We start from the raw sequence: 106,958 nt of genomic DNA on the forward strand, positions 1-106,958 counted from the left end.
ATGAGGATACATTGATATACAGGTGTTTAAAAGCAAAAGGAGAATCCATCACACTATTCTTTTAGGTAGTTTCATACCTGTATTTTCTTTGCATTTCCAGGAAATGAAGCTCAAATTCATATCCAAGCACTTTCCTACATCAAGGCACACGATGTGGTTGCAATTGGTACACTACAGGAGTTTAAAAATAAGGACAGAATACTGAGTAAGCAAGGCTGACATACACACATTCTAATACACTGCAGTTTTAGGTAGAGACCTCAGTTCCCCAACTGCTATTCCAGGATGATGTAATGGCATTGAAAGGCCATTCTGCTTTTTTTGTTTGGTGTGATTTTTAAGCCTACAACTCAGAAAGGTTCTTGTAACAGGTAAAGAAGAGGAAGGACAATCTATTGTAACTTCAGCTTCTCTGATGTAAAGTGTGGAAGAAAACCACTTGGGAGCAAGCATACTTCTGAACTCTCTTTTCTGCTATAAATTGCAGAGGAACTTGTACGAAAAGTATTAACTGGGCCTTGATGTTTACAATATAGGTCTCCATTTTTGTGTTATATTTTAACTCATTTCTAAGACAAATTTTCATGTGGCTGCACTGAAGAAAATGCCTAAAAATCCCATGAATTTCCAGTTATTTTTAATGAGATTTAGAACAGGTACTAAAAACATGAAAGTGCAGACAGTACATTGTATAAAATAAATGCAGCATGTTCGACAAATTCTGCACGTGGTATTCTGACTTAGCATTGTGATTCCTGTTAGCACAGTGCAAATAATTGGTTGTGTCACATGCAGGAAAATAAAATGGTATTTAGATTGTGCGCTGTTTAACACCAACACAGACTTCTGAGCGTCTCATTGTTCTTGTAATATCAATCAAGATTCTAGGAAAAAATAATTTTTCAATAATATTAAAGACTGAAAAAATTACTCAGTTTCTCTGGATTAGGATAATAGTTGAGTCTGTCTCTGAAAGAAATTTACATAGACTAAGAACTCAGAACCAAAATATCTTCTGGAATTCTAGGCAAAACATTAATTCAAATAACTTGAACAGCCTAGTGATTCTTTTCCTCTTCCTTGAATGGGAATGCCCAAAATGATCATGGTACTTTGTTAGCTCATATCTCACTTCTATTCCTCTCCATGCTGAACTTCAGTCATAACATTACAAGTGAGTAATATAATCCTAAATTTCCATAGTACATATTGTCTCCCTCTTAGCATTACTTCTCTCTCTCCTTCCTTTCCTTCCAATTTTTAAATGTAAGCACATAGTCTTTGGATACATCATGATTGTGAAAAATTTACCCTTTGCATTCATCTGTTGATCTCTTCAAAGCCCAGGAAATACTGAACAATTGTGTCCTTACACACTTTAACAATGTTTTACACAAAGTATTTCAAAAGGTAGTATAGGACATGAAATATCTTTGTGTGCTTATTCTGACTGGTGTGCAGAACTTGTTATGTGTGAAAAAGCTGATAATACTTATTTTGTAGTGGTTAGCAGACCATGAACAAATGTTAGCAGAAATCCTATGCTTCCCACGTCAAAATAAAATTCTCAATGAATTATTTAAAATAACACCACTAGCTCAGAAATGAGATTTTGCATTTTAACATTCATGTCAAAGTGCTTTTGATATTTACATCACTATTTCAGGTTCGTCATAGTAGACGTGCCAATGTAGGAAAATCATGATATGAGGTTTGGCAACTTACACAGACTAGCATTTGGTGTCAGTGTTATCTGAAGAGTATTCTTGCCTCTAAGCATTTTGTTATTGAGGAAAAATATTTGGGTTTCATCTCCAGATATCTGAACATGAGACCTAAATTTTTTGGTTTCATGTTATAAGAGATGGATGACTTTACCACACAAATGGTCATAAGCAAGGCAAATGAGAAGTCAAATTGATAGCCTAAAGTCTCAGTGACACCAACTATCTCTTCTGTATCTCTCAATTAGTGATTACTGGTGAAGGAATATATGAAGGACTAATTTCACTCAGCAGGTAAAGATCACAATCTCTTCACTTTTAGCCACTTCTTAGGAAGACAGAGGAACATTGTACCATGTTGCCTCTCCTTTGCTGTGTTTTTTTAATCCATGTATCTTATATAAGTGAAAAGGTGTGCCTTATATACTTTCAGTATATTGTCTTCTCTATGACTGATATCTGAGCAAGAGCTTTTCTTGTTTTGGTAACCATTTGCTTGACTTTTTAGGTTAGGGAGACATTTAGCAAAAATAAGGAGGTGCTGCTGAAGTATTTTCATATATCTTAAAATATTTTACTCAAAACTGTAGGTCCTTTTAATTTTTACCATGTAAAACAGCTTTGTAGTCTTAAAAGACCTCTTCTACCTATGTTTATCTCACTTTCTGTTCTTTTATCCTGTTTCCATGACAGTTTAAATTAAGTTCTTTTTTATTCATCTCCTTATCTATCAATCTATTCTAATAGTATGATATTTGAATTATTTTATCCACTATAAATCAAAAATGGCTGATTTTATTACCGGTATATGTCTCGAAGACAGAATTTTTTATCTCCAACAAATATGTCTCTACTAAGGACAATATTTAGTGGACATGTGTTTAAAAAACTTTACTGTCCAACCAATAAATACTTTCTAATCATCCTTATATTCTTTCTCTCCAGGGTGCAAATGGTTGTCTTTGCAGAAAGTACATTAGTACTACAGTAAGGCAACTGATTGTAAGGTCTTGTAGCCCAGTCTTTTGTTCAGTTGGAAACAGTATGCAGCAGAGCAACAAACAACATGGAGAAAGAGCCTCAAGGGCTTTCTTACAATCACTCTTCTTCCACATCAGAAACGTATCTCAACTTCAACATTAAAGAAATTCAGAAGTTGCTCCATAGTCATGTCAGGAACTGGAGATCTGACCCAAAAGGCACGCTTCTTAAGTAAGATAGTCTGAAGAATAGCTGGGTATTGACTTCCCACATCTTGTTTTCCAGTTAATGAAAGCCAGGAAGCACTTGTAAAAAGTTTAGCATTTCCTGCAGTCTGTGAACTGTTAGTGAATCCAAGCTTATATATTCCAGTATACTGCTGTTTAAACTTTGGTAATGGTCTACCTGATCAGAGCTAGTCTCCTGCTCAGCAGCACAGTATTTTTGTACAAGTAGCTGGGAGGTGTCCAGGAAGTTCTGGAGGTAGATAGGAGTCTAGGAAATGTCACTGAGAATTTTAGCAGACTGGAATACTTCAGTGGAGGTCAGGGTAAAGAAAAGGGCGGGGAAAGCCTGAGGGAGCCTCTGGGTGCTCAAGATACTGACGAGGGACAGCACAATTTCAGAATGTCTCCCTATGAGGATGGGGAAGAGCAGAAATGATCAAATTAAGAGTTTCAGAGAACAAAGTGGGTTTTTTTAGGAGTTTCAGAAAATGTTGCATACATCATTCAGTGTTCAGCATTACTCCCCTTTGCCTTAGTCTGTCTGTAGGTAATATTATAGGTATTGTAATTGTGTAATACATTAGTATGAGCAACAATGCAGAAAATTAATGTTAGTGTTTAAGACATTTCCAAATTTGTTTCCCTAACATATGCCTTGTTCATACTGGAATTGGACATCATCTAACAAATAAGCATAGAAACTCCCAGATTTTATAACTGAGGCTAAAAGAAAATGAAGCTGTATGTGAAAATGCAGACAACAAAGTAATTAAAAATATCTTTGCTAGCAAGCAAAACAAGAGTTAGTACCACTCAGCAGGTACTCACAGTTACATTACAGTCCTCTCTTAAGTTACAAGCTTGATCCAAAAGACCCATTGGGCCGGTGGGGGAAGGAATGGAACAGATTCCCTAGATGTCAGCAATATTGGTTTTAGGCTTACTATATTTTTTTATTTTTCTGGGAATCAACTGTTAACAGTGAATGAATAAGAAATACTGAAAGAAAAAGAAGTTTTCATGGTCTGTTGGTTTGCCCAGAGAGGTATTCAGATTTTCATAGAAAAACTGGAAAGAGAAAAACCCACAGAGCCTGTCAATCAACATAGTCACCACTAGTCACCAATTATTAAAGTTCTCTAAGAAACTGGCCTTAGAAGTGTCAAAAATGTATGACTTGCTATAGACACTGTTGTGCTGTTCTAAAAGTCCTTTTCCTCAGTTTATTTAAAAGATTTTTGTTCTTTAACTCTCTGCTTCATTGGCACCTATATTTTAAATGGCATTATGCATTATTGTATTTCAATACAATATACTTTGTTTTAAAATAGCTAAAACCAAATAGATACTTCTACTAAAAATAAATGAGCAAGCAAACAAAAACCACAACAAACAAACAAAACAAAACCTCCCAGCATTCGGTACTGAATACTGCCCAGGTAAGCTCCCATTATTTTTATTAGCAGCAATGTTCCTGCTCAGGTCAAAAGACCTCATCTTTCTGACAGGTTAAAGCACTTGTTATATTTCTCCTGCTGCACAGTCCATATACCAAGTTTTTTTGTTTTGTCGGGTTGGTTTGTTGGTTTGGGGCTTTTTTTCTGGCTTACAGGGCCTCTGGGCTCTGAAGCTTCCCTGGGCCCAGAAAAAAAATATTATAATTTCTCCCAACAGACTTGCACATGTGCCTTCACAGAACAGGCACTCCACAGGCCTCAGTCAGTGTGGGCCTTCTCATCCAACTGAAACATGTCCTTTTTCATTCAGTTCACCATGACTCCAGTTTGCATTTAGAATTTAATAAACAGGGGCACAAGGTAGTTATATAACATACTTTGTGCTAAAAAGTGATTGGGGGGGGAACCAAACATAAAAAATCCCAGCTGAGTGATATGTGGTGGGCAGGATGGCACCATGCATGTGGCATCCCCCCAAAATTCTGTCCCTCCTCTTTCTCTCTACCTCTCTTTCTCTCTGTCTCCCTCCTGAACACCGCCACACATACACCCCACCACTCACACACATCCCAATGTGTTACCTTAACTCTCCATCTGCCAGTGGAGGAACTTCTGCACAGTTAGATCATGTAACATCTCCACCTCTTCCTATCTCAAGCATGTACTATGGGTCACAGTGTCATTGCTGACCCAATCAGTCAGTGGCTCAGAAACCCTGACTTCAGCCTTTTTTGCCTGACTTGGGGATTTTCCATTCTGCAAAACAGAAAAACATGGTTGGCCTTGTTCATGAAATCTTTAGCCATCTATTGTCCCAAGGCATTTCCTCCAGATTAGGTGATTGTAAGTCTTAATAATTAATTTTTGTAGGCACAAATAACAGCCTTGGCAGTTCATAACAGGTTAGATATTGAAGCACTTCTTAATATCTCTATGTCATAATATCTGTTGGAAACTCCTGACAGAGTTCTTGGACTGTAACAGCTTACTTTAGGCTGAAGGACAAAGGATGGAACCACCACATCTCTGAGCTGAAGGAAAGACAAAGAGAAGGTACAGCCTTCTAACACCACTACCCAGAAGTACAGCAAAAATTCTGCAACACAGATTCCACTCAAAGGAATGGACCTGGACTTCCTCCACACAACAGTTGTCCTCAGGCTTGGTACCTGCACAGTTTCTCATGGGAGACAAAACATTGTCTCCTTTATTCAGAACGGTATTTTCTTGACAGATATCTGACAAAGGAAAGCAGTAGAATTGGTTTATATTTTTATCTTCTGTTAAATCTAGCTAAACTAGAAATAGCCTAGCTGTGCTTTAGCTCCTGATCTGTTTCCTCAGGAGTTAAATCCTAGGTTTATGATTTCTTCTCATTAAAATTGCCCTCTGTTTTTTATCAGCATATCTAGAGCTATGTATGAAGGACTGAAAAGTTTTATAATGTTATGAGAAGGGTGTTGGTAAAAGAGGGATTACTACTCTGTTTCAAGCTACTCCACAAACTTGGGAAGCAAACATAATGCTTCATCACATATTTCTTCATTTAATACTTGTATTCTTCACTAAGATGACATGGTATGCCCTTGCAGTTAATTTCAAAAACACATTTAATTACAGCTTCCATCATTCCCACTGAGGCTGTGTTATTTCTGTCAGTGTCCTGCCATAAGTTAAATTGAATACTAAAACAGCAATGCAAAAAAAAACCCTAGCAAGTTTATTACCCTCAGAATAAACAGAAAGGAATCAGAATCCTACATTACAAGGTTATTGCATACAGAGAACTCTGGCAAGTTTACTTTCTCTCTTCTTCTTCCAGCAACCAATTTTTAAATGTAAATGAGAGTTTCATGCAGTTTTGTAGTACATATCTTTCAGCTAGCTCACTGTGAGCTTGGCTCAGAAAACACTCAGGGAATTGTTGTATCAGTTGTGTCCTTACTATATCACATGTCAATACAAATTTGGTCAGAATTGCACAGCTACCAAAATCAACTAGTTCTGTCTCTTGGAGGAGTCACCATCTCTCCTGGTACTCAGACTACTTCTTGATGACAGTGCCTACTGCAAGAAGTGGAGCTGGAGGTTCAGAATTGAAGACATCTCAAATGATAAAAAAATCCACTTCCATTATCTTCTTCCTCAATCTCTAGCTTCTCAGTGCATCTGCATCAGGAGTAGCATATCCTTGCCTATGCATTGTATCTGCAGAAGGAAAGGTCTTGGCAGAATTGGAGCAGTCTTTTATAGCAGAATGACTTCTCTATGTCTGCAAGGTACTCCAGCTTATTCTGTATCTGATTCTCCACAAAGCACGCTGGTAGTCCTTGGTACTTTCAGGTTCTAGGCTGTTGGAATGAGAAACCACATTTTAGACGTGTCAGTACGTAAGGTCTCTGGAAAGAAGGTGACAATTATCAAGGTCCTGTATACCTACACTGTATTGCTGCCTGTAGCTATCAACTCTAATCCTAAAACCAAAGCTGAAGAGCAATTAGAAGTGCAGAGGCTACAAAAGTGGGGAAACCACCAGCGTGGGAAAAAACTGAGGGAGAGAAGATGTGACATTTGAAGATTGCCCTTAAGCACTCTACTTGGAGGGACATGAAACCAAGATGTCAATGAGCTTTAAAAAGGCAATTTGATCACTCAGAATCTAGCAATCCATATTCATACCACTTCATTACAAACCCATTTGGGGTGAAATAGTTGACAATGAGATTATTAAAAAATAACCTCTGCTATTTGGATAGTTCTTAATTCAGGATAACTATGGTGCTCCCCTTGTAGAGGAATTCTGCTTTGGGTCAGCCAAGAAAGTCTGTGGTTCCACTTGTTTCCTTCAAATTGCTATTATATGACCTGGATATTATAGCAGAGGTGACAAAGGAGCTCTGGGAAGTATAATGCAAGCAATGATTGACAAAGTTGAGCTTCTGAGACTTTCCAAGCCTAGAAGCACACCCCTAATACAGAAACAAACAAAATACAGACAAGCAAAAAAAAAAAAGTTTCATACAAAGCATCTACCATAAAGTTGAAAAAAAAAAAAAAAGAGCAGCTAGAACAAGAAACGGAGAGAGAAGAATGTGTCCATAGAAATATCTGTTGTGGTAGTCAGGTTACAACATACCTTCTAGACCTATGTTTTAAGATTCCTGGATCCCAGAAGTTCTCATCATGCCTCTTCCCTAGACTTCATTTCTTTTGACTCTTCTACTACAGATATGTCTTACTCTAATTTTCTTCAGCACTCCCAGTACATGAAAACTGGTATCTGAGGTTATCCCTCAATCTCCACTGTACTCCACTCTCCAAGATGCAGCTGCCCATCAGGGTAGAAGGGCTCTCTTTTGACTTCCATCTGCTCATTATTCCCTTCAATTTTCTTCTCAAAATAGGCCTGAACTGAATCAGACAACTCATAACTCCAAAAGACACCTATTCAGTTAGACCACAATATGACATGTGTTCCTAAAAATATCTTTCAATTCAGCTATTTATACCTACATTGAATTATATCTGTAGTTCCCAGGTGAGATTAGAAAAGCCCTTGGGAAATGCAGCTTACTTTTTTGCAACATCAGACTTCGGGTCTAAATGAGTAGCAATGGTTTTTTGCCAGCATCATTGAATCCAACAGTTCCAGGTGTTTGTTAGTGGGACTGAAGTGGAGAATAGCCAGAACCAAACAAATGGAAGGCCCTTCCACATACATGCCCTAGCAAAGATGTAGGATAAAAGTACTCAGAATAGAAGTGGTGCTTTGCGGTAACATATCAAAAAAATTGTCATGGGGCAAGGAAACATTCAGGTTTCATATATATTCAAACCATGAACCAGGACATAAATCTAAGCCAATCTATACAAATGTGACACCCTAAAAAGAGATCTATTGGACTACCTGGCTACAGCTTTGCTCTTTCATCCTTCGTAAGATCCAAGATGCAATGTATAGACAATAAATTAATTTTGTGCTAATACTAAGCACCACATAAATTTAATTTTCACTTAGCACAAGCAAATTTCATAATAATCTTTATAGTCACTTGAATAGAAGAGTTAAGATATATCCTATCACCTATAATTTTGTCTTCTACCTTAAATATGGATATCATTTTGTTGGGTTGAAGTTAATAGGAACCAAGTCACATTGTAAATTGTTTTGTTTCTTTTGAAACAAAAAATATATGAAATTCCTTGTAGCAGACACAAAAAATAATATGGAAATATGAGAAAGTCTGGTTTAAAATCCACAATTTTTAAAATCATTTGTTTCTTCAATGATCATAAATTACTCATTGATTTAAAACCTTTATAGATAAAAAACTCTAATAAATATGAAAAAGATCTTCTATTTGGAGTTCAGTCGTGCAGTCTTTGATTACTAAAAAAATATTTAACTGAATAAAGTCAATTGGTCTGAAAGGACTATTTGCATAAGCAAGAAGTAATTATTACAAGTATAAATGCTTGAGAACATACATTTTTTAATTACACAACAGAAAAGACAAGAAAGTATATTGTTGTTGCAAACTTGAAGGCCAAATGGTCTTTTCCACACTAACACTGCAAAAAATACCTTGTTCTATTATGAACTTTATTGTAAAAGGAAACTAGAGGTCATTACTTGACTCAGCAGAGGATTCCCATGCTGCAGTGAGTAGTCAGCAGTCAGCTAAAATGTTCTTGGTGCTTTTAAAGTTTATATGCTATTTCAAAGTATTACTTTTTAATAATTCCATTATTTTCAACTATGTAAAAAGAGATTATTGAATTATTATTACAATTCTCTAGAATAAAAGTCCATTTAGGACTGAAATAAAATCTCTTCTTATTAGCACACTCATGCTTCTAAGGATATGATTAACAGGAAGACTCAAGGCTGGTGCTTTCATCGTTTAACTTTCAAACCCGTAGTGATATTGACAAAAATAACAGGACAAATTCTTTATGGTTTTTTGAGGGTTGTTTTAGGGTCCTTTTTTTTTCAGTCAAAACCAAACACACACCAAAAACAGGAGTCAAAAAAACTCAATAATAAGTCCCTGTAATTTTGTATTGCAGTAGTCCTTAAAACCACTCAATTTTCCTATCAAACCCCAGAAGAAATCATCAGCTAACCTGTAAAAGATTCAGATGATTTCTGTAGATGTCCACCTAAAACTGTAACAGCCAAAGCAAGTTATCAAAGTAAAACCTAAAGCATGTCTTTGAAGTAATATTACAACAGAAAAGGACACAGCTTCTGAATATAAGACACAGACCACACTTGATTTTCAGAGGGGTAGCAAATAATAATTTCCTGAAAGAAATACTTCTATGATGCCAGTCCTGAATCCCTACTCATATCAAGATGGAGACAGAGTTTTCTCTGAAATTGGTCTTCAGGGACAATAACTTTCTGCTCTTTTGGGTGAAAATGTTCAAGGATGGGTATTTCATCTCTGAAATGTGTATTTTTTCTGAATATACACAAAAATTTGTCAGAGGTTTGTCAGAGACACTGAAGATATATGAGCTAGCGATGAATCCCTGTACTCCAGTCAGAGTGATGTGATGAACACATTAACAGGACTTTCTTACTATGGAATTATTCACAGACTGAGTAAGAAAGAATTTACCAATCAAAAAATAATATTGTAGCAGAGGAATTCACAGTTTTCAAGGAAGAGAAAGACATGGCTGTCTCCGATAAGATTCCAGTACCAATGAGTGCAATTCCTCTAAGAGACTGGGTTAGTCTGCGGACAATATTTACATGTGAAACAGACTTGTTTCCTGAAGGAAAGAAGAAGATTCTCACTGTTAAGTTATAATAGGGACTAGACCTTTGGGGTGCAACTAATCTTACTACGTGTAGCCATCTATATGTCAGATGACTTCTAAAATTCATTATTTTAACACCTTCTGCATTCACTTTCACAAGAGAACTACTGAAGAACCTGTGTTCTCATAACCATTACTGTAAGACAGTAAGAATCAGTTGCAAAGAAACTCCCCCTTTTCTTGTATGATAGAGGAAGCCTAAAAAAGTAGCTTTCGCCACATTTTCAGATTTCAAAAATTGGATATAATCAAGCCCATTTTTGACAAAATATACATAGAATCATAGAATCACAGAATTATTTAGGTTGGAAAATACTTCTAAGGTTATTGAGTCTAACCATTAACCTAGCAATGCCAAGTCCAGCACTAAACCATGTCCCTAATATGACATAGAAACATTGAGCCAGTTTGAGGTTGAACAAATTTGAGGACTTAGAAATGTGGAGTTTTACCATATCAATGTCAGAAAAAACTTTTCAGACCTATGCAAGCACTGAAACCAAAAAGACAATATTGCAAATTCTTATTTTTAAATGAGGAAATTCCCTTAATTCCAGTTCAGCTTTCCTGCTTAGCTGCTTGAAAATCTCTCAAGCTCTCCTACAGCACATCATTCTAGGGCAGTCTAACTTCTAACCATCCACATATTAAATTATAGTAGCAGGCAAAACCTCAGCAGATACACTTTTTATGTCATTTCATCTTCCATATATTTGCCCAGCTAGAAACCTTACAGCAAACAAGACTTCTGTTTTCATTTTAAAAATCGCTGCAGCTCTCCTACTGAAAGACAAGCAAAGAAATGTCTTTTCACATCCCTGACAGTTGAAGCACCTGGAAAAAAGGTGCAAAATGTTTTTATCATGAATGTTCAAATGTGTAGTTATTCATAAAGAGTTTTTTTAATAGTTAATGTATTGTATCATTTTATTAATTTACCACATTGTTTATTTTGGATGGTAGTTTCACTCAGATTGTGTTAAACTCATGCTAGTTTTATTCAAGGTCTGGTATTGTTTAGCTACTTTCACTTCCAATTTAATTAACTTGAACGAAAACAGACACACCCAACCTCCTGAAAAATTTCCAATCAAACATGGAACCAGAGGTGGAGGAAACAAACAATAGACAAAAATGCCCATACATATCAAATCACAATCTAGCTGGTAGTAATTGACATATTCTTATTAATAACAATGGTAATACTTCCACATAACATATAGACATGGAAAGTTAACAAAAGACAGGTTTCACTTCCCCTAACTTTAGCTGTTTGAATTTTATACTCTTAGCTTAAGTTGGCAGGTAGACTTCCTCTAGAGCTAATGGAAAAAGGAAGATACAAGAGAGCTACAGTAGCTCTTCTAAGAAAAGTAGACAGGATATGACTATGGGGGAATTTCATTTCATTGACTGTAAAATGAGCCTTGACAAATGGCTTAGACAGACACATTTAAATGAGGAAGATGTATCTTACCACAAAATACAGTGGCATGACTTATTAAGGAATCCTCTCCAATACTGAATTTCAGGCTTAGGGCTGTAAGAAATGTAAGATAAACGAAAATCAAAAATTCTCTATCTGAGGTGCACTGCCCAGGCACTAGATCTCATGCAAGGATGAATCTAATTTATTCGTACCTGCCTTTGAGATTTTATGTCCCTTTTCAGCCTTCAAAGGACATTTTCATTTCACTTGGTTGTATATGAGAAATCTGGCTTTAGTTAAATAATTTTATGGTGTCAGATAAAAACTAACATTGATGAAATTTTATCTCCATCAAATAATGCACATTTTAGACAGAATTGTTCTTGAAAGGTAAAGAATTACTTACACTGTTCAGTAGAATGAGGGCTTTCAAAAGCTACACTTTTTCTGTCGTTTTGGGGAAATAAGAGAAAAATTTTATCTGATTCAGTAAAAATCAAAGCACATTGAATTGATTTTTTCTCTTATGGGAGATATTGTACAAACTTAATTCAGGAAAACAGTTTTGATATTCCAAGCAAAACGAAAAATTTGCATAATCCAATATATAAGGAGCATGAGATGCAAGTGTGATTTTCAGCACTGTGCTTGAGAAAACAAATTTCACCACACTCCAAGGTACACTCTGAGCTGACTCGTACACTTTGAACTGCCTTCTACACATAGCTTTAAATCCAGCTATCTTAAATGTAAAACTCCGCAGCAATTTTTATTTGAACAAAAGAGACTAAACCTTGACCCTCCATTTGTCTAAGATAACTAAAATCCTTGTAAGTGTTAGACCTGGGATAAAGAACTGTGGTTTCAGAGATATCATACAATGCATTGTCAGGAAAAGGCGTGGATAGCTTGCATACGAAATTTCCTGAAAACTATGTTTGCAAGGAATTTACTTTGTTATAAAGCTTTTAAATCCTTTCCACATATTAAACACTGTTCTTTGGGGAATATACATCTGATATTTTTATGTCCTACAGTAACATATAGTATATGGTTTTCCCTCAGGTATTCTAGAGTGAACTTTAAGCTGGTATGAAAATCTGCATTGCTTTTCATAGGTGGGAAAATATAATCCATTAATTGTTATAGCATCTGCTTTTATACTGACCTCTGCAACAGGAAATAGAGCACAAATGACCCAATAATGTTGGTGATAAAAATTATAAATAGCATCTTGCCTTCTTGCTATTGTGTTGGCTCTTCTGCATTTCTGGATGTCCTGCAACACAATATAACTCATAAAGTCCTGCTGCAGAAAGACACTGGAAGAAATCTGTGAGTTTATGTGCAAGTTGCTGGAAAAAGAAACTGCTAACCTGGACCTGAAAATTAGTTGCAGAAAACTACTTCATCAGTTTATTTTGAGAAAAAATAGAACACAAACATTGTTTAGAGATACAAAGTAACTCTTCTCAGTATATATAACTATGTACTTGACTCATAACAAAAAAATACACATTACAGTTATACCTCTAATTATAGATGTTGTATTTCTATAGTAAAAGTACTTCAAATTGTGTGTCTATTTAAAAAAAATCATACTATAATCATACTGTTAATGTTATTATAGATACTCTCTTCCATTATTTGACTTCAGTGTTTCACTCCTGTGGCAGTTTGAACCAGAAATCCCAAATCCAATTTCCAGGCCTCCCCCACCCCTCTCCACGATTTATCCCAACACCAAAGAGAAAACTTCAGGCCAGAGGCTTCTGTAGGGAGAAGGGGAAGTATATACATTTATTTACACAAATAAATATACTGTACAAACTAAAAGCAGATATAGATAGATAGATAGATAGATAGATAGATAGATAGATAGATAGATAGATAGATATCAGTCTTTTAAGCCCATCCCTTTAACTTTAGTCCAGGAAAAGCCTTCCAAGGCCGATAGGTAACGCAGTCCCTCTCTCGTGGGAGTGGGACAACCTTCAGCTGTTTGCCAAAGTCCCTTCTTCTTACGAAGCCCAAGAAGGTAGTTCTGAGTCCTTTCTCCTCGGTCCTGTGTCATTTCTGTTGTGGGATCTCTCTTTCTCAGTCTCATACCTCGCTTCGTAGGCTGCTGCAGTGTAGTTCAGCTTATCAAGCATCCTCCGAGTCAGTTTTCGGCTGCCCCCGGTCAAAATCTCGGCAGGGCCACTCCCGAGCTCTTTGGCCCGTCTCCAATTCTTGCCTGAAGTTCTTCCGACATGTTGCAACGAATCACAACTGTTTCTTCCCAGCCTGTCTCTAGGCTCAGCTTCAATACTAAGCCTTGCATCCACTCCCACAAACAGTGAGAGGGAAAAAACAGCCCCCTTCTGCAGCCTGGCTGCAAAGGGGGAGGAAGAAGAGGGCCCGGCCACAAGGCCTGCCTCTCTCTCCTCGCTTACCAGTTGTTTTGTGAGTCACGTCCCTCACAAACACTCACTCACTTCAATGCTGTCTCTAACTCTGGCCTAGGCAGAGTTGGTGGGGCTGCAGGGCTCCCCTCTTTCCCCCCCCGGAGGGGGGAAGAAGGAGCCAGCCACCCCCTGGTCTTCTACACCTACACGCAGCAGACACCAACAGAGAAACTGCCAACAGCTTCCGGTGGTTGTGTAAATCTGATTTTGAGCAGAAGTGAATGAGTGGTGATTGGCTCTCCAGGGAACACTGCCCTGGCACCCAATCACCTCTGAGCCCTTGACTCCCAGGGGGGGCCATCTCAAACCATGACAACTCCCTATTTCTAGGTTAAAAAAAAAAAAAAGAGACAAAACCAGACAAAATCATGCATCATTTACCAATTGATGACTGTCATTTCAAAATAGCATATTTTAAATCTTTTAAATGGAATTAAGCATTCAACGCATCTGATTTTTCTCTAATATGTTCGTCTTAACAGGAAGACAACATCTCTCAAGAATTTTATAATTTATCTTTGTTTTCCAAAACAGTGGCTGGAAAGTCACAATTCCTTTTTTCATTAGCCTACAAAACTGTTTGGTAACTTTGAACTGATGTGTCCAGTCAGTTTCCAGATGTTGGTACAGAATTCCATTACATTTACCACAAGTTTCCGACTTTTAATTGGGTTTCTAGTAAAGGAAACAAAATTTTTTCCCTTTAAATATTGAAGTCAAAGTTGATTTAAGACTCAAAATGTATTTTTTAATTAAATCTTTAAATATAAATGAGGTGAATTATTTGTAATATGAAAAAAAATACTCAAGTTTGCCTTGTCAACCTCTTCAACTGTTGTGACTTCTTTCTCCCCTTCCCCCGCATCTTTCCCCATGCATGTAACAACAATTCTGTTGCTATGCTGAACTTCTAAGCATGTTAATTAACTGTCTGGTATAATATATGCTGCTTGATTGAGGCTCTAGCATCATCCCCCACAGGAACTGCTGGAAAAGATGAAGCTGTAATTTAACACTACTTGACCAACGTCCACACTTCCCCAGACTTTTGAGATAATACTCAGTCCTCTGCTTCTTCCTCAAATAGAATCAGTTGAAACTGATTTGGTTCTGAACTTCTTGGTTCAAATGTTACTTGGGAAAATGGCACATATTGCACAATCTTCAATCCTAGAAGGGTGATTAAAATCAGTAAATTAAAAGCTGAATAGGGAATATGTTTGTCATCTTTTGAAAACACTGCTTTCTTGACATAATGGGGTCACCAAATTTATTTAAAATTATTCTATTGCATTTTAGTAGGGCCCTTGTAAGGACAAAGGAAGAAAATGGAAGAATATCTCTTTTAAGGGATATAACAAAAAATTAGGTACTATGACTGTGATTTCTATATGTGTCGTGTATTCCAGTCTACCAATATAGACCAATAAGCCTGCAAGAGAACTTGAAAGGAAAATCTATCTAGTGGATTTCCAATGTCTTTTTCACATCATGACACCATTTATTCCTCTTCATTATTCATTCTTTTTCTCTTTCTGTGACTGGAGAGCTCACTTCAAAACAACATTTGACCAATACCCACGTATTGCAAACAGTGAACATGATACTATCAGCCATCACAAAGATATGTGAGAACAGTGGGGTTTTTTGCAGTCTATCTTGAAGAAAGGGGATGTTTTTCCCCCTTCCTAATTATTCTGACAAATATTCCTTTGTCATCAGCAGATACAGAAAAGATTGGTGACTATTACAGCTACACATTGAGCACATTTATCTCTCTGAAAACGCCTACTGACATTCTTTGAATAAATCATGTCAGAAGTGGTTTTCTCTCTTTTCATGATGCTTTGAACAAGAAAATCTCCACATATTTTTTTCTATGGGCCACAACGTATTATAAAGGTTTCTTACCTACCAACGAATATGTTTTGCAGTTACAATAATCGTGTAAGTGGACAATTAGAAAAATGGTCTTTACAATGTTACCTTCCATATAGTGTGTACGTTCCTTTCAGAACATATGTTGACATTCTGTCCCTAATGAGGCCATCAAATTTTTAGCCATGGATTTTTCTAAATTAAGGATTTAGTTTCCAGGATGGATTCAACTCTTCAGTTTATGTATCTACAGTGTAGTCTTGTACTTCTCTGCTATCCACTCCAGAGCTCTACAGACATTAGAAGGCAAAAGGGTGTCTCAGATCATAAAATGCGTAATCTTTTTTAGACCTCTTACAGTATGATTTCTTGCACACACTGAGAAATCCAGATTCTCTTCAATGGCTATTAAAAAAAGCCTAAAATTACTAGCTCAGGTAAAGATACCTCCAATTATTTTGATAAATTATACTCACAGGACTTAGTTCAGATGGAGGTAAAGAGCCAGTCCTTTGTGAATTACAAGTAGCATCTGTCAATGTAAAGTGTACACTTAGCACCTGCTTTTCCCTTCTTCAGGCAAAATGGTCACAGTTTTCTTCTTGCAACACCATTTTAACTGCCATTCCCATGTAAAATTTGTCATTCAAACAAACCAATAAAAGAAAAAAACAAATGGAATTCTAGTTCACAGGTACTAGGAAGAATCCTTTTGGTTGGTTGCTATGACTAAGTAAATGCTCAGACTCCATATTTTAGGAACTTATTTTGTGAGGTCATGATGGCAGAGAGAGTCAAAATTAAACATTGTCTGCTCAAAGCATGTCTGCTAATCTATTTCCTCATCTGCTTTAATAGGATTCTTTTACATGTGGAATTCTGATAAACATTAACAGAGCTAAAGCTAATGTTTACACTTATAGTAGGTTTTGAGGGGGATTTTATACTGGAGACTAGATAGAAAACAGTTTGTTAACAGGAAATTAGGTTGAGTTCATAATAGAAACAGGACTACTGATGTCACTATTTATGGCTTAATTCTTCACCTGCTGCTATGTAAGAATATACTACTTACTCCTTTTCTTCACAATATTCCATATCTTTTGAAGATATGACAAAACTTATCCTTTAAGTCCCTCTCACTTTCCCTCTTGAGATCCCCAAGACCTACTCCAATACAATCAACTTGCACTTGTAGACCAAAATTTAGTGTCCATCTATAACTGTAAATTCTGATTTTGCATCATACCCCCTAAAACTAGTAAAAATACATTCATGGCTGAACTCAGTTTTTAATAGCATGAAACAAGATGAGTTAGCTTCTTGTTGAAATATTTTCATGTAAGAAGCTGCAAATTAATAATAACATACTAAGCTTTGTTATACTTTAAGCATATATTCGCTCTGGTAAACTGGATGATGCTTGTCTAATTAAGTCCATGAAAAAGTTGAAAAAAAGAGCTGAGCTAAGCTTACTCACTGCCTGCTTAGACAAAAGTTATTAGCAATGTTCAGAACAAGGAGGATATAAATGGGTATCAGTTCTAATGCTGTTACTCTTTGTGTTTCTCTTACTTCTCCCTCAACTCTGCTGGCTTGAGTTGAAGGCCCATCTGAAGATTCTCAACTCTGTTGGAAAATGCAACAATTAATAGGTTGGATAGATCTAAGACAAAAGAATTAAAATTTGTCTATTAAACTCATGAAACATATTTTGTCTAATATTAGATAAATGTATACTTTTATCTGATCCAAAGGGAATGTTTAAACAAGAACTCTGTGCTCTACAGTAAGTTGGATTAAACAACCATAATAATTCCCTTAGCCTTGAAGTCCATTCACTCTGAAATAAATTTCTGGCCATCCTGCTGAAAATTCCTTCACTGTGACAGTTTATCCTACATATTTTTCAGGCCTAATAATTTGGATAAAGTCAATAAAATACGTCTGGATACACATGCAGTAAATTACCTTCTTTGCAATGTAAAATCTCAGAACTGAGAACATGATATGCAAAATATAAAATCAAATTGATTAAACAGCTTGGGTTATTCTAAAATTATATTATTTTTTGGATTTTGAATGATTAAAAAAGTACAAAACTGAGCATTTATCTGAATTTAAAAGTTCATTTCCCCCTCCAAAATAGTCCAAACATTACTAAAATAATGTAAACAACTAACGTAATATAATAATTTTTCAAAAAGGGTTAAATCAAATTATAAGAAGCCAGTTTTATTATTTAAGGTTATCATTACAGTGCTTGTATCATTATATATCTTACATCATTATACCAGTTACTCTAATTTTAGTTCTACTAAATGTATGAATCCACTATTAATTCGATTCACAAAACAATCCCTTGCAAATTTGTCAATCAAGCTGTCTGTGCAGGCAAATTTTGGAAAAGACAGTAACTAAAAAAAGATCACCACGTTCAGAGTATTCACATTCATTCACAGCTTTATCGGTTCACACAAAACCCCCATATACTAGTACCACATGCTCTCTTCTGCCCAGCTTTGCTGTTTCCCACGTGAAATATTCAATTCTGACTCAGTATTGTAATCACTGTTATAATCACTAGTGGAAGTCTTGTTGCCATAGCTGCAGCCAAGATGGCTGTCTTAGATTAGATATTGTGACTATAAGACACAGCAGCGTGGTGATCACTGTGGTCTAAATACCCCTCTTTCTGTATCCCTTCCTTTACCTTGCTACTTCAGAAGGTACTCACGCTGCTGTAAGTACTAGCTGGCTACACGGCCCAAACATGAAAACAGAGCTAGTTTAAACATAACTATAAAACTAGCTATAAAGAAATTCCAAATGTTTCCAAATGAGTTATAGGAATGGTTACATTACAGGCAGTGGTGTCTGCTCAGTGGGATGTGAAAAGGTGATTTTTATCTCATATAATTTCTTCCTGTTACAGCTCACCACCCAGTTCTTATCCTCTCCAAAGCAAGAGAAACTGTGTTTTTGGGGAGAGCAGCCCATGTCTCCATACCACTACAGGCCTTACTTTCCTAATTGGTACAGTGCAACTAGCACCCTACATGCAACTACGTACACCAGTATTCCTGTCATCCAAGAAATTATAAACCTGGAAGCTGGGATTAATGTCTTTAGCTCCTTGCCTGACCAGTAGTCCAGGGACCTAGGAAAAACATCTGATAAGGTGCTTTGAACCTACAAAACACTGTTCGAGGAGCATTGCAATTACTGTCTCGAGATCAGCTTATAAAGTGGGCAGCAAATATCAAGTGGGCAAGCTGGTGAGATACCAACTTTCGACCATTTCTGAAAAAAAATAACATTTGAAGAATACTTCAATTCCTCCACAAAGACCTTTCAAAAATATTTTTGGAGAAAAAAAATATTTTTGGAGGAAAAAAATATTCTAGCTTCTTCAATCAGCTTTAGTGCAGTGATAATGATTTAGCTGAGTACTGAAGCAATAGATTACTAGAAGAAATAAAGTTTTGACATCTGTGAGGTATGTATTCCTCCTTGTCTGAGTAAAACACTTCTAGAAAAGGCCATCAGAAAAGAGTTTTCAAGGAAGAGTCTAAAGAGGAGATGAAATGGGACTGAGAACCAACATGGTCAATAATATGACCATTCATGTTACTTTAATAAAAGCACTCAATGAGCACTCTTGAAAGCAAACAAATGCTGTTTTTTCTAGCAGTCAAAATTCCAAGGTTTTGGTGACACAAGACCTCCCATTAGAGCCTGGAAAGCTTCTAAAAAGGTTCAAGATCTCAGGCGGACAAATGCATGTTAGGTGCACAGGTATTTGCTAATGGTGCCAGACTGAGTTAATCAAGAAGCTGCAACCTTTGAGTTCTGGACAAGGTCTAAAAGGCTAGTTTGGCTGCCGACTTTGGGGAAAATATTGTCCTGAATTGCTCCACAGGGAGTTATTTGGATTGCTGAGCTAGCTTTAAAGCCTCTGCAGAAGGTGTTGACCTGAACCAAGGTCTTGGCTCTGAGCCCAGCCCTATCAGAGAAACAAGATTTCCATAGACAGTAAACACAAATTTAATCCAGGCACAACACTGCCTCGTCAATAAGAACACTATTCTTAATAAAATTAACTCTGCAACTGGTAGATATGTTGGTTATTTTAATAATCCCACCGTGGTCACTGGCTACTTGGACTCTGCTACACTATAATAAACAAACTTTGATGAAGGTAACACAATTTATTTAAAGAGAAAACATTAGTTACATAGACTGAGAAACACATTGAATTGTTCATGCTTGTTATACTGGAGAATATCTTGAAGACGATGAAAAATTGTTTCCTTAGACATTATGAAATAAGACCTGTATGAAATATATTTTTTTTTTTACTTCTATCTGTGTAAAAACCCAGGTCACTCTGAAACTGCCTCTATTAACATTGTATCATCTGAATAAATGCTACCCCATAACAGAACCCACAGCAGAATACTGCACATCTGTCCACGGGCTTCCTGGTTTATGACAGTGTTAACCATGAATTCTGAAAATTTCTAGCTAATAGATATTCTTCTTGCCTCTTGAGTTCATTCTGGTCTTTGAAACCAAAATTTCCCATGAGTTGGAGAAAACATCTGCATCTTTATTTTTTTCAGATTATACTTTTCAACATATAGAAAATATCACATAAATGGCAGAGCAATGACATGTATAGTATCACTTCTATTGATTTCTAGCTCAGTCACTGAGAAGCTAGAAATCAACAGCACAGGTAATGTTGTGTTTAACAGAAAATGAATTTTCAGATTAAGAAAAAGCTACTAATAACAAACTCCTATTGTCAAAGCAGAACTTCCTCTTTCATTATGACTATATACTTTAAACAATTTCTAGGAAGTGCCCAAGTTATATTTGTTACACCCAAGGATCATTTTGCAGAAATGGAGCATAGCTACTTGGCTTTTTTATCAGTAAATATTACCACCATTTGATTAAAATGCTACAAGAAATCTCGCTCTTTTTAAATTACAAAATAAATCTAAAGCTATACTTGTCCCATGATCTAGATCCATTGATACTGTAAAGCAATTCCTAAATTAAACTGCATATTTAAATTCAAAATTGTGATCTAAAAATTCTGCTCTGAATTTAGAGATAACCACCCTGTTTGAATGTTGACCTGTGTAAGTCCATAAAGTTCTCCAGACATTTAGCATTTTGATTTTTGCATAGTTAGAACTGCGCTTTCAAAGCAGTTTGCTGTCTGGATCAAACCTCCATATCAACAACCTCCTTTCAACTTCGCTAAAGAGCCCTGTCCTGAAGACACACTCAGATTATGCTCAGCAAAAGTTGATAGGATTGGTCTTCTCACAAACAGCAGTTGCCACCACTTCTTTTAAGGTATGGGCAAAAGATGAGACTGTGTTCACCTCTTCTATAACAACTTAATGCTTACAGCATTTGATTGGATTCACTTCGCTTCCAGATCTGGACAGATCCACAGTGTTTTGCACTCCAAGGAAAATGTCCCAACTTTTTAGTCCTTTGAGAAGAAGGCTAAGCTGTGGTGATGAGTCCTGATCTCTGTTTCCTTCTCCTAGGACAACATGCATTCAATAGGATGCTCAGGGCATTCTTAAGTAAATGAACTAATATAAAATGACTGTTGACCCAGGTCACCAGAACAACTCAGTCACATTCAAGGCCCTCCTCCTGCCTACCTGAAGGCCTGTTGGATATGGTGATGGACTAGACAGTATTGTCCTGGTATGGATTGTCCTGGTAGCCTTGCTTTTTGTCACCCTTTTTCATGAGTTCCTGGCAGCAACTTCTTCATACACAGTCACACACATACCTATCATATCTAAAAGGGCTGATATGCAAAAGCACAATACCATGGAATACTTGCATAGTACTCATCTGACAGGACATATACATGTGTATTCAGTCATGTGACAAACATGTTAACACACTGGTAACTTAAGGAGAGCGCATCTCAAAACATACAGAACTCAGTCTGCACAGGGGAAAAAAGGCTCATTGCTGTAATTTCCAGAGTTACAGTTCTGCAGATCATTTCTGGCCTGAAGAAATCTTAGTTTTTCAGTACAAACAATTAGTTTCAACAGAATGCTACAGTCAGTTAGACAAAAGTCTGCTGGTATTGACATGACTCTGGAAAATTGGAGATGCTTTTTAAAAAGTCTTCTAATGCAAAGAAGAACATCAATTTATAATTCTGACTTTGAAGCTGAGTGCTTTATTAATCTGCTAACAAAATTATGTATAATTACCTTCACAATCAGCTGTCCACTGTTTCTATATGACTCACATTCAGAAAGATGCAGACTTCCAGACCATAAGATCAAATTATTTGTATAGACAGGTAGGTGGAGTAGTAGGATCTGAATTACAGGTCGCTGTAGGTAAAATTATTGCAGCACCCCTGAAACGATGAGTTACAGCAATCTAAGAAGCTGGAATACCAGCAGGAGCTTGGTTTGCTACTTCACTAAAAATATAGCAATGTGTTGTTCGTTGCAGAAAGATTGTTGCAAACCTCTACCTTTTTTAAAATCACATACTTAAAAAAATTAAAAGGTAATCACTGCAAAAGCTGCAGTAATATTTTTCTTCCATGTGGGAAAGAAAGAACCCTCCTTCTTGCTGGGAAGGAGGGTTGCTTGTTTGGTTTTAGTGTGGGGTTGGTTGGTTTGTTCATGCTGTGTTTTCTTGTGGGTTTTTTTGTGGTTTTGGTTTGCTTTGTTTTGGGTTTTTTTTTTAATGTAGGTCATAAAACATATACTGTCCTCATGATCAGGCTTGTGTTCCTGCAAAAAAGCAAGATTATTTTGCCTGCTCATGAAAATTAAAGGAAAGCTTGGGCAGTGATCTATATGTAAATGTTGCTTTTGCACTAGCAAAATAACAGAACTGGAAAAAGAATGTATGTGTACATCAAGGAAAAAGAAGATGTTTTTATCTACTAGTAATAGAAAGAAAAAAATAGAATGAGTTTTCACCATGCTTATGGCAATCACAGTTTCCATTCTTCTGTAACCAAAGAGTAACAAATAATTATATTATGCAGATCAGCTGTGAAGGTAATGAATGCCGCGCAGTGCAATACAGTGTAAGATTCTGCAGACTATGTAATTATTTTGAGAAGTTAGTATCATCAATTAGCCTTCCTTCACAGCACATTCTTAGTTTCATAACTGAAATCTATCTCAGCAATAAATAATATTGATTATACAACATACCATGGCAGGTATGTTAATTAAAAAGGAAAAAAAAAAAAAAAGAAAAAAAAAAGAAAAGAAAAAGACCCTTAATGTTAAGAAAAGGTGGATGGACTGCAGAAATCCCAAAACATTTATAAGAATCAATTAACCCTCTGCACCTAAATTCTGGCCTCATTTCAAATAACCCTTTGTATAATGTAGTGGAGCTAATACACTTATGGACCAACACTATACTGTATGTACCTCTAGTTAAAAACACATTTCAATTTCTACTTCACGTCCTTGATTTTGTACAAAAAAAAATATTAATTTTTGTCATCTCTCCACACTTGAAGTTACCAGTTCCATTCCCTTCCAACTCAATGCCACAGCTCCAGTGACTTCAGTGCTGCAGAAACAGTGCTTCAGCACAAAAAAAAATCTGAAATATTCAGGCCAGAGAAATCAGTACCTCATTCAAATTGAATGCACTGTGTTTTTCTAGCCTTATTTGTAGCGCAAACTGTGAAGAACTATACATTCAGGTTAAAGTTTGGTAATATACTACAGAGCTCAAAGATAATTTGTAAATAGGTACATATGTGAGTAAATAAGCAAGAAGAAAATCTCCATGTTGCAGAAAACTTAATCAGGACTTTATCTGTAAGAATCTGACTCAAAGGAAATAGAAATAACATAAAAAATATGAAAAGTGTAGAGATCTAATCTCCAAGAATCTTAAATTCTGTTCTGATATAAAAATCCTTCTCCATGAGTATAAAGCAACAATCAATGACTAAAGAGATTGGTGGAAGGTGTATAACAGTAAACAATGCCATACAAACTCATCTCTTTCTGGTCTTCCTGTATTTTTGTGATACAGCTACAAATTTGAGATGAATATTAAAAAAAATTGCAACTAGAGAAAAAGCATAAAGAAAAGCAGCATGGCTGAGGATGTGAGATACTAAATCTGTTAAGGAGAAAAACTAGAAATTTTATTTCAGTAAGAATTCAGACTGTATATTACTTTGGTTCACAACTATACTATGGCATTTGGTACATAATCCAAAAAAGGACAACAAAGAAGAAATAAAGATACCATAGAGAATAAATTTAACACAGAATGTAAAGGGCATTTTTCATAACATTTCCTACAAACATTAATTAAACTATCACAAACTGGAAAACAAAATTTTTATAAAGATCCTATTGTGCAGCAAAAAGGATTTTTGGCACATTTGTACCACTGGTTAATGCAGATGGAGCAGAAACATGGACATTCTCCAAGAATATCAAGTATCAGTTAAAAGCTGGGCTGTAAAACATGAAAAGATTTATGCATAGAGTATTGCTGGATCTATACCAAGTTCTGCAAGGTCTTAGTTGTGGTACTTAAAGAAGGAGCCCTTGAGTATTTCAGACATAATAATAAAAACTATATCCCCACAGCTTCTGCCAAGTGAACTCTAGTATGGTCCTAGAATCAGATAAGAAAAAAATGGAGACTATGAAAATGAACAACAGAATCATCAAGGTGAAAGACATCTTGGAAACTGTGAATAAGCAAGTGTAAGGAAAAAACTGTAAATTACCACTAATTTACAGTGCAATGTAAACCATCAAAAACTATAATAAGAGCTGTCAATGATAAATCTTCACTTAGAAGCTATAGGAACACACTCTGTAGTATTTTCCATATAGTGCATAATACAAAGTAATAACAACAGTGAACATTGTAGAAACATGTTACGTCTCTCTTACAATTATCGATGTTGTACTATTCCTTTAATGGAATTAAGTTAGACATGCTTTCGGCTATTTAAAGTCAGTCTTGCATTACACATTGTTCTATTGTGCTAGAGGTTAGAGATCCTTTCTACCTAACAAAAATAAATTAAAATTGTTCATATCCTCTTTAAGAATGAAAGAAAAAATTCCACAGAAAATGAGTTCTATGTAAATTGTGCTCACACTATTTATAAGACTGCCTGCCTTTGAAACTATTTGAAAAACTTTGGTTCCTGTTCCTTCACCTCTCACCTTTGGGACAGAATGCATTTCCGCTGGTGCTTTTTTTCAGGAATAACACCTTCTTGGAGGGAGAACAATTGGGTCTTTCTAATACTTTTAATTTTTGTTATCTTTTCAAAGTCTAGTCTTTCAAAGACTTTAAATCCATCTTTAATCACAAGTACTTCTACCGGATTCCATGGAACTACTAGTGTACTTATTCTATAATGCATATTCTACATTACTTTGAGGAAACTGAGTTGGGAGGTGGAGTTCAAAATGATAAATCATGTTTCATTTATTTATTTCATTATTTATTTAATTCATTTCACTAGAAAAAAATCCTTCCTCAGCATTTTGTGACATATTAGAAAGATATAAAATATGCAAACCAACCATATTCTTTAAACTAATTTGACCTTTTTGTTTTATCCATCACTGTAGGTAATGATTTGGCATACTATTACAATCTACTGAAACCAATAATATTTGTTTTTCTCATATTAAAATTACCTAATATCTTAACAACTTCTGGCCTGAGTGCACTTTATCTAGGGAGTCCTGCTTAAAGTGGATGTGCTCCTTACTACTGATGCATGAAACTTTAAACCCCAAGAAGAGCATTTAGCAACATGTTATGAGCAATTGCTTGAGTTAATCCACACAAAGCAAGAAAGACTGTGAAAAGGAGTTGGGTTTTTTCTGAATTAGTTTGACATTTCAAGATAAGTAGTGGTCTGTAAGTCTGTAATACATTTTACTTTTTTGCATGTGTGCAAATTAATAAGAAATGTTAGTTCAGCCTGGTAATTCATCTTTTCTAATGTTTTCTGTTTGACGTTGCCTGATGTAAGATGCATAGAACACCACCACAAAAAGAAATTAATAAATCATAATATTAAGAATAATTTAATAAAAATTATTACTAACTCTTCATTGGAGATGTTTCATTTTATTCTAAAGAAGTCTTATTCTCCAGCATGAGATACATTCCTACACAGGTACCAAATACCACATAAACCTCAAAGAGGTTTGACTTATTTTAGTCCATGAGAAAGTCCCTAGTTCCCCATCTCTTTCTCTGATAAAGTTAATTTTATTACAAAAAGAAATCCTTCACTATGATTTGAAAGCAAGCTCAACTCTCCCATGTACATTTAGTTGAAGTATAGTAACAGAAAAGGAATACAGAGATTTGGGTTTTTTTAAAGAGAAAATGCAGCAATCCATCTGTATTAGATAGGCAGAATATATTAATTAAAAGTGTATAAAACCCACCCAGTTTTCTAACCCAGAGTGTGCTAGTTTTTGTGGATTACCACCCAACAGACAGATTTATAACTCCGTAATAAACTACAATATCAACTCTGTGTGTAATTGGCTATAGCAGACTGGGCTACAAACCCTGTTTTGTGATAACAGTAGCAGTAATATAACTTGCTAGCAAAAATGAAATTACAGCTTTTTTCCATATTCTCAGTCTTCTTTTAGTTTGGATGCCATTTTCATTTTCTTTAACCTTAGGCATAAAACCTTTGACTGGATAAATGTTCCTACTCTTTTTAACTGGTATCAACAGAGTTCAGATTCTCATTCAGCAAGTTACACATGTGCTTAATTTTTTCAATTTTGAGCAGTTCCACTGAGAATCTTTGCTCTTAAAACCAGCTTTGAATTGTGCACTGTTTTCTAAAAGTTCCACAGATCTACAAGTGCACCCAAAGTGTTCTCATGAAATTAAGAGAGAAGCTGGAAGATGCATTCAGCTATTATAGTGATGATTAAAAGCTGTAGTTTATTAGCCTCAGAGGAGCTTGCCAAAATTCCACCAACTTCCACTTAGTCACCAAATGCTTTGCTCCAAGTCAAGGAAAAGAGAGGATTTTTCTAGACATACCAAGATCTCCAAATCCTTACATTTTGGGGTTTTTTTTCTTCTTCTTTCATGAGGGACCATGGGTTCTCTTGTTTTATCAACAACAACATGATTTTTTCACCAGCTCCAGTGTGAGAACTCACATTGCTGAAGGGATGTCACTCCTCCTGAGCATCATTCTGGTAAACTCAAAAAGTCCTGCAAAATTGCTCTTTTCCTGAGTGTTCAACAAATTCTGAAAATCCCTACTCACTGCCCTAAATCTGGCTGATTAATACCTTTGCGATTTATTCACTTATTTATTGATGAAGTCATTCTGGGGGCAGGGATGCCATGCAAACGTTCGACAGACGAGGGCAAAGGCAGCTGTCTGGTATTTCGTCTAGGCAGCTGTCTGGTATTTCGTCTAGGCAGCAAAGCACAGGAGGATGAAAAGTCTCGACAAAACCGTCCACTGTCTGAAGAGTTACTGTATCCCCAGCGCCGCCGAGAATGGGGAGGGGAGGGCTCGCTTCCTCTTGCAGGCAAATGACCGGCCGTAGAGTGCGTTTTTAAGGGGTGATGTCAGAGAAATTAAACTTGAGCAGCCAAACACACTCCCTACCTCAACGACGTGTTTCTCCTGTTGACGACGGCTGTGTAGCACACCCAGCTCACTCCTGTCCTACTGGGAGGGGGGCTGGCCGGCGGGAGACACTTATTAATTATGAACGTGAAGATGTCCCTTTAAGGTCTGCTGTGCTCTCCAAGAGCTGCATCCGGAGGCTTAGTGGGGTAGATTTGGCTTTATTTGTACATCCTAGAGCCGGGCTAGTTTTTCGGGGAGGTTTCCAAAGCTCAGAGGTCTTTGGGGGGTGGGTGGGAGGAAAGTTGTGTGCAGGCAGGAAGCTAAATTCTTCTTGATGCGAAGAAACAAACGTAAAGACCGAATAACAAACAGGAAATGCCTAACTCGGCGGCGAGGCGGACGGGCGGTGCAGAGCACTGAGCTCCTTCGGCAGCGCAGCTCCGCCGGCGGCAGGACCGCTCCCGCCACCGCGACTCTCCGCCCGGGCTCCCAGCCCCGGGCTCGCAGGAGCCCTGGCATGGCCGCCTCCTACTGGATGCTGACAGGTAAACAAAGCCCCTTTTCTGCCTTTCTTTGAAGACCCAGGTCCCGTAAGCAGCCTTCCTGCCAGGGAAGTACTCTGTGGGTGCTGGCACGGGCGAAACGGCGTCCCCTGTCCCCGATCTCTGCCCCAGGAATGCCCTTCCCGGAGCTGCCCGCCAGCCACAGGTCGTGAGGGACTTCCTCGGTTTGCTTCTCTCTGGGAACTTTAATCCCTAAACCAGTTTTAGAATCCGGGGGGTAAAGGAAGGCTGCTAAATGAGGATGAATGGCTGAGAACATATAGTGTAATTGAATCTGGCTTGAAAAAAAAAAACAAAAAAACCACACACAAAAAACCCAAACAAGTTTGTTTGGGTTTGGTATTGAGTTTTTTGTTGTTGAGTTGTTTTGGTTTGGGTTTTTTTTGTTTGTTTGTTGTTGTTTTGTTTGGTTTTGGTTTGTTTTTAATTAGGGTAGACTTTCTGTTTTTCTGTGTTTGGCTCTCAGACTTCTGAGTAGTAAAAGGGGAAGAAGCAGTTAATTACACCCAACTCACTTCAGAAAGATGAGTCCATCCAGACATGAACTATGTAATATTTCCTTTTAGGGGTTTATTGTTAAGGAATTAACTGCTTTTAGAAAAATGAATACAGCAAGTAGCAATCTCCCTAACTAGTCAGTCTGTAGTAACATTTTGGATATGAAAACAGGGGAATCCAAGAAGTGGGAAAGAGGCTAAGGCAATGCTGGGATTTATGTGCTTGCAAACTTGGACACTGAACTCCTCAGCAGCTCTCGCGCTGGCAAGTAGCACACAGTGAACCTGAAGCAGTACAGAGGAAGAAATCAATTTCATAAGAATTGTCCACATGCAGGCAGCAGTAAGTGGGGAAAAGGCAAAACAAGAGTTTTCACCTCTTCCCTTTGTGCTTATTGTGCAAGAACGAACAGACACAGGAAAATGTGAAAATCTGAATGTAGCATTTTGGTGTGCTATGTTTAGCCACTGTTCATAGCTGTCTTTATTATTATTACACAGTGATATACTCCAAAACGTGCTTTTGTTTGTGTTCCTTCACAGAAGGAGGCTTTGTAAAGTGGCAACAATTTTGTGTGCCACAATTTCCCTTCAGAGCTGCTAAGTTGCCACTGGTACTGCTGACATATAATTCACCAGTAATGACAAAAAGGTTTACTAGTCATATAGCAAGACATTTCAGAAGTAGGTCTCATCCAAATCTGTTAGGTGATTACTTTTTGGTGGTGGCAGGGTATTTTTCTTTAAAAAGTTGGTGTGAAATAGAATACACTTAGAAATAAAAGGAGGCATTACAGATACCAGGAATGGGATTCAAATTGGCTCAAATAAATAAGAGACATAGTCCTACACAAACAAGTCAAAATGTAATAAAAATGTGGACAAGGAGTTTTAGAATTACAATGGAATTAAAAAATTAATTACAATTAATTAAAAAATTAATTAATTACTCTTCCTTAAAAAGCAAAAAAAATAGGCCAATAATCTGGCAGGCCCTAGCAAACAAAAACAATCTAGAATAAAGGAGGTTTGTAGAGATGTATGATACATATTTGTGTATTGATACAGATTTTTATTCTTTTTTAATTCAGCTTGGTTTTGATTAGGGCTCTGAGAATCTTGAGTACAGGAAGTCTAACAGATGCAGGCAGAAGTGCACAGAGAAGTGACAAGCCTGATAAGGGCTGAGAAAAATGATCTGTGAAGAAAGACTAAATGAGTTAGGCTTGTTTATCTAATAGCAAGAAAACTAAGGGTAAAGTGTTGACCATTTGCATTTCAAATATATCTTTTTATCAAAGTATTATACTAAGAATATTCTTCTAAATGTCAATGTTTTCTTTGTTTTGTGAGAGTGCTCAATCATGACTTTCTATAGCGCATATGTTAGTTTACAAAGATATTGATGAATAGTTGGTTCTCCGTGCCCAACAAAGGACAAAACAAAATCAACATAACTCACTGTGCAAAAACCTTAGGGAAAATTCAGAAGAACTGTCTTACCCTTCAGGTTATGAATTGCTAGGACAGGCTACCAAAAATCCCCCCCTGCATAATCTCCTTCACTGATGAAGTTGGTGGAACAGCTGCAAAGGATGGCTGATATTTACTTTACCTGGCCTGAGAGAAGTGACTAGGGATCTGCTGAAGTTTTCTCCAGCCCTACATTTCAACAGATAAGGAAGGAAGTAGTTAGTCTGAAGGGTTCCACTACTTCTTAATGCTTCTTCACTTACAGTTTTATGGAAAGCCAGTTCCCTCCTGGACTTCTTATTGGTGATGGTAATGTTGTATTCATCTTTATAATAGAAAAGATAGATACAGACAGAAATGTGTGCAGAAATTGAAGCGGTCTCTGTTCAGAGTCTGCACAGTCAGGACAGACACAGGATAAAGGGAAAGCATCAAAATAGATGTTTTCCCCAGTTTCCTTCTCTATCTTTTATTTTCCTTTGGTCTTGGAACAATAACATCCAATGTTTCCCAGCAGATTTCCCCCTATATCTGAGATCCTTTCCCACTAGCTTTTCTTATCCAGAACTTGCACGTGTTTGCTTGAAGTCTAGCTAAAGTGGCTGTAATATTGGGGAGAGAGGGTTCCTATGGACATGACCTATCCTTGTCTAAAATCTGTATATAACCCATCTTCATAAAATAGTTGATCGAGATTTGAAGACACAGGACAGTGTGTCTCAGATGCTTTCAAAATAATCTTAGAAAACCAGCATGGCTCCAAAATCCTTGTGAAGATATGCTATCACCAGTTTAATCTTATCTTGCACTATGCCTAAGAACGTCTGAAAATGGATGCCAAATTGCTGCAATTATTAGTACCTATAAAATTGTTTTTAAAAAGTAATACATTGCAAACTGTTAGGTTGTATTCATAGTTTCAATCTTCTATCAAGATGGGAACAGGCTACGCAATTTTGAACTTCTATGTTAAAATCATTCATAGAGTTAAAAGTACCCACTTGTTTTGGCTCTACCAACATCAAATACATCTCTCTCCCTGACACTAGCAAAATTAGTATGAACCTAAAAAATTACAGTTATATCGTCTCTAACTTTTTGGAAATATTTTTATTCTACTGTTCATTCTTTGACATAAACAAATAGCAGTACCCAGTACTTTTTACAAGAGTAGGCAAAGCATCATCACTACTAAATATTTTCCTCTGTAAGTTTACAATGGTCTTGCTGATTGTGGACATATCACTGAAGTTTACAATTGCCACCAAGTATTTGTGGATCACTGTTCATAACTGTACAAATATTAAAATCTGTTATTTGAGAAAGGGCCCATCTCAAAATGTCTCTACAACAGTCAATTTAATATTTTGAGTGACAACTTTATTTCAAAGTTGCTCTTTTCTTTGGGTTGGTTTTTGTTTGTTTGTTTGTGTTGCTGTGGGTTTTTTTAATGCAGAAAGTAATCTGATTTCATGAAATAAACATTTATTTTCTGCTAGATGGTACTGGATGCCAACTTGCAACTTTTATCTAAACTATATCGCATCTCCAAAGATGTGAGGCTGTTTGTAAAAATCTGACTGGAACCATAAGCAGAGAAAAGTTTGTACATATAAAGCAGTAAAAGAATAAAAAGTCAAATAAATATTAATGTGGAAGGTAAATATGCACTACAGTTGTTTTTCCTTGAAAGAACAGCATGAGGTCAACACTTGTGATTTTATAATTGCAAAGAATGTAAAGAAGAAATTTTGCCATAAATTTACCATGTGGCATTTACATAGATATGTGAAAGGAACTCCTTAGGAAAAGCTGAATGCAGAGAGTCTCTGTCTCTGTTTTTGCTTTAAAACAGTAACGCAAAATTATCAGTATGAACAAGCTCAAGTTAAACAAACAGTTATTTATACATGTGCTTATGTTATATTCCTTTGGGTGGTCCAGCTTCCATCTGTGAAACTATTCATGCTAATAGAGTTAAGCACGTGTACTCACAGGAAGAGACTGTGAGGTCTGATAAATAAATTCTATTATGTAATATCTGATAAAGTTGTTTTTACACCAGTATCAAACTTAGAGACAAGGAACACACATTACTGGGCCAGATCTGAGTTCACTGTCCTGTTACAACTGACTAGTGCTAGATGCTTCAGGGAAATTTATATGCACACCATAATGGGAGATATGGGATCATTTTTGCTCACAGTAGCCTTTTATCTCATTAAATCCTTGACTCCAAAGCATTTCCAAGTCAGCAAATTCCATAATCCACAGTGGGTTGCTTTTGTTGGTTTTTTTTTCCCAAAAAAACCAGATAATGGAAACCAGAAACTTCCTTTTAGCCATTCTAAATTTGCCACCTTCTCCTCTGTAGGAGGACATCCTCATAATTTTCTGTTATCAAATTGTGTAGTCATTCTAAACTTAACGTACCTGTTCCAGATGCCCAGACACACTTATCAGGGCACATTAGTTTGCCTACTTTCTCAATTTTTCTTTTTTTTTAATCATTCTTCATGCAAGCACTGAATTTTAAGGGGTTGGAATAGACCTTAAAGATCATCTAGTCCCAACCCCCCCCCCCCATGTCCAGGACACCTTCCACTAGACCAAGTTGCTCAAGGTTTTATCCAGCCTGGCCTTGAATACTGCCAGGGTTGGGGCAACTTGTTCCAGTATTTCTTCATAATTATCTAAGTCAAATTTCCCCTCTTTCATGTGTACCCATTCCCCCTTGTCCAACCACTACAGGTCCTGATGGAAAGTCCCTGCCTGGCTTCCCTGTAGGCCCTCTTCAGATACTAGAAGGCTGCTTTGACATCTTCACATCACCTCTTTTTCTCCAATATTAATGTATAATGAAACAATTTTTTTAATTATTTCTGGCTTGTTAAATTTGTCTGGGCTGCAAATGAATTGCTTAGTGATTGTTCAGGTCCAGTTTCTTTGCAAGTAGCATTGAACTAATGGAACTGTGTTTTTTCAAGGCATATTATTTATATTTGTTGACATCAAGCTTCATTTGAAAAGTGCCCATCTGCCTCTGAAGCGCCTCAAAGCTGTCTTGCTCTAAGATGCAGGAAGCCGTCAAGACTCGTGCAAATGTAACAAAAACTTTTAAAGTTGGAGTTCAGTTTAAGAGCAGCGTCCAAGTAACAGTTCAGGTTTAGATGTTTCCTGTGCCCGGTTCTCGTTTCGCTGTGTGACGGCCGCCCTAGCCCGGCACCAGCAGCTGCTGGAGGTGGCCCTGAGGTCTCCGGGCACCTCGGCACCCGCTGACCCGGCCCAGGGGATCGGCCATCGCCATGCCACTTGTCCCTTTCTTCATCTGTACCCGCAACTTTCCACATCTGCTTGGTTTTGCCGGTTTTAAGTTTTTTTTCTCCCCTTCTGAAACGTGAAGGGCCGCGTTAGGAGCCTTCGGGAGGTCTGAGCTGCCGCTGTGAAGCGCTGGAAGGGACGGACCAGCGCCGTCGCGACTCCCTCCCGCCGTGCTCCCCGCGAGGCAGCAGCGGGAACGCACCCCAGCTTCCAGCCCTCGCAGCACCTCGGCTGCCTCCCAGTCCCTTTTCCCGCTCCCCTCAGGGACTTTTCCTCCCTCAGGACGGAGCCCCGCCATCCACTCGCAGGTTACGCGCCTTCCCGCCGCTCCTGCGCATGCTCCAGGCCCGGCGGGGCCGAGCAGGAGGTGGGGAAGCGCCTTTGCAAGGGAGAGCGCGGTGCGCGCGCATGCGCCATGGGGGGGGGGGGGGGGGGGGGGCAGGCGGCTGCGCGTGCGCGCTGTGCAGAGTAGGGCGAGGGTCTGGCGGCGGGAGCGCGGAGCGGCCGTAAGAGCCCCGGCGGGGCCGCGCCTGAGTCCGGGACAGCGAGGAGATCCCCCTCCGGGGCACGGGGACCGCCAGGATGAGGCTGGTGAGGAAGGACCTGGAGAAGGACAACGCAGGGCAGGTGACGCTGATCCCCGAGGAGCCCGAGGACATGTGGCACACGTACAACCTGCTGCAGGTCGGGGACAGCCTGCGCGCCTCCACCATCCGCAAGGTGCAGACTGAGTCGGCTACGGGCAGCGTGGGCAGCAACCGCGTCCGCACCACGCTCACCCTCTGCGTGGAGGCCATTGATTTCGACTCGCAGGCCTGCCAGCTGCGCGTCAAGGGCACCAACATCCAGGAGAATGAGTACGTCAAGATGGGCGCCTACCACACCATCGAACTGGAGCCCAACCGGCAGTTCACGCTGGCCAAGAAGCAGTGGGACAGCGTGGTGCTGGAGCGCATCGAGCAGGCCTGCGACCCGGCCTGGAGCGCCGACGTGGCCGCCGTGGTCATGCAGGAGGGGCTGGCCCACGTCTGCCTGGTCACCCCCAGCATGACGCTTACCCGCGCCAAGGTGGAGGTGAACATCCCCCGGAAGAGGAAAGGGAACTGCAGCCAGCACGACCGCGCTCTGGAGAGGTTCTACGAGCAGGTGGTGCAGGCCATCCAGCGGCACATCAACTTCGAGGTGGTGAAGTGCGTCCTGGTCGCAAGCCCGGGCTTCGTGCGGGAACAGTTCTGTGACTACATGTTCCAGCAGGCAGTCAAGACTGACAATAAACTTCTACTGGAGAACAGGTCCAAGTTCCTACAGGTAAGGTGCTAACAGGAGTGGGTGAAAACGGGCTTGAGAGTTGTCTGTCTGTGATAGTAAAAGGTAGTCACACAGGAAATAAGGCTCTTACTAGACAAAATAAATTTCTGACTGAGCATCATAAGGAAATTATTCTCATGCCTCTCAAATTGTAAGGTAGTTATGCGTGATACAGGGATGGTTCCCCCCCTAGGATACCTTAATGTGGAGTAGAGAAAGTATTAAATATATCGAACTCCCTATAAAGGCATATTTATATGAATATAGATAATGTAAAGTGTGAAGTACAAATTGGAAAATACTTTAACTGTGCTGTTACTCTGTCATGCTGTATAGTGTGCACGTTTAATAACAGCTTTGTAGAGATGTTTTTTAAAAAGTACCTGGATGTGGTATAGGTTAGTTAACTTTGTTGTTAGTCTTGTATTGAAGGTTATGCAGATCATGGCATTTTTTCCCATTTCTTCATCATCTCATTGATTGAGTGGGCGGGGGTTTTAGCCTTTAATGAAGTGGGCAAATTCAGAGCTTAAAATGAGTTTTCATAAGGATACTTGTATAATTTTTAAGTTGGAGTAGGTGTGTCCCAATACTTAATGGTCCCAGCGTTAGAAGACCAGTGCCCCAAGAAACCTCCTTTTGCATTTGTAGTATGGAAGTAATAGTATGTGTGAGAAGTTTCAATGTACTTCACAATTTTGCAAGCATAATAGCTGTGCAGCTGTGCAAGACTCAATGCCTTTGCACTATATCCCTGCAGTCTTAAGAGGCCTTTTCTGGCATGCTTTAAAACGGAGAGGCTTAGATCTTAGTTTCTTAGTTTCAAGTAGCCCTCCCTTGGGGTGAGCATATTTAATGCAGTCTTTGAATAAGTGAAACAGTTTTCTTTTGCTCTTCTTGAAGTGCAGTTTAAGGGATTTGGTGTAGGTTCTGGGTTGCAGGAGAGATCCCTTAAGAAAAGAATCTTGTATGTTTCAAGAAGGAGGTAACTTCCTCAAGTAACTGTCAAAGTTATTGTTATGTATAGTGGAAGATATTTGTGATTGGCTAATCAAAAAAATGGTCCTTTTTCTTTGAAAACACCAAACCTCTGACTTTGTTTTCGCTCTAGGTCCACTCTTCCTCAGGACATAAATACGCTTTGAAGGAAGCACTCTGCGACCCAGCCGTAACCAGCCGCCTTTCTGACACTAAGGCAGCTGGTGAGGTCAAAGCCCTAGATGACTTCTATAAAATGCTGCAGCATGAGCCTGACCGAGCTTTTTATGGCCTGAAACATGTGGAAAAGGCCAATGAAGCCATGGCCATTGATACCCTGCTGATCAGTGATGAGCTTTTTCGGCACCAGGATGTGGCTACCCGTGCCCGATATGTTAAGTTAGTAGACAGTGTGCGGGAGAACATGGGCACAGTGCGCATTTTCTCCAGCCTTCATGTGTCTGGAGAGCAGCTTGGCCAGCTGACAGGGGTGGCAGCCATCCTGCGCTTTCCTGTGGCTGAGCTCTCTGACCAGGAGGATGAGTCTAGCTCTGAAGAGGATTGATGACAGTGACTTCATTCCACGGTTTCTTTTCCATGTCATGCTGAAATGACATTGAAGGCGCTCCCTTCCTAAATACTGTGTGCAGATGTTCCATGACATGTAATTATAAGTTTTCAGTAGTATACACATAAAGTATGTAGCTCTGCTGAGCACACTACTTGATATCTGTTCTATAATGCGTGTTGAAGCAGACTGGTTTTTGCAAGTTACATCGCAAACCTCCAGCAGTGTAAGAAACCAATCTGGCTCCCCAAAGCTGCTTAGTCTGTATATTAAGGCAGACTGGTAGCTTAGTGGAGTGTTTATGAAAAAATAATAAACTAAGAGGGAGAAATTCGTGTCAGACTATTTCTGTTCAAGTGCTTGAAAAGACTATTGAAAAACAAGTGTAAACTTCTTCAGGCAAGACTTATCAAAACTGTGCTTGATCTTAGGAAGTTGCCATTCTTCCTAGAATGTGTCAAGGGAATGGGGTCAGCATCATTTCTAAGGGCTTTTTGTGGTGTTATGAGTCTAACCACTTAAATATTTCTGTGAAACACTTGAAGCAGTCTTTCAGAAATCAGATCCTTTAAGTTTTTCCCTTTTCCTGTAAGAGAAATGGTGACTTTCAGTCACACACTTAAGTTACCTTTTTGAATCCTGTTACCTTGTGAGATTGTCCTAAAGGCTAACAAGGTATCATTGACTGTATTTTGCTAAATTGGCATTTTTTAGCAACCAGTTCTGAGAAAGTGTATGAAAAGGCTTACAAAAGCTGGACCCTAGTTTCCATGAGGAATCTTTTGACAACAAACACTTTAGTTAATGTCATAATCTGGTGATGATGATGATGATGATGATGATGATGAATCTGGTATTTTTCTGTTTAAGTACCTCTTTAAAAACACACATAAGCTGTGATACAGAAATTAAGGTTATGAAATTATAAATCAGATTTCATCCTAAAATAATGGCAACTGTAAAAGTCAGAATTACTTCTTCAGTTATTAGATCTGCTCAAAGTATTGAGAGCCACAAAGAGTTTTGTTTCTTCACTAGGCAATAAATCTTAGGCTGAGGAAGCAGAAATTGTTTTCAGATTCAGATATAACCTGTGAGGGAATTGTTTCAAACCAATGTTTGATGATGTGGTTTCTGTGTGTAAATAAGGATTCCTTTTTTAAATGTGGTGGAAGGTGGAGAACAGGAGCTGTGGAAGACTTCTGAAATATGGAAAGTGACATAACAGTGGAACTTTAAAAAAATAAAACCACTGAAACTCTTAGTCTGGGTATAATAGTTTTAAGAAATCATTTTTAAGGGTAGTCCCATATGTTGATGGGTACCAGTCCTCTGCAGTTAATACTATTTATTGTTAGCTGAAAACTCAGCCTAAACTTCTTAATACAGAAGTGCTTTTGAGTTAAAAGCCATCTTCCCTCTTCCCACCATCCACACAATCTTAAGGAATTCATGAACAGAAATTATATTAGAGCTGTAGCCTTCTTTCTCTGAAGACAAGCAAGCCCATTGAAACAATTGTTTACATTGTTTACATTTACATTCACTTCCATTCAAATTTGTAGTACACCACAAATTCATAGTTTATTTCTCAGCAAACTGAGAGACAGATCAAACTGTCCTTTGGTTGTGGAATGGATTGCTGTTTTACCAGACCAAACTGGTTCCACTTATTCCATTTTAAGCCAGAAATTATGAAGAGTTTTTGCTGCACTGCAAAATTACAATGGCAGTTTTGTGTTTAGTACCTGTAGTGTATCATCCAGGAAAAGAAGCAGCCATTTTGTTGCATATTTGTTCTAAGGTAGAACTGCAAACATCTGGTAAGAAAACGTGAAAATAGTGATTCTTTGAATTGTTTACACTTAGAGTTAAAATTCTGTCCTGACTTTACATTTTGTGTATTTTTATTTTTTTAGCTATTCCTATCATGTCACTAAGTCTCTGAAAGAAATACATGTGGACTTGCCCAAAGTATGGAAGGGTGGGACTTTTTTTTTTTTCTGGTAGCCATTTTTGTAGTAAAATAAATATACAATTACTATGTATACAAATGCATCCTGTTTCAGGAAACAGCTTAAGGGCTTGGTATTGAAAGTAGGCTGTGTTTAGTAGTTGCAGATGCTTGACCTGGCCAAGTTCCAGAGTCGCTAGTATATTTCACATTTCAAGGAATTTTGATTAGTTGAAAAGTCTATATTGACAGACTTTCTTAATGCGGACCTTAGCACATGTGCTCAGATGACACTTTCACAGAAGAGGGATGCTATCTGTAGATTAAAGGAGGAAGTGCTAGAGCCATGGGAAAATATTTTTGTGTCCATTGTTTGAAACTAAAGGTGCATGAACTGAAAACAGTATTTAATGATTTTGAAGTGTCTCAGTTTAGTTTCTGATTACTTTCTGACATAATTCTGTGAATTAGTAATACAGTTTAGCTTCCAGTTTTTCACTTTTCAAAGTAAATGAATACACATTGTAGGATTTCTTAAAGCTTGTTACATTTGGTAGGAAGAAAGCTTTAAAAAGTGAAATCAGATTGATACTGAACCCTGCTGTGCTCTACAGTGATGCCAATAAATTTATTTTAGACCATAATGCCTCTCTTGCAAACTTGTACTTTGGAGCAGGCCCCAGTTTATTTTGTCATTTCTGGTATTTGAATCTGTTTATCATTATATAATTTTTTGTGGTTGTTTACCAACTAAAGTTTGGTGCAAAATGTGAGGTCACCACCAGCTACAGACCAAAATAATCCTATTAGTTAAAAGCAAAATAAAAGATTAATCTTCCAGTAAAACTTCAAGGCATTCAGCAGTATTTGATCTAGGGAATTCCTCATCTCTCTCGTTTTGTCTTCACCCTGTGTAAGTAAAATGCTAGTAGTAAATTATCTTTGGACCACTCCCTGACCACCACTGTAACAAGAGCCCATAGCTCTTCAGCTTAATTTGTGATGGGACTAGGCTTGATGGTTTTAAAGCCATGTGAATAAATGTCTGAGGTAATTTTCATTAGCTACTGTTCTCTCATAGGTTAAGTAGCCCTGAATTTTAAAATTCCATTTGAAAATCTCGGTTTAACTTCTGGGCTGCTGACCTTGGTTTGCCTATTTCTGTGGAGGTATATTATACCTCACTTCTCATTTGACTGATTTATGTCTTGATCCTCTCGAGTTTTCTTTCTGTAAGCTGCATTATCCATCTGGGAAAGTGTGCCTCTATGCATGTGATCTCTTGTAGATCACCTATTCCATTCAATTTTTTTTGAGATTTTCATAGCTTTATTTTTAAAGAAAACAAGCCTGTTTCATACAGGAGTACTTACCTAGTTTTGCAGGAAAGAAGAAAAAACAACCACATATTCTCAGAATGTTTATGCTGGTTTTTTATGTGAAGGCACATTTCTACAGTGTGTGGTCATTTTCTTCTACAAAAGATCTGAGAAAGCAATTTTTAAAATGTGGAACAGCAATTAGAAAATCTGCAATTAGGAATCCTTGTTTATAACATAAAATTAGAATTCCTGCAAGACACATAATAACAAAAAAATGAAGGAATGACTTCAAAAAACTACTTATCTATGTACTTTTTAGATACAGCACAACTTCAGACTTGTTTTTTTTCCTCGCTCTCTGATATACCAGTTGCTTTTATCAGTTCCCCAACCCCCCCTTTTTTTAAAAAAAAAATATTTCTTTTAGAATTAAGTTCTTAAAGGAGCTAGGTGCATCTGAGGTGGTCTAGGTGGTTAAAAAAAAGTTTCTTCAAGCTCTGCTAATGCGGGAAATGATACAGATCTGGCAATCATTCCCTTCTCAGTTCTTGTTCACTATATATCTGTAACTTGTTACAAGGTGAATGATGAAAGTTTTGATTCTTTAAGAACTTAGGATTTCTTAGTTCTGGTTTGATTTAGCAGATAGTATGCAGAGAACGGTTGACAGAGCTTTATTAGATTATTTTTCAGTATCTCTGTTTCTTTTGTAAGAGTCACAACGTGCTTTTAGAGACTGTTTTAATGAGATTTTGTATGGAGAAATAGTATTTTGAAAACTCATTGTTCTGCTAATTTAGGGTTAAGAAAATGCTTAACTAGTTTGGTCTTGTGATTATTACTGCGATTCTTAAATCAGGCTCTGACGTGGGTTGAGCCTGAGCTTTTTCAGCAGTAGAAAGAGTAAACATAGGCTGTGGAGCTTCTTGTGTGACAGTTGCCCAAAGACTTGCTGAATAAGTGTAATGTTTAGTCCTGCTACATTTTTTATGCTTGACTCAAGTAGGGCATTGACTTGGATTTGAGGATAACTGCTTGCATGATAGAGAATATAAAGGAAAAAAACATCTTCAGTCTAACAACGAAACTGCACATGCTCTGTGAATTTCTGAACTTGACTGTTTTAGAAATCCAGTATAGCTTTTCTGTGAAAAAACTGTCTCCTAAGGTGCCTTAGCCTAAAATAAAGCATGAGGAAAAGGTCTCTGAAATTATACTCTGTTGTCTGAAAATAATTCTTCCTTTTGTCCCACTTAAGGGCTGTACAAGAAACAGAGTGGGGACTGGTGTAAGAGCAGCCCTTTCTTCCAAGTCAGTGTCTTCTGGGAAATGCAACATGAAGCAGCAACTTTCAAACCCTGCCAGCTCTTGTCAGCTTTTGCTGTATCAGTCTCTAATTTATTGCCATCTTCTCACAGCTAATGTAATTGCTGTCATGCTGCTCTAATAATTACTTAAAAGTCAAATTAGAACTGATAATGAATCCTCTGGTGAAATAACTGTTCCATTAGAGAATGTTAATTAGTTGAAACCAGCCCTCCTTTTTAGGAATGTACATACCAGACTTGATGGGAAGTGTTTTCTCTGGTCCAAAATGGAATTTCTAGTCAAAGCCAAGCCTGGAATAGTAAAAAAAGAGCCTAAGGGCTCTAAGGAGTCATATGGAACAGAAGATAACACAGTTTAAGACCGTTTTCTGTTCCATAGTTAACACTAGGCTAAAGGTGCTCCCTTTTCTGTCATTGTGTCATTGGTAAGTAGAACTCCTTGTTGTCTAAGCAAAAAATTATATTTTGTCTGAGATAGCTAAGTTACAACTGCCTCAGATATGACACCTCTTGGGATGAGGGAGGCAATTTTCAGACTTTTGATCTGAACTTGACAGGAAAATAATTGAAAGCTGAGTCTCTTCCTATCTAATACACTTCTGATGTAGCCTTCAAGTTTCAGTAAAAAACGCCCTGAGTTCTGTGTTTAAAAAAGATTTTGTACTAGGTGGCTAACAGCAAATCTGCTTTTGAAGACAGGCGTATTATTTCCCATGCAGCCTTTTTCTTTGCTCAGAAAAAATAACTTCAGCAGACTTTTTACTGAAAGGGCTTGTATCAAAGATGGCAGGGGGGTTAAGAAAAAAGCTAACTTGACTCTTAGCTTGTAGTTGCTTTGCTAACTGAAGGAATGTCTTGGGATACAGAGTTGACAACTATCTTCAGGACTCAAAGATTTGTTTACAGTAGTGGTAACAAGTGATAAATTCAGAATGTCTGACAGTTGTTCAATGCTCATGGACATGTTTTCTGATGCTCTGAAAGCTACAGCAGGTTTTGTTGAAGAAAATTGCCTTTTCTTTGACCTGCAGTGTTCAGCCTTCAAGTGGCTTCAAGTGTTTTAGATAATTTAGTTTAGGTGTGAGAGAAGTTAATTAATTTGTTTATCTTGCCCGAGTAGTTGTCATAATACCATTTCCATTCCCATTTGCTAAAGAAAACTGGTATATCCTGTATAATTTTTTCCTCTCCTGAGTGGAAATTGTTGTTCTGAGTTAGGGTGTCTAAGAGAAACTGAAGTGGACTCTGGAGAAACAGTGCTGGGTGAACATCAGTTTTCTGCCAGGACAGTAAAGTCTCCTGAGGCAGTGGCTGCCCTTGCTGCAAGGCTGTGTGTAGGAGCTACTGGGACAGCAGTGATGAGAGCCAGAAAAAGAGCAGCTGTCTCATGAGGGAACTTTTCCAAGTTCCAGAGCTGTGAGGGAAGATGAAAAGCTATGGTTTAATGGAAAACATGAGGTGCTGATTTGGGTATGTGACTCCTTCCCTAAGGAGAGATGCAGCGAATGTCTGAAATATCTGTACTCAGTTCTAACAACTCATGCTCAGTTGAGGGTAAGATGCCAGCTGATGTGATTAACCTCTTTGTGTGTGTCTGAGGGAGAGGAGCCTTGAGGCCGAGTCTTAAAATTGAGATACTGAGACCTTGGTAATCCTGTCACTATGGACTAACTAATTTCTGACAAGCCTACTACACAAGTGACACACGTGGAGTCATTGCTGTATCTGAGGCTTGTGAAGGACTGGCTTTGTTTTTCTTTCATATCTGTCTGAAAGCCACCTTCTTTTTCAAATTAATTGCTTTGTAAAACAAATACCTCACTGTGTCATGTTGGCAATATGCATGATAACCCAAGTAAAAATTCCTAGTCAGACATTAAAAACAAACAAACAAACAAACAAACAAACAACAAAAAAAAAACCCAGAAGCTGATTGAAATAAACTTTTCAGAGGTTTTGGGAGGTACCTAGTGAGAATAAAAAGAGACAGACAGATAAAACAATATGTAACCACCAACAGTTGGTAGTTTCTAATAGTTTTTCAAGTCATTTCAGCTAAAGGATTGTTTTTAAAGATAAGCAGACTGGTGAGTCAAATCACTCAAATGACAAGTTTTTAAACCTTTTCTTTAGAACGCCTCAGAAATCAGTTATTAAAACTCTTATTAATACAAAATCAAACATTGAGATTTGGTAAACAACTGAGTTATGATTGCATAAGTTGTTTCAAGCTGTCTGCATATGTTTTATCCAAGTGTAGATGTGCATGATTCTGTGTATTTTTCTTATTAGACAAAGTGTTTTCTAATGAGAACAAAGTTAAGTATTCAGAAAGAACAAAATTAATCTTGGCAATTAATGCTGACAACTATGAGTCTAACTTTTCCTAATTCTGAAGACAATTTCTAATTGTCTTTTTTTTGGAGGGGAGGCAGAGTGTGGAAATTGTCACTGAAAAATGCTTAAGGCTTTAGACCTTAGTATTTTGAAAATGAGGTTTTAACTTCTAGAACATTTTTTAAACTACTTTGTTCTTCCCTAGTTTAAGCACTTTTATTTTGACATAAGAACTGGCAAGAAATAATGTATGTTAGAGAGCAGAAAGTTCCTACTACTGGAAAAATGAGAAATTGGAACAGCCTTGCAGTCAGAAAAAAATCTGAGCAAAAGGTCACTTTTATATGGAATTTTTTACCCTGAAAAATATTATGTAGTTGCCAGCAACAGATAGGAATCAATTCAGCAGTCTTGTACCCCATGCTTGGAACAGAAGCAGAGCACTTGCTGTTTTTATTCTAGTAGAGCATTGTGTTGCCCTGTTTCTATCTGTCCAATTCATTGCACGTTTGTTCACACCACATCTCAACAAACACACCAGATTACACCACAAAACTGAGCTGCTGTCAGACAGGGACTAGCTAATGATGCATCTGAGCTAATGATACAAAAATGCATTGATTAGGTGCCTGATAAAGGCAAGAGGGGTGTTGTCGGACATAAGGTGATGGCATGAGGTTCATTTGTGCCTTTTTAGAAGGTCCTTTTCTTCACACTCGCAGGTCCTGTTGACTTCAGAAGACTGAGTAACTTTTAATGCCAAAACTTCAAAGTGGTATCTACACAAGAAAGTAAAATTTCATCACTAATAAACTTCCATGGTAATTCTGTGTAGGTGATGCAGATGTTTGAAAGAAAGAGTAATGGATTCTTTATGGAAGTCCAGATACCATGAGGATACTTTCAGAACAGGCCTGGTCCAAACAGATATCTTTAAAATCATAGGTGTACTTCAGTGCTGTGGGTGGGAAATGTAAGTTATTAGTGCCAGTAATTCATGTAGAAAACTCTATCTTAAACTTCATCTAAAAAACAGGATGTTTTCCTACCTCTAGGATACAGCTTTAATTTTTTGGGGTGGAAACAAACCTTCCTTTTATAATCTCTTCATGGCTAGTTCCAAATTTCCCTGAATTGTTTATTGACTGATAAAACATTTGCAGTAAAAAGATCTAGGGTTAATTTTGCAGTGCTTTCAACTGGTTTGCCAGTTGCAGCAATGGTGCAACAAAAGAAATGTTCATACTCTTACTGGTATTTGAGTGCCACAGTCTTTAAGTAGATATAGTTGATGATGCATATTATGCTGAAGTTTTCAGTATGTTATTAATCAGTATTGGTAATTCATGGTGGTAAACTAGCTTTTGGAGAATTTATTAACTTTTTAATTAAAAAAGGTGTCTTGACTATAAAAATATACCACCTAAAAGAAAAATATTAAATATCCATAAACTTTTACTGCAGTTTTTAAAATTACTTTATTTCCTACCTTCAGTGTGAAATGACAATGATCTTGATCATGTTCTCCTCCAAACATGTCACACATGATTCTTTCAGGGAATAAGTTTCTAGTGTACAGTGGAGGTGCGTCTTTTATGCTTATTTCAGCTGAGTGATACCAGTGGGAAGCTGGCATTTTGGTTTAGTCTTTTTTTCTGATGAACTCAAGTGAACACTGTACGCCATTTCCTGACTTACTGCTCCATGAACTTGTTTACAGGAAGTGTGGTTTTATCTGTCGCCTGTACATTATGCTCACCTCACAGGTGGACCAGAGATCAGGTACTATCAAATAAAATGTCAAGCTTGTGAAAGTCCTTGTGATTGTCTGAGACCATAAGAGGGGTAAAACTGCTTAAGTAAAAAAAAATACATGAATCGCCTAGTGCAATGCCAGTGGTTCTTTTGTCCAAATGAACAAACTTTTTTATTGCTGATCTTCAGTTTTTCTTAGGGTGCAGTGTCTTTCATGATGTGTGTGTGGTGGTGGTTTTTGGAGCTGTTACTTAACTTTTATGGTGAAGTTCATGGAAGATTGGATTTAATGACCACTGTGGCAATTTGCAGTCTCACATTCTTGTCTGCTTTCTCAGGATTTCTCAGTTACGAGTGTAAACTTTATGTTATCACAGAACCATGTTTTTTTAATTGTCCAGTACAATAAAAGAATTCTTATGACAGTTAACAATTCATAGGTAGAGACAAGTAAGGAGACAGACTGGTTAACGATTATCTTCTCTTTCAGCAGTGAGCAGTCATAAATTTCTAATCAGGAGAGCTTTGTATGTCTTAATAGAGACTCACTACCATTATTACCCATGACACATGCTTGAGACGGGCTCAGGATTTTGCTGTGAGCAGGTCAGACCTGGTCTGTGCAAACAGGCAGTGCCTGCTGCACCATGCTCTTGCAGGACAGCACTGGCTTTCCCTTCAGGCATGTCAATACTGTGCAGCTGGGGATGAAGAGGCACTTCCATCTGACCTTGTGTGAGAGCCCTAGAATCTGGGGACCATTCATGGTGGAATTCCAGCATTTCAACAAAAATGTGACTTCCTTTATATTACTGCCTGTAACAATCTTGTATCAACTGATACAAGATTATTAATTTTTAATTAATTTTTCTTGTTACCAATAAGAGAAAAAGTTTGAAAAAAAGAAAATCTTGAACAATATTATTGGCAATAAAGTTGATTCATTGGAAACAATTAACATGCAATAGGAAAAAGGTACTATTTGGATGATGATTCATTTTTTCAGTCAAAACTCTGTGTCAGGCATTTTTAAACTTCAAAATTTGGGTTTTTTAAAGTAGGTTTCATCCCTTACTCGCTGGTTTAGCTCTCAGAAAGCTGCAGGTATAATTATTTCATTTTAAAAAATGTTTTAAACTTTAGTAGGATACTTACATTATGAAAAGTGTTTTCCATGTTAGACTGATGTAGTATTTCCCGATGCATTTTAAATGGAATTCAGCTTTGTGAGTATTCTTTTGATATATATTTTTTCTGGAACCTGTTAGCTTTACAGAACAAGTTCATCTGAAAAGTAATCTAAGCCTCAGTGCTAAGAACCAGTTTAAATTTTAGAGTTTTCAAGTTTTTGCTGAAGTATGAGAATATGTTTTGGAAACAGGGAAACGGAATTCTATTTTATGTCACCATGACAAGAAGCTACAGAAACATAGTGTTTCCCTCTTGCTCTACTAGAAGATGGCTCAGATAAAAAATATGAATGTTCTGTTGTGTTACAATAAAAAATTATCATAGATCCTTTAGTATCAGAAATAATAGCTAAGGTGTCTCTATACAACTTGACTGTAGTTTGCAGGTTGATTTTTTCTTTTAATATACACATCTGAGATTTTATTCTGAAGTGTGTTTATCCTCCATTTGGGTCTGTCATTTTTTCTTGGCCAAGCTTTCTACTGGCTTTTGTGTTTTTTCACCCCAAAATCACTGCACAATAGAGTTGTATAAGACCAAAGGAAAATCTAGATATTTGTGAAATTCCATCTTTTCCTTTCCATTGCACTCAAAAAAAAAATAAAAATTCGTGTCACAGCTGAATTCCTATTGATGCATTTTATAAACTACAGTTTTACTGTAATATGTATAAAGTGGCTTGGATTTAAGTTCTGTTGTGCTCTACCTAGCTGGGTGTGAGATGGTCATATCAGGATATTTGATTCAGTTGAGAGCAAGCCAATGATTATGCTTAGCATAAGGTGATGAAAGACAAATTTTTTAGTCATTGTGAAGTAAAGAAGTAAAAAAAGTTGCTGCTTTTTAGAAAGTCTTTATTACCACCAAAGTATTTGTACTCTGATAGTAACTTAAGGACTTGGCAAAAAATTAGCCAACAACCCCGGAAACAACGTATGGGGGGGGGAGGGGGAATGAAGAATAATGATACCAAGTCCAGTAAACAAAAAAAATAATTGCCCTTCATCCATGTTGCAGATGGAGTGATGCTCTTCGCTCTTATGAGTGAAGCATCATATATTTTATTGACAGAAAACAGTGAATTGCCAAAATTCATTGGTAAATGCGATCGTGATTTCACAAGATTTAATGTCAAAGTACACTTGACTATTTACATCGTAGAGGGAGAGACGGATTAAACTGTCAGGGAGACTGTCCTATTGGGTCATCAGGTTCAGAAAGGACCCACTTGCTTTCTAAACTCTCCTCAAAGAGAAATCTAGGTGCAGCCAGATCTAATTCTAGTCCCAGACTTGGTCAATGGTTATGTGTAAAGGATTATATGTGCACAATCAATCCTTCATATCACTTAGCTAAGATGTCAAAGTTCAGCATGCTGTTGTCCACTTACTGAGAATGTACTATGGCAAGGAATCTCTCAGTCTCAAGGAGCAACCTTGAGAGGTGTCCCTTCTCAGGGAGAGAAGGGAGCACTCTTGCTGTCCTGGTAGGGTGATAGTAACACAAGTTTTCAGTTAGGCATTTTTTGCATCAGTTCTCAGATTATCACATAACGTGATGTTTGAAATGTAATGTTAGAAAGGAATTTCTGTCCTGGGGCATTTGGTGGGTAGTTGGTTTTAAGTTTGATGGGGTAGGCTGGTGATGTGTAGACTTATTATGTAGAGTGATTTGTTTTGAAGTTTATTTGGTGCTATGGTTCACATTCTGTTAAAATCTATTTACATTTTTTATATGTAAATAACACCATAGCGGCAATAGATCTACCCTCAGAAGTGCATATAATTTGTCTGCAGTGCTTGGCAGTTTTCTCTGATTTTTGACAAATCCTTTTTTTTCAAAGGCAGCTTGCAAGCTGGCAAGGAAAAAAGCAAGTGCAAAGTATGAATTCAAGAGAAACTTAAAAATGTGTAGACAATGTCTTTTGAATTCACATTTGAACACTGACAGGTAGTAATTTCTTCCAGTTCAAAGGAATCATCCGTGTCATGAGTATTCAGGACTTTCTTTTTCCTTAGTCCCCCATATTAATATGCTAACATTATGAAAGATGTAGGCCATGTTATTTAGTGACAAGTCACCAGTCTCCATCTTCTCAAAAAAACCCTCCTTTGAATGGCAAATGATACTTATCTTGAACACTATTACACTTACATCTCTGCCTCAAAATTTCTCGCAGAGTTCTACAAGCTTTCTTGTGTTTTTATCATGAGTTTCAGCTCTGATATTGTAAGATACATCTCTGATTCAAAGAAACATTTAAGATTGCTAACTGTAATAAACTGGCACTATGTAAGGATGGTCATATAATTTTTTTTTTAAGCAAATAGTGGTGGGTTGACCTTCTTAACCATTTGTGCTATCTATTACACAAGCCAGCAGTATGTTTGGATTGAATCATAAGCATGAAGTTAGAGAAACTGTTGTTTGAAGTGACGTGATTTATGTGATTAGATAAGCTAGAAAAGGTATGGGAGCTACTAGCTTAAGAATGAAAAAAAGATTGTGTTTGCTTCCTCCCATTATTCAAGTGTTGCAGAATTCAATTTCATAGGAAGTATGAAAAGAATACTTAGAAATATTTATGAATTATTTCACATGAAAAGAATTATAACACTTTTGATACTCAATTAGCATCATACTTCTTTAAAAAACAACAGTAGGATACATATGGGATCTACCTGGCTTTTTTTTTTAGGTTAAGAGCAACAAAATTAATTTTGTTTGTAATACATAGAGTATGCTAGGTAGTGTAGGAAAAACAGTCTAGGTGACAGGTCAAATGAAAAATCACTGTGGAAGAAGTGACTTTGGAGCTTGCTAATGTGTGTTTCCCATAGCACTAGGTGTATCTGACTTTCATGCTTTCTGCATGAAATATGACTTAATTACAGGTGAGTATGAATAGTTTCTATCTCAAAAAAAAAAAAAAAAAGAAAAAAAAAGAAAAAAAGAAAGGGTCCTGTGGGCTTACAGATAAAGCTATGTGGTGTAGTGGAGTGTTCGTGAGGAAATGGTCTTGGATAGCAAAGGGGAATGGGCATGGAGGGGAACACAAATATTATAGGTCCTTGAATGGAGTTAAGTGTTGATGGAAGAACTACATCCAAAAGATGGACTGGAAATCACTGGAGACAAGATGAAACATTTTTCGGAGTTGTTTCACTTCCATCAAGCTGCTAAATTTGCTAAGCCTTCATACATCTGCACAGATCTAGTAGCAGACCTTGAAAAGTTTTCTCTATGTGACCAGATATTTCTAAGGCTTTTTTCTTCCTTCTGTGAGAAATGGCATAATGCTAAAAATTGTGCTGACAAGAGGACGACTTTCCAAATTTTGAACAAAATAGTTTTATTCTGATGACTGGTGACTGAATAGGTCACATATTCTTGGTCTCTGCTAAGAATATGCAAAAAATATGCCAAAAAATTTTGCCTGTTGCATTGTGTTATTAATTTCGGACCACATTACAAAGCATTGATTCAGTATATTTTCAGACTTCACACTGCTTTAAAAATCTATTTTCCAGCACAGAATATTTAGTACAAAACCAGAAAAGGGACCTTTTTTTAATGGGTTGTACAAAGCATTTAATAGGTTTTGAAAAGCATGTGGCTACTGAATCTGGAATTACTTTCAAATATATATTTCTTGGTCTTTCAGTACTTATCTACTTTTAATAAGAAATGTTTTTTTAGTTACTCAGTCCCTTTCCAGAAACTCAGTCTTTTGCTTTTCAGAGGGTAAAGATTAAAGAAAAAATGCTGGAGGCAAAATTATACAAAGGTTCTTTTGTAGCCCAGAAAAATAAAAGGCTTGAGTTAAGCACTACTGAAAAAAAGTTTCAGAAGTTGATTTTTTTTTTTAATATACAGCTTTATTTGAAATATGTTGATATTTAGCCAGCCAGAACTGAATGCAGCAGGAACTTCTGACACAGCCTTCTTGGCCTTCTGCAGTAAAGGCCAGAGCAGTGTGGCCCCCAAAGTCACAGACAGCCATTGTACCATTCTTTCTTCTACTTGGGATGTCATTAGATAAATCTCTTTTTCATAAGACAAGGCTGTGTAATTCTGCAGTGACATTATCACTCTTAGATTTGCTGGTCCAGCAAAAAAATCCACATTTGAGCCATGATTTCACAAATAACATTTTTATAGGTATGTTTTTACAAGCAGAACATGTTTAATCTTCCTTGCTACCAGCCAGATGCAGTCCAGCCCTGACCCAAGTTCATAGTGTTGTGTTGATCCAAAGATCCAAAGCCAAAAGATCCAGCTTTCAGGAGGTTTTATTTCCTGAGGTCCAGTGCTGTTGCTTACTGAAGGACACAGTTTGTTCTCTGCTGGTGGCTTGATTCCAGCTAGCTGAGAGCTGCAGCACAGGCTTGCAAGTGCCAACACACAGTGGTATCAATTTCCTCAGGTGAAAGAGTTTTCTAATTGCAAAGCATAATACTATTGGCCACTGTCTTGAAAATAAGCTTCTGTGTGAGGCCACACCAGTGCTCCCAGTCCTGCTCCCCTCAGTGAGTCACTTCCACCAGCATCTCGATTGCATCCTTTTACACTGCTTGTTTCTTATGTTTTCTACAATCATGAGAGACAGGTGGTCTTTGCAACATCAGCATAAAATACTTTTAAAAGCAGTGAGTTATTGCTTTATAAACTAGGACATCTTTTCTAATACAACTTAGCTTTCAGATTTTGATCAGATGCACAGTTCCTTGTTGCTGTATTGCACACGTGTTGTTAGCATGTCTTTAAAACATCTTTATAGCAACGTTGGTTGTAATATGTGCTGTACTAACATTAAAGCAAAAATTTTTAAATTTATTTTTCAAGAGTTCCAAGTATATGAGAATTCCATAAAGCATTTTAATCTTATCTTAATATTCAGTTTAAATTTCTCTATCCTCTTTTATATCCCAGGATGAAAGCAATCTGATTTTTTGTTAATTTCCCAGTATTTTCCAGTTGTGCATACTTTTGCAAGACATTTCTACTTGTTTTGGTATCCTCCTTGATTGCACTTAGACCTGTGTTGTTTCAGTCTCTTCTTGCAAAATGCAGATGAATTGATAAAGACAACTGAAATGCTATAGCAGTAAGTGTGAAATGAAGCAAAAATAACTTTTGACCACAGGCAGGGCAGGGAGAAGTAGTGCACAGCCAGTGAGTTAGCCCTGTTCAGTTATAAGTGTAAATTTGTCTTTTCCTGTTTTTGAAAGAAAGCATTTTTATGTGTCAGGATAACCTCTGTTTATAGAGGATTCAATAGTTATTTGCTACATGCCATACACAGATAAAACATTCTAACTCAATTTAATCTCTTGTTTAAGTGGATCTTTGTGGTATCATTTATTGTGGGTGATTTGTGGTGCTGTATTTTTCATCAGTAAAGAGCCAGGTGTTAGGCTTTGTTCTACATTTTGGGTTACGCTTTTATCCATCCGTTTTAGGAAAATAAGGGTGCTAATTCTGCAGTTCTGTGTTTATAAGGTTAGAGTGGCCAGCCAATATGGTGGTGGACATGTCCCAGAGAAATCTAGTTTTGTATGGTTTAGAGGCAGAATAACCATCCAGAGAGCGTGAACGTTTAGCTAAAAGAACTCGTTAAGTAAAACAGAAAAAATTTTATTAGTAGCTACTGGACAAGTATGAGCTACTACTCTAGGTTTGTAATAGAAATAATATTTGTGTTGTTGTCTTGGTTACTGTTAACCTTTCACGTATAGGTACAAGCTGTGCTAAGCAAAGAATGGTACATGCATCAGCTCATGTTCTCCTCAGTTTAAATCAGCAGTGAGAGGAACATCCCAGGTTTTCTGCAGTGCCCTCTTTCTTGAGGACATGAAATAAAAACTGTAATTTCAGTTTTAACCTTTGATAAACATTTATATTCCGCACTTCTGACCTGTATTAGTCGTTTCTGATGTGTTAACAGTCATTCTGTTAACACAACATGAAATAGTTCAAAATCTTAATTTAATTTACCTACATTAATTGTGAGTAAGGAAAATACCACGTACCTTATGAAAAAATGTTTTTTTCTTCTTACTACCCGTGACTCTGGAAAGAATCCTCTGCAACTTCCCTGTAGCTCTCATTTTTCCACTGCTTCTGCCAATAGTCTTTTTAATTCATATGCACAACTTAGTTAGAAACAGTAGAGAGTGCATGTCATCTTAGGCAGAAACTGTAAGTATTAAAGAGTTCAAGCTAGATATTGTTATTAATATAATTTTCACAGCCACAATCTTGATATTTTGAAATGTTCTGAATAAGCAGCTCATTTGTATAACGTTCTCTGCACTAAAAAATGAAATAAAATGTGAAAGCCAGGTTGCCATAAATCAGTAGATTATTGTTGGTTAGCAGCATAACGTAGGTCACCATGAACTCCACTTTTCCATTTACCATCTGCAGATTTGAATGTCTCTTTGAGACATTTGTAAGATTTCCTTTTGCAGGATCTATGGAAAATGTAGTAAGCTACCTTTAAAATCTACTAATTATTCATAAATTATGCTTACACTGCTTATCGTGACCCTTACTTTTATGCAAAAACATTATGCTCATGATGTTTCATAGCACATGGAGGCCACAGAAGGCCATGGAGTATATTCGCATGTTAAAATATGCCACACAGATTGTGTATGAAGTCAAACTTCAAAGCTTCTAACTTCTGGCTAAGATAGAAGGAGAACATGAGAGAGCAAAAGGACAGCCATGCTGGATCAAATGAAGATCATATTTTGTCCAATATTATCCTTCTAGGAGTACATGTAAACCAATAGCTAGAGACGAAAAGGAACTAAGCAAGCATATATAGTATTCCTCTCCCAGTTTCCAAGTATTTCCAGTTACAGGGATTTCCTGAACCAGATGTGCATTCTGTATGGTTTGTAACCTGCAGTGGTTTTATATTCCATTAATTTATTCAGTTCCCCGTTGAACACATTGCATTTAGCATCCAAAGCATTCTTTGTCGACAAGGTCTATGAGTCTGTTCTGCTGTGTGGAGTCACCACCTCCTTTTTATTTCTGACCGTCTGGCTACTTTTGGTTTCTCTAGCTTTACTTTTTTAGAAGAAGACACTGTTATTGTTGGTTCCAATTTGACCTCACTCAGAAGTATGAGGATTTGGGTGGTTAGTAGCAGATAGCTGCATTTTTTATTCCTCTTTTGGTTTGGTTCTTTCAGCATTTCGTATTTTCAGCTGTCATAGTTATGAAGATTAGAAGCAGATGCATTAAAGTGATGAGATTTGAGAATGTCACATAACCAATTCAGCAAATTTCATCGCCGTTTACTATAATGAATAGGCAGTAAAAATCACAATAGTTGTCAATACTGCATCATTGTGATGAAATTCCTTGTCTATCAGCAGATGATGGAATAATGATGGAGGATATCATGGTGAAGTGAACAGAGCACAGGTGCACCTGTAACTTTTGGTTGCTTTAGGAGAAAGTAAGTGGGAAGAAATGAGCTGGAATTTATGACCTTTAATATTTCATATCATAGTATGTTTTGAACATCATCATAAGGTGAGAAAGAGGAAAAACATGCCTCTAAAGACCTCTAGAAGGATGTTCTGTCAGTCTTATTTGGGGACTAAAGTGAACAGGCGTCTGGAGATCATTAAGAGGCAAGTAAATATGGATAGATTTTGCATTACCCTTCTTCTTCAAATTAATGAACTTAGTTACTTTAGCAGGTGATCTCATTAGTACCGTTTCATTGTCTACAGTAGGTTGGGAGTCTAAGTGACATGGTCGGAATCCCTCACATTTTGTCAAAAGTAATAATAGCAATTGGTTTTACTCTGAAATTTAACAAAAGAAGATTTGAACTGGAGATATCTTGCCCCAATTTCTAATTTTTTTTTTTTTCATTTTAATTGTACTTTGATGGCAGAGACCAGGGGAGGAAAACTCCTATTGCTCATGAACAGGCATAGTAAAATTTCTTTAAACATAAATGTTTAAGGGAAACAAAATCTTATTTTCCAGCAAACTGTTTCCCATCAGACTGTCAACCATTAATTTTTTCTTATCACTTTTAATAAATATTTTTCTGAAGAGTAAAAGTAATCTCTGGTGTAGTTTTTTCACTTCTTTGTATTTCCTGACTCTGACTGGAGGAAGAAAAACTAAAATAATACAAATGAAACTTTTCCTTTTTTTGCTGTCCAGTGAAACTGGAAATGCCTACTAAGTGACAGATAGTCTTCTGTGATAATTTTACTACACTAAGCAGGAAATAAGCTGCTGAGAGAGACAGATTAGCATTGACCACTTGGGAGCTTAATTATAGTAACAAGCTTTCCATGAGAATATCATTGATTCACTGGTGAATAACAGATGTGTTTTAGTAACTGCACATTATTTAGATGCTTTGACATGCAGCAAGTTTTATGGATTTGGGTGGTTTTATGTAATGGTTAAATGTCAGCAAATGATCAGGAAATGCTTCTTTAACATTAAATTAAATTTATGTATAATTGTGTATTTAAGAAGCCTTGATGTTCTACAAATTCAACTAATTTTTAACTCTTGTGAATTAAATGTACAGCTCTGCAGCAGCAGAGTCAGTGGTTGCTTTTGAAACTTACAGGACAAAGATGGAAGAGATCACTATAAGAAATAATAAAGGAAGAAAAGATAAATAGCTTTATTTTTATATATCAGTAGTAATTTTTGCTTCTTATGGAGCCTTGCAGTGGGTTGTGGGTATCACTTCAAGCTGGATTTTTACCCTATACCACATTTTTCTGAAGCTTGCTTACAGTTATATTTTTACATTATTTTCCTTGATGATAATCACTGAACTTTAGGGTATGGGAAATCAATCAGAAGCAGCATTTGCTCTCTTGACTTACCTCATCGTAGTCCAAGATCACCATTGTAGAGCAACTTTTCCTACATGTATAAATGTTGGAGTTCTGTAAATGATCCTATATAAGTACTATGGACATATCAGCATATTGTTACATTAAAAATGTATTCTGTTCTTTTCCAAAAATAGAAAGTTTACAGGTACTCTAGAATAGAATTAAGAGAAAACTATGTACTTTTTTCTCTAATATAGATTAAATACATATGAAGGCTTTTCCTTATTCTTTTTCTATATGTGTCTTCTGCAAAGAGTTAAAAATTAGTTATTCTCAATTTAAGAAACCTTGAGAACTACTACCTTGAATGAGGGAATGAATATTTTGTGTAAAGTTCTTACACTGGAAATTAATGAAGCTAAAAGGATTAAAAATAACTAAAAAGTTATTTTACATATAATGTTAATAATGTTTTACTTAATGTTATTTGAATTTTGATTTAAAAATGAGTGATGTGCTTTGCAAAGTATGTTTTGGATACAGAAGTCCAGTTGCTAACCTCTCTGAATTTAGTTGTGTATCTATGTATGAGGAAGTATGTAAATATCTGTAACTATGATACATAGCCCCAAATGCCACTTTCAAACCATCTTGTACGTTTGGTTAATTGAACCTTGATTTCTTAGAAGCATTGGGGTTTATATGTATTGCTACATGCTAATTTTTTTGAAATAATATCTTTTTTAAAGCTCTCTTTCACCTTGTCCACACTTCCAATGTTGATGTGAAAAATGCAATGACCTTCAGTGGGCCTCTGGAAGACATGTTTGGGTACACAGTCCAGCAGTATGAAAATGAAGAAGGGAAATGGTAAGCCCTTTTCCTTTTTTTTTAAAATGAACACTCCAAAATATGAGTACTCATTGACTCAGGTGCTATTCTTCTGTTTTCAAGTAAGGGTCAGATTCTGTCAGTCATATTTCTTAAATTAAAGCACAGACCTGAGGAAACCTGAACAGACTGGGAAAGTAAAAGATCCACATTCATACCTCCATTTGTCTCCTCAAAGACATAAGTGACTCCACAAAAGCAGTAAATTCCCTCACTGATGAAGCTGAGAAAGTACTCTGTTTTGCCTGAGCCCTGTTTTTATCATTTACTAAATGAGGTCTTTGCCTTTTCCTGCTGTTAATGTATTTGCCATGAAATTACTCCTGTTCTACCTAAATAATCTGTATAACGTATTTTTTTCTAAAGTTTTCTGTCAGAGATTGTCTGAACTGAGTTTTTTAACTGGTGGGAAAGTATTTCTTAGTACAGTACTCCCTCAGCCTTCCCTTTTGGAGGGCTAATTATGTCTTGCAACTGGTAATATATTTGCATTTGGGAGTTGGAGCCTTTATCTTAAGCTCTCTTTTCCTTCCTGTTGTTCCAAGTGGAGGTTGCGTTTTGGCATGCTTACTCATATCATTGCTTCTTGGTCTTTTGATAAACACCTGCTTATGCTTTTCCCTTGTTAAAACAAGCTTCACAGGCTGATGACTGGTCTGGGGGACTGAAAAAACAATTGCATGGTAAGAGGTTTGGGAAACCTGAGATCTCCATCATTCTTTGAAGATTGCTCTGGTTTTCCCAGAGCTTTGTCAGTAATTTGACATTCTTGGTAAAGCCAGGGACTCCTGCAAGCAGCCAGGAGTGACAGCCAGTTTGGACTGTTCTGCAGTGCCCAAGCAATCTCCCCTGAAAGTGCCAGAACTGCCTGACTCCCAGAGTCTGTCCACCGCTGCAACACTGTGTTCACCATTAGCCATAGGGAATGTTCACAGACATGAGATTGCATAGCCTGCTTTTGAATAGCCTAGTTCTCAGTTGCTGAGACTGTAGGATGTTTAAATACACATTTGCATGAGAGTCATGAGAGAATAATAATAATGACCTTCTTTGAGTTAATTTAAACCTTCAGGAAAGGGAATCCGTTCTAGGAGCTTGGATTTTGCGAAGTAAGCTGTATTGTTGTAAACTGTCCTGAAACATTTCAAAACCAAACAATAATATGAGCTGGAAAGAGTGACTCTACCAGTAGCCAAAGGAAGACATTGATATGAACTAGTGTGCAAGGTCTGGACATCTCTGAAATTAAACTCTAGAGCCACTGTAAATTGTCAAGCTTTCAGCATATCTACATCTAGAGCAGAAAATTTGTTGGTTGATAGTTAAAAATAAATATACAAAACAGCCTTTTGATGCTTTTTCAACTTCTATAATGCTACCTGTATACTACAGATAGAGTTTTTCAGCAACAGTCTGTGAACCTGATTGTGGTTGTTTCTCAGTTAAACTGGGTTCCCCTAAAAAAATCCCTCATGCAAAAGACAAAACAGCCTTTCAGACTACTTACTTCTCTTCACAGGGCTCTTTCTTTCTAAGAAAGGAACAGCACAGGCACATGAACCTGATGAGCACTGATCACCTTCCATAGGATGTCAGGCACACTCAGCTTCTCTGCATTTTAAAAATTTGAGATTTCTTATAATAACATTTTTTATTAATGAGAGAGAAAAATATGTATTTTACGCTGCTGACTCACATTATTTATGACTGAATTCTTCTTCTGAGTGCTTGTGAGCCTATCCTTTGACATGTGGTCTCTGAGCATTGAAAAGAGGTTTTCATCTGAAATAATGTAAAGAGCAAGGATATATTAAATAAAACATCTTTCCTTCTGTATTATTTCTAGTACTTGTCATTCATCCATCAGTATTGCTTTTACTTTTCACTGTAATTTTTTAAAATGTTATTCTAGGCTGTAATTTGGTATATTGCCTATTTCCTTTCTGTATCCTTATTATTTTGCTTGTATCTGAACTAGGATAATAGATACTTCTCTTGTTCTCCATCCCGTACTGCTAGTACAGAGCCTGCTGCAGCTGTGCTCTCTCTGTAAGTTTTGTTTGCTGACTTTTGTACCTTGTAAAATAGAAGAAATTTGAAGTAAGTTATTTCATTTGCAGGGTACTTATTGGTTCACCGTTAGTTGGCCAACCTGAGAAAAGAACAGGCGATGTCTACAAATGCCCTGTAGGAAGGGACAGCCAGTCACCCTGCATGAAACTGAACTTGCCAGGTATTAAAGGAAATATCTCTGTGTTATATGGAGCAATAACAGAGGTCAGATCTTAGGAGATTTTTAGATAGTAAATATGCATTAGAAATGTTTCTAAATGGAAAAGTCATGTAAGACTCCAGAGCTAAATGGGAAGGAAGTTGTGTTTGTAACATTAAAAATTATTTTATTTTAAGGCTTTTCACTGTCCTATGGAAAACATGCTCATAATTTTAGAATGGGCATGTGATTATGTTATCAAAACTTTATTATGACTGGCATTAATTCTCTGTGGTTGGCAGTCCTGGCCATGGAGTCAGAAAGGCCTTGGAGCATAATTTCATGGATTACCCTTTTCAAAGCTCTCCAAAGCCAAAAAGAGCCTTCATAATGCCATCAGTAAGCTTTTGATGAAAATGTAACTAGGCTGATGCATCTTAATATAACATGGGTAAATATTAATAATTTCCTTGCTCGTGTCAAGAGATACATGATGTAGACTGGAAGAGACTTCCTTTTAATATGAATTTCACTAAATATGCCTGTCATGATATTTTTTATTTTCCCTTGAAAACATAAACGTCTATAATGTAACATAACAGTACCATATATAAAACCTGTTGTCATTTATCACAAGGTAAAAGAGTTTTGTTTTTTTAATTAACAAAACTGAGTAGTAGTATCTTGCTTTCATTGCGCTGTTATTTTTACTTCTTTTCTTATTTTGCAGTTCGAGAAAACTATGTGAGACAGCAATCCAGACAAATTTTCTGGGATAAAAGCCAGTCCCAGAAATTTTTCTTGATTGTTGCAATTGAAGAAGGAGGAGGAAGGGTGCTAAAATATTTGATGAAACCAGTGTCAGTCTGGGTTTTATTTTAGAAGCTGGAAGCTCCATACTAGGGGATATATACCTAAGCATTTTATTTTCATGTTCCCAAATACTTAACATTCTAATCTATTTATAGTTGCTACTTCAGTTCCTAATGTTGTGGAAGTAAAAGAAAACATGACTCTTGGAACAACCTTAGTGACTAACCCAAAAGGAGGGTTTCTGGTAAGAAAGGACTTTTTGCCAATTTTAAAAATCTGTTTTCTCCTCAGGTATCATAACAAAAACATTTCACCCTTTCTTGTTTTTTAAAGGCATGTGGACCACTTTATGCTTATAAATGTGGACGTTTGCATTACACAACTGGGGTTTGCTCTAATGTCAGCTCCACTTTTGAAACCATTGAGGCCATTGCTCCATCTGTGCAAGGTATGCATGCCACAGGAATTCTCATGTGTGTCCGAAAATAAAAAGTGCCAAACAAGAAAAATGTATACACATATGCATATATAAAAAACCCGAACTGCTAAACTTAGCTACCAGCATTACCAAGTTAAGTAAATGTTTTCATTGTCCGTATATAACCTAAATTGTTCCTACTTTTGGAATTTATCTCAGTATAAACAATCATTACAGTGCTATGTAACATCCAAACACAATTGCTAAAAATAGTTGCTTATGTTTTTAACTTATGGCCAAAAGTCTCTTTTTAAATAATGACAGCATGTTGAGACCTAATACAAACCCACTTCAGTAATATGCATAAAAATGTTAAAAGACCCAGTCCTTTGGAAAAATTGTAGAGAAACAGATTGATGTTAAAGAAGGTAGGGAGTCACTTTGAATGCTCCAGTTATGTGATCTTCTGCTTCCAGTCTTAAATTTCTGCTTACAAGAAAACCCCTTTCTCATAAAGGAAACACAAATCGCGTGAAATACAATGCAAAAGTTGAAGAATGATACTTGGCATCACATATGCCAGTTCAGCCCCACTGCAGAAAGATGTACATTTGTTACTAATTACAAAAGTAATTAGTAGCTGTTTGATACGTCTGATCCTTGTTAGTGTCAATTTTTATGTGGCAATCTGTGTTGCAGAGTGTAAAACCCAGTTGGACATCATCATAGTCCTCGATGGGTCTAACAGCATTTATCCGTGGGAGAGTGTCACAGCCTTTCTAAACAGCCTCCTGAACAACATGGATATAGGCCCTCAGCAAACACAGGTAACACAGTAGTTATTTTATGGGTTTTTTGAGAGTCAAAAAAGGATTTACAGGAAATAGGACAAGAGTCATCTGTGGGCCTCTTCAATTCCAAGAACTTACGGCAATAGAATACTAAAGTAAAATAGCTGAAACCACAACTAAGTCAGCACTCAGTCATCGAGTAGCAATGTCAGGAAGACTGTCCCTCCCCTCACGGCTCAGGCAGTCTGGAGAAGCCAGTTTTCTAATGTAGAGACAAAAGTTAAGTGCATTAAGTGAGGCTGTTTGAACATTGTCCTTTCCCACTTCCTTCCTCTCCACAGCCACTTCTTGTCTTCTTTTGTACTTCATAGCACAAAGGTTATTTCTGCTCTTCCGAGGCACACATGCGTGGTTTGGACAGCCTTTAATTGTAAGTTTTTTGGAGCAGCGTTCTCTGTGGAACATTGGGCATACAGCTTTTAAACCTTGAAATCATTATTAATGAGTGGCTGTTAAGCTGCATGTTATTAATGGCAGAAGCTGCATTTATATAATAAGTGGAGAGAGCCAAATTCCCAGCTGCTATAAATCAGTGCAGTTCCATCAGAATTAATGGAGCTACGACCAATTACCCCCCTGAGGATCTGGCATATGTCTCACTGCTAAACAGAGTATGTAAATATCAGTTCTAGGAGAACTCTAGAAGGAGAAACATGGACTCTGGGATACATTTTAGCACAGAAACTTTTACTAACAGGAAGAGAAGACACTGTTTCTTCCCTTTTTCTATTTTCCACCTCTCAAAATCAAGGATTTTCCAGGCCCCTGTATAACATTTGATATGCTGCAGCCCAGTGTTGCATTTTGCAACTTCAGGTTAGCTCCTAACACTCAGTTCCTGCCTTCACAAATGAGACTGTGAGAAGGCATAAAGAATATCTCTGTCTGCAGAGAGTATCCCTGCCATTTTTCATGTTAATTGAGGTTTTCAAGTTGCCACCTCTGTTGGCTGTGCTGAATACTGGCTGATAAAGTAACTTATGTACTGTGAACTTTACAACCATGTCGTGTCATTTTAAACACACTTTTCTTCCAGATATTGTAAGGAAGAAGGAAAAACACTTTGTAAAATTTAACAGAAAGAAAAGAGAAATTCTTCCTAGTCCCTTAAACTGAAGATTACTCAAACATGTGCCATCTTAAAATACTTAAATCTGAACTTCCATGCAAGTGCTGCATGGAAATCATTACTGTCTTCTGCCCAAAGGCCTTCATGGGAGTGGTACACAGGGAAATCAACTCTACTGCACCAGCAGCCCTCTTCCTCACCCAGCAATTCCTAAATTTTTACATGGCCACACCTCTGTTATGTTTGGTTTTGGAATACTGCCTCATCTGTGTGGCTCAGCTTGTGGACAAAAGGTGCTTTGCTGGCCTGCACTCCAGCAGCCTGACATCTCCACCTACAAAACCCATTGTACTCACAGTTTGGCATAGCTACCCCTCTTCTCACACGTACACTTATTCACTTGAGAACGTCAGCTTTGGCATTTGGTTGCTACAGAGCAGAAACATTTAAGAGGGAGATAAGAATAGGATAAGGAGGAGAGACACTGAAACACTGGAAATGGCAGGCAAAGGCTGAGTGGAATTTTCTCAGTCCCTCTTACCTTCCTCCTTCCCCAGAACATATCTCATCTCTCCCCTCTCCTCTGAGCCCCTGGCTTGGAATCCAGGCATATCCAAAGTAAGTAATAGGTTTATACTCTCTCCCACACCTACACGTCTTCTTTCTCAGAAAAAGTGTTTAAATGACTATACAATGGGGAACAAGAGAAACAACAGAGCAGGCTTATTTATCCTCTCTTCTCTGAGAGCACAGAAGAGAAGCACAGGAACAACAGTTTACTTTCTGTCTGTTTAAACTGATTTTTCTATTTTCATTTTTTATTGCTCAGCATGTAGAAACCAGTGGACTTTCACTGACTTAAGATTGCTTTGCACAGGAAAGGAAAGAGGTGATTACAGAATGAGTCCATAGCAGCTTGGGTGTGACTTGTTCAAAACCTTGTTTTGATTAGAGGCTTGTGAGATGTTTGGTTTTGTTTGTTTTTTTTTTTTTTTACTTATCCCCTTCATGAACAATGGTCATTAGATTTGTGACAAGTTAGGAGAGAAATTGTTCAGTGTTCCATGTTCGGCAGATTTGAAAGTGAAAGCCCAAAGTTTCATATGAAAAAGCCAAATTTTATGGCATTTTTTTTTTCAGAAGTATTTCCTTCCCTTCCTTTTTACCTTCTCCAGATAATCTACAACATCATACTGATGGTTAAGCTGCATATCTTGGGCCTTGGGATAAAAAAAGTAAAGGGAAAGTGATGATAGAAAAGTGGAAAAAGAAAGGAGAAATTATGAAAGAAAGAATGGTACTAATGGGAAGAAAATAAAAATATTTCACCTGTCCTTTCTCCACTAACTGCAATACAAGACAGGTTTTTTTTCCTCTTTTTTAACTTTTGTGGAGATAATTGTCTTTTTAATATGAGGGCATGGGGGTTTTTTTAATCCTTTATATATGAGTAACCTTCTGTGGATTTCTCTCAGTAGAGAAAGCAGAATACTTTGATAAGTTCAATTCCAGCTTTAAGCAATGTTGAAATGGCCTTCAGAAATTTTCAGACAGGTTTTATTTTTCATTAATACATGACATAGGCAGTTATAGATGTTTGGCCTGTACCTTATTATGTCTCCAAAGGGACTGTATCAATAGATTAATAAGTCATGCCACGTCATATCTTACAATCAGTTTTGTCTTCAGAAGAACTGAAGTATATTTGAGAGGTATTATAAAGACTCAGGATAAAGAAAGATCTTTACAATAATTTATAAGTAACCTCTGTCTTGAAGTAAGCTAAATGTGGGAGAATGAATTAATTTTTTTTTCAGTTCAGATATCTTTATAAAGATATTCTTATAATAAGAGCTATTAGCCATTAGTGCTTCTGAAGGCATATCTGCTTTTCTTTTATGTTAGATATAAGTACGTCCAAAAATATTTCTGATTTTCGTCCACATCCCAATGGTGAAAATCTATCTTATGATTTCATGGACTAAATGATTTTTCTTTCATTTTGTTATTTCTGTTGTTGTTATTTTTTGCCAAATAAATTAGCTTAATAATTTATTAGGAAAGCCAGAATGTGCTTTCCAAGTAAGGGGCTGTATTCACTTATAAACAATAAATTGTTGCCCTTAGAACTGTTTTGTCCCAAAGCAGAACAGTCTTTCACTTGCCTGTTCTCTTGTACAACACTTTTCACAGGAACTGGGGACAATTAAAGAATTATTCCCTTGTGTAATGTAAAAGCCATGGAATGCTAGGGAAGGGAACACAAAGTTAAAAATTACAAAGATGTTCAACAGATTATGGTCAGTAATGCTGGGAAAATAATAGGTTCTCTAGAGGAGAGTAGAATTACACCCTTCTGTGCAGTACTCTTGCATTTTCCAGATTTAAATTATTTTAGATTAAACAAGAAAATCAGAACATACGATGCCTGTAAGCATCATTCTCAGGGGCTTGCTGAAGTCCCACATAGGCACATTTGCATCATGTGGATGTGTCACTTGTAGTTTTCCATAAGATTAAAAGGCTGCAAAAGCTCAAACCTTCATTGCTATCTAATAGAATATAGTTCTAATTTTACAAGGTAGACTTTATTCTGTGATCCTGGAGGGGACTGGAACATGAAGTCTTGTAGCATTTTGTCAGTTCTGGTGGGCTTTTTGTTACCTTTTATTGAGGAATGGCTCTCCTTTGATGCCATGGAATACATAGAACATGATGGTCAGTGTTTTCAAAGCTAGTGCTAAGGAAGGGTCTCACATAACAATTGTATCCCATAAGATAACCACATGCCCCCTTTCCTTCCTGATATACAAGCTATGCAACACGGTTCAGTTTTCAGACTCAGATGTTCTTCCCATTCACTTCCTGAGAAGGAAGTTCTCAAAATGTTTACTTGCTGTGATCATAGATGTTTCCTTTCAAATAGGAAATGATACAACTCAGTGTCAGCCTGCAATCATTTTAGGAAAATGACAAAACCAATATGGGTCTCTAGTATCATGGAAGACTGACTGGCAGATACTTTTCACACTGGCAGCAGTCAATGTATGATTCAATTTTTGATACCAATAAATCCTCAAAGCTGCAGATAAGGAGCCAGTGAATCCACATGACAGGCTCCCTAGCATACAGTAGTCACTGTCTACACTTGGTGCGTGATACGGGAATTCTTAAGCCACTCCTCCTGCTCCAAAAGACCAAACATGATGAAAGCCTCTTGCCAGTTAACTGCAGTCTTTTTACGAGACTAATGGCATCCTATTCAGATAATGCCGTATATCCCTTTAAATGCATGCCACAAAATAGTTGTGTTGGAGGGAACAGGTTAAAATTTTCATCTTCGTCTTGAGGTTAGTCTGTGCCACGTGACTGCTCTGAGTGGTAATACAGAGTGTGCCCTGGCCAGTTCTGTAAACATTGTGCAGAGGTAATGGTCTGCTGCTCAGGAGAACATGCAGCCTCTGCATTCTCTCAGCTGCAGGTGGAAGAGGGCATACCTTCAAGAAACAATTTAAATATCTTAAAGAGAGCAACTTGTCATAACTTTGAATGTACATCAGTTCTTCCAGATTTGGCTGTATTTTCTAAAGGATACAGAAATTCAGTGGGATTTTGTACCACACTCCACTATAATTATAGTCCGATAATCACATGTAACTAGCATTTCATAATTATATTGGTGTTCAGTGCAAAGTATTTATCCAACTCTAACTCTTCTATTACAAGCAAAAACAAATTGTGAAGAATCTGAGAGGCTATGAAAGTACTTGAAAAAATCCCACAACTGTAAAGCAATTGCAAAGTACATTCTAAACCATTTCTAAAATAAGATGATGGCAAAAACGTCCCAGAGGTCTTATTGATCTACAGAACCTAAATGCTAGAGTGCTATTAATAATAGATGAGTGAGACATAAATGCCACATAATACTGCATTATCCTAAATAACACCTATAAATTGCCAAGTGTAACATAAAATTGAAATATGCTAATGGAACATTGTGTAGGTTCTTCCCAGTAAAAGCTGTCAGGAACTTGCCAAAATATTAAAACTGACAGAGATGAATGAGAAAAATTAATTAATATTTAAGAATATTGCTCCTCTTTTTATTTCTCACTTGATTTTGCAGCAGGTTCCCTCAGGCATTTTGTTGTTAGGTTCCAATCCCGTGTGTTGATTTTTGCACAAAGTCTTGTCCTGCTAAGATCATCTAGAGTCTTTACACTACCCTCCCCCTTTCCAGAAGCCACAAAATTCCATTTTGTCCATGTTTTCCCCTCTAGTACTTGCCAGGTGATACTTTGACTTACCTCCTGCTGGGAGAACGTCCATGTCATGGACGTCCCCGCTGTCTTCATCAAGATAAGGGTAATTGAGTCTTCCTGTTTCTAGGCTAAGTTTAGGGTAAATAAACTATCAGATGTAGGAATATTACATTTGAATGGAATGAAGAGAGTTGTGAGTGAGCCATGACCTTGCATGCTATACGGAAAACAATTTTGAGAAGTTCTGACCGGTGGGTGGGGTGTTGGTCTGCCTTTGCCTAGAGGAGAGCAGAGTTTCCGTACAGATAACAGCAAGCCAGGAAGACCAAGGAGTTGAGCCTGCTTTGGGCTTTATTCCAATTTTTAATAAATGCAATTTAGAAAACTCTGAAATGTTTCATGAGACTGTTCATCTAGCCAGTCTTGCTCAAACACATAGGTGCTTCATACCAAGGAAAACACACAGAGTTCAGTTCTCTTCCTGGCTGGTACAGACAGACATTTACCCCACTTCAGGAGTCAGAGATGTTTCCTTTAACTGTAGTTGATCTTTAACATGAACTGTGTGTTTCAGGTTGGAATTGTTCAGTATGGACAGACTGTAGTCCATGAATTTTACCTGAATACATACTCAACAACGGAAGATGTTATGGCTGCAGCCACAAGGATACGCCAGCGAGGTGGCACGCAAACTATGACAGCCCTGGGAATAGATACGGCAAGGTACATTCACAGGATATTGTCCTGCATCTGGGACAAGCAAACATACAGATATCATGACAATTCTCATTTTATATATTAGAAATATGATATGGTTAGCATCTGACTTCATTTTAACTAAGCAAACATCATTTAAGAGGCGGCTGGATAAACAGACTCTGTCCAGCATCTAGAGCAGTTGTATATGGCACCTTTGAAAGGCCACTGTCTGCTGAATGGAGGAATTAGGAACAGACATGGAGCAAGGTTTTAGTCCTAAGGAAAGGGCTGACAATATTTGATGTCCACATGGAGCAGGTAGGAATGTGTATGTAGAGGGATGAAGGAAATTAGGTCTTTACGAGGAAAAATTTAAAAAATTGAACTTTTTAATGCTAATTTGTTTTCATTGAAGTTGATTATTGCAATGTTTGAGGCCACACTTGTCAGAAAGACTAGAAATTTTATATCCTAAGTCTTTGCAGCTTCTGGATCATTGGGAGATTAAAGATCTGTTGCAGGAATAACAATATTTTTAAATGCTTCCTTTATGAGAAAAATGAAATCTGACTTTCATAGAACAGACCGGAAATGCAAAATCTCTCAGAAAATTTCAAACTGTACAATGTTATCCTGTTATCTTTTTTCGTTTCTGTTTTTTCCCATCAAGACAGCTTGACTTTACTCCATAAAAGATTGCATTCAGTCTTTCCAAATAACCATTTAGTGAAATGTGCAGTATCCTTCTGCTGACCTAGTTGATTATCAGACCAAAGTTTTGTTGGTATGATGTCTTAAATCCAATAAAATTCTTATATATTCACTAGTAATGTTTTCCTTAGGTATAAGTGGAAGCTTGAGGGAGTCTGAACAAGTTCATGAAAGCAGAACAAGTTGAGAATTGCCAAGTACTCAGAAACCACACCTAGTTCAGAAAGCCCCTGTGCACCATAAACAGCTGCAGGCTTGTATATAGAGAAACTGTCAGCAAATCTGTTCTTGCAATCTTCCTATCCATCCACTTTTGGCCATCTTCAGTGGTAGATCTCAGCTTTCACTCATATGGCCAGTCTTAGAATTTTGTGGTATTTTTCTAAAAAGAGGAGGCCCTACTTCCTTCCTTCTCCTCCAGAGCTGTAATCCAGCCTTGCCTTGTCAGGTCCAGAGTCTGGGTGAGGTTTTTCTACATGGGTTTTTGGAATGGGGGGAGTGTTCGTTGGATCCTTTTTAAGATGCCAAAAGCTGTTTTAAGGTACTAGAACTTTATTTGTTTTCTGCTATTGCTCACAAGTGAGTGAATAATGGATGAATGCTTGTGAAACTTTGGCTGTGAACCACCATGTAAGTTCCAATTGCAGTTGTTTGTATTTGTTCATGGCTAATATTAATCTCTGTTTCCCACTTCTTAGTTAATATAAAGTCTTTTAGTTTATGGTTGCCTATGCAAATATGATGCATGTGAGAAATGCTGACATTGCCTTTCTCCAAAATGCTTTATGCTCCCTTTAGGAAAGAAGCTTTTACAGAGGCTCATGGTGCACGAAGAGGAGTACAAAAAGTAATGGTTATTGTTACTGATGGGGAATCACATGACAACTACAGATTACAAGATGTGATTGATGATTGTGAAGATGAAAACATTCAGAGATTTGCTATTGCTGTAAGTGAAATTTAATGGGAAAATTCAGAATCTTAAAAGCATGTTTCATCTTCTAAATGTAATTTCTGTTATAGAAGTTTATTTCACAGAATCTTTATGGAAACATAATTATTTCAGAGAGGAAAAAAGGAATAAACTGAAAAAAACATTAAAAATTTCCTTTCTGATTTTATAGCACATAAGAAAAGCAATCTCTCTGTCTTCCTGGTGATGACAGGTGTGTGAGGAAGAGTTTGAGGGATAGTTTAAAATCAAATGCTTTTGTTAAAAGCAATATTGAGGAGAGTGGACAAATTTAGTATTCTAAGCAATTTCTATAGACATATGTACCTATTTAAAAAAAAAAGGCAGCAAATGTTACTCATCAGCAAAACGCAAGTTTATTGTGGCTGTGCTGTGTGCTGGATTCTAAAGCTGTCATTTTGATGTTGAGCAACTTAGTAGTAGAATGAGAAGATAAGCGTGACAGAGGTTAACCTGTATTGAGAAATACAAAAGCAATAATGGTAGATTTGTGTTGAAACTCCACTATATTTGAGTATTCTCTACTCAAATAATCTGTTTTCTGTCATTAATTTTGAAGATACGTTTGATTGTTGTCGCACCATTGCTCTCTTTCTTTGTTTTGGTACAGTAAGGTGTTTGAAACCATAAGACTTCAGGAAAGATGTTCTATTTAATTTAAAGAAGGACATAAAGCAAAAGTTGAATGCAGCAGCACACAGATTTTCAGTGGTTTCCTTCAGATCACTGGAGATCACTGGAGAAAACGTTGTCCTTGAAGCTGTAATAATTTTTAGCAATGAAATCCCCATCTAGAACCAAATTTGAATTGCTCCAATGTGCAGAGATGCTAGAACATGCCAATATTCTCTGACAACCTGCCTCAACTGTATCTTTTAAAACAGGTTATGAAATGTGTCCTTGACTTTGTTGTTTTGTTTTTTTTTTTAATTCTCTTTAGATTCTTGGCAGCTATAGCAGAGGAAATTTAAGTACTGAAAAATTTGTAGAGGAAATAAAATCAATTGCCAGTAAGCCTACTGAAAAGCATTTTTTCAATGTCTCAGATGAATTAGCTCTTGTAACTATTGTTGAAGCGCTTGGAGAAAGAATATTTGCCCTGGAAGGTATGATGTAATTTCAAATTTTACTTCATGCCTGAATTACAACTGAAGCAAATAGAAGAACATCTGCTTTTATCTTCCTTTGCAATGCATTGTGCTGCATAACATTTATTATACAGATTTTTTTTCATGCTGATTATAAAAATATTTTACAATAGACATCAAAATCATAGGTAGCAATGTCAATATATTCAGAGGAGTTAGAACCTATGGAGACAACAGCCTAAAGGGGTAAGTAACACTATTGTTTTAACTGGGGTAAATAAGAATGTGCGTTGTTTTAGGTAAAAAACATTGCTGAATCATACCTAGATTACCCCAGGATCATGTGTTTTTCTGTCTGAATCTTTAGGTTCTCTTTTTTATTAGTTAATAATTATTGTGTATTACTTTGCTATACAAGTTATCATGGATATAGACTTAGCAAGGTATATTTTTCCTTTGGAAAGATTCACAAAGATTTTAGCACAGAAAAGTCAGTCTCTCATCATGTCTGCTTACATTCTCCATCCAAATGAGGCAACACTGTCCAAACTCAAGTACAATACTGGTAACAGGAGATGGAGTTTATTAGTTATAAATTATACTGGTCAACTCTGAAGGGATTCATGTCATACAAAGAAAACATCTATTTACTTGGACTATTTTTTTCAACATTTCAACTTACTGGAATAGTGTAGTTTACAGCTGGAACAAAAGATGATGTTGACTTGAATGTCAAGAAATAGTACAAATCTGAGAGAGCATTTTCCAGTTTTTACATTGGAGCTGTATTTCTCTGACATTCAGTTTGGGTTTTTTTTTTTAGTTATCATTTAATTTGATCAAATATTACCATTTTCGGCTATTACTAAATATTTTTACAAATGAACATAGTTTATTAAAACATAGCTTATATGTTCTTCTCTTTTTACTTTCTGGAAGATTTAGTTCCCTCAGCTTTGGAACAAATTAATTTGAAGATAATCTAATCTCTCTGAAGCCCAAAGTTTAGCCTACTTAGGCTCATTGAGTACTTCAAAGTTCATTGAATAGGGTGCTCTTTTGTTAAGTTCCTGTTTACTAGGAAGAATATACTTTAAGTGGAAAAATAGTTGTTCAAACACAAATTGGAAACTTGCCCTTCAATTTGTGCTTTATACTTATATAAAAGTGAGAAAATATTTGTATTTCATCATCAGAACAAAATGTTAGTTACATCTATTAGCTATAATTAATATAGAATAAAAAGTTAATTAACTGCTAGTCATGACAACAGATGAAGGACCCAACATGATAGAGTTTCTGGAAATTGTCATTCTCAAAGTTTAGGTTTCATGCCATAACTTGATCCTTTGGACAACTAGATACCACTGGAAGGTATGGTCATAGTTTGTCACACTCCACCTTGTCCCTTTTATCAGTCAGTAGCCATTAGGTAGTGCCAGCCTGTCACATGAAACCCCAGCCTCAAAACAGCAGAGTAACTTGGTGCTGTGTAGTGAGCTCTAACCCTTCCATTGACTTCGGTAATTCATTCCTCTAATTATAAGAAAAAAATTACAAAACACTCGAACATTAAACAACTTCTGTAGCTTAATAAAATATCCAAACAAATCTAGTTATGCTGATGGTGATGAAACTAACTGTTTGATTACTTTGTATAAATTTTATGTGTTTATATGATTGTCGGCTCTTGGGATGACTAATCCTCATCATCATGTACTTCAGTGCTTTGGTACATAGAGCATATTGTAGCTCTTTTAACTATCAACAAGTTCTGCAGTACTCCTTGAATTCAGTTTCAATTTTCTGCAAGTGATGCAGTCACAAATATATATTTCTTAGATATTGTTACTTTTTATTTAACATAGACTTATTATAAAGTGTTAGGATATTGATATTTTTAATATATTACTTGGTATATTTGCCTGGTATATTTACAATTTTTATTTTATATCGACTTGACTGTATTATAAAAAATATATATTTGAAATTAAAAATGTGGAATATTCATCCAGATCATAAGAGACAAGCTAGTTAATTTCATCATTGCCAAAATGCTTCTTGATTTCCAGGTTTTCTGTAGGAACTCAGAGATGTCATAAGGTTTCTACATAAGACAGCAGCAATATGAGACAAGAAATGTTGCCTCCTCTGCAAAAGTCCCAGAAATCATGTAATCTGGCTGCAAAAGAATCAGCTTAGAAACTCAAAGTGGGATTTTAGCTTTTTGTCAAAACATAGCAAGGTTGAGCTTCTCCAGTGGGCTGGAGCTAGATGATGCTGAATAAATCAATTTCTGCTGATCCTTCAGGCATAATTTCTTGTCTTATCCCAAAGCCTTTCAGCTGCTATTCTAAATTCATAACTGTGTCCAGGCATGTATTTTTCTGGTGGTGGAGAAAAGCATATTAATTCTGTCCCATGCAGCTTTCTGGTGAGAATCCAGTGTATTGAATGTGTGTAATTGGAGAAGATTGATTGACTCCATACATTCTAGCTTCCATGCATCACAGATGGCTTGATTGTTGAAAAATCAGTACTTGAGTCTGTTTAAATTCTCAATCTAAATTGCATCTTGTTAGTACAGTAGTAAATTTGATTTTTTTTCTTGGATTTCTTGTTTTATTTTTGGGTTTTGTCTTTAAAAAAATTCAAAGGAAAATTGAGAGAGAGGTGAAAAATCAAATCCAACAAAAACCCATCCTTGACAGCCAGTGGATTTTTACACATAATCTTTTTCATATGCCTCTGTGTCTCATGGCAATTTTATGTTTTATCCAACCCATAGGCAGGCATAAATGTTTTTTCACAAAATATCCTTTGTAAGATGCTTGGCAGTTTTAAACTGAATGGAAAGTTAGACTGTGGGCCATTATCTAAGCAGCATTCAGAGCTGCACACACCAACAGTACCGGCATTGTCCTGTCTTAGGCTATGAGAGTCCTGTTTTTCTCAGCTCATTAGGGAGCATCCTTTACTTAATGAAAATACTTTTTATCAGCAGATGTGCAGCTCAAGAGTTTTACGCCTAAAAATTACTTTTTCAGACTTAGCAAAGCAGCTACATCTTGTGAAACATAATGATCTGTGTTTGTGTCAAGCACTTCGTCTTTGAGTTCATGTCTCCTTCCTATGACTGGCTGTAAATCCCCACAATTAGCAAAGACATCATGTCCCAGGGAGCAACCTCTGTGGTTTAGTTGCTGAGTATCAAAAGTTCAGTATTATTTAATAGTCCAGATTCCTGAAATTCATGCAACCATGGCTTGCTATGGCTTAGTTTCATTACACAAGTGAGGGTTCGCTTCAGCACTCAGCTGGTAGCAAACTGTGAACTGTTCCTGGACCAACATCAGAGCAGATTTCATAGCTCCCTTCAAGGAAGAATCAATAGGCAGAGTATCGTTCCCTTACTTGGTCACTTAAAGTGGCAGAATAGTCTTTGACTGTTAAGGACTACATATCTTCCTTTTAAGTAGAGGAAAAGGCAGAAGGTTTTCTTCCCTGATGATATTTCAAGTTTACCTGGGAGCAAAGCAGTGCACCAGAGTTTAATAACTAGCATATGACTACCTGACAAGATACTTAAGCTAGTACAAAATCAATACCTTTTTTTATAAAATCACTTATGAGAATCAGTAACATCTTCATGTAATTTTCTGAGCAGGATTATCATTCCCAAGCCCTTCGCTAAGGCTTATGAATCTTGGACAGCAGAGATTTTCCTGTGTTGTTTTTGCAGAGGTTCATACAAACATCGAGTGTTTTTCATTTAAAGTTCCTCCAGCTGCCTACAAATTTTTAGTTGTTTGAATACAAGGCCAGGGTTACATGGCTGGTGTTTTATTGTTCACTTAGCTCAAGTGGAAAATGGCTTAACCATATTAATCAAACATTCCAAACATACTTACCATCAGCCTGAGTTCAAATTTGGTCAGTTTTAGCCCAGAAACTTTGTTGGACAAGTTCCTTAAATGGAAACTCTCAAACTTAATGGTAGCATTTAACATAGCTCTTCATTTCTGTGTTTATTATAAAAATCTGTGGCACACTATATTCAACCAATAGTTTAGTTAGTTTATGCTATTCTTTACTATCATGTGAGCATTTTCATTACACTCTTCAATTGCTTTTTCAGACTGAAACTAATTTATTTTTGAAACTCAATTTTTTCTGTTTAATAGCCACAACAGACCAGCAGGCCTCCTCATTTGAAATGGAAATGTCTCAAGCTGGTTTTAGCGCTCATTATTCTCAGGTAAACAAACTGTTTGAAAATAAAAATTATTTTATAAAGTAGATATTTGCTGATGATTCTGTGAATTTTGAGTGTTTCAGAATTCCTTGTATAGTCCTGTTTGCTGTTGGAAGTTTTGGAGTGTCCTGTAATCCAGTTATGTTTTTTGTAAATATGTAAAGAACAGTTATGAACAATGAAAGCTTAAGACAGTAAGTATATACTTCACATGAACTCTAAATCTAATGGTCCCATAGCACTTTCTATCAGAGGAATAGCCTAAAAGTATGCTAAGAAAGATGGAGAAAGACTTTTTACCAGGACAAGGGACAGTGTTTTCAATTGAAAGACAGTTCCAGAGCAGGGCTGTAAAGATGACCAGATGGCTGGAGCATTTCTGCTATGAAGACAGGCTGAGAGAGATGGGGTTATTTAGCTTGGAGAAGAGAAGGCTCCAGAGAGAACTTAGAGCAGCCTTCTAGTACCTAAAGGAGGCTTATAAAAAAGAGGGAGAGTGACTTTTTACACAGGCAGATAGTGATAGGAAAAGGGGGAATGGTTTTAAAATAAAAGAGGAGAGATTTAGATTAGATGTTAGGAAGAAATTCCTTAAATACGGGGATGTAAGGCACTGGAACAGGTTGCCCAGAGAAGCTGTGGAAGCCCTGTCCCTGGAAGTGTTCAAGGCCAGGTTGAACGGGGCCCTGAACAACCTGATCTAGTGGTTGGCATCCCTGCCCATGGCAAGGGGGTTTGGAACTAGATGATCTTTAGGTCATTTCCAACCCAAGCCTTTCTATGATTCTATGATTCTATGATAGGGGCCATACTATAATAGGAAAAGCAAGGCTAAAGCAAGGCTAAATACGTAAGTATACAGGAAGCATTACTCAAATGTGAGCATCCTGAACCATGAATATCTAAAGATGATTCACATAGACAGCAGGCTTTTTGTTTTTCTCTGCTTAAGGATTGGATCATGCTTGGAGCAGTTGGAGCATATGACTGGAATGGCACAGTGCTAATGGTGAAGGACAGTGGTATTTCAATGCCAACTAATGACACCTTTCGTGACAGGACTTCCGAGAGAAACGAACCACTTGCAGCCTATCTAGGTAAGAGAAATAGCCCACGTTACAACACTTTTCAACAAATGCTACAAGACCTCTCTCAAAGCTCATTCAGAAAAAGTATCTTATAGAATATTATCATATATTCTAGGAACCTGGGAACGAGTCTACTGCATGATTTTCTTGTTCTTTTGAAAAAATAAATTTCTACTTCTACAATTACAAAACTAATCCAAACATGGACTTAAGTGTATCTAGACTTTCCCAAAAAAGACATTTAATCTGTTCAGAGAAGATTTCACAGATTCCTCTAGTATTTTTATCAAGTTTCTATGCCTTGATAGTTAAAAAGTCTTATACAATACTCAGTCTAAATATTTGCTTAAAATGAAGCTGTTTACTGTCACTCAGTGGACAAGACCAAAAGACCAACATCATTTTTTATAATAATGTTTTGCATATTAGCAGGCTACTATTATCCTCTCATCCTTTTCTACCAAAAAGCTTCAGTGGCCTTGCTCTCTCCTCTCAGTCTTACTGTCTACACCTCATTATTCTGTTTGCTCTGTTACCTCATTTAAGCCACACTTTCATTGATGAAGAATCAACACGAGAATAATTTAATGTTTTTTTCCTGAAGTACACTGTCTTCTTTGCAGAATCCATTTTTATAACTCAAATTTGGTAAAGTCATTTTTAATTTAGATCCTATCCTCCATAATGCTTGCAACTCTTCCACAGTTTTGATTTATCTGCACATTTTTTAAGTCTTCCTTCACCAAAGTTGTTAAATTGTTATTATTAAACAGAGCTAGGTTCAAAATGCCACCAGAATCACTTTTGGAACACTCTATTAGTTCGACAGTGAGCTGGTGGCGACAGTTCTTTGAAAGTAGCTTTTCAACCAGCTATTCATTTCATCACCACCATCATATAGTTACACTGTGTGAGAATGGCCAAGTGAACATGGCTCACCAGCCTGTGAACATGTTTAGTAACACAGTGGTGCTCCTGATTCTGAGACTGTAAGCAAATACGCATTGAGCCCTTTTAATTAACTCTGCTATTTTTCTCTAGCATAAGTAGGGCTAAACATCTAGTTGTAGAACAAGCCTTAAAAATGCTCTGAATCACAGCATGTATTTCTGATGCATTCTTGACTTCTTTCTGCTTCCTAGGATATACTGTGAATTCAGCACTGACACCTGGAGGTGTACTGTACATAGCAGGACAGCCACGATACAATCACACTGGCCAAGTTATCATTTACAGGATGGAAGGAAAAGAGGTGAAAGTAATTCAGAGATTAAATGGAGAACAAGTGAGTATGCATTTGTGATTAACATACAAGAGGAATAAGGCAGGAGAAATAAAAATAAGCATTTCAAATGAGAACTCATTAGCAGAGCTCATGAAACTGGGATTTGTAAGCAAGATCAGAAGAAAAAGTTAGGCAGATCCTCTAGTATAATTTGCAATGGAAAGTGAACTCTACAGGACTCAGAGATTCTTGGTAGTTTTCTCTTTGAGGGTTAAACCCACACCAGTGTCAAAGTGCTTGTTACCATCTCTGTACATGCAATTTTCTCTGTCTGATGAGTAGAAGGGTGTCACTGGCAGGAAACAAGTTGTGACAAGCCGGGTTCTGTGCAAGAGCATCAGCTGGAATAGAATGAAATATTGAACAGTTGCTTGTTATATTGAGTAGGAGCTCACTGATAGCTGTTGCTGCAGGAAGAAGAAACAACATGTAATTGCATAATTAAATATGGTACTATTACGAAAATATTATGCTTATGAGGATTGAAAGACCTGCCTGCTCAGGTGTCCCCAGGCTGAAGTACTAGCTTCTCTCAGAAGCATTCAAATTACCCAGTTTTCACCTATAGCTGATGTCTGCAACTCAGCTAATCAATCAATCATTTTAGAGTTAATGAACTCAAATAGGTATTAGGAAACTGGACCTGTTCAGCCTCAAGAAGAGATGACTGAAAGGGGACCTCATCAATGTCTGTAAGTATCTGAAGCGTGGAAGCCAAGAGGATCGAGCTAAGCTCTTCTCAATGGTGCTGAGCAATAGGACAAGAGGCAATGGGCAGAAATTGATGCACAGAAAGTTCCATCTGAACATGAGGAAGAACTTCTTTACTGTGGAGGTGACCACGCACTGCAACAGTTTGCCCGGAGAGGGTGTGGAGTCTCCCTCAGTGGAGGTATTCAAGAACTGTGCTCTGGGGTGACCCTGCTTGAGCAGGAAGGTTGGACGAGATGACCCACTATCATTCCTTCCAACCTGACCCTTTCTGTGATTCTGTGATTTTTAAGATTTGATGGATCTGGACTACTTGAAGCATCTCTGTGAGATGAGATGTATCTTGCACTAGAAGAGACTATGTTAAGTGTAAAGGAAATGCAAGGTGTCTAGCTTAGCTGTGAAGTGAATGTAATCAGATAAATCCTACAGCTGGTATCAAGTCTATGAACATATCCAGCTCTGCATTTACTTGACAATTTTGAATGCTGTTTGCACTGAGTTGTCTCAGAGCTTCTGTTGCAGCCTTTTTGCCTCTTTTTTGAAGAGAAAATTAGCTTCCCTAAGATACTTCTATTCAAATGCTGTCTTAAGACACCCTACTCCCCAAAGCAAGTTTCAAACTCAAAAGAGTTGCAAGTTGAATGGACCACTCTTAAATAAAAATATCAGACCGCAAACACTAAAACTGAAGACAAGCTTCAAAGGCAAACCAACCAAGAAAATCGCCTAGGTAGCAAAGAACATTTCTGCCTAATGGTTAACATTTGGCATTGTTGTAAACAAGCCATAATAGGTCTCTGAAAAAGAAATGTTGCATGACTTTGCTGTCTCTGATGTATATGTTTTCCAACAGATTGGGTCATACTTTGGGGGTGTTATTACCACAGTCGACATCGATAGGGACTCATTTACAGACCTTCTTCTTGTTGGAGCTCCTATGTATATGGGAACTGAGAAAGAGGAGCAAGGGAAGGTATATGTTTACAGTCTGAACAAGGTAAGAACGATGTTTATTGATCAGGAATAGAGCATGCTCTTTACTGTCTTCATATCCTTATTTTAAAGAAAGATGATAATTTGAACTGGGGAAGATGACCTGTTGAAAATAAAGAAACACAATTTTGACAATTAAGCTTATAATGCAACTGATTTTAAAACTTTATTATCAAACTCTTTCTAACAGACTGTATTATGTATATATCCTATAAGCATATATCCTATAAGCCGCAATATGGCATACATGCAAATATATAGGATTAATTTTCTATCACGTTTTCTTTTTGCTTTCATAGATTAGGAAACAGTAAGACTCATCCATCCTAAAAGTGTGATTTCCAGTCTCCTTGCAACTTGCTTAGCAACCTAGAGCTAAACACCATACATTCAACAGCTTTTAAATATGTCCCACTATATTGAGGATTGTAGCAGCCACACCTCAGTTTCTTAATTTGATAAGTTTCTCCTTCCGATGTCTTTGCATACTTTTTCTTCTTTTTTTTCTTCTTTTAGTCCAGCACCATTGTGTATTGTTATAACAATTATCAAAATATGTCTTAGCAATGATGGTCTCCTAAAACACTATTTCAAGAAAGGGACCTGGAGATACTGGATATATTTGACAAGTAATTCTTCCAATTTCTACATTCATGTCGCTAACAACAGATTGCTGGTGAATAGAGTTGGTGAGAAAACAAAAATTCCATGTCCTCCAGCAATTTGGGGTTTGAAACTTGTCTTTCCTGTGCTTCCTTTTATTTTCTCCAAAGAAAGAAAATACAGCAACTGCTTGTCACTGCTAATCTCTAACATGGAACACATGAGACCAACCTCTTGGAAAGACTGGTTAAATACCATAGTGTCTGTGTGTTTTTGGTCTAGGATGCACTCTGGATCAGATCATGTATGTTAGGCCATGGTGAATGTGTGTACTGAGGGCAAAATTCAGTCTAAGTAGAAGAAATGCTGTCTTTTATTCTGGAATAACACTATTGCCATCTGTTTTTCATCAGAAACTTGGCTAACTTCTCAGATTAAGAGAATGCCTTTAGAAAAACTCTTTACACTATCTAAAGAATGAAGTGGTTTACTTACAATAACATCCAAAAGTTGTTATGATACTATGCTTTCCTGTGAAACTCTAACTTCAAGAAGTATGCAGAAGCATCTAGATACAGAAAGAGGGGAAGCAAGAATGTCTTTCCCACACACTGCTCATAAAGAGCATTTGAATTATAGTTATAGAATCACAATTTCTACAGTGCAATCAATCACTAGAAATAGAATGTAATTGTTTTGTTTAATTCATCTGTTTGTCTTCTGGACAGGATCTCTTAAAAGTCTGCATTGGTAAAACAATAATGGAAATTCACAAACTGCAAATCTGTTCTTTCACAGACAAATTTTGAATATCAGATGAGTCTCGAGCCTATAAAGCAGACATGCTGTTCACCGTTAAAACAGGACACCTGCAAGGTTCTTAAGAATGAGCCTTGTGGTGCCCGCTTCGGGACTGCAATTGCTGCAGTGAAGGATCTCAATCTTGACGGATATAATGACATTGTAGTAGGTTCTCCCTTAGAGGATGACCATCGGGGAGCTGTTTATATTTATCATGGCCGTGGCAAAGCAATCAGTAAAAAATATTCACAGGTATGAAATAAAACTTTGGAGATTGCCAGCCTCTCTAATGTATATAATGTATATAACCCTGTCTTCCCAACGTAGTATCAAACTGTAACTTGACCAGTTGTAACAGCTTCTTTTTTAAAATTGCTCTATACTTTTGCACTCATAGTGATTTAATTGAATATGGCTCTTAATGGTGTTAGAAAATATATTTGCTTGTTTCTATTAGAAACATTTTAATGTGATCTGTACAACCAAAAAAGTAGATGTTTTGCAATCTGAAAATTTATAGTGTGTTCATCACCATGGTCACTGTTTTAGGAGTATTGTAATGAAAATTTAATATACTTAAAAGCATCTAAACCCCATCTCACTACCATCAAATGCATCTTGACTGCTCTTATAAAACCCTTCAATGTGCACTGCATTAACCTTTTTACACATTTCACAGCGTATTGCATCAGGTGGAGATGGGGAAAAAGTGAAATTTTTTGGCCAGTCTGTGCATGGAGAAATGGATTTAAACGATGACGGGCTGATTGATGTTACCATCGGAGGCCTTGGTGGGGCCGCCCTCTTCTGGTACGGAGACTCACAGCAACTGTCGGGACATAAACTTTTGCTTGTGGTACCAATGTAACTTGCACGTGTGACTGGTTTAATCAGGATACTGGTTTCATCTCATGCTTTGACACTGACTGTGAATCTTCATCTTTTCATGTCTCTCTGGAGGAATGAGCTTAAAACAATGTATACAGTTATAAATAGAGGAATGTTATAGAAACTTTGTTAGCCTAGTATGAAGAACTTATCCTCCTAGACTATCTTCAAAATAGAAACTGATTCTAATTGTGGCACTATGTAAAATAGGAACAACCCTTAATTGTTCTTTTTTTCACAGTATATTGCATATTATCTTATTAACAGTATCAAGAACAGGTTCAAATGTAAAGGGGTCACTAAGAAAACTGATTTTATTTCCTAATGTGAAAACTCCTGTTTGACTTCCCACAGAAAATCTGAAAAATTTAACTAAGTTTTCTGGTTAACAGTGAATTCATTTTCTTTATATGAGAGTATGATTCAGATTTCATAATGAGCAATACAATATTTGAGAGATGCGAGAAATAAACAATGTGATATGAAACCCCTCATTTCTAAAGCACAACTAAAACTATTTCTGTCCCTGGTATGGAACTTGCTAGCCCACTGCTAATCCTTGCTCTCCCTGTCCTGTTTTTCCACCTGACTGACCTGCTAGGTGGTGAAAGTTTGTCAAGGCTTGCTACCATCCTCAAGCTCCCAGCTCCTCACCTTCACCTGGTAGTTTCTTTCTAAAAGCTCCATGTGTGAACAAAGTGTCATGCCCTTTCACTGCATTACTTAGATCACAACTCTGAAGAAAGTTATTTTACCAGCTAATTTTTTTGCTGGTTAAGTACACTGACATAATGCATCTCATGGCCAAAACTGAATCAGAGCAAAGGATGAGACAGGAATGCATTGAAAGGGTGAAGGAGAGTTAAACTGAAACAAATTAGGGGTGAATCTCAGCCTGGTTATCTACTCAGAACCTAAGAGATGGCACACTGCCCTCCAGCTTATATATAATATTATGTTCATCTGTGGATACTCTTGACGATGAGTCTGGGCCTTCAGTCTCATAAAATGGGATTGGCTCTACAGAACTGCTTAAATGCTTCTGGAAATATTTCACTTGGTGTCTGTTCTGAAACAAGTACACCAATGTGGAGAAACCCTGTGACTGTTTCCTCTGTAATTTCTTTTTCACTGGTATTATGTATAGAATATATAGTTAATTACTTCTCTAGACCCATTTCTCTAGACTCATGTTGCTCTTGTCCCCAGTTCTTCAGGGGTTTTCCCTCCTGATTGATTTTAAAAGTTGAGCTTTTAAAAGTGCTCCATAGCTTTATAGGTTTTAGCTGCTGAAGATATTTCTTTCCCTCCTCTTTGTGTTCCTCACTTTTTTGTTTCTGTATGATGAGTTCTCTCTGTAATGGCAGTTTGCAGGTGTGTAATAGTCTGCATAAATGGAGAAAGGCAAATGCAGAACGAAAATGTGCCAGAGAAGTGCATTGCAACTACCAGGTGCTTTCACAGCATCACACAGCCAGGACAGAAGACATGAAATAATACATGGCCCCTTAACTGACACAACATGGCCAGTGCTGTGCCTGCAACTGCACTGCAGCATGGTACCACCACCATGTGCCACAGGAATCCCATTTCAATTGTGGATGTTGCACTTCTGTTATTTTCCAAAGAACGTTAAGGGGTTTTTTTCCTTTTAGCTAGAAGTGTTTTGACAGTTGAACTCAATGATCTTAAAAGTCTTTTCGAACTTAAGCAATTCTATGATTCTGCAGTTCTATACCTGTATTTGAATGTTGAAGATTGAAATTTGCACACTTCGTGAGTTGATTCTTAAGTTTAAAAAAGTTGCTGCTGTTATTTCCAAGGACTTTCTTTGTGTTTTTTTAAGGTCTCGTGATGTGGCTGAAGTAAATGTTTCCATGCAATTCACACCTAAAAGTATCAATATCCAACAACAAAATTGCCAGATAAATAAAAGAAAAACAATATGTATAAATGCCACGATTTGTTTTAAGACCAGACTAAAGTCAAAAGAAGATATATTTGAATCCAGTAAGTAGATAAGTGCTAAGCTATGGAATATCTAAATTATAAAACTGCTACGCTTGAATCCATTTATTAATTAAAAAATGGAATGTAACTTTTCTAAATTCACTATTCAAAGTGCATCTAAGATATTTTGAGAAAAAAGAATGTGTAGAGGCAAAGTGGTTCCTAATATTGATCTCAACTTCCTTTGCAGGTATGCAGTATTGGATTACTCTTGACTCACAAAGACAAATATCTCGAAGCTTGTTCACAGAAAGCCATGAGAGGAAAATGCAAAAAAATATAACTATCAAAGGGTCAGAATGTACTAAACATAACTTCTACATGTTGGCAAGTAAATCATTTAAAGTATTTTTCTTATGTTGACACCATAACCCAAATATGCATTCCATTAACTGTAAATTGGACAACAAAATCAGTGTATGGAATTAATCTTAAGAAGTGTTATAAAATTTAACACTTAGATGTATTTATTTATACATGTATAAACTATTTACTTATATGTACAGTCTCTTTACCTATGGCTCTATTTGTGTCTGTCTTAAGAACGAACATACCACAGTTGGTGGAACCAACCAGCTATCGTGGTTAGTAGTTTAGGTGCACTCAAAACTCAGCAGGTGCATGTGAGCTAGAGTTCGCATATTGGTGCATTCCCTCTTACTAAAACATAGTAAAAAAACTTGCAAATTAGGTTTGGGCACAGAGAATACTTATTCACTGCAAAACAGAAATGTGAGTATGAAATTGCCCAGATTATACCTAAGGAGCAGAGTGAATGGAGTTGCATATTATAAGCTACCCACAATTAAAATGTTTAGTGGCTTCACAGTTGTATCATAATTCAATACTAATGATAAATGATGCCCAGAATTTTCTTCTCCCAATACCAGGCCTAAGTTCAACTTCACACAAGGTAATGCTGCTGCTGCTCATCTTACAGATCCTTTGAGCACACTAAAGAGGAAAGTCTATGAGTTGACAGTTCTGAGATATTCTGAAATAAAACTGTGTTGGACATGGTCAGACTATATGATTTTTTTATAATAAGACACACAAAACATTAGTAGATGTTTGTAAGGATCGGCACGTTAGATGTTCATCAATTGCAAGCACTCAGATGCTTCTCTAGCAAGGATGGCAACAACATGACTGAAAAATATATTAACTCAGCATTGTTTTCAGGGTTTTTTTAACCTCCTTAGATACTAAACTGAATGTCCATAACAGCAGTTTTGTTTTCTTTATGTTCTAGGATAAACCTGACTTTCAGGACTCTGTAAAGGTTTTGCTGGAGTTCAATTTTTCTGATCCAGAGAGTGGACCTGTTCTTGATAGCAACCTGCCAAATTCAATATCTGAATATGTAAGTTAGTAAGATTCTGTATCAATAACCAAAGTATTTAAGGTAGAAACTGTAGCCCACACAAGAGCTGAAACTGTTGTCCACAAATTGGCTGAAGAGGGTGGGTCATTGAGCCTGTCTAGGATATGTTTCCGCTAAATGAGTATTCAGGAATAAAAAGCATGATTCAATGTGCTTGCAAACCAGGCTGGGGTTTTAAAGCTGTCCATAGTTAATTGAAGATAGAAGAGAGCATCGGAATATTAGCCATTTATTTTGGTGGTGTTTGGCATAATTCATACTTCCACTAATGCCTCTTTTCAGAATCTAGGTAAATCTCTTAGAAGGGAATGATTAGAAAGCTTATGTTTCACCACATTTTACAGGATATTGGCATGTTTAACTGATTAATATTAGGCCAGACTTTTCTGATTATCAAACAGAAGACCTTATATAAAATTAGATAATGCATTAAAATGCAAGGATTTAACAAGAATTGCAATAAAATTAAGAGTAAACATGCTATTTTTGCAGATTCCTTTCACAAAAGATTGTGGAGCCAAGAATAAATGCATTTCAGATCTTGTTCTTAATGTAAAAGCAAGCATAGCAGGAGACAGGTAAGTACATTGGGTTTATTGTATCACTTGATATCTGTATAAAGTTTCTATGTCAATTATAAATTCTGTGGTCTAGTAAGATAATGCTGTGGCATCCTTTCCAAGTCAGAAACAAGATAGTCTGGACACTGGAAGAAGTTCCTCTTTATGTTAAACATAGATTCAACAGTTAAGATGTCCAACATTCTTACTTTATTTTACAGCTCTTCTCCATTCATTGTCAAGTCACGCAATGATAAGTTCATGATCCAGCTCTCTGTGAAGAACAAAAAAGACAGTGCCTATAATACCAGAGTTTTGGTTCAATATTCTCCAAATATTATTTTTGCTGGCATTGAGGTAGGATTTTTTTTCACATTATGAAATTTATCACAACCTATATTTCTAGAGAGATCTGAGGAAGCTTTTTTATTAAACCTGAATTTGACTGCCCTGGCATCATCTCAGTTGGTTTGAAGGGCTCTTGTCTTGGCTTATTGCTCTAAAAGTGTGTATTTATTTTGATCTGAGTAGGCTTTTGCCTAGCCTCATCCATTAACTACAGACACAAGTTTTACAATGACACTTGGACAAAGTGCCTGCCTCTAGAGGAACATCAGCACCATGAGTCATTTGTAGATCTACAGAGCCAGAAATGCCTTGTTATTTGTAATAGAACCCCTGAGTCCCTAGAATTCTCCTTTTGCATGTGTATAGGAAAAGCAATGTCTTCATAGGACAGAACAGATCTGTGCCTGCATCGTCTCTATATCAGACAGCACTTCTGAAGGGGCTGTTTTTCTGCCTGCCTCAGCAGATATGCTACAAATTCACCTCAGTTCAGGTGGGAAATATTAGGAGAAGTCCTAATCAATAGTCAACAGTCCTAATGCTGCATATTAGGAGAAGTCAGGGATCCACTGCACTATTGCTGACCTTGTGGCAATAATTGATGGAGTATGAAAGTCACTTTTATTGCTGTGTTAGGAACATATTTAAAAAATTGCATGTTAAAACTGTGCAATTATAGATATGTTGATGTGCTAGACCCCTTAACTAATTTCCATGATGTCCAGTAGGCATGTAATTCCAAGTGTTCCAAACACCATCGCTGGAAAGGAATAATGGCTAGTAATTGATGTAGATGTCCATAGGGGGCAATTATTTTGCAGAATTTGTGTCTCCCTATTTTTCTTCTAGTTCAATTAAGTCTTTGACTCTTACAATATTTTGACAATGAAAAGCAGCAGTGGTATATATATGTGCAGCAGGTCCTTGATGCTTAGTCAAAATTTAAAGTTTTCTTCACTTTCTTTTTCCCTTTAGGATATACAGAAAGATAGCTGTGAATCTAATCACAACATCACCTGTAAAGTGGGATATCCATTTCTAAAACCTGCAGAAGAGGTAAAAAGTCCCCCTGCATGCAAATTCTCCTTGCCCCATATTGTTCTAAAGCCAAGGCAGTCCCTAACACCTCTGAATTTCTTTTCTTTTGTGTACATCCCCAAAACTGTCCTTTGATGTTTCCCAAACTATCCTTGATGGTAACTGCACTGAGCCAAATGGGAAAACATCAGATATTCAATACCTGGGCAGTCAGCTGTGGTATGTAAGGAGGTAATAGATGTGTATTGCCATCCTTGACACTATCAGAAAACAAGTGACACACCTGGCCAGAAGTGTCTGTGTCTAGGTGTATAGAGTATTTGTTAGGATATACTGATATGACACATAGGCTCTCTGCAGCCTGGAACCTATAACTTTAGTTATTTTGTATATAAAATTTAGTCTGTTGAAGAGACAATAAGTTTGTATATGGAAATACTAACCTGGATCTGCAAAGTCAGACATCAAGATTTCACCTCTGCTCAGTAAGGAATGAGAGGCCTTTCCAGCAAGTAGTCTATTCAAAATCAAACTCCACCTTGAACACCACCACTGATGTCTGTATCTCCTGTTGGAATAGAAAAGGAGCTTTAGCTAAACTAAGCCTTTGAAAAGCCATACTTAAATAGTTCTGATATTGAATTGGTAAAAATCAATTTGCATGCAAAAAAGACTGTTTTTCCTGGCAGTTTCTTCTTTGTTCCTCTCTCATGCAGAGGGAGAATCATGAAATATGTCTTCTTACATTGCCCCCACACACATGCTTTCCAGTTTGTGTCTTGGACTTGTAGAGATTAAGTCATCTGTTACCTTCTTGCAGCCAAATAAGCATACTATCCAGTGCCTGTGCCCACGATGTTCCATTCCCAGCTTTGCAGGATTTTTCATATTTTCCTTTCATGCTTCAATTCTTAGTTTGCCTGTAGCTACAGAGCCCTAAATTTAGAAATTTCACCATCTACTTTGCATCAAAAATCAAGTAATCTCTGATTCACTAGTAAGCATTCCTAATCCATTCCTTTTTAAAGCCTCTTTTTTTTTTTTAATATAAAGAAATATCTAAGACAGGTTTCTATTTTATTTCCCCGAGGTTTCTCAGTTTTGAAAATTGAAAACAGTCTTCTCTTTAGCAAGTGATAACTATTATATTTCCTTCTTGGTTGGGACAAATTCAAAATAGTGGATTCATTCATAGAAAACTGATAAAACAGGACTAAGGATTCCATGGATAAAAGTAGCAAAAATTTGTACAATTTTCATTATATCAAGCCCTGTTAGTGTGTTGGGTTTTTTTCCTTTTAAAATACATAATATATTTCTCTACACAGATTTCCTTCAAAATATCATTTCAATTCAACGCATCATATCTCCTGGAAAATGCTACTATTCATGTATACGCAACAAGGTTAGTTGCAGTCTTTGCCTTCTGATCTTTTTTTTCTTAGAAAGTTTTGTAGTACAACACAGATGACTTCTAAACTCAGAAGTGGTAGGTCATCTATAGAGCTGGCACCCTTACAGATGTATTCAGTTCAGCAGTGGATTGAGTGGACTAAATAAATAGCTGTTAGCCTCTACAACCTGAGAGTCACAAATGAGTCATAATTTCTGGTACTTTTACCTTCAGCAAAGGTTTATTCTCCTACAAAATTACTGCATACTTTAGCATGAATCACAGTTAACAAAAAGCTCTGGCCTTCAAAGAGTAAGAGCATTGCTGTAGTCTCTGATAAAATAAAGGAATGCACTTGCCCTCAGTGTTTATTGTCCCTACAAAACCCAGGGATGGTGTAGCCCTTAATTTTCCCATTTTCATTCAGTCAGCTGCAGTCTGTAATTTTAACAAAGATGCTTTTATGAGCTGGAGCTGGTGAAAGACTTATCAGTTATTGGAAGTAGTATTTTGAATTTATTTTTAGGAGGCAGGAATTAACTGGAAATGAGTAGTATGTTTTTGTATCAGAGCTGTAGGTATTTCAGTTTCTTAAGATCCTTTTCCACCCAGCAGTTGTGCTGCATCTGCAACAGTCTGATCTGAGTGACATGTGTTGTTTTGTTTTAGTGACAGTGAAGAACCACCTGAGACGTTGAGTGATAACAGAGGACATGTTACAATTCCAGTAAAATATGAAGTAGGATTAATCTTTGTAAGGTATTCATGCTTCTCTGTACTTTATTTGTTCACACAGCAAATAGCAGATGTTCAGAGAGAATATAGTGTTGTTTAGCTGTTGAACTGTGCTCAGTATTTACTGACAACAGCTTCAAGGTTCATAAAAAGGAAGCACAGGCTTTAGTGAAAAGAGAAATTACATGAAATATTGGAGCAGTTACTGTCCATATTTGGCTGTAATTAAGTATTATCTATTTAAATTTGGTCTGCAGTTTGTAAGTAAAACAGCAGGTTTTGTTCCTGTACTTTGCCATATTAATTCAAAGTGTTTCAGGTACATCAGCTTCCTGATGGCCATGGCTTTATATCACTATAATATTTTGTGGTGTAGTGTTAGATTTCCATCTTCAAAAATTATTCTTAATTTTAGGTTCTTAGGGTTTGTTTTTATAAGTTCAGACCTAAGCTTTAGCACAGGTATTGTAGTACGCTTTATTTTCAGAAATAGCTAGAATGCAGTTAAATTCCATATCTGAAAAGCTTTATGAATACTATTAGTAAACTACATTGCATGGTTTGCAGGTGTAAATAATTAAGCCAAATTCATTTTGGATGCATTTCATGGTTCAAATCCAGCCTTTGTTTGTCCCACAGGTAATCAGGCTGGATTTAGAACATGCTGGTTTTGTTCTGGTTTTGCTTGATTCTGTCTTTTATAGGAGGCTGCCTGTCTCACGTGGCAATACCCAAGATAAGGGACTGCATGACTAGAATAAGAAAAGGAAAATCAGACTCTGATGGATTATTTTTCAGAATAATATTTGCTCATTTTGTAGTTTTATCTGAACAAAACATTCTAAATGTATGTAATAAAAAGTGAGGCCTACTCAGAAAACAGAACAGCTGAACTTCAGTGGAAGTAGCAGTGCACTCTTAATTGCAAGACTAGTCCTGAAATTCATTAAATAATGAAAAGGCTTATGTTATTAACTGATAGATTTTTATGAAGTTTTTGTGCTTACTGGGGGTTTTGTGTGTTTTTTAACCCACAGCATTTTCAAAGAGCACCATGTTATAATTGGGGCAAATGATACCATCCCTACCGCTATTAACACAACAGAGCAGATTGGGGATGAAGTTACTTTACATTATAGGGTAAGAAACAATTAAAAATGTACGATAGAGGTACTAGCATAATCTTCTTTCTTTTTTTTTTTTATTTTTGTCTTGAATTGCTTAATGTGATAGCCTACTACTAAAATAGCAGGTATGCAAACTGTTAAACCTTCTCCATTCATATTTTGTGTTTTACACTTTTTTTTTTCCCTTCCTTTGGAATAATGTGAGTCAGAGAGTCTGAGAGTGGTCCATCTCCTGCAGTGTACTTCTGCTGGGTTTTAGAGCTGCTATCCTCAGCTGGGGAAAGAGAGCGTGTCCTGGTAAATGAGAACTTGGCCTATGCCCATTGCAGTTCACAACGGCTATTTCCAAAATCGAGTAAAATTTGTAAAAGGCAAATGCCATGTTCCAGGAATGGAATGAATTCCTAATGGAATGAATACTGCAACGTATCTTGTGAGATCCCTGCTGGACTGCTACATCCAGACTCCCAAAATACGAAGGACATGGACCTGCTCAGATGGGTCCAGAGGAGGGCCATAAAGATGATCAGAGGGCTGCAGCACCACTCCTACAAGGACAGTCTGGAGCAGTTGGGGCTGTTCAGCCTGAAGAAGGCTACAGAGAGATCTCATTGTGGCTTTCCAGTACCTAAAGGGGGCCTACAAGAAAGCCAGAAAGGGACTTTTCATGAGGGCATGTAGTGATAGGAAAGGGGGAATGGCTAAACTGAAAAAGAGCAGGTTTAGATCAGATATCAGGAAGATATCTGGTGGTGAGGCACTGGAGAAGTTGTGGATGCCCCATCCCTTCAAGTATTCAAGGCCAGGTTGGACAGGGCTTTGAGCAACCTGTTCTAGTGGAAGGAAGGTGTCCCTGCCCATGGCAAGGGGGGTTGGAACTAGATGATCTTTAAGATCTCTTCTAACCCAAACAAGTCCATGATTCGATGAATCTGTGACTAAAAGCGCAGCCTAAATCTGCTGCAGGACTGAATTTACTTATCTTGAGAGCATCCTTGTTTCCCAGTGTCAAAATCCAAAACTGAGCAAGGGCCCCATACAAAAACCATAAAAATCTAGGAATCAATTTCTATCTGTAAAAAACGAGCCATGGGAAAATTCTTGCTCTCACTAAATAGGAAAGGCAAAGTGGTTTTTTCTTATTTTTTAGCCCACCTACAGTCTTTTACTCAGCTACATTTTTAAGTATAAAAGCTTAAATCCAGTTATGTCAAAACTTTTGTGGACAAATGGGCAAATGAGTAGCCAGAAGAAAAAAGGGTAAAAGGTTCTTAAGCATTTATTAAGTTTGCCACTTCAGAGACAAGACCACTAATTCCCCTACCAGCAATTCCACCTAGGTATTTCTCCATCCTCAACCGCAGCAAGCCTTTCCAGAAAGAGTCTCAGAGAAAAGAGGAGAAAGGAGCAGGTGATTGGAAGGGCAGTTACCTAAGCATATCTGAGGAGGAAACAGTAGAAGCCACCACTGATACAGTGGCTTCTCTCCTATGTTAAAGTATTTGGGTGTTTATTATATGTTGAAATGAAAGACATTTTTATGATCTTCCCAGATGATAAGAGGATACAGTAAACAAGACAACAAGAAGGAATTTATGTCAAAATGGCCTCTTTCATCCTGTTAATTTGATTTTCTTCAACAGAGCATTGTATTACCAAAGACTACAGAAGAATATGTCTGCTAATTCACAAGAAGCTGTTCTTGGAAAAGTAACTGACTGTGGAAATGTAAAAATAAAAAGAAAAAATAAAAATACAGGAAAGGAAAAAACTCACAATCAAAAACTAACAAAATAAGGAAAGAACTAATCAAAACATTTTTCTTTTTTCATAGATTGAAAAAGGTGAACATTTTCCAATGCCAAACCTCACACTGCAGATCTTTTATCCCCATGTAACAGCAGCCAAGAACACTCTTCTCTACCTTACTGCATTGTCACATACCCAAGTAAGCTAGGAATTTGTACTTTTATGATAAATTTAAATTCGAAATTTATGCTGTAAGAAACTGCAAAATGTAAACATTTGAGATGCCTTGCGTCAAGGTAGATATATTGCTTTCAGTCTAAATAACAAGATGCTGGTGTTTTAAGAGTATGTACAGATGTGCATAAGAAGACAGAGGGACAAATTTTCTCAAAAGAAAACATGCAGATTTAAAATCGTATTGAACAATAACTGGACTATAACAAGGCTAATTTGTTATACTGCCAAGTGCTGAGATGTCCTGACTGAGATATGACCCTCCATATGGTTGTCTCCACTGTCAGCAGTGTGAATTGCAAATTCTCTAATCCTGCTGTACATCCACACCTCAACGTTCTGTTCAGTTCTCTTCTTTCGGTTACTGAAATTAACCTTCCTGCATGTCTGCTCTCCAGCACTAGCAGTCCTCTGGCTTCTTCCTTCTCTGGGGCACTGAGACATCTTGAAGGGGATGGTAGGTCATATCTTTCAAATGCTCTTCACTGCAGCTCTCATTTGAGTTTTTCAATGTCACTCCTCCAGTGCAGCTGGAGATCACGTTCCAGTAAATTCCATGACTCTAGATCTGTAGATCTTAAAACTAGAGCTTTATCAGTAACTGGGTGGCTGAAGAACCCAAATATCACCAAGTGGTGACCCAAACCTCCTTTTTTTTTTTTTTCTTTCTGCTCAGAGACACACAAAGTACACCTCCCTCCAAATATTTTACTTAGTTTTGAGATGCTGTCCAACTTAAAAAAAAACCTAAAATATAGAAACAAAAGTTCAAGGTTTACTTTAAAACAAAACAAAAACAAACAAGCAAACAAATCATATTTAGAATACAAAAAAAATTGTATCTTTTCTTGTTTCCTGTCCTCCATTATTTTCCCTCCTAAGCAATCACAGCATTTGACACAAATTTGGTTTTTTCTATGGGCATAATTCATCTCCTGCTAGCTATGCCCTAGTGACAGTAGAGTGCCAAGTGCACTGCAGAGGATTTGTAAACCTTTTCATGCTAGCAACGTGAAAGTCAATGACCTGGCTGAAAAGAAATTAATTCCCCCACACTGAAAACACCAGAGGAGTTTCCAAGCTGCCTGTGAATGAGTCACAGAGATCTAGCACTGCTCCAGCATTTGCTCCCCCTCTGTGGACATTGCAGTAGAGGGTTCTGCATCCTGCACTTAACCTGACTGTTTGCTTGCAACAGGAGAACCTCTTTGGATTCCCATGCTAAAGCTATTTAGCTCTTTTAATAATCAACTCTTGCTGGTTCTCATAGTGCTCATCTTGCAGGAAGCTCTTGTTTGCTTCTACAGATGTTTAAGTAGCTGCAGAGAGTTTATGTTAATTTATCTCATAAAAATTTCATTTGCTGTTTGAATACTTCAATACCTACACTATCTGAATTCCTTATTCTGCACTCTTACAATATGCATTTAGTGGCTAGTAAACATTATCATTGCCATTAAATATAAAATATTATTAATTTTGGCTTGTTCCAAAAGCATTTTTTGTAATAGATTGCATATGTAGACAATAATTATTTGTATTTCTGCTAACAGAATGCCATCTGCCAAAGTAGTTACCCTGTAGATCCCTTAAAGATCAGCACTGGGAAACCATTTGTGTTGTCAAAAATAAAAGAACCTACGAAGGATACAATTATGGTAAGTCTAATTATAGGATATATATTCATCTCAGATATTAAACCGGATCTTAGAGCTGCATACTTCTGCAATACATGTGTAAAAACTGCTCTCAAACTGTATCCCTTGGAAACTCATTTTGTCTTAATAGCCTAAAAAGTCTTTTTTATGTAGACTAACTATTTGGCTACGAAACTGTATGTGGAATTGAATTTAGATGATTTGAGGTTTTTTAATTTAAAAAATATGTAAATAACAGTAGCACATTTTACAGCTGAATAAATCTTCATCATCTATATTCCCATTGTAATTAATAAATAGTAATATTTTAAATGCTTCTGATCACCCAATCAGCTTTTTTAGACATCTAGTTCAATAGATGTTCAAATGCTAGCACTCTGATCTGGCAGATTTTCCATACAACTATAAATGATGATCCCATTTGGAAAGGATTACCCTCTCACTTTTAGATGAAAAAGTTGCAAATTAATTTTGCTGCCATAGTTATGTTGGCATGTCAGGGGCAAAGCATCCTCAGCGTAGAGGTACAAGTGGAGTTTCTGGTGCAAATGAAACCATGCCATGCTTATCATATTCCTTCACAGAAGTGATTTAATACTAAGCAAGTATTTCCAACTTGTTACAACATAATTCTGCTAGCAAGTGATAGTGGGAAATAAAGATACTTACATCTTCACACACACATCCTCCCCTACTTGAAAGATTCAGGTGTCTGTGATTTGAAAAACACTGCAGAAAAGCCATAGCTATGTTGGTAGAAAAACACTTGCTGTTACAGGATGTGCCTCCTTTAAGACCTCTGTGATGCCTTTTGCTGTGTAGCTGCAGCAACAGAGATTCCTCAGGCCTTGCCAGCCTGCAAAAAGTGAGTCTATTCTACCAAAGCATGAATGTCTCAACTTGGTTTATATACTGCAGTGTTACTTTTACATAAAAGCTACAGTAATGAATATCAGTTTAGTGTTGACATCATAGCAAGTGATCTGTATATACAGTAGTTTATATATTTTTATTTTAATAATGTGAGAAGTTTGTTGCTATTAATTCATTCTGATGCCTTTAAAACAGGCCTGTGATACATATAGCTGTGCCTCTATTAATTGTGCCTTGGTCCCATCTGACATATATCAAGTGAATGTTTCACTAAGAGTATGGAAACCTACCATCATAAAAGTAAGTAAATCCTATTTGTGTTCAGAATACATTTAGGTTTGAGAAACTTAAGCCAATGTTTCTAATGTCTATTAAAATTGTATCTTTCATTTTCTTAAGTGTTCCCTCTAGTATTTGAAATAGTTTCCTTTGCTATTTTAAAATTTCCTTAAAACTATGTCACATGTACTTTCTCTCACTCTTCTCATTGCTACAAAGCTTTCTATTTCAAAATATATACATATAAACTATAGCAATTAATCCTTTCTTTCAGGCCAGTATTCACAGCTTAACCCTTATTGTGAAAGCATTACTTAGGAGTGAGAACTCATCATTGATTTTGAGAAATGATCATCAAAAACTGGAGGTAATAACATAATAATTTTTTTCATAGGAATGCTTTTTTGAACCATAAACATTTTTGGTCTCTAACAAATTCTGAAGTTAATTCAAGCTCCTACATGGTCACATATATTTAAATGTGAATATTACTTATTTCTGTTTAGACTACACGAGATATGTCTTGTTTAAAATCAAATTAGCCTTTTACACTCATGCTTAGCTCCATCTCTCAGGGAGGCAGACACTGAGTGAGGAAGAGTATAATGAAGAAACTCCCTAATATATGCTTCCACTACTCGTGGTTTTGGTCCTGTATCCTTTATAACAATGACCACTGACTTGTAGTAGGGCCACCCTCGTGACATGAATGCAGTTAGAAAGTGCAAGATATGATGTAACACAGGCTTTCAAGTTGGACATTATTTTCTTAATTTTTTTCTACAAGTTCCTGAAGTGGTACTCTGAAAATCACTGCATACTGCTCACTGCTGCTCTTTTGATACTTTAGAAGTACAAATTACTTACTGCTTACATTCTGAACACTTTTGCAGACCATGATTAAGATTTCCAAAGAACTCCCACCGGGTACAGTCCCCTTATGGGTTATCCTCCTGAGTATCTTTGCCGGACTCCTGATTCTTGCACTGCTTATATTTGCTTTGTGGAAGGTAAGCTGCACATCCTTGTCTTCATGAAAATAAACCTATAGGCTTAAATTCTCTGTGGTTTCCTTCTTATAGCGACAACCTCACAGACAATACCATTATCTAATAAGTAGCATAAAATCTTGTGGAAATAACAAAATAACTAATAAATACTACAGTTTTCTGATGTGTAACATGCACTGCTATACAGTTGAAATCTGTATTGCCATTATGTTATGAAAAGGAAAAGAAGAAGATATTTTAGTATGAGTGAGGATTTATTAAGGGATTTTTCTATTAGCATTGGCTGTGGCCTTTGATAATCCGGTTTTCTCTACATGCGAGAGATGCTAGGTCTGTGGTATGTCTTGCCACAAGTGGGCACTCTTCTCCAGGCTAAATATTTAGTTCATAATTGTGCTAGAAGGTTACAGTTTATAAATTTAAACATGTATAATCTCTTGCATAATCAATTGAGAACCAAATATTATTATTAAGCATTTTAACCTTAGTGTGAGGATAATAATGATTCAGCAATTGCTCTACTATATATTAACTGTACTCTTTTGTCTGGTTCATGACATATCTCTTTAGCTTTTCCTCTCCAACAAAAACAATGTCGTAGTTCAATGAAAAGTTATTAAATAACTTTTACTGTGCTGAAAGTATTAAAATAGTAGTAAGAACCAGGACATGAATGTGACCAATATGGATTCTATGTTTTGAACAGTTCTTAGTCACTTCTTCCTTTTCTGCAGGCTGGATTTTTCAAAAGGCCTCTAAAGAAGAAAATGGAGAAATGAAAAGAAAAACCACAAAGCACAGAAATTTTTGCTCAGGTCTGCCTCCAAAATGTTACTGTAAAATTATAAACTTAGGTGCAGTGATTACAATGTTTTCTAAACTCTGGTGCATTAAAAAAAACCCTAGAAGTAGAAAAACAAGAAGGAAATCAAGCACACATGCAAAACAATAATGCAAAGAAAGAATAAACAACCTTACGGCATTTTGTGATACTCAAGAATATACTTTCAAGTGCTACTCACTTTTGGAGAGTAACTGAATTCAAAGATTCTAACATTTTTTAATATGGAAAATGTGTCATCATATTTTTATATACCTATGTATGTGGAATCATTTATTACTCCAAATTACACAAGAATTCAGCTTGTGCGTAGCAATCCCAGTCTTTTTTATCACCTTACAATTTTGAAAAGGAAAAAGCATCATTTTCAGAATTTCTTTCTTATGTCAGTTCTGTGAAAGCAGACTGTCAGTTCACAAGGCAGAATATGTAAACTTTGAGTGCACCAAATACTGTATGACAGCTGATGCAATGACAATTCAGAAGACAGAAGCACCTCCAGAATTTTGTGTGAAAATTACTGAAATTGGATTTCTTGGATTTCTCCTTCTGCCTACTGTAGCATGTCCAGCTGAACCCAGGATACTCTGAGGAAGAGATATTTATGGTCAAGTGGACCATAAAGGATTGATCCATTAAATGAGATAACTGTTTGAACTTGAAACAGATTTTTGGCAGGCCTAAAAATGTATGCACAAACAGTCAAGCCCATCTGATTGCACACTGTATTCAAATAAGCAGGGGCACAATTGTATCTGCAAGTAGAAATACCCATATTTATGCAGAAGATGTTTAGAAGCACCCTGAAAGTTTGACTCTTGTTGTATATCTTGGAGTAGCCAGGAGAGTGCTTTATAAACTGTCACTGTAAATTTAGTGTGTAGCTATTTAATCCAATGAGTTTAAAGTGTACAAAATGATAGTTAATAAAAGAGCACAGATAGAAAATTCAGCACTGGCAAGCTTCTTCTAGTATTATAAGTCACACCTCATCGTTATTACTTATGAGTTTAAAAAATTATGCAGAATTTGCATACTAAAAGCACTTAAAAATGATGTTTATTTTTGTGAAAGGTTAAAAGTTTATATGAGAATACACTGAAATGTAGATAGCAAAATGTTTCTTTAAGAAATTTTTTCTTTCTATTTAAATCATTTAGTTTCCTCCTTTCTTTTGTGTGCTTGTCTCCCTGGGGCTCTTTGCTGTGCCTTGTCCTTGAGAGCTTCCTATATTACTTACAGTCACACAAAATTAACAAAAGAAAAAGGAGGCATGCTGGCAAAGTGTGATGCTGCCTCAGCATGAGGGGGCTCAGTATTGGTTGCCAATAGATCAGAAAATATTGAGGAGACTTACTAAGTTCTATAAAATGTACTTTTTTGCAGAAAAGCTTTGCCTTGCCAGGGAAGCCAGGAAAATTTGTTCCTCTTCTTGGGACAGATGTCACTGAAATGAAAAAAGAAAAAATCATTGCACTTTTCCCAAATGTTTTTGCTTATCAATATCTTTATAATAATAGCTTAAAAAGGAATAATAAATTTTACAAAAATTTTTTTTTAAGAAGAAAGCATAGAGCTGGTTGAAGATGCTGGCAAGTACAACTCTGAAAGTGTGCCAGAAGGTGTTCCATCACTTGAAAGATGCTGTCACCCTTCAGTCACTTCTATTTAGTTCCTAAATTAGAGAGAGTAGTTACTGGGACAGGCTGAGACTTATGTGAATGCCACAAGTAGGATTAAGTCCGAAAGTATTTGCAATTTCTTCTTGTGTCTGTGGGAAAGGTGGCTTTTTCATAGCAGCAGTCTGCTGAAGGTAGCAGTATGACTCAGAGGAGAGGGCAAAGCCCTCTGTGGGAACACTGTGGGTGGCTGTGCTTTCCAGAGCCTGGGAGAGCCACTGAGCCAGTGGACTTACTTGCTGTGCTCTTGTGCACAGCTGAAAATGCACCCTGTGTGAGAGGGTGTGTCAGCTGCACTGGTTCTGCACACAGAAGGAAGACATGAATGAAAGCAAAAAAATAGCATTGAGGAGCTGTGGATAGAATGCCTGCTTCATTCATTGTGATGGATGACAAAAATCTATTTACTGAACTGTAAAGATAAATTAATATTCACAGCTGTGTTTTCAGTCCCAAGCGAGATGCAGGTTTTATTGTAAGAAAATGTATGATTTTGCCCATCTGTTTTGAAATATTTAAATGGCACTTGTAACCATAGCATTTGAATGCCTCAGAATTGTAATTTTTTTTCTAATACTATCTCTGTAAAAGCATAGCAGTGCTGTTAGCTTATTATGGTTTTGTAAAGGAAGAGAATTATGAAGGAATTTTGACTCACCTATGCACACTTAGAAAGTCTATGGTAGCAGAGGAAATACTTGTATTTATTATTACTCATCCAGTTTGTTAATTATGAGGTTATTTTTCCTGGCTTCATAAAATTATTCAAAAGTTGTGCAAGACACAGCTAATTCTTATGCAGCATATTTTTAAGTGTTTCACTGTTTAGTTATGATAAGCTGTTAACCAGCGCTCTTCATTTTTCTCATGACATTTCATGTCTAATTTTAAAGCATAAGCCTAACTGAAAAATGTATAAGCCAAAACCCCAGTATATTTCCCTAAAGTCTATGCAAAAATAAACCAGTAGTATTTTATCAATGCAGAGTATGTTTAAGATCAGTGTTCTGTTCATCTTAGACTTACTTTGCACCGTAAAAACAGTAATAAGCTTCATGTAACCACACTGCTTTCCTCTTTGTCGTGATGCTTTCTCCCTTTTCACGTTTGTCCTATTATCATATTTTCAATTATAATATCTATTTAAGATATAAGTATACATACATACATATAAGTATGTAAAGGGGATAGCACTATAGCACATTAATCTTACACAGTTCTAAGTGATTAGTAAAATCGCTTTTTTTTATCCATAATAGCCACACAGTGCTATAAGAGCAGTATTTTACTGCTTTTCATGATACACAATAGAAAAACCTACTGAAAACAATATTGCAAACATCAGGAACATCTTGCTGAAATTTAGCAGGCACAAACAGTATCAGAACAGCATGTAATCTGTTTTGTTCCAAAAAATAGACGCATTAGGTTGCAATGTGATTCTAATAACTAATAAGCTAAATATTTTCCATTGAAATAAAAGCCTGTAAAAAAATAGTAATAAATTGTGTGTGTAACCAGAGATTACCAGCTCAGTTCCTAACTTCAGCACTGAAGTGGGTAACTTAGTGGAAACGGACAAGCTGCTTTTCTGTACTATAGAACTTCCCTTGAAAGGAGCAAGGGCTTTAAATGGTCACTCCTGCTTATATTTCAGGTTGTTCTAGAGGTTGCTGATCCCATATATAATTTTAGAAGACTTAGGAAACAGCATCTGCGGTAGAGCAATCTACCTGGGCAGCTGCTTATGTTCCTTTGCTTGTCTGGTTTCACTCTAGGTCATTATTATGAGCCATTACTCCAGACACAACTTCCTATCCTCACCCTTTACCTGAGCCCTTGAGTACATATCCTGTGCTGAGTCATTTTGAGCATGATGTTCCTCTTCAGAGCTTGAGTTAGGGGAATCCACCTTAAACTGAAGCCAAGGGATTTCATCTCACCTGGCACCGAAAGCCTGGAGTTAGGGTCATACTCATCTAATGAATTCCACATAGTCTAATTGGTTAAATTCTTGAATTGACCTATGGCATAGATGATGAACCATTCAAAAGTAAAAGCAGAGAAGATATTCAGAATGTACTGCTGTTAACTGTACCACTTAAAAGGAATAAAAGGGGATTTGCGTACTTTTAAAGAAAATCACAATATTCTGCACAGCATTTTCTTTTTCCTGTAAAATTACTCCATGTGCTTTATTGATTAAAAAAATTAAAGAGTCTAACAAGTCTCCTGTGTAGTTTGCTTGCTTTTCATTGATATAAGAATAATGTAAAGGCATCTCTGTATCTAAAAACAAATTCATCCACCTGTCAATAGAAAGGCATTGTAGAAACAAGCATTCTTGCACAGCATAACATCAAGGAAAGCTTGAATGTGGTCAAGCTGTCAGAAATACATTGTCATTAGGTGTATAGAGTTTGTACCCATGTTTGAAAGCTTTTTAGAGGATTATATGACTTCTTGACACAGAGTTGTTTCTATGACACTAAATAAAAGTTGAAGACACACTTATTCTTGTAAGCATTCTTCCTGTCCAACAATTCTTCTGAACAGCTTATTTCTGTGACCCAAATAGTCTGTGGTCTTGCGTAATTGTAAATGATTCACCTTAATTTCCTTAAACCTAGTAAACATTTGAATCAAAACTTCCTAGAAGACAAAGATTACACTTTTTATATTACAGTTAACACTTAGAATATATTACAAAATGTGTTGTAACTATTATCAGAGACTACTTTGATTGTGAATCACAGTTTTCTAATAGCAACATCCTGTCTAGTCATGGGGGAGTGCTTACCAAATATCCTACTCTGTATACATCTAATCATTAAGAGTTTCCTGGACATTTTCCATGGGAGCATTTTAATGAAAATCAGGGGGAAAAAAACACTTCTGTTTTTATTTGTTTGTTTTAAATTGCTTTTAAATGAAATTAATGAATAACTAGCATCACTTTCTCAGAGCAAGAAGTGTAATATTATGTGTGATTTGTACTGAACTGGATTATAATTCATTGCATTTATGAGAAGCAGCCCTTAACACTCACAGTTCAGAGTAATAGCCTGTCGTGTCATGGGTGTGGCTTCCGCCCTGTAAGAATGAAGAGTCATAAAGATTAAAGCTCTGATGAAGTTTTAGTAACAACTGGCTGATACCACACTTTAGACAGCATACATGGATTCTGTTTAAGTAAGTGGATAATAAAATAAGGTATCCTTAAAGAAATCACATTTTAGGTGCAAAGACTGAGGCCTGTCACCCCAGTGATATTGGACTTCATCTATTCACTCAAGAAAAAAAAAGGTGAGCGAAAGACCTTCACGCAGATTTTTCTTCTGAGTAGCGCAGTGAGTGTGGTGGGTCTGGCTGAGCTGGAATTTATTTCCCCATAGTAGCTCTCACAGTGCTGTGCTCTGCACTGGTAGCTAGAGGAGTGTTAATAACACATCCATGTTTTGGCTACTGCTGAGCACAGCACTGTAACATTCAATCGAGGGTGAGCTCCTGGGAGGAGACACAAGTAGGCCAGCTGACCCTCACTGACCAAGGGGATATTCCATGCCATACGTCATCAACCCAGATATAAAAGCTGAGGCAAGGAGCAGGACCAGAGGCACTCATTGTCTCTGATGGCTGCCTGCTGACCACCGTTACGTGTGCTGGAGCCCTGCTGCTCAGAGAAATGGCCAACCATCGCTGCTTATGGGACGTAGAGATTAACTGCTGGCTCCTGCTTTGTGCGCGCGCACGCTGCTTTTGCTTTCTTTTTTTTGTATCAATGTAAACTGCCTTATTGCAACCCACGATTTGTGTTGTTTTCTTTTCCCACCTTACTCTCTCCCCTGCCCGGCTGGGAAGGGGAGGGATAGAGCAGCTGAGTGGGCACCTGGCGTTCAGCCAAGGTGAACCCTCCACAGTGAGGCATGGAGATACTTTACTGCCTTTCCTCTCTTTGTGCACTTACCTTTCTGCCCTTCTTTTTTCCTCAGTTTCTGAGTATTCTCAGAAAGGACAGACATTCCTCAAGGGCTTACTGAATGTTGCATCTCCTGGGGATTTTCAAAGCAATGGGGGAGGGAGCAGAAGTATTCAAAGTGAATTGCACTTTTTGATTAGTAGGTCAGTTGTCTTGCCACACTTTGACCGTCCCCTTCACACACTCATTGTTCACTTTCAGCAGTGGTGATATCACACTTCTCAGTTGTGGTTCAGCTTGATTTGGTACTGGAAGTTAATATTTATTACAAAGCTTCGTATATCTGGTTCAGTATTACATATGGTCCTTAAGGTTTGTTCATATGATGGGTGTCATTGTTTTTCCTCACGGGGTAAAGGTCATTATTCTCCCTCCTGGGGAAACTTTCTGTAGTGAAAGCTTCTTCCTATCATTTTCCATTACAACATCTTTACACCTTATCGTAAGATGAAAAACAGAGGATCTCCTCAGTTTTCCCTGAAAAGCATTTGTAGTTTTGCAATTCTGTGACAGTAGACGTACTATGAGAAAACGAAATTGTTTTCTTTCCTTGTAGGGAACACACACACACACAGAGAAACCTTCCTGAGTATTTTTGTCTCATGGCTCAAATTAATAGCCATTCACAACACACTTTCTTGTCTTCCAGCTCTTAAAATCTCACTGACACAAACCTATTACTCTGGCTTCAGCCATTTTACACTGTGCCAAAACAGATGCTATTGCATCTCAAAACTTCTAGGGTTCAGCTAAAATTTCCCATGACCTCTTAATTCAGAAAAAAAATTGGTTCCGGTGGTATCGGTGTTGAAGGTTTTGAGACTCTCAGGAACTTCAGAAACAACCGAATTGCTTTTTGCTGTTTATATGAGGGATCCACCAAAGTCAACTCGGAGTCTCTGGCTCCTTTACGTCACGGATTTCCAGTATTTGGAAAATTGCCTGTAGCTCTCAGCAAGAATATTAGAGAGCAATATATGCCTTATAGGATACTGCTACAACATGTTTCATAGAATCATAAAATCATTAAGGTTGAAAAAGACCTCCACGATCATCGAGTCCAACCTTTGACAGAATGCCACCGTATCAACTAAACCATAGCCCTGAGAGCCACATCCAGTCATTTCTTGAACACCCCCAGGAATGGTGAGTCCACCAGTTCCCTGGGCTGCCAATTCAAATGTTTAACCAACCTTTCTGCAAAAAAATACTTCCTAATGACTAACATGAATCTCCCCTGGTGAAGCTTGAGGCTATATATCCTCTTGTCCTGTTTGTTGCTTGTTACTTGGGAAAAGACACTAACCCCCACCTTTCACGTAGTTGTAGAGAGTAATAAGGTCTCCCCTGAGCCTCCTCTGCTCCAGGCTAAACAACCCCAGCTCCATTAGCTGCTTCACACAGGACTTGTCCTCCAGACCCTTCCCCAGCTTTGTTGCCCTTCTCCGGACTCACTCCAGGACCTCAATGTTTTCATTGTAGGGAGGGGCCCAAAACTGAACACAGGATTTGAGGTGTGGCCTCCCCAGTGCCCAGTACAGAGGGACAGTCACTGCCCTGGTCCTGCTGGCCACACTGTTGCTGATACAGGCCAGGTTGCCATTGGCCTTCTTGGCCACCTGGACACCCTGCTGGCTCATGTTCAGCCCCTGTCTACCAGCACCCCCAGGTTCTCTTCCACTGCACAGCTTTCCATCCTCTCTTTCCCTGGCCTGTAGCACTCCCTGGGGTTATTGTGACCCAGGGGAAGGACCCAGCACCATGCTGAGTTGGAAGGGACTCACAAAGATCATCCAGTCCAACACTTAGCCCTGCACAGGACCATCCTCAAGAGTCACACCATGTGCCTGAGAATATCATCCAAACACTTCTTGAACTCTGGTGGGCTTGGTGCTGTGAACACGTTCCTGGGAAGCCTGTTTCAGTACTCAACCACCCTCTGGGTGAGGAGCCTTTTTCTAATACCCAGCCTAAACCTCCTCTGACACAACTTCAGGCCATTCCCTCAGGTGCTGTCCCTGGTCATCACAGAGATCACTGCTGCCCTCCTCTTCCTCTCACAAAGAAGTTGTAGACTGAAATGAGGTCTCCCCTCAGTCTTCTCTTCTCCAGGCTGAACAGACCAAGTGACCTCAGCCACACCTCATACAGCTTCCCCTCAAGGCCCTTCACCATCTTTGTTGCCCTCATTTGGCTGCCCCAGTGCAGAGCAGAGCAGGACAATCCCCTCCCTCGAACAGCTGGTGATGCTTTGCCTGATGCCCCCAGGTCACGGTTGGCCCTCCTGGCTGCCAGGGCACTGCTGACTCATATTCAATTTCCATTGATCAGGACCCCCAGGTCCCTTTCCACGGCACTGCTTTCCAACATTTCATTCCCCAGTCTGTAGGTACATCCAGCACTGCCTCATCCCAGGTGCAGAATCCAGTACTTCCCCTGTTGAACTTCATATGGTTGGTGATTGTCCAGCCCTCTAATTTGTCAAGGTCTCTCTTCAGGGCCTCCCTGCCTTTGAGGGAGTCAACAGTTCCTCCCAGTTTTGTGTTGTCTGCAAACCTTCTTAGTCCCATGTCCCAGTCATTTATGAAGATGCTGAAGAGCGCTAGGTCTAACATGGAGGCCTGCAGAATCACCCTGTCTGATAAATATTTTCAAGATACCCAATATTTTTAGGATTATGTGGTTACTGGAGCTGTATCAAGGTTAATACTTTGGTAATTAGGCTAAACTTCCTGGGTCAGCACATCAGCTGCTTTAGAGACCCTGAAATTACATAGGCTGAATTAACAAGCTCCCCTATATGGCCTTATTTTTGAAGATCACAGGTGAATGGAACACTTCCTCACTGGCTTCATTACATCCCATTAATATTATATTATATCCCATTAATATTATCCCATTAAAATAATTTTGCCATTATAGGCATAAGCTTTCCTCACCTAAAAAAATTACTGGTAAAAATATATGTATATATTCTGTGCTAGGTAGGACACAGTTCAGTCAAAACAGCAAGAAATAGGTTAATGTGTGCCAATATATCCAGAGTAGGAAGTGGTGCTGTGCATCAAGAGCAAAACCTGAGAGTAACGAAACTCCTGCTGAGGATATGATGCCTGCACTATACAAGAATCCTGTCTTGAAAATCAATTTTGTATTTATTTCTCAGATGACAGACTCACCTAAAGAATATGAATATTATTTCTGCTGGACTGCTCTTCAGATCGGAACACTGGCGTACTTGTTTTTGCCTGAAGTGAAAAGGAGCACTGAGCTACGTATGACTGCTGGGTTTTTTCCCTAAGATTTTAACTTCTTTAATCCTATTTAGTCATTTCAAAGTTCATATTCCTTGGTTAAGAGACCAAATGCATGCTGACCCCATAGGACTTTCAAACATTTTACCATGGTCTGTGTTGAGTCTTTGTTATTTCTATTAGCCCTATTCTGTTAATTTTAAAATTTTTTTGTGTAAAGCAGGTTACTAGGTTTAAATTTTGAACTCTGGGATGGCTTACTCTTTATCACCATATAAGAAAATAAGCTTCCCAAAGTGGATTTGAATAATTCTTGGAGAGTTTGAGATGTGCAGGGAGGTAAGGAGGCAACACTATGTATTTTAAACCAACCTGCCTTTTCTTCTGTGTTTGCAAGCCATTTGCAACTTCCTTTGTGTATGCTCTGGGTGGGTGAATTTTCAGCCACACTGACCCTACTACTTTACTTAATTAGCCTTAGTATTGAAGCCTTTCCCCACTCTCTTTTCTTCATCTCAACTTTTCTGGTTTTTCTGTAACATTTGGAGATGATTGAACCAAAGTCACACAAAGTATTAAAAATTTTTGGTTTGGACAGTAGCATAGCAAAGTGCTGTTTTGTCCTCTACTCTTTGTTTATATGATTCTTAAAATGTCATTAACGTATTTTTGTTCTTTTCCATTATAATTTCAAAACTGACTTATTACTAATGTCTAATCTACATCTTTACAGCTAATTTTAACATTTCCTTTTTAGATTTGATTTATTTTTAGTAGCTTACTCTTTTTCCTTTCAGTGCAGCCCTTAATGTAATATTTTTGTTACAGACATCATGTGTCTGCCAAAAATAATAACTGATACTCAGTAGTCCTTCCCCCTAACATCTTCAGAGAAATTACACCAAAGAGTGATCTGGACCCATGTACCTTGGCCTTTTTGTGTAAATGATGTCCCCATTCAAGAGTCCCTCCCAGAAATACATTAACAGAGAACTCCTAAGTTTGGCATACCACAGTAACTCTGATTCTGTGGTCAGCTCTTGCAAATGACAGATGTGGAAATACCTGAATGTTTTTCTGAGAACACTGGTATTAATTGTGCAATTTTTCGTCACCTCAGAAAGCTAGGATAGCACTCATAGATTGTAAAAGTTGAAAGTAAAGTTTATTATTAACTATGTGTTCACCAGAATATCTTTTAAGAAAAAGTACTTGTTCAGTATCTTCACTTTATAACTATTATTTTTTCTTGAAAATGTAAAAACGATGGTGATCTTTACATAGTGGAACTGATCAAGTAACTTGCTTCTCATAGTCCTTACTCCGAATAAGAAAGTTTGTTTGGCCCTTGCCAACAAAATGGTTTGTTCTAATGTGCAAGTAATCCATATTTGCATAGAAGCAAGCCTGAAACTTTGCAAACCAGCTCAGGCAGATATGGTGGTTTTGGCAAGTGTCCCTGTGATCACTGACAAGCAAACACAATGAGGTGCTATAAAACATCATTAAACTACAAACACATGTAGAGAAAAGGGTGTATATCCGAACCCATTTTATAGTGCAGAGATAAAGAGCACTAACCAAACTATTCTCTGAGTAATTTCATTATCATTGTAGGTGAACAATAATAAAGAATGAGTTTTGTGCAATATATGTACATTTCTGAAGTGAGTCAAAAAGGTGAAATATTGCACAATATAGAAACTCTTATTTTCTATAATACGCAAAGTACAGTTCAGGATTATATGAGAGGATGGTTATCAAATCCTTTATAAAAATTTAAAACAAAAGTATTCACCTAAGGCAATATTGTTAAAGAATACAATAATTGTCACAGTACTTATTCTCCCAAGACCTATTCTTTGTAAATACGAAAAATATTGGTCTGACAAACAACAGCCTAAGAGACAGCCTTTGTGTGTGAGAAATTATTCTTCAACATTGTGTCTGGACGAGAAAGAAACTTTCATATCCTTAGAGTATATTTATAATTAGAATGGTGTAACCGAATCAAAGATATTGTTTCTTATGAACTGAGACCTATTAGTCTGTGGAGGTTATTTTAGGGTGGGGGAGAGGGAGATTCTAGCTTTATTTCATTATTAAGAAACAATTTTTCTCTATCCTGTGGATTTTTGTTTGTTTGTTTGCTTTTACTGTCCTTTCATTAGCACCCATTAATTAGTATTCTTCTTCTTCCTTGTGGAAGTATAGATTTTCTTCCTTGTCTCCGAGTGGCACACGCAAGCATACACTGATTGCAGATGGGAAGAGAAGCACCTAGGACTGCTCTTCCTATTGCTATTTGCCTACTGGTCACTAGATCACACTTGGTACTAAAGCTGATGTCTCTGCCTTCAATACCTGCACCCTGAAGTGCCTTCGGGGCTTCTGTGACATCACACAAAGGAGGCACAGGGATTGTTCTGAGAACCTCATGAGTCATTCCTGGCAGTGACTGACCAAAGGCTCCAGAGTTAGAGGAGACAATGTCTTGGGAATTGCTCACAGTGAGTCCTTGTACCGGGTTACACATTAGGATGGGTAACACACCTGTGTGTCCTAAAAAGTAAATTCATGAAAAAAATCAATGTAAGTTACAAAAAGACAGGTCTCTGATGCAATACTATCAAGTGCATTTTAATATCCTGGTGGAGTTTCCTTTAACCACGTGATGTCCATATAAAATGTTGACAAGCTTCTTCATTTTAACTTAGAGCTCAGTTTCAGAATGTTAAAAAGAAATAAGAAGCTGAGAGAACACATGTGCTCCTGAAACAATAGCTACAGTGTGCGTCACACCTAAAGGACCATGACCTAGATGCTGAAAAGGGTAAAGAAAGGAAGCATTTCTATTTCAGTATTCCAGGCAAACTGTCTTTTTCATTACACAGTGTTAATGCCAAGAACTTCAAATTATTCAGCAGAATTCACTGCACAATAGAATACATCCCATATGAAAAGGTAGTGCCATAGATTTTGACATTTACCAGAACTGTGGGACGGACAAAATGAATGTTTCTGAAATACTCTGAATATACAGTATTAAAACAGTGAAGATAAGGTTAAGTAGGCTGAGAGCTGCACAGCATTTTGCATTTCTGTCTGATTCTTACCAAGTCAAAAT

At 37.2% G+C, this 106,958-nt stretch overlaps 2 protein-coding genes across 3 annotated transcripts; both read left to right on the forward strand.

Moving 5' to 3' along the window:
• Positions 1 to 27,466: 27,466 nt before the first annotated feature.
• On the forward strand, positions 27,467 to 99,107 carry ITGA1 (integrin subunit alpha 1). Of its 2 annotated transcripts, XM_027634470.1 has the most exons (30): positions 27,469 to 28,173; positions 55,813 to 55,933; positions 58,075 to 58,187; positions 59,135 to 59,223; positions 59,313 to 59,427; positions 60,097 to 60,224; positions 66,157 to 66,305; positions 67,791 to 67,941; positions 68,906 to 69,071; positions 73,238 to 73,311; positions 74,261 to 74,405; positions 75,539 to 75,681; positions 77,249 to 77,392; positions 78,790 to 79,044; positions 79,472 to 79,602; positions 81,527 to 81,690; positions 81,881 to 82,017; positions 82,943 to 83,053; positions 83,567 to 83,652; positions 83,856 to 83,991; positions 84,958 to 85,038; positions 86,349 to 86,425; positions 87,083 to 87,172; positions 88,186 to 88,288; positions 90,110 to 90,223; positions 91,812 to 91,916; positions 92,985 to 93,089; positions 93,343 to 93,435; positions 93,962 to 94,078; positions 94,813 to 99,107. In XM_027634470.1, the coding sequence occupies exons 1-30, from the start codon at positions 27,963 to 27,965 to the stop codon at positions 94,855 to 94,857; spliced, it is 3,699 nt and encodes a 1,232-aa protein (XP_027490271.1). In that variant the 5' UTR covers positions 27,469 to 27,962; the 3' UTR covers positions 94,858 to 99,107. The 2 variants fall into 2 exon arrangements, 1 of the variants encoding a protein (XP_027490271.1); XR_003526207.1 differs by lacking the exons at positions 92,985 to 93,089; positions 93,343 to 93,435; positions 93,962 to 94,078; positions 94,813 to 99,107 and adding an exon at positions 90,657 to 90,715 and having other exon boundaries at positions 27,467 to 28,173; positions 91,812 to 91,907.
• Positions 33,934 to 36,667, forward strand: PELO (pelota mRNA surveillance and ribosome rescue factor). Its single transcript, XM_027634473.1, has 2 exons — positions 33,934 to 34,790; positions 35,902 to 36,667. The coding sequence occupies exons 1-2, from the start codon at positions 34,065 to 34,067 to the stop codon at positions 36,331 to 36,333; spliced, it is 1,158 nt and encodes a 385-aa protein (XP_027490274.1). The 5' UTR covers positions 33,934 to 34,064; the 3' UTR covers positions 36,334 to 36,667.
• Positions 99,108 to 106,958: the final 7,851 nt, after the last annotated feature.

The sequence above is a fragment of the Corapipo altera genome, unplaced genomic scaffold (assembly GCF_003945725.1).
Source record: "Corapipo altera isolate COAL_440 unplaced genomic scaffold, ASM394572v1 61411, whole genome shotgun sequence".
In the NCBI taxonomy this organism is placed as follows: domain Eukaryota; kingdom Metazoa; phylum Chordata; class Aves; order Passeriformes; family Pipridae; genus Corapipo; species Corapipo altera.

Bases quoted from the DNA above. Each gene is read 5' to 3' on its own strand.
- PELO (XM_027634473.1), top strand. From the start codon at position 34,065: ATGAGGCTGGTGAGGAAGGACCTGGAGAAGGACAACGCAGGGCAGGTG. The intron at 34,791-35,901 runs GTAAGGTGCTAA...TTTTCGCTCTAG, and splicing joins ACAGGTCCAAGTTCCTACAG to GTCCACTCTTCCTCAGGACA.
- ITGA1 (XM_027634470.1), top strand. From the start codon at position 27,963: ATGCGAAGAAACAAACGTAAAGACCGAATAACAAACAGGAAATGCCTA. The intron at 87,173-88,185 runs GTATTCATGCTT...TTTAACCCACAG, and splicing joins GTAGGATTAATCTTTGTAAG to CATTTTCAAAGAGCACCATG. The intron at 93,090-93,342 runs GTAAGTAAATCC...CCTTTCTTTCAG, and splicing joins GGAAACCTACCATCATAAAA to GCCAGTATTCACAGCTTAAC.